The 144,179-nt window shown below is 41.4% G+C and overlaps 2 protein-coding genes and 1 non-coding gene across 5 annotated transcripts; 1 reads left to right on the top strand and 2 right to left on the bottom strand.

Moving 5' to 3' along the window:
- The first annotated feature begins 62,487 nt into the window (after positions 1-62,487).
- SCAF4 (SR-related CTD associated factor 4) lies at positions 62,488-125,088 on the top strand. Of its 3 annotated transcripts, none has more exons than XM_030806360.1 (20): positions 62,488-62,975; positions 88,488-88,571; positions 89,382-89,426; positions 90,933-91,094; positions 92,488-92,623; positions 92,949-93,091; positions 93,698-93,874; positions 98,099-98,280; positions 98,624-98,732; positions 99,865-100,032; positions 100,551-100,624; positions 101,374-101,564; positions 102,403-102,503; positions 102,922-103,035; positions 103,922-104,078; positions 106,409-106,566; positions 109,121-109,286; positions 109,370-109,456; positions 109,614-109,805; positions 123,769-125,088. In XM_030806360.1, the coding sequence occupies exons 1-20, from the start codon at positions 62,946-62,948 to the stop codon at positions 124,722-124,724; spliced, it is 3,432 nt and encodes a 1,143-aa protein (XP_030662220.1). In that variant the 5' UTR covers positions 62,488-62,945; the 3' UTR covers positions 124,725-125,088. The 3 variants fall into 3 exon arrangements, with proteins under 3 accessions (XP_030662220.1, XP_003263898.2, XP_003263899.2); XM_003263850.4 differs by having other exon boundaries at positions 100,551-100,636; XM_003263851.4 differs by having other exon boundaries at positions 62,522-62,975; positions 100,551-100,636; positions 109,680-109,805.
- Positions 125,089-127,141: 2,053 nt separating this feature from the next.
- Positions 127,142-136,471, bottom strand: SOD1 (superoxide dismutase 1). Its single transcript, XM_004092301.3, has 5 exons — positions 136,232-136,471; positions 132,170-132,266; positions 129,544-129,613; positions 128,688-128,805; positions 127,142-127,607 (listed from the first exon to the last, which is right to left on the bottom strand). The coding sequence occupies exons 1-5, from the start codon at positions 136,301-136,303 to the stop codon at positions 127,500-127,502; spliced, it is 465 nt and encodes a 154-aa protein (XP_004092349.1). The 5' UTR covers positions 136,304-136,471; the 3' UTR covers positions 127,142-127,499.
- LOC115833202 lies at positions 131,572-131,751 on the bottom strand. The gene has a single exon (XR_004028646.1). It is a non-coding gene; the product is annotated as a small nucleolar RNA SNORA81 (small nucleolar RNA).
- Positions 136,472-144,179: the final 7,708 nt, after the last annotated feature.

The following is a 144,179-nucleotide window of genomic DNA, read 5'->3' as shown; positions in this document are numbered from 1 at the left end:
CAAGCGCTGCCATGAGGCCAGAACGGTAGTGAATTGTGTCGTGGTGTGCTGTGATGGCAGGAGGATTGAGATGGAGGCTGAGGCTGCCGCAGAACCAGCAGAGACGTGTGTGAGTGGAGACACTGAGTTCTTGGGTCAGCATGGGCTACCAAGGCATCCTGCAGGGCAGGCTGCAACATCACACGGTCCTCTCTGGTGCAATCTTAGGTGTTTTCCCCATTGCTTTCTAGCCCCAAGTTCTTCGGTCCTCCAGAGGCTTCTATGAGCTACCTGTTACACTTGTAGCAAACTACTTTTCTGCTTAAACCAGCCCGTCATTTTATCTTGCGTACAACTAAAAATACTGACTGACTCAGCACATGTGAGAATGATAACTAAATGTCCATTCCACAACCTGACCCACACCTCTGTTCTGATATTCAAGGCTAGGTTGCCTTAAACTAAATATCTCTCTCTTCTTTCTGTTTTCATATTTTAAAAACCTGTTTCCATCTTGATTCTTGCTTCGGATACAGACCATTGCCTCTTCCTTCCAATGGACCATCCAACTCCAGGGCACCAGGCCCCCAATATCTCTGTACTGGAAGATCAGGGCTTGTTTGGACGTTTACAGCTTGGGTAAAGATTAGAGATCTGATCTGGCTTGGAGGAAACTCGCAAGGTTTTATTACTCTGCTTCTAAGTTTCCACCGAAGGTCCTCCTTTTCCAGAGAAGCCTCATATTCTTTCTCATCTGATGTTGCTGTCCTCTTCGTTTTCATTCTTTTTTTTCCATCATCTGATGGCCTGGCTTGATGGCTGGTGTTTTTGCTACTGAAAAGTGACTAGGCTTCCCCCAGCTTCCAGCGCCATTGTGCAAACCCTTCTCTCACTGCTACTGCACAGCCCTCAACACTGACGCTGTCCTCCCTCCATAGTCAGGGCCCTAGAGGTGGCCTCACTCTTTTTGAGTAGGCCAAAGGGGACCTGAGGAAGACCCTCTAGTACTGCATCAAACATATTCGTCACTACACCTGAAAAGAAGCCCCAGGACAAGTCATTCTGGGCAACCTCAAGCCATGTTCCCTCACCTTCTGAAACATTCACATGCCCCTTGATGGCAGGCTTCATCACTCTATGAGCAGAATTGCTCAACTAGGCCAGGCGTGGTGGCTCACACCTGTAATCCCAGCACTTTGGGAGGCCTAGGCAGGTGGAAAACCTGAGGTCAGGAGTTCAAGACCAGCCTGGCCAACATGGTGAAAGCTCATTTCTACTAAAAATACAAAAATTAGCCAGATGGTGGCAGGTGCCTGTAATCCCAGCTACTCAGGAGGCTGAGGCTGAGACAGGAGAGTCGCTTGAACCTGGGAGATGGAGGTTACAGCAAGCAGAGATAACGCCATTGCACTCCACCCCAGGCAACAAGAGCGAAACTCCGTCCCCCCAACCCCCCAAAAAAAAGAAGAAGAAAAAAGAACTGCTTAACTAGGTGTTCTGAGGCTCACTCATGAGTCCGAGGGATCTCTTTACAGTGTCTCTAAGGAGATCTGGAATTCTCATGCAAGTAGAACTTCTGGAAACTTGCTCTTATATTTTAGTGTCCCTGAGGTGGACCCAATCTAGAACCTAGATGATGATCCTCACATGCAAGGCAATGATCAGTGTGATCACTAGGGTGACCGAATGTCCCGTTTTACCCTGGACTGTCCTGGTTTTAGCACTGACAGTCCTGCATCCCAGGAAAATCCTTAATCCCAGGCAAACTAGAACAGTGGATCATCCTAGCTGCCAGCCAAAGTGAAAAACAGAATGTCTCCAAGCTGAAGTCAACAGAGTTAAGGTAAAATGATTGGCTGCCCTCTGTGTTGGCACAAAGTAGTTTTCTTTCTTTGTATCTACACTCAGCGTATTTTTTTAGACCCACCAGAATGCAAAAGTAATTACATCCCCTCTTTGTCCCAGCTTGAAAATATTCATGGAAGTCCTGCAGTCTGCTTTCTTCCAGCCAACCGGCTGCCTAGTGAAGGATTCCCTCCTTATCTGCTTCACTCTTCCCTCATTTCATCATTTTGGCTGATCTCCTGTAAACCTCTTCCAAGTTATCTGCATCTTCTTGATACCACGAGACTCCAGATTGAATGCCAGGCATATTTACGTTGGGTCTCACCTCCTCAACCCATTATGCGCCTCCGGCAGCAAAGGCGACAAAACCATGTAAGCATCTTATCTACAAAAACCACATCTCTCTTGGTTGGAAAAGGCAGGGAAATAAATAATCTTGTAAAATTGACGAATCTAACCAGTGGATGGAGTTTTGAGGATGTTGGTAGGTGATCTAGCTCTACCCCCACAACCTGGGAGACCTTGGAGAAGTCATTTTGCCAGCTGAGCTCTCCATTTCCTGATGAATAAAAATGAATGGGTTAAATCATCGCAAAAGTCCTTTCTGTCATTGCTATTTGTGAAAAGATAAATGCTGTTTTAAGCTAACATTTAAACCAGTGGATCACAATGAGAGTGAGGCCGAATCAGAATCCCCCGGGGTGTGTTTGCAAAATACACCTGCTTCTCCAGGCCTGGGCCTACTGCCCCTCCAAGGCCTTTCAACATTTGGAGAAAGGGGAAAGAGGCATTTCTGCTTTATGAAAGCAGATTATAATGGTAACTGTGGTAGGCAGAATAATGTCACCCTCCTAATCACCAGAATCTGTGCATATGTTGGGTTACATGGAAACAAGGGTTGCAGATGGAATTAAGTTTGCTAATCAGTCGACTTTAAGAGAAAGACATTATACTGCATTATTCAGGCAGGGCCAATGTAATCACGAGGATCCTTAAAAGCAGAAGAGAGAGGCAGAGGAGCCGGTCAGAGGATTCAAGAGGAGAAAGGCTGGCTTTGAAGATGGAGAAGGTGCCACAAGGCAAGGTGCAGGTTCTCTAGAGCCTCCAGAAAGAACACAGCCCTGCTCACACCTTGATTTTAGCCCAGTGAGGCCCATTTCAGCCTCTGACCTCCAGAACTGTAAGATAACAAATGTGTGTTGTTTCAAGCCACTAAATGTGTGGTAATTTTGTCACAGCGGCAATAGGAAACAAATACAGTGACCTCTAGGGGCAATGTACCTATACACTGACTCTCACATACAACACACACAAACACACACAGACACATATGTGCATTCTCACATTCTACGTAGTCACACTCACATACATGCATATTCCCACCCACCCACATGCTCACACAGTCACTCACACACACTTACACACATAATTACACATATGCCGAAACAAATCCATTCCACTGCTCTGGATTTTATGGAATAACACCCATGGACTTTTCAGCGTCCCCAAGAAAAGACTGAATTTCTACTAACTGAACTAAGAAACAAGTTGCAATGAAAGAAGCTATGGAATGTGGAGGGGGCTGTGGCATCCCAACTTCTGCCAGGCTCACCTCTGCCTCCCTGCGCCGGTCTCAGTCCTGTGACGACTCTATGCAGCCCCTTCCCTCAGCTAATACAGACCCGTCCTTTCCCATAGAAGAACCTCTCCTGCCTCTCACGGCCTTAAACATCTCTCCCTCGGTTGGTTTGAGAGGACTCCTGGCTTTCTGTACCACTCTACGCCACCAACTCTTAGACCAATTCTTAGCTGATGCTCCCTGATCTTTCCTTTTAATCCATGTTTCTTATTTTCTCCAAAATGCATTTGATATGCTTTTCATGATACCAAGATCTGATTTTGCTGGGCACGGTGGCTCACGCCTGCAATCCCAGCACTTTGGGAGGTCGAGGCAGGCAGATCACTTGAGATAGGAGTTCGAGACCAGCCCGGCCAACATGGTGAAATCCTACCTCTATTAAAAATTTAAAAATTATCTGGGTGTAGTGACGCATGCCTGTAGTCCCAGCTACTCAGGAGGCTGAGGCAGGAGAATCACTTGAACCTGGGATGCGGAGGTTGCAGTGAGTCGAGATCGCACTACTGCACATTAGCCAGCGCGAAATAGTGAGAGTTCTTCTCAAAAAAAAAAAAAAATCTGATTTTGTTTTCTTTACTTCAACACCCCCTCAATATTTAGGGCACAAATTTGTACTGCAGTTGATGCGGCTCATTAGGGTTGGTGGCAGGGTGACCTGCTGGGAAAAGTTCCATAGGGAGTCAAGAGGTCTGAGGGCCAGTCCTGGCCATCCCATTACTCTGTAGTCACTTAATTACAAAATATATCACCCTTCACAAAATAAGTTAGACTGCTTATCTCTAAATCTCACATGAAATGTTTCCTTATTATTAGTGTATTTGTGTTCAGCAGGAGTGTTCTGTGTCTCCAGGAAATTAAAAGCTCCTTTAGGGCATGAATTAAGCTTCTATTTATTTTTAGTTTGCCCCCACACCTAGTAAAATGTGCCATACCCTGTGGGTGTCCAGTAAATGTGGAATGACTGACTGCTGACTTCAAATTAAGAAGGCATGACTCTTCCTTCTGCTGCTGAGATGTGAATACAAAAAGAAAAATAAGAATCATAATTTTTTAAAAAGAAGCATGACTTGATTCCAATACTGCAATCCATGAATCTGCTGGGGAAGGAAGACTGCTTTGTAGGTGTGCATTTGAATCTTCTTCATATCAACAGAGACATTTTGAGAATCTATGTCCAAATGTATAAAATAGCTTTCATCAAGATATAAAACAGGAGTTCTCAACCACGGGGGCACAGACTGGTATCAGTCCATGGCCTGTTAGGAAGTGGGCTGCAGAGTAGGAGGGGAGCACAGGGAGAGCTAGAGAAGTTTCATCTGTATTTACAGCCACTCTCCATCATTCGCATTACCACCTGAGCTCCACCTCCCGTCAGATCGGCAGTGGCATTAGATTCTCGTAGGAGCACAAATCCTACTGTGAACTGCACATGTGAGGGATCTAGATTGCCACTCCTTATGAAAATCTAATGCCTGATGATCTGTCACTGTCTCCCCTCACCCCTAGATGGGACCATCTAGTTGCACGAAAATAAGCTCGGGGCTCTCACTGATTCTACATTATGGTGAGTTGCATAACTATTTCATTACATGTTACAATGTAATAATGATAGAAATAAAGTGCACAATAAATGGAATGTGCTGGAATCATCCTGGAACCACTCCCCACCCCCAGTCCCTGGAAAAATTATCTTCTAAGAAACCAGTGCCTGGTGCCAAAAAGGTTTGGGACTGCTGCTATAGAATAATTATTAGTATGATCATGTCATGCTAATATTTATTAACAGAAGGTGTTTCCTGTGAAAACTACAAGGCTTCCTTATTTTATTTAGAAGGCAAGAGTAGGGGCAGAATTGGGTACTCCCTAAAATTCATATGTGTAGGTCCTAACCCTGAGTACCTCCGAAGGTAACTGGACTTGGACATAGAGTCTTAAACGATCATTAAGTTAAATCATCAGGTCATCGTAGGGGGGCCTAATCCAATGTTACAGTTGTCATTTTAGGAACAGATCGGAACACACAAGAGGAAGACAGTATTAAGACACATGAGGAAGACAGCCATCTACAGCCAAACAGAGAAGCCTCAGAAGAAACCAGCCATGCCGGCACCTTGCGCTCTGACTTTCGGCCTCCAGAATCATAAGAAAATGATCTTCTCTTGGTTAAGCTGCCCAGTCTGTGGTACTTTGTGGGGGCTGTCCTAGCAAACTAATACAGCAAGCACATAGACTAAGTTTGTTTATTTTAAATGTTTGGGGGACAATATATTAATTTTGAAATTATATGCTTAATACATAATTATTATGAAAATTTTTTGGAAACAGAAAAGAAATTTAATGGCATTTAATTTCTCTCCTTGCCATTGATCAATGTTATTCCAGAACTTTTTATATGTAAATATATAAAAGTTTTGAATTGAGTAATAATAAACATATAGTCTGTCATCACTAAATATGTTAGTTTTGTCCTTCCATTTTAGTAAATATAAATTTAATTTTAATGGTGGATAGTTCTCCGGTATATAAATGTAACTTCCGAGTGCGGTGACTCATGCCTGTAATCCCAGCACTTTGGGAGGCCAAGGCAGGTGGATCACCTAAGGTCAAGAGTTGGAGACCAGCCTGGCCAATGTGGCGAAACCCCGTTTCTACTAAAAATACAAAAATTAGCCAGGTGGTGGCAGGTGCCTGTAATCCCAGCTACTTGGGAGGCTGAGGCAGGAGAATCTCTTGAACCCAGGAGGCAGAGGTTGCAGTGAGCCGAGATCATGCCATTGCACTCCAGCCTGGGCGACAGAGCGAGAGTCCATCTCATAAATAAATAAATAAATGTAACTAATTCACTTAATCGGTGCTCTATTGCTCAACAGCTAGATTTTTCTTCCTGTTTCTTTACTGATAATGCAAACTGTTTATCCATCTTTGCACATTTTCCCAATATTTTTTTCAGAATAAATACCTAGGAGGTTGCTGTATCAAAAAAGAATGCTATTTCCAGATTTTTGATACCGTAAGGGATGACTTGTTTTTTGACACCCTTAAGGCTGCAGTGTTGCAATCATAGTTCACTGTAGCCTTGAACTCCTAGACTCAAGCAGTGCCCCTGCCTTAGCCTCCCTCCTGTCTCAGCCTCCAAAGTAGCTGGGACTACAGGCATGTGTCACCATGTTCAGTGAGTTTTTTTTTTTAATTTTAGAGATGGGGTCTTGCTATGTTTCCCAAGCTGGTCTTGAACTCCCGGCTTCAAGAGGTCCCCCTACCTCAGACTTCCAAAGTGCTGGGATTACAGGCATGAACTACCATACTCGGCCATAAGATGTCATTTCTAAATCTATTCTTAGAAATCATAAACTTAAAAGTGATTTGAAGACCCAATATTCTTAGAGCATGATAGAAAAGAACAGCCATTGGTTTCTTGGATCCCACATAGATCAGTGAATCTTACATGGCCCATCATGAACCAGGGCAACGCCTCTTCCAAATGATGTGTCTCCCCAAAATCTGTGCTTTTGGCATTTTTTTGATCTGGAAAGAGTGGAAGTGGGTCAGCCTAAGTCAGTTGCCACTATTTAAGAAAAAAAAAAAAAACCATGGTGGCTCATGCCTGTAATACCAGCACTTTGGGAGTTCGAGGCCGACAGATCACTTGAGGTCGGGAATTTGAGATCAGCCTGGCCAACATGGCGAAACCCCCATCTGTACTAAACATACAAAAAAAATTAGCCGGGCGTGGAGGCACATGCCTGTAATTCTAGCTACTCAGGAGGCTGAGGCATGAGAATCACTTGCACCTGGGAGGCGGAGGTTGCAGTGAGCTGTGATTGCATCACTGCACTCCAGCCTGGGCAACAGGGAAAGACTCTGCCTCAAAAAAAAAAAAAAAAAAACTAAAACACTAAACACACACATTCACTCATGCACATCCACCCCAGCTTAGCATTTTACACGAAGGCCACCACATAATGCCTACACCCCCTTCTTCAACAGAGATAAGAAAAGCAACCCTTTGTCTCTATCTAGTGGACTCTCTTTCTTTTTTTTTTTTTTTCTTGAGACGGAGTTTCACTCTTGTTGCCCAGGCTGGAGTGTAATGGCGTGATCTCGGCTCACTGCAACCTCTGCCTCCCAGGTTCAAGCGATTCTCCTGCCTCTGCCTCCTGAGGAGCAGGGATTACAGGCACCTGCCACCACATCCGGCTAATTTTTTGTATTTTTAGTAGGGACGGGGTTTCACCATGTTGGCCAAGCTGGTCTCAAACTCCTGACCTCAGGTGATCCACCCACCTCGGCCTCGAAAAGTGCTGAGATTACAGGTGTAAGCCACCACACCCGGCCTAGTGGACTCTCTTTCTAGACCAAATATAGGAACCACTTATTTTATTGTCTGAAATAGAATCCATAAATAGCATGACCACCACACATCCATGTCAATGTGACTACAATAGAAGACGTCAGTAAAAAGTCAGATGCGTGCTTTGCATGTAAAATCCCCGTGAACAGGACCGCTACTCGCACACGCTGAACCCAGTGTGCTGCTTTGGCAACTAGACCCCAGGGGCAGTGCTGTCATTGGTGAGGCAATTTTCAGAAATGGTAAGCAACTCTTGGGGAAGTTTCTGCAAAACAGAGTGCAAGATTTCAATTTATGTGATAGTTATACAACTGGGAAATTCTGTGTGTATTAAAAGCACAGGAAAATAATTTGTGTTAGATACAAAATAGAGTTCAGGTCTAGCATTAGATTATTATCAACAGGTTTTTCACCTATATAAATGACCAACAAGATAGTCAAAACTAGCGCAGGCTGGGAGAGAAGTTTTCATCATGAAAGAAAACCTCACATCTCGCAGGGTGAATAAGCAATCCTGGCTCCCACCTACCATGTGCCAGGTGTGTCCCCATTGGCTGTGATTACTAAGAAATGGTCACAGATTTTCAAAACAATCCCCATTTACACATAAGAAAATGAAGCACAGAGCGGTTAGGCATCACTGCACAAATATTCTTCTGAAAATAGAATGCCCTGACCCAAACACTATGCTTCAAATGGAGAGTGATGGAAGGAGTGTGACGTAGAACATCTCAGAAATGCCAAGTTGGTTTTATCTCAAGTGCCATTGATCGCTAGAAGCTGACTGAAGTGCCGTGTTGAGAAAGTGTCTAGAACTGCCTTTGGACTCAGCAAGGAAGATTACCATCATCTATCAACCATGCCATCTGTGAGCACAGAGGAGGGAAGTGTGGCCTGCATGCCACCATGTTTGCTGGCCCAGAAATGTAAACTCTCTTATCCTAGACACCTTTTGCCTATGTCTGCAGCTGAAAACTGAAATCACTTTTTGGCAGAAAAAAAAATGCAATTGACTCATATCAAGCTCCACTTTCCCACATTTGGCAAAACATTTCAGAAGTTCGAGCAAAGAGGAAAACATCGGGTTCAAATATTCAAAACCATACATATTTCACGGAACAAGAAGAACTCTCTGTGATACAGAAATTAAAAAATAGAACTGCTTAGCAGATATATAAATTATGGTTTCTGTCAGGGAGAGAATTCACACAGTGGTAGCTGCGAAATTCAAAAGCAGAGTAAAAGTCTTGCATTGAACCTTTCTCTTCCACAGCCTGCCCCCTGGTGGAGATATTAATAAGCAGCGACACACAAGACTGAATTTACCGAAGGAAAGGGGAAAATAAAGCCGCTGCCCCAAGACCTTCTGAAGTAATGGAGAAAAGAAGCTTTGATGATGATGGTGGTGGTGGTGGTGATGATGGTAATGATGGTGGTGGTGGTGGTGGTGGTGGTGGTGGTGGTGGTGGTGGTGGTGGTAGTGGGGGGTGATGATAGCAGTTGGTACGATTTGGCTTTGTGTCCCAACCCAAGTCTCATCTTGAATTGTAGTTCCCACAATCCCCATATGTTGTGGGAGGGACCTGGTGGGAGGTAATTGAATCATGGGGGCAGTCACCCCCATGCTGCTGTTCTCATGATAGTGAGTGAGTTCTCACGAGATCTGATGGTTTGATAAGGGGCTTTTCCCCCTTTGCTCGGCACTTCTTCCTGCCACCATGTGAAGAAGGACGTGTTTGCTTCCCCCTCCACCATGATTGTAAGTTTCCTGAGGCCTCCCCAGCCATGCTGAACTATGAGTCAGTTAAACCTCTTTCCTTTATAAATTTCCCAGTCTCGGGTATGTCTTAATTAGCAGCATGAGAATGGACTAATACAGTGGTGGTGGTGGTGGTGGTGGTGGTGGTAGTTGTGGGGGTGATAATGGTGGTGGCAGTGATGGTGACGATGATGGTGGTGGTGATGATGGTGGTGTGACGATGATGATGGTGGTGATGATGGTGGTGGTGATGTGGTGGTAGTTGGGGGGTGATAATGGTGGTGGTTGGGGGGGTGATGATGATGGTGGTGGTGGTGATGGCAGTGGGGGGGATGGTGGTGGTGATGGTGGTAGTTGATGATGATGATGGTGGTCATGATGATGGTGGTGGTGGTGATGGTAATAGTTGGTAATGATGATGATGGTGGTGGTAGTGGTGGTGATGATAATAATAGTGGTGGTGATGGTGGTAGTCAGTGATGATGATGGTGGTGGTGATGGGGATAGTGGTGATGTTGGTGTTGGTGGTGGTGGTGGTGGTGGTGGTGATTATATTGCTGCTAATGATGGTGATGGTGGTGGTGGTGATGGTGATAATGGTGATGATGGTGGTGATAATGGTGATGATGGCGATGATGGTGGTGGTGGTGATGATGATGGTGGTGATGGCTGTGATTATGACGATGATGATGGTGATGGTGATGATGGTGGTGATAGTGGTGATGATGGTGGTGATAATGGTGATGATGGTGGTGATAATGGTGATGATGGTGATGATGGTGGTGGTGGTGATGATGATGGTGGTGATGGCTGTGATTATGACGATGATGATGGTGATGGTGATGATGGTGGTGATAGTGGTGGTGGCGATGATGATGGTGGTGGCTGTGATTATGATGATGATGATGATGGTGATGGTGATGGTGGTGGTGGTGGTGATGGTGGTGATGGTGGTGGTGGCAGTGGCAGTAATAGCTAATATATGTAGCATTTCTCTGTGCCCAGCTCTATTCTGAGTGCTTTACATACATTTATTTAATCCTGACTGCAACCTTATGAGTTTTACAATCCCCATTTACACATAAGAAAAGGAAGCACAGAGCGGTTATGTCACTTGCCCAAGGTAATACAGCTCATAAGGAGAGGCTCCCAATACCTTGCTCTAAAATATTTTGCTAATAGCTTTTTCCTAATTAGAGTTTCATTAAAGTTGTCTCTCAAAGAAAAAGTATAACCTGGTGAGTTAAGACTATCAGTCATTCACACATGTGTATAAATGACCTTAATCAAACATTACTGCAAATACATAGGAGTTTTCATTGAAGATGGAAAGGGAGACGTGGCACTGGAGGAGAAGCCTCTGAAGAAGGATAGTTTCAGGGGTGGGGGTGGAGGGGATTTTACAGTTGGAGGGGCTTACCGGAAGGCAGACACATCTGGGTCAGGAAGAGGATGTCTGAAGGTGAGCGGGTCCCAAACATGTGGGTTATTTGCCTTGCAGATTTTCCAAGAGACTGCCATTGGCATGTACAGACTTGGTTAATTTTTCCAGGACTACAGTGGATTCACTTTTTGAAAGGCGAATATAGCACTTCCCCAAGACCATGTATTAGTTAAAATAGTCACTTCAAATCATTATCATAATTGTTTCAACTGCCTAGTAATTGCTGCTGCCTCCCCAAATAACCAAAACACGCATTTAGGAACAGGCTTAGAACATTCTATGTATTCACAAATTATGTTTTCACACAAGGAAGAGGGGAGCGATGGAGAGGGGAGAGAAAAAGGTGCAGGGGAAGTGGTCCTAGTGGGCTGCTGTTATTTCTCATGATTTCCTCTGCATTTGGCAGAGTAGATGCTCAATAAATATTTGATGTTAACTAGAGGGAAGAGCACATAAAATAAGTCAGGAATGTTCCTAAGTAAGAAGTCTGATTCGACACTGGTGATGTTGATGGATAACTCATTTGTAGTCATATTTTGTGTGGATTTTTTCCCCAACATTCTTTTTTTTTTTTTTTCTGAGACAGAGTTTCACTCTTGTTGCCCAGGCTAGAGTACAATGGTGCAATCTCTGCTCACTACAACCTCCGCCTCCCAGGTTCAAGTGATTCTCCTGCCTCAGCCTCCTGAGTAGCTGAGATTACAAGTGCCCGCTGCCATGCTGGCTAATTTTTTGTATTTTTGGTAGAGACAGGGTTTCACCATGTTGGCCGGGCTGGTCTCGAACTCCTGACCTCGGGTGATCTGCCTGCCTTGGCCTCCCAAAATGCTGGGATTACAGACGTGAGCCACTGCACCTGGCCTTTTTCCCCAACATTCTAAAGTCACTGATTCTTTGAGTGGAGGGGGAACACTAACAGGTTGTGGCTATCTCTATTACAGCACATGTCATTGCTTATTTTTTAAAGCATTTTCTGTATTCATTTCTTGTATTCTGTAATCCCAAAGAGGTATGGTACACCAGCTCCATGATCTCATTAATGAAATTATGTCACTAGATGAAATACGAACGTAAATGGTTTATTAAGGACATGATGTGGTTGGTGTGTAATACCAACTACTGGGAAATGTTTCATAGAGAGTTCAGGTAGGATGAATGAAGAAAGAGAGAATGGGTCACTGCTTTAGACTGGTGGGTGAGGGAGAACCTATCTGAGGAGGTGATATTTAAGCCAAGAATGGGATGCATCAAAGAAATCAGCCATGAAAAGTTGAGGAATCCATGCCTGCTGTGTCCACAGCATGGACAGAGGGGCTGGAGTTGGGTAGAGGACAGAGCATGGTGGGAGATGAGTCTGCAAATGTAGGAAGGGGCTTGACCAAGTGGGACCTTATCAGCCAAGGAAAGGATGGTTGTTTTAATTTTAAGTGCGATGGAGAAGACTTGGGCGGGTTTTAAGCAAGGGAGTGGCATGATGTGATTTGTTTTGAAAGAACACCCTGCTGCGTTTGAGGAATGGATTGGAGGAGGAAGAGAGAACCATTAGGAGGCTCTTGGCAGGAGTGCAGATGAGCAACTGTGGAGACTTGTGCTAGCTGGAAGCACAGAGGATGGAGAGGGAGGGCAGAGTTGAGATGTGCCTCAGAATGAGAGTGGGCAAGACCTACTCTGGATTCAGCAAAATGAGAAAAACAGCAGAATTAAAAATTTGATGTGTGTCCTGAGCAGCTGGGTGCCATTGACGGAGATGGGGAAGACTGGGGATGGAGTAATTGATTTTTTTTCTTTTTGAAGTGGGGTAGGGAATGGATCAAGAGTTCAGCTTCAGCTCCATTAATTTTGAGATGCCTATTAGGCATTAAGAAGGGATTCCAAGCAGAACGTTATAGATGCAGCTCTGGAATTCTAGAGAGAGCCCAGGCCTGGAAACACAGAGCTGAGAGCCCCTGGCAAGCAGGCAACAAACAACAAGCATTTGTACCAGGTGTGGTGGCGCATGCCTGTGGTTCCAGCTACTTTGGGAGGCTAAGGTGGGAAAATCACTTGAGCCCAGGAGTTTGAGGCTGCAGTTAAAAAAAATAGTAAAATAAATAAGCATTTGTGCAGCAGCTTACAGCTTACAGACACCTCTGTGTGCCTTAGCTCATTCATCTTACAACAATCTTGTGAAATTATTACTTCTGTAGTTTTACTGATTAATAATAATATTTCCCATTTGCATCTCGGTTTAAAGTTGCTACAGTACTTTCCCACAGGCTGTTTGTCTCATTTTGCTCTTTCTAACAACACTGGGAAATAGAAAGGTATGAGTGATGGTGGCCGTGAGCAGTCATTACACCTGTTGACACTCGTACCTATAGAGGCACACAGATGAGAACATATGATTTGCACACCTGTGCTGATGCTCTTTAAAAGCAGTCAGATTTTTTTGTGTACATAAGAGCCCTCTGCTGTTCAGAGTGGGTTTATCCATTACTGGAGATTTTTCAGCTAAACAGTATGAAAGTTATTGAATCAGACTTCTCTTTAACTTTTGTAAAATGCTCTTGGGGTAGATATCTTACATAATGAGCAACAATTTTTAAAATAGTTTAACTTGTCATAATTAAAAATACCTCCAGCATGGTGGCTCATGCCTATAATCCCAACACTTTGGGAGGCCAAGGTAGAAGGATTACTTGAGCCCAGGAGTTCGAGACCAGCCAAGGCAACATAGCAAGACCCCCATCTCAACAAAAATAAAAAATTAGCAGGGCATGGTGGCACATCCTGTAGTCCCGGCTACTCAGGAGGCTGAGGTGGGAGGATCAATTCAGCCCGGGCAGTCGAGGCTGCAGTGAGCTATGATCACAGCACTGCACTTCAGCCTGGGTGACAGACCAAGTGAGACTCTGTCTCAAAAAAAAAAAAAAAGAAAGAAAAAAATACCACCTTCGTATTAGAAAACTCAATATTTTATTTTTGAAGAAAACAACATTGAGAGAAAGAAACCAAGTGGTTTCATGTTCGAGACTTACTTTTTTCCACCACTAACTACCCAAATCTAGATATGGTCCTTGCACCAATGTGGATGCCATTTCATGGCTAAAAGAAGGTGAGAAGCATCTAAACCTTTATAATGTCTATTCATGGGAACACCACATAAAATCAGTAATTTAATACTTTTAAAAAATTTTTGAGGCCAGGCGCAGTGGCTCATGCCTGGAATCCAAGCACTTTGGGAGGCTGAGAAGGGCCGATCACGAGGTCAGGAGATAAGACCATCCTGGTCAACATGGTGAAACCCCATCTCTACTACAAATACAAAAATTAGCCAGGCGTGGTGGCACATGCCTGTAGTCCCAGCTACTTGAGAGGCTGAGGCAGGAGAATTGCTTGAACCTGGGAGGTGGAGGCTGCAGTGAGCCGAGATCGTGCCACTGCACTCCAGCCTGGCGACAGAGTGAGACTCCGTCTCAAAAAAAAAAAAAAAATTGAGAAACCTTATCATATCTATTAGTGTGCTTTACTGGTTCATGGATAGGGTAGCATTTGAATCAGTCCTTAAAGGATGGAGATGCATAAAGGGAAAGATGGGGTAGGTCACTGATGATGTAGAGGTTGTGGAAGCAAATGGCCAAGGGTGTGCCAGGGGGAATGAAGATCTTGAAACCAAAAGAATCGTAGATTCTAGAGCTGGGACATAAAGCTGGAAGACTACCCAGCAAGACTGGCTAAGGGTCTTCAGTGCCAGCCAAATTTGGCCTTCACTGGGCTGGCAGTAGGGACCCCAAAAGACTCATTAACTGGGCAATGATGATCAGATCTGAGCTTGAAAGAATGTTCCAGAAGGCAAAGGGAGAGCAGCTGATGCAACGAAGGGACAGGATAAAGAATAGTCATTTAGGGACCTCTTACAACCATCTACGGACACAAGGGTAGGGTAGTCAACAGCTAGGGTAGTCATCATCGAAAAGAAAAAATAATAATATTGCAAGTAGGAAGGGAAAAAAAAGGAAGATGGTTGAGAGAATGGAGGAACCAGAGCATAACTTACTACAAAAAGCCTTGAAAAATAAGTTTCATTGTATCAACAACAAAACAACAACAGCGTCTCTCGTACTTATGAGGCCTACCTCTATATACACATCTGCTCACTCCTAGGGCTGGCGGGTTATTCCCCAGGCTCATAGCTGCCCCTAGTCCTGGGATCCATTCCAACCTTAGGCTGGTCATATTTCAGTATCACCTGGGAGCATTACCACCCGCTAGGGCGACATTTGAAAATGTCTTAGAGCACTATCCCAAAATGATTGATAAAATGACGTAGGGTGGTTACCAGCATTTAGTGGGTGGGAACCAGGGATGCCAAACATCCTGCAATATTCAGGAAATAGCCACACAATGCAGAATTGAACTATCTGTAACCCAGCAGACCCACCATTGGGGAACACTGCCACAATCCCCCCTGGATCCCAGTTTGATAAACGGGCTGCTGCTGTGTTCTCTGTGCCCGAGTTCGGGTCTCAGCCAGGGGCCTTATAGCAACATCCCTGTAGGTCTTGGGTGCTGTCTTGGTTTACTCCCCTTTGTCCTAAGGACCAGAGTCCTTCTCCACAGGCTTCCCTGTGGCCTGCTGCCTGACTGCCCACCTGCTGGGCACTCGGTGCTCCCAGAGGCCATCCTCTTCAAGCCCATCAGTTACGTCAATCCCCATATCATACTCCACGACCCATCTGCTGGCATTGACCACAGACTGCTCTGCCCTATCCTTTGGCATTCTGGCCAGCCCCAAATACAGACCCTTCCTTAGCATCCACCAGGGAACTGCCTCCGCCCAGACACTTTCGGTCTGCCCCACTCAGTAACAGTTAACTAAGCAAATTTCCTAGTTAACAAGTTAACAATACAAATTTCCAAGTGACACAAATACTTTGAATGTACAGACCAACATTTCCCCTAAAAGAACAAACCCTCCCACACTTAATGAGACATCCACAAACCAAGACAAGAAGAACACGGCTCCTCCAAAATTCTCCTTTCCAACTGTATTAGTCTGTTCTCACGCTGCTAATAAGGATATACCCGAGACTGGGTAATTTATAAAGGAAAGAGGTTTAATGGACTCACGGTTCCATATGGCTGGGGAGGCCTCGCAATCATGGCAGAAGGCAAAGGGGAAGCAAAGGCACGTCTTACGTGGCAGCAGGCAAGAAGGTGTGTGCAGGGGAATTGCCCTTTTATAAAACCATCAGATCTCCTGAGACTTATTCATCATCACGAGAACAGCATGGGAAAGACCCGCCGCCATGATTCAATTACCTCCCACCAGGTCCCTCCATGACACGTAGGGATTATTACAATTCAGGGTGAGATCTGGGTGGGAACACAGAGCCAAACCAGATCACCGACATTCCCCATGGATTTCCTTGGACTTAGGACTTTCAGGGTCTCATAGTGAGCTTGAGGAACACAGCTCACTCTGCACCAAATTATGTTCCCTGGTCACCCAATAACTTCTGCTCACTCCTCAAAGTCTTCCTGAAAGTTGGGGCAATGTGGTAAGCAGACTAATGGCTCCAAAAATATGGATGCCCTAATCCTCAGAGCCTGTGAATATTTTCCCTTACACTGCAAAGGGGACTTTGCAGATGTGATTAAGGTGAAGGATGTCGAGATGGGGAGAGTATCACAGATTATCCAGGTGGGCCCAATCTAATCCCATGAGTTTTTAAAGAAAGATGGTGGCATCAGGAATTGACTGGTCATTGCTGGCTTTGAAACCAGAGAAAGGGGCCAGGAGCCAAGGTCCCCAGGAGGCCTCCAGAGACTGGAAAAAGCAAAGAAGCAGAGCCTCTCCTGGAACCTCCTGGAAGGAACACAGGCCAGCCGACCCTTTGATTTTAGCCCCTGGAGGCCTGTGTCGGACTTCTGGCCTCCAGAATTGTCAGATAATAAATTGTTATTGTTTTAAGCCACGACATTTGTGGTAATTTGTTACAGTGGCAATAGAAGATGAATACAAGGAATAAGAACAGAGGAATGAATTATATTTTTGCACTGAGCATAAATTTGGTAGACATAGGAAACTCTTAGAGGGTATAAAGAAATGAAGTTGAAGAAGTGTATTAGTCAGGGTTCTCTAGAGGGACAGAACTAATAGGGTAAATGTATATATAAAAGGAGAGTTTATTAAGGAGCATTGACTCACTTGATCACAAGGTGAGGCCCCACAATAGGCTGCCTGCAAGCTAAAGAGCAAGAAAGCCAGTCCTAGTCCCAAAGCTGAAGCACCTGGAGTCTGATGTTTGAGGGCAGGAAGCATCCAGCATGGGAGAAAGATGGAGGCCAGAAGCCTCAGCAAGCCTAGTCTCCCCACATTCTTCTGCCTGCTTTTATTCCAGCCATGCTGGCAGCTGAGTAGATTGTGCCCACCCAGATTAAGGGTGGGTCTGCCTTTCCCAGTCCACTGACTCAAATGATAATCTCCTTTGACAACAGCCTCACAGACACACCCAGCAATAATACTTTCCATCCTTCAATCCAGTCAAGTTGACATTCAATATTAACCATCACGAGAAGGAGGATTTTTTTCCCCTCAACATTAGAAATCCAAGGAGGTGAGAGAGCAAATAGAGCACAATATTCAATATTTCACCAATCCAAAATCTTTTCCTCACATATACTCTGTGTGTGTGTGTGTGTGTGTGTGTGTGTGTGTGTGTGTTCTGCATGCCTTTTTCTTTTCTTTTGTTTTTTTGTTTGTTTTCTGAAACAGGATCTCACTTCATCACCCAGGCTGGAGTACAGTGGTGCAATCATAGCTTATTGCAGCCTCTAACTCCTAGGCTCAAGTGATTCTTAGAACATCTTAAAAGATCTAATCGCTGATGACCATCATAATTTTCTGAGAGTGGGTTTTACTTTTCAATGTTTGCTCCATTTATCTGACTGTGGCACTCCCATTTTTTAAACAGAGGGATCTCACGGTTGTGATGTTTTGTGGCATGTACTTGAGAAATACCATTCTGATCAAAGAGAACTAGGCACGTGCGAGTAAGGGTGGGAAAGGTGGGAATGTGCATGAAATAGTAAGAAGAAAGGCAAAGCCAGAGAGGAGGGGAAAGCTAGAGGGAAAAAAAATCAGCAATATTCCTATTCTTCCATCAGACCATATAGGTTCCAATACTCTCTCTGCCATGAACTAACCACGTTAACTCGGATTGGTGACTTCACCTCTCTGGGCCTCAGCTTCCTCACGTATAAAATGTGGATAATAATAATGCCTGTCTTGTAGAGTTGTTAGGATTGAATATGGCAACACGACACAGAGCACGTAAGACAGTTCCTGGCACAATGTAATACTAGCATTGGCTGATGTTACAAGGCCAGAGCTGCCAGACTGGGAAGGGTCTTCCAGTTAGACAGAGGTTCTATGGGAAAATGCAAGTTTTCCTAGAGGTGGTTTATTTGTGTATTTTTTCATTACTAAATATGTCATGCAAACTAAAGAATACGTATGTATGCAGGTGTTTGTGTGTAGTCAGATGCAAGATTTGCAGGATAATAATAAAATGAATCCTTAGGGACCCATTAACCAGCTTAGGAAATTGAACATCACCAAAGCAGTAAACCCTTGCAGACCCCTCCGTGGTCTCTCTTCCTCCCATCCCCTCAAAGGAAACCACTCAGTCTGATTTAGACACTCATCATTCTCTTGTTTATTTTGATAGTTTAACTGCATTTGTCTGTTCTCCACAGATACTGTTTAGTTCACCTATTTCCGAACCTTATATAAATAGAATCATACTGCGCATATTTTTCCATGACTTTCTTTCTTCATTCAACTTTGTGTTCTAGAGATTCACCCATGGTGAGGTGTTGGCTCTGGTTCATTCATCTCCATTGTTCTCTAGCACCACTAGAGAACATATCTCATACTTTTTCATCTGATTAATGAAACTTTGGATTGATTTCCATATTTCTGCTCTAATAAAAATGCTGCCAGGACATTCTTATGTGTGTTGTCTGTTGCGAACCTGCAAGGGCTTCTGGATGGCAGGCGCCTCCAGCTTTCCTAGGTTCTCTGAAATTGTTTTCTGAAATGATCGAATGGACTCACTGTCCCCCTAGTTGTGTACACATGTTCCCTTTATTCATATTTCTTACTCTGGAAACTTCCAAGCAAAGGACTGACCAGATAAAAGCTAGGTTTAAGGAAGATCCATTAGGTGGGGGGAGGGGGGATTGGAAGGGAGAAGCCCCTTACCAGGTAAGATGGACAAGAGGCCAGAGGACATCAACAGGTGCATCCCTACAGAGACCCGAGGGCCTCACAAGACACGGGCTCCTTTTTGGGCAGAACTCTTACAGTTCCTCTTTCGTGTATGAGTTGGTATCCACCAATAGAATCCACAGTCTTTGGAATGCACCCAACAGGATGCATGGCTTGCAAAAAAGCAAAGAGTTACACACTTGAAAATTCTAACGTATTTCCCTGTGTCTGGTAAAAGGATCTGGCCCCAGGAAAAGTACTGTGCATCTTCAAATCTAATCCTCTTTGTCTGTAAATTGGACAGCACTATCTGCCTCCACAGAACTGTTGTGTGGCTTGGCAGATCATTAATGGTAATGGGTCCTTGTTCTCTGTAAAACCAGATGTAAATGCTGAGTGCTGCTTACAGTAGGAACAGGTTACGCATATAGTAGGGTGGAAGCACGATCCAACAGGACTAGCCTAAATGCTACTTTTCAGAGACAACTTGAATCTCACTAAATTTTAAACAGGTTAGTTTTGTATCAACAGGACATTTCCCAAGCCATCAGTTTCCTTTGCCTCCTGCACAACCAAACAGGACTGCCCCAGGGAGGAAAGCAGAAATCATGGACAAGTTTCCTGAGAGGCCACATCTGCCTGTTCAGTCCTTACCACCTCACTGCACGAAGGGACATGGCCTCATGTGCATCAGCTATCATATCTTGGGTTTCCTGGTATTCAAGAAATGCTTTCTTTTCTTTATTTTATTTTATTTATTTATTGATTAATTGATTGATACAGTGTCTCTCTCTCTCACCCAGGCTGGAGTGCAGTGGCGCAATCTCAGCTCACTGTAGCCTCTCCCTTCCAGGATGAAGCCATCCTCCCACCCCAGCCTCCCAAGTAGCTGGGACTACAGACCCATGACATCACTCCCGGCTAATTCATAGAGATGGGGTGTCCTATATTGTCCAAGCTGGTCTTGAACTCCTGGGCTCAAGCAGTCTGCCTACTTCAGCCTCCCAAAATGTTGGGATTAAAGATGTGAGCCACCATGACTGGTGTAAGAAATGGATCTACCAAGTTCAGGCTATTTTGTAATAATTTTTAGTTGTATATGTGTGGTTTTTGGTTTTGTTTTTTGTTTTTGGGTTTTTTTTTTTTTTTTTGAGTCAGAGTCTTGCTCTGTTGCCCAGGCTGAAGTCCAGTGACACAATCACAGCTCACTGCAACCTCAAACTCCTGGGCTCAAGCAATTCTCCCACCTCAGCCTCCCAAGTAGCTGGGACTACAAGTGTGCACCACCATGCCCAGCTAATTTTTAAATTTTTTTGTAGAAGTTGAGGGGTGGGGTTGGGGGAGGGGTCTCACTGTGTTGCTCAGGCTGGTCTTAAACTTCTGGCCTCAAGCAATCCTCCTGCCTCAGCCTCCCAAAGCCCTGAGATAACAAGCATGAGCCACCACACCTGGCTAATTTTTAGTTGTTTAGACTGTCTTGTCCTCAAGGCAACAATCTATTGCAGCTGATTCATGAGACTCACACCTTTGTAAGTTTTGTGGCAATAAGTGAGGGCCAGGTTGCAGCCTGAGGCTTCTTGGGTCTGGCTTCCTGTCCTTTCCACAGGTCCTAGGTGCCTCTCTCACCATGCACAAGGCCCTGATCCAGTCCTCGGACAGTTGGCTAAAGAGCCTGTCAGCTAATACTCAGCCTTTTCCAGCTGTTTACCCCATTTTTCTCACGTGTTGACTAACACTTCCTGCCCCCAAAACCTGTCAGCTCCAAGACGTACTCCACAATCGTTCTGTCTCCCTTCTGTCCATTTGGGGCCCAGGGGACAAAGCAAGAGTCTCAAAAGGCCCATTTGCATCTCACCCACATCAGTAGAGCAAAAAGGGGGCATCGCTGTAATAAAGAAATAATTGAAGGTAGGAAGTGCTAAAGCAAAAGGGGAAAGGAAGATTATCCAAATGCAACTAAATATAGATTCCACTGTGGGTCATGTTGCTGAGGTGCAGACATTTACAGCAGGTGTTCAGTTTTGCTTAACGCAAGACTCTTTGCAATCATTTTTAAGCAGTACAGTGAAAGGGCCCTTAGGGAAAGAGCTCTCCTTGTTCTCACTTTGCAGATGGAGAGGCCTGAGAAGCAGGGAGGTGAAGTAGTTCACCCATGGTCCCACAGCTGCTAAGTGCCAGAGCTAGGACTCCATCCCAGGGCTTGGGACAGTCAATCAGGGCCTCTTTCAACAAGCCCGTATTGTCTCTCAGCAAAGATCTATAAAAAGCTGGATGATAATAAAATAAGCTTATGCAACACTTTTGCCTAATGCAAATTAAGAAATTGATTTCAGGAACAGAAACTTGGGTAGGGTTTGCCCACATACAAACAACACTAAAGAGAAAGTTGACTACTTAAAATAGAAGACATTGGTTTCTCATGTGACTGAAAGGATTATTTCTATTCTGAAAAATTGAGAGGTTGCCTGTCATAAAGTTGTATCCTCAAACTCAGAAACTTTAAAGTTTAATGCAGCCCAACGCATTGGCTCACACCTGTAATTCCAACACTGGGAGTCCAAGGTGGGAGCTTGAGCCCAGAAGTTCGAGACCAGCCTAGGCAACATGGCAAGACACAGTCTCTACAAAAAAAATTTTTTTTAATTAGCTAGGCGTGGTGGCACATGCCTGTAGTCCAAGCTACTTGGGAGGCTAAGGCAGGAGGATCCCTTGAGCCCAAAAAGTCAAGGTTGCAGTAAGCCATGATCACACCACTGCACCCCAGCATGGGTGACAGCTATATTCATTTTTTACATCAGAGTATCAAATATATATACATATATATATATATATATATATATATATATATATATATAAATGTTTAAAAGTCTAATGTAAGTGTCTCCAGTATCCTGTAAGTAAAGTGACTTGTGTTGGCAGAATTTAATTGCTTGCAAAACACACAGTCATTCTCTCACTTGTCTTTACAATAACCCTGTGAGGAGCTGAGAATCAATCAGTGTCATCATTATCTCCATTCCACAAATAAGGAGATGGCAGCTCAGAGAAACTGAATGAATTCTCAATATCATGCAGCTGAACCTTGAACCTCAGGCTGCTGAATTCTTTTTATAAGGTATGGTAGAAGGGAATTCAAGCTTGAAGTCAGGAAGACAAATTTGAGTTCTGACTTGGCCACTTATCTGGTCTGTGTCATTGAACAACTTATTTACAGCACAGAGCCTCAGTTGATGCATCTGTAAAATAGGGAGAATCACACCTATGTGGTAGCTGTTCTGAGCATTCAATGAAGAAATGTATGAAAAGCATCAAGGTCAGTGCCTGGCATGAACCAGGTTCTCAGATAAGTGATCCTTGCTATTGCTGATATACACAGCTTCTGTCTATTATACTATTTTGCAGCTTTTCCAGCTACTCACGACACAATACATGACTTAAAGACACAAAAGGGAGACTTCCTTTCCTCTGATCTCACTCCTTGATTCACTGGCCTGGCTTCTTATAAAGAAAGGTCTTGGGCTGGTTTAAGCAGAAATTCATTTACTAAAAGAATTAGTTGATGAAGGCCAGGCACGGTGGCTCACGCCTGTAATCCCAGCACTTTGGGAGGCCGAGGCAGGCAGATCATGAGGTCAGGAGATTGAGACCATCCTGGCTAACATGGTGAAACCCCGTCTCTACTAAAAATACAAAAAATTAGTTGGATGTGGTGGCAGGCGCCTGTAGTCCCAGCTACTTGGGAGGCTGAGGCGGGAGAATGGCGTGAACCTGGGAGGCGGAGCTTGCAGTGAGCCGAGATTGTGCTACTGCACTCCAGCCTGGGCGGCAAAGCGAGACTCTGTCTCAAAAAAAAAAAAAAAGAATTAGTTGATGAGGTCACCAGAAAGTAAAGTAAATGTAAAGCATTTCATTTATTCATACAATAAATGTTAATAAAGTGTCTACTATAACCCAAGCTTTGGGGAGACCATGCAGCACTTGGTAGGCACAGTCCCAGGCCTCAGGGAGCTGAAGTGATGGGGAAGGCAAACATCAAGCAAGTCATTGGCACCACCAACATGATTCAGACACCTCCGATCACCCCCGATCACCTGGCATTTTCAGGGCTTAGAATCAGTAAACAAATAGAAACTCCTTAGTTCCCTCTGCTTTCTCCACGTCTCTGCAAATCATCACCAATTAAGTGAGCATTCAATCAAAGCAAAGAAAAACATTAAGTCCTTAGTGATTCTCATCACTGCTGCCCACACTGCATTGCTGAGAACTAATCACATGACCATAACTGGGCGTGAGGAGGGTTGAGAAAATAGCCCTTGACTGGGCTGTCACTTTCCATGCTAGGAAAGGGAGGATGCATTTTTCGTAGCCAAATGGCATATACTTGGGAAAGACCATTGTGACCTTTCTGCCACAGCCAGAAAGAAGGCCAAACATATCAGCAATCCTAACACCTAATGAAAAGAACGCAGGAAAGGTGGAAAAGACATCGAAAATGGCATGATAGGCCGGGCGCAGTGGCTCACACCTATAATCCCAGCACTTTGGGATGCTGAGGCGGGTGGATCACCTGAGGTCAACATGGCAAAACCCCGTCTCTATTAAAAATACAAAAATTATGTAATCCCAGCTACTCGGGAGGCTGATGCAGGAGAATCGCTTGAACCCGGGAGACAGAGGTTGCAATGAGCTGAGATCACACCATTGCACTCCAACCCAGGTGACAATGCGAGACTCCATCTCAAAAAAAAAAAAACAAAAAAAACCCACAAAAATTAGGCCAGGCACGGTGGCTCACGCCTGTAATCCCAGCACTTTGGGAGGCCGGGGCGGGCGGATCACCTGAGGTGGGGAGTTCAAGACCACCTTGACCAACGTGGAGAAACCCTGTCGCTACTAAAAATACAAAATTAGCTGGGCGTGGTGGTGCATGCCTGTAATCTCAGCTACTTGGGAGACTGAGGCAGGAGAATCACTTGAACCCAGGAGGCAGAGGTTGCTGTAAGCCAAGATCATGCCATTGCACTCTAGTCTGGGCTACAAGAGCAAAGCTCTGTCTCAAAAATAAATAAATAAATAAATACAAAAATACAAAAAATTAGCTAGGCATGCTGGTGCAGGCCTGTGGTTGCAACTACTCAGGAGGCTGAGGTGGGAGGATCATTTGGGCCTGGGAGGCAGGGAGTTTGCAGTGAACCAAGATTGTGCCACTGCACTCCAGCCTGGATGACAGAGTGAGACCCTGTCTCAAAAAAAGAAAAGAAAAGAAAAAGGCATGCCGGGTATATATTAATAGTAGTCATCTCACACAAAATAAAATTCAAAATGAAAAGCATTAAAAGAATATATCATAATTATAAAATTATAACCCACAAAAATATAAGTCATAAACCTTTATGTACCTACAACCTTGGCCTCAGAATCTGTAAGTAAAGCAAGCCCTGATAGAAATGCAAGGAATCACTGGTAAGTCCCCATCACGGGTGGCTTTAAATACATTTCTCAAAAACAGGCTGATCAACTTCTACCCAAATGAATATGGCTCGAGAAGTCCTGGCTGACAAAACTAACATTTATAACTTCATAGGCATATGGAGAGAAACAAGTTTTTATCCAACAGACATTACACATTTTTTTTCCAACTCTCATGAGACATTCTCTGAATGTATTAAACCACAAAGAAAATCACAACAAATCCCCAATAGTAAAACTGTGACAGCATACATTCATGAACTATAATGGAATAAAATCAGAAAATAATAAAAGATGGATAACCAACAAAAACCTATCCTCTTGGATATTTTAAAACACTCCACTAAATAAGTCTTAGGTTTGACAGGAAATAAGCACAGAAATTACAAGCCATTTAGAACTGAATCACAGTAAGAGCTGTCCATGAATATCAAGGACCATGGGACACGCTAAGACAGCACTCACAGGGAAAATACATAGCCTTATGTGCATGTGGCAGAAAATAAGAAATGTTGAAAATAAATGAATCAACCAAGCTTTCAACTCAAGAAGCTTGGCAGGGGATGGAGAGAGACAAAATAAATCTGAAGAAAGTTGAAGGAATGAATTAAGAAAGATAAGAGTAGAAATTAATAAAAATAGAAAATAAAGAGGTGATGGCATTTGGTGACTGGTTTTTCAGATGCTGGCAAGGTTGCAGAGAAAACGAAACACTTATACACTGTTGGTGGGAGTGTAAATTAGTTCAACCATTGTGGAAGACAGTGTGGCGATTTCTCAAAGACCTAAAAACAGAAATACCAATTGCCCCAGCAATCCCATTACTGGGTATACACCCAAAGGAATATAAATTGTTCTATTATAAAGACACATGCATGTGTATGTTCATTGCAGCACTATTCATAATAGCAAAGCCACGGTATCAACCTAAATGCCCATCAATGATACACTGGAAAAAGAAAATGTGGTACATATACACATGGAATACTATGCAGCCATAAAAAAGAATGAGATCATATTTTTTGCAGGAACATGGGTGGAGCTAGAGGCCAATATCCTTAGCAAACTAACAAAGAAACAGAAAACCAAAACCTCATATTTTCATTTTTAAGTGGGAGCTAAATGATGAGAACACATGGACACATAGAGGGGAACAATACACACAGGGTCCTATCAGAGGCTGGAGAAGAGGATCAGGAAAAATAACTAATAGGTACTAGGCTTAATACCTGGGTGATGAAATAATCTGTACAACAAACCCCCATGACACAAGTTTACCTATATAACAAACCTGCATATGTACCCCTGAACTTAAAATTAAAGTTAAAAAATAAAAATAAACTTGTTTTTTGAGAGAAGTAATAGGCAAACCTTTGGCTTACCTTTCAAGAAAAAATAACAAGTCAAAAACTAAGAATGTTTACCTTCATGGCAAGCATTTTGAAAAGTACTGGATGAAGAGACTAATATCCTAGAAAAATATTAATTACAAAGATTCATTCAAGGAAAATTAGGAATGTTGAATAGAATCATAACTATCAAGGAACTTAAAGAGATACTCAAAGATCTATCCCTAAAAAGGACACTGAATCCAGAGGGCTTTTCAGGTAGATTCTGACAAAGCTTTAAGGAAGAGATAATTCTATATAAACTGCCTCTGAGCCTAGGAAAACATGGGAAGCTTACCTAACTCACTTTCTCATTTTAGAGGTTCAGTATACCACTGATACCTGGCCAGGCGTGGTGGCTCACACCTGTAATCCCAGTGCTTTAGGAGGCCGAAGCAGGAGGATCATTTGAGGCTAGGAGTTTGAGACCAGCCTGGGGAACAAAGCAAGGCCCCTATCTCTACAAAAATTAAAAAACAAATAGCCAGGAATGTGTGTTGCATGCCTGTAGTCCTAGCTACTCAGGAGGCTGAGGTGGGAGGATCATTTGAGCTTAGGAATTCAAGGTTACAGTGAGCTATGATTGTGCCATCATGCTGCTGCACTCCAGCCTTGCTGATAAGAGTGAGATTCTGTCTCTGGAAAGAAAGAAACACTGACATCTTTGTATTAGTTCATTCTCATCCTGCTATAAGACATACCTGCAGGGCTGGGGAGGCCTCAGGAAACTTACAATCAAAATGGAAGGGGAAGCAAACACATCCTTCTTCATATGGTGGCAGGAAGAAGATGTGCTGAGAAAAGGAGTAGGGGGAAGCCCCTTATACAACCATCAGATCTCGTGAGAACTCACTGTCATGAGAACAGCATGGAGGTAACCGCCTCCATGATGCAATTCTCCCACCGAGTCCCTCTCACCACATATGAGAATTATGGGAACTGCAGTTCAAGATGAGATTTGAGTGGGGACACACAGCAAAATCATATAATTCTACCTCCGGCCCCTCCCAAATCTCATGTCCTCATGTTTCAAAAACACAATCATTCCCTTCCAACAGTCCCCTAAAGTCTTAAGTCATTCCAGCATTAACTCAAAAGTCCAAGTCCAAAGTCTCATCTGAGACAAGGCCTAAGAGCCTGTAAAATCAAAAACAAGTTAGTTACTTCCTAGATACAATGGGGGTACACGCATTGGGTAAATACACCCATTCCAAATGGGAGAAATTGGCCAAAACAAAGGAGCTACAGGCCCCATGCAAGTCCAAAATCCAACAGGACAGTCATTAAACCTTAAAGTTCCAAAATTATACCCTTTGACTCCATGTCTCACATCCAGGTCATGCTGATGCAAGAGGTGGGTTCCTACACCCTTGGGCATTCTGCTCTTGTGGCTTTTCAGGGTACAAACCCCCTCCAGTCTGCTTTCACGGCTGGCATTGAGTGCCTGCGGCTTTTCCAGGTGCACCATGCAAGCTGTTGGTGGATATACCATTCTGGTGCCTGGAGGTCGGTGGTCCTCTTCTCACAGCTCCACTAGGCAGTGCCCCAGCAGGGACTCTGTGTGTGGCTCCAACCCTGCATTTCCCTTCTGCACTCCCCAAGCAGAGGTTCTCCATGAGGGCCTTGCCTCTGCAGCAAACTTCTGCCTGGACATCCAGGCATTTCCATACATCCTCTGAAATCTAGGTGGAGGTTCCCAAACCTCGATTCTTGACTTATGTGCACCCCCAGGCTCAATACCACATGGAAGCTGCCAAGGTCCAGGGCTTGCACCCCCTGAAGCCATGGCCCAAGCTGTACCTTGGCCCCTTTTAGCCATGGCTGGAGTGGCTAGGACACAGGGCACCAAGTCCCTTGGCTGCACACAGCAGGAGGGCCCTGGACCCAGCCCACAAAACCATTTTTTCCTCTCAGATCTCCGGGCTGCTGTGAAGGTCTCTGACATGCCCCAGAGACATGTTCCCCGTTGTCTTGGTGATTAACATTCAGCTCCTCGTTACTTATGCAAATTTCTGCAGCTGGCTTGAATCTCTCCCCAGAAAATGGGATTTTTTTTTCTATTGCATTGTCAGGCTGCAAATTTTTCAAACTTTTATGCTCTGTTTCCTCTTGAACACTTTGACCCTTAGAAATTTCTTCTACCAGATACCCTAAATCATCTCTCTCAAGTTCAAAGTTCCACGAATCTCTAAGGCAGAAGCCAAATGCCACAGTCTCTTTGCATAGGAAGAGTGACCTTTATTCCAGTTCCCAACAAGTTCTTCATATCCATTTGAGACCACCTCAGCCTGGGCTTTATTGTCCATATCACTATCAGCTTTTTGGTCAAAGCCATTCAACAAGTCTCTAAGAAGTTCCAAACTTTCCCACATTTTCCTATTTTCTTCTGAGCCCTCCAAACTGTTCCAACCTCTAACTATTACCCACTTCCAAAGTTGCTTCCACGTCTTCAGGTATCTTTACAGCAGCACCCACCACCTGGTACCAAGTTATTGTATTAGTCCATTCTCATGCTGCTATAAGGACATACCCAAGCCTGGGTAATTTATAAAGGAAACAGGTTTAATTGACTCACAGTTCCTCAGGGCTGAGGAGGCCTCAGGAAACTTACAATCATGGCAGAAGGGGACACAAACATGTCCTTCTTCACATGGTAGCAGCAAGAAGAAGTCCAGAATGAAGAGGGGAAAAGCTCCTTATAAAACTGTCAAATCTCATGAGAACTCACTCAATATCATGAGAACAGCATGGACGAAACTGCCCCACCAGGTCCCTCCCACCACACATGGGGATTATGGGAACTACAGTTCAAGATAAGATTTGGGTGGGGACACAGCCAAACCATATCAACCTTATATCTTTCTGTATCTATCAATCAGCACACACACACACACATACATACACACAATATATATGGTGTATATATGTGTGTATACAAATATATATATTTACATATCAGTAAAAACAAAGATACAAAATTTCATATCCAGCTGTGTATTAAAGGTACAAAGGATCACTCTGGGAATGTTAAGATGTTTCCATATTAAGAGTCTATTAAAAAGTCCAAAGTAGAGGCTGGGCATGGCGGCTCACACCTATAATCCCAGCAGTTTGGGGGGCCAAAGCGGGTGGATCACTTGAGGTCGTGAGTTCAAGACCAGCCTGGCCAACATGGTGAAACCCTGCCTCTGCTAATAATACAAAAATTAGCTAGGCCTGGTGGCGCACACCTATAGTCCCAGCTACTGGGGAGGCTAAGGCAGGAGAATCACTTGAACTCGGGAGGTGGAGACTGCAGTGAGCTGAGATCGTGCCACTGCACTCCAACCTGGGTGACAGAGCAAGATTCTGTAAAAAAAAAAAAAAAAAAAAAAAAAAAATATATATATATATATATATATATATATATATATATCTCAAAGTAGAAAAACCATTGGTGGTATTAACAGATCTTTTAGAGGCATTTGCTAAAATACAACATCCATTCATGATAGCAACCCAGGAAAAGAAATGTCTTAAACCTAATCAAGCATGTTAGTAATCTAAGCAAGCATAATTTTACAAGTCAGATATTACAAATCCCTCCCAAAGAAGTCAGGACTTAGACAAGATTTCTATTTGACATTCTATGGCGGGTACTCAATAATATATTAAGACCAAGAAAAGCTAATGCTATTCATTGACAAGTGTTTGGGTGAATGAAAACAATCCTATATATCTATTTGCACTTTACAGTTTACAAAAGATTTCCATAAGCAGTATTCTCCTATGACCTTCATGAGAACCAAGGGGGATAAGGATAATTATTATCATCCCAACTTTAAGGATGAGGAAACTGAGGGCCGTAGGCTTTTTAGATTTTCCTAAAGCTGGTAAGCAGTGATGGAGGAATAGACCTGGGATTTCTTTTTTTTTTTTAATACTTTAAGTCCTAGGGTACATGTGCACAACATGCAGGTTTGTTACATATGTATACATATGCCATGTTGGTTTGCTGCACCCATCAACTCATCATTTACATTAGGTATTTCTCCTAATGCTGTCCCTCCCCCTTCTCCCCACCCCACAACAGGCCCCGGTGTGTGATGTTCCCCTTCCTGTGTCCATGTGTTCTCATTATTCAATTCCCACCTATGAGTGAGAACATGCAGTGTTTGGTTTTCTGTCCTTGTGATAGTTTGCTCAGAATGATGGTTTCCAGCTTCATCCATGTCCCTACAAAGGACATGAACTCATCCTTTTTTATGGCTGCAGACCTAGGATTTCTTCTTATTCCCTCTTTGCCAGGCATCAACACGTAACACATCTCATTACTACCAGGGACTGACACTGCCCAGGCCACTTCTCCTCTGAACAAATTAAGTGTGAGCCCCAGGAGCTAACTGGGGTGAGGATGGGGCATACACATTGAACGGTGATTAAGAGAGTGGGGAAAAGAAGGAAGAGGGAGAGTACCGAAGATCAGTGCTCTTGGGGCTCTGAGCATATGTCCCTAGATGCTGTTTGAGAGACGAGACTGGCCAAACTCAAGTTGTACTAGCACGTGCCAGGTACTCTTATAAGCACCTATATATGTTCAATTCATTCAATCCTCACAAGATGCTTATGAAGTTGGTACTGTTATTAATACCCCCATTTTACGAATGAGAAAGCTGAGACGTAGCCATGTTGAATAACTCATCCCAGTGAATAGTTAAGTAGTAGTGCCAGGATTCAAATCCAGGCAGCTTGGCTCCAGGGACTCTCCTCATAGCCACTGCATTAGAGAGAATTTGAGCAAATAACTTGGTTCTGGGGGTGAGAGAGCAGAGGCCAACCTTTTGTAGGTGCATGTTGGAGATAAAAATAATATCACTGCCAGCCTGGGCGACATGGCAAAACCCTGTTTCTACTAAAAATACAAAAAATTAGCCAGGCGTGGTGGTGCACACCTGTATTCCCAGCTATTTGGGAGGCTGAGATGGGAGGATCACTTGAGCCCAGGAAGTTGAGGCTGCAGTGAGCCAAGATCACACCATTGCACTCCAGTCTGGGTGACAAAGTGAGATCCTATCTCAAATAATAATAATCACTAAAAGAAGAAATTGTCAATTTGCTCACTTACTTTTTTTTGACATTGCATGAGGCCAGGATGGGAGGAAAAGCTTTAAAGGACACACACACACACACACACACACACACACACACACACACAAATCTACTTAGAAACATCCGTTTTTTATTATTTGTTGCGTAGCTTCCTAAAATTAGACATAACCCACAGAAACAGAGGAAGCAGTGTTCTCCTTGGCTTGTTTCTTTCTATCTGCAGACCTGTGCACTAAGGATCTTACCCAATAGAACCATAGAGGAAAATTAGAGAAAATTCTGATTGCCCTGTTAGAAGCCTTGATGGGAGGCTGGGCGCTGTGGCTCACACCTGTAATCCCAGCACTTTGGGAGGCTGAGGCAGGTGGATCACCTGAGGTCAGGAGTTCTAGATCCGCTTGGCCAACGTGTTGCAACCTAAAATACAAAAAAAAAAAAAAATACAAAAAAAAATTAGCCAGGCATGGTGGTGCATGCCTGTAATCCCAGCTACTCAGGAGGCTGAAGCCGGAGAATTGCTTGAACCTGAGAGATGGAGGTTGCAGTGAGCTGAGATCGTGCTACTACACTCCAGCCTGGGCAACAGAGCAAGACTCCATTTCAAATAAATAAATAAAATAAAATAAAATAAACCTAGATGGGAACCATACAGACTTAGTGCCAAACTACTTTTATCTGCAGCTATATTCATTTCTTACATCAGAGTTTTTTTTTTTTTAATCTCTTCTAGTCCTTCTAACCTGCTTCTAGACCCACTGCATTGTCCAGACAAAGTCTGTTAACACTGGCTTAGTTCAGCTTTTCCCAAGCACCTACAGTTATGAGTATAGAGTCAGACAATCTCAACTGTGTCCTCATGTGGACCTGCTGGAGCTTCCCCAAACAAAATTACCTTACTTTGTACAACCTGTTCCTTCTTCCTGGAATATCTTTCCCAAGCCAGTGACATCTGATGCTTCCTTTAAGACCTAGTATATCTCTTCCAGGAAGCCCTCCTAGATGATGCCATCATACTTGCTCCAGTAAAACCTGTAGAATCCACCCAGAACAGTAGCTCCCTTAGCATTTCCCACATTGCGATATTTTTTAAAATGTGTCGGACAATCACCTTAAATTGCAAACCTCATGAGGGCAAGAACCCTGCACCATTCTGATCTGCATCCCACTGCCTTTGAATTAAGACACAAATTAATATTTCAAGTTTAACAATTTGTCATCAAAATTGAAGATGCTTTCGAGGCTGTTAAAAATCATCTCTTTAAAAATAGAGTTTAAGGTTTTACATTTCCATAAACATTAAACTTTAAATAGAAGCAACTTAGAAACCCCTTATAATGTTTCTAATAGCGACATTATAAATAATATTTGTAAGGAATTAGTCAAACAATGGTCCTTTGTCATCAGCAATATATTTGGATAATACCTTAGAAGTTTGGTTTAGTGGCCAGGCATGGTGGCTCATGCCTGTAATCCCAGCACTTTGGGAGGCCGAGGCGGGTGGATCACTTGAGGTCAAGAGTTCGAGACCAACCTGGCCAACATGGTGAAACCCCGTCTCTACTAAAAACACAAAAATTAGCCAGGCTTGGTGGTGCACACCTGTAGTCCCAGCTCCTGGGGAGGCTGAGGCAGGAGAATCACTTGAACCTGGGAGGCAGAGGTTGCAGTAAGCTGAGATTCCACCACTGCACTCCAGCCTTGGTGACAGAGCGAGACTCATCTCAAAAGGAAAGAAAGAAAGAGAGAGAGAAAGAAAGGGAGAAAGGGAGAGAGAAAGAGAAAGAGGGAGAGAGGGAGAGAGGGAGGGAGGGAGGGAGAAAGGGAGGGAGGGAGGAAGGAAGGAAGGAAGGAAGGAAGGAAGGAAGGAAGGAAGGAAGGAAGGGAGAAAAAATATGGAAGGAAAACTAAGAATGATCATCTTTGCAGGGTATTTTCTGACTTGGACTGTGATATTCATTATTTATGAAAGAGACATTTAAATGCCCTTTCTGCAGTTGGAAGGTTTTCTTTATACACTAATCCCATCATGGGGAATGAAAACAAAAATGTTAAAATCACAAGGAATTGCCCAATCGAAGCAGACTTTGCCTTTTTTCAAGAGTGGAGCACGAGGATCCAGGATTCAGTCACTTAAATGAAGTCTTTTGGTCAGAAATTACCTTTTCGACACAAGCCTGCTGAATGCTGTTTATATATTTACACATGAATATATATCTATTGAGTGAAACCTTGTAAACTCTTTAGAGTTTTCTTGTATGGTGGCAAAGATGTATATTTCTGCATCAAAAGGTGTAATGATGTACTTATTCATGCTAAACTTTTTATAAAAGTTTAGTTGTAAACTTAGCCCTTCTATACAAAATCAATCAAGGGTATTTATTGAATGGTGTTTGCCTGCTTTATTTCAGAGGACCAGTGCTTTGTTTTTTGTTTTTTTACTTTTATTTATTTGTTTGTTTGTTTTTGAGACGGAGTCTCTGTCACTCAGGCTGGAGTGCAGTGGCGCCATCTCGGCTCACTGCAGCCTCTGCCTCCCGGGTTCTAGCAATATTTCCTGCCTCAGCCTCCTGAGTAGCCAGGATTACAGGTGTGCACTACCATGCCTAGCTAATTTTTTCCATATTTTTAGTAGAGACAGGCTTTCACCATGTTGACCAGGTTGGTCATGAACTCCCGACCTCCAGTGATCCTGCCCCCCTCAGCCTCCCAAAGCGCTGGGATTACAGGTGTGAGCCACCTCGCCTGGCCTTAACTTTTATTTTAGGTTTGGGGTACATGTGAAGGTTCGTTACATAAGTAAACACATGTCATGGGGATTTTTTGTACATATTATTTCATCACCCAGGTATTTTATTTTTATTATGCTATGTTATAACTGAACCCAAATAAATACAAGTAGGCTGTATAAGATTATAATCAAACATGTCTGAAGTAAAAAAAGAAAGAAAGAAAAAGAAAGAAGGAAAGGAAGGAAGGAGGAGAGGAGAGGAGAGGAGCTTATAATCCCAGCTACTTGGGAGGCTGAGGCAGGAGAAGGAGAGGAGAGGAGAGTAGAGGGGAGGGGAGGGGAGGGGAGGGGAGGGAAATTTGGTTTTAAAAGCCTATAAACTGGCCAGGCGCGGTGGCTCACACCTGTAATCCCAGCACTTTGGGAGGCCAAGGCGGGCGGATCACCTGAGTTCGGGAGTTCGAGACCAGCCTGACCAAAATGGAGAAACCCCGTCTCTACTAAACATACAAAATTAGCCGGGCGTGGTGGCGCATGCCTGTAGTCCCAGCTACTCAGGAGGCTGAGGCAGGAGAATCGCTTGAACCCAGGAGGTGGAGGTTGCAGTGAGCCAAGATCGTGCCATTGCACTGCAGCCTGGGTAACAAGAGTGAAACTCCATCTAAAAAAAAAAAAAAAAAATGCCTATAAGCTATCTCGATAAATCAGGATGCAGACAGGGACTGGGAAAGTGACCGTCCTTTAGGTAGTAATATCTCTTTAACAAAGTGATTACTAGAGAAAAATATCCAAGGAAATAGGTTTGAAAGAAAAATATTTGAATTTATACTTTGAGGCGGGAGGGAAAAAGGAGGGAGTTCTGAATGACTCTGATAAATGGATGGAGGAAGAATTAGGTATTAAATCTTTCCCAGGCTGGGATGGCAATAATGTCACTTCGCAAAAGAAGTCAATGAAAGTGTCATACATAGTAAGTATACAATCTGTCAATGTGAATAGTAACATACATTAAGGATTTATTAAGCAATATCATTGCATTATAAAATGATAGGAATTATATCTAGAGGAGACAGATTCTTAGAGCAGTGAGAATTGCAGGAGAATATTAGGATCATTTCAAGAAGCTTTAAAGACAAATTGCTCAAAGTGATCTGTATAGGCAGAGGCCCTGAGAAAAAGCAATCCCACTGCAAGAACTAGATGGGACAGAACTGAGGCAGCCGCTGTGTCATAGATCACTTTAAAACATAAAACATCAGAACAGTAGAAATATACAATGATACAGTCCCATGCCAGGCATTTGATCTGGTCCTGTTTATGCAGCGGGCACTTGTCATGTGCCCTGAAATGTTTTCCCAGGGAAGAAATCATAATGGATTGGGTCTGATCCGTCCCAATTCTTCTCCTGGAATTTCTCATCAACTTAGAGACAAATATCCAAGATTAAGCGGGGGTGACCTGCAGTCATGAAAATGTAGAAATCTGCCTGGTATAACCCAGGATCAAACTTAGAAGAAACTGCTCTCCTCCAGGAAGTATCTGTCAGGTCTTGGGGGCTGGTGGGGGGATGACAGCACAAGACCTAGCGCTCCCAAGCTGGCTTTGATCTGATCTCAGGGGGAAATAAATCACTCCTTCGATCACAAGGGACAGTCTCTAATTGTAAGTCATGTTTGAGGAGGGAAATGAGCCTCTTTAAAAGAGGCGAATCCATAAGCTTCTTGGCAGGCATGGGGCTGGGCAAGAGCAATTTGCAATTGTTATAATAGTAACAGATTAATAATGATAATATTAATTGCCCCTTGTCTGTGATGTAGGTAAGGTAAGTGAATAGTTTTGCAGGGAATCATCTATATTTGTCCTTTGTTATTCAGTAGGAACAAGAAAGGAAATATTTATTGTCTTTGAATTTTTTTAAGTGTACAATTTCTTTTCTCCTGAAGACCTTAAAACTCCAAGTATTTCTCTAAAAAATATGTATCTTAGGGCTGAGCACGGTGGCTCACGTCCACAATCCCAGCACTCTGGGAGGCTGAGGCAGGTGGATCACTTGAGGTCAGGAGTTGGAGACCAGCCTAGCCAACATGGTGAAGCCGCGTCTCTACTAAAAATACAAAAATTAGCCAGGCATGATGGTGTACGCCTGTAGTCCCAGCTACTCAGGCAGGAGGATCACTTGAACCCGGGAGGCGGAGGTTGCAGTGAGCCAGGATTGTGCCACTGCACTCCAGCCTGGGTGACGGAGTGAGACTCTGTCTAAAATATATATATATTTTTGGGGCTAGGTGCTGTGACTCACACCTATAATCTCGGCACTTTGGGAGGCCAAGCTGGGCAGATCACAAGGTCAGGAGTTTGAGACCAGCCTGGCCAGTATGGTGAAACTCCATCTCTACTAAAAATACAAAAAATTAGCTGGGCATGGTGGTGTGCGCCTGTAGTCCCAGCTACTTGAGAGGCTGAGGCAGGAGAATTCCTTGAACCCGGGAGGCGGAGGTTGCAGTGAGCCAAGATCGCGCCACCGCACTCCAGCCTGGGCAACAAGAGCAAAACTCCGTCTCAAAAAAAAAAAAAAGATATATATCTCTTAAAGAGGGGTTGGCAAACTATTTGTGTTAAGAGCTAGATAATATTTTAGGCTTTGCAGGCCATACGTTCTTTGCTGTAACTACACAACTCTGCCAATCATAGCATATGAAAATATGTAAATGATGGCAGTGGCTGGGTTCCAATAAAACTTTATTTATAAAAGCAGATGGTGGGCTGGATTTGGCCATAATTCTGCCAACCCTGATCTAAATCCCTGTGTGAAAAGTAACAACACACTGTAATGTAAAATATTATTTCATGCATAGTAGGCAAAAACCAACTAGATCAAGATGACACAAGTATTTGAGGAGAAATACTTGAAGACGGGAATTAACCATGGTGATGATGTAGTAGCAGGGGAAGAAAAAAGTATTTATATATTATTTAAAAACACTTTCATGATGCTTACTAAGTGCAAAGTTCTAGTCCAAACACTTTGCTCATTTAATTCTCAAATATTTATATATCATTTAAAAACACTTTCATGGTGCTTACTAAGTGCAAAGTTCTAGTCCAAACACTTTGCTCATTTAATTCTCAAAACAGCCCTATGCTATTATTATCCCCATTTTACAGATAAGAAAACCAAGGCATGAAGAGGCTAAGTAACTTGTCCAAGGTCACAAAGCTAGTAGTCAGGGAAAAACACAAATGTGAAATTAGATTCTCATAGAAATATTATCAGAAGACAGGATTAAAATTCGGCTTCTACCACGAACTAGCCATACAAATTGAGACACAAAGTTGTGATCATAACACTGCCCTCTTTCCCAACTGCAGAGTTCCTGCATATCTCAAATGTGATTATGTATTTGAAAGTACTCTGTTACTTCCGTTCACTCTCACAAACTGTTAGTTATTAATACTCAGTTGTCTATCAAATATATGTGGAATACTAATTATGATGCCATGGGAGATGAAGATATACACCAATTGATTTGTTTTTTGTTGTTGTTGTTTTGTTTTTTGAGTCATAGTTTTGCCCTGTTGCCCAGGCTGGAACGCAGTGGGGCAACCTCAGCTCACTGCAACCTCCACCTCCCAGCTCCAAGCAATTCTCCCACCTCACCCTCCTGAGTAGCTAGGATTACAGGCACCCGCCATCATGCCCAGCTAATTTTTGTATTTTTAGTAGAGACGGGGTTTCACCATGTTGGCCAGGCTGGTCTCGAACTCCTGACCTCAAGTGATCCACCCGCCTCGGCCTCCCAAAGTGCTGGGATTACAAGCGTGGGCCACTGTGCCCAGCCTTGTTATTTTTTTCAAATATGAAAATCAGCAACCAAAATAGGAAACAAAGTATGTACATGAGAACTAAAATTAATTAATGATCAGTGTGACCATCTCATCCCTCCAGAACCAAGAATAATACCTGCCTCTTCTCTGCACTGGCCTTTATGATGATTTTTCACACATATGAACTAATCTGATACTAACAGAAATTGTTTTGCAGACTAGAAGCCTAAGATTGAGAAAAGCAGATTCACCTGCCTAAGGACATATTACAAACCAGCTCCCCTGACTTGCAATGCCTCAGAATAACGAAGCAGCTCAATGGGAGAGGAATGGTGGAGAGAGACGAAAATAGGCTTATAATTTTACTTGTGTAAGTATTTTCTAAACACTTAATGGTGCCTCATTTATTTGTATTATATGGAATTGAATGGTCCGTATGATAAAAAATTTGGGGGCCAGGTGCAGTGGTTCATGCATGTAATCCCAGCACTTTGGGATGCCGAGGTGGGCAGATTACCTGAGGTCAGGGGTTTGAGACCAGCCTGGCCAACATGGTGAAACTCCATCTCTACTAAAAATACAAAAATTAGCCAGGCATGGTGGCGGGCGCTTGTAATCCCAGCTACTCAGGAGGCTGAGGCAGGAGAATCCCTTGAACCCAGGAGGTGGGAGGTTGTAGTGAGCCAAGATTGAGCCGCTGCACTCCAGCCTGGGTGACAGAGTAAGACTCCATCTCAAAAAAAGAAAAAGAAAAAGAAAACTTTGGGTAACTAAAACTTATTTCTTTTATTATAAAAACTATACATTTTAATCATTATTTCATTTAATCGATATTTATTTCCTTTTATAACAAAATTTACATTTGTTATATTGCCATTTTAGTCCAGATTCCAGCCACTCCCATCTGTCAGGACAGTAGTGATTATTATAAAGGAATACCAGTTCTGGAAGATGCCACTAGGAGCTGTAAACACAGACTATTTTATATGGAATCAAATTAGGATGCTTTCAATCACAAATACCAGAAAATCCAACTCAAACTGGCTTAAACAATGAGGAAATGTGTAGAAGTAAATCTAGTCAGTCTTGAAGGAAGGCTTCAGGGTTGGTTTAAACCAGAAGATCCAGTCTGGGTGGGGTGGCTCATGCCTGTAAATCCTCTCACTTTGGGAAGCCAAGGCAGGAGGATAGCTTAGAGTTTGAGACCAGCCTGGGCAGTAAAGCGAGAACTTACCTCTACAAAAAATTTAAAAATAAAAAAATTAGCAGAGTGTGATGGCATGCGCCGTTACTCTCATCTCCTCCGGAGGCTGAGGCGGGAGGGACTGAAGCCAGAGGGTCGCTTGAGCCCAGGAGCTTGAGGCTGCAGTGAGCTACGATTGCTCCACTACACTCCAGCCTGGGCAGAGTGAGACCCTGTCTCTAAAAAAATAAAATAAAATACATAAATAAACCCCAGCAGATCCAGCTCAGTTCCTCCAGGATTCTCTTAGCTCTGCCCGCTGTCCTGCAGGAGCTCCATGTTGCTATCAAGATGCCTGCAGGGATCAAGTATAGAAGATACTATTGTCTCTCTCTGGCTCTCTGGAACATGAGAAACTTTTCCCCAGAATCTCCCAGAACATGTCATCTTGCGTCTCATTAGACCAAATTGTGTCAGATGCCTATTCCTGAACCCCTGAACCAACCCCCGAGGTCAGAGGCATGCCATGTGCCTAACTAGCTTAGGTCTGATTTTCTGAACAAATTGCTGGCAAAGACAATTGCATTATTCAACTTGGTTTGAATAAAACATGAACTACCTTTGAAGCTGAGATTAATCTTCTAAACCTTACAGTTGTTAAATGACAGAAGAAGGTGAGACGAATTGTGGAAAAGCATTTGTCATCATTTTTGGCTGAGCAACCTCTGAACCTTCTTCCTATGTTTACAATGAAAATCTGAATTTATTTCCCCAGATTATAAATTCTGCTGAAAGGCAGACTATTTCCGGCAGTTGAAACTGAAAATCCCAGTTTCACAACTCCCCAGGCTCTTCTGTTGCAAGGGTATGGATAAGTGACCTACACTTGGCTAACTAGAAACCACCACCATCCCCAAACCACCCCCAGATAGCAAATACAAATCAGTATTTATTTCCCCAGCCTATCCCCAAACCAGCCCCTAGTGCACAAGGAAGTAGGGCCAGAATAGAATCCAACTGCTCTGCCTAGCAGGGGTCTTTCACCGTGCTAATTGACCGAGGAATTTCTAGGACCAAGAGCATTAAGGAGCCCACTCAGGCCTGATTAACAAGAGGCATGGACTGAGCCTCTGGGATAGACATTCTCAATTCCAAGACCTGAATTATACCACAGACCCAGAGCCTCTTGAATGAAAAGAGACCAGGTATTCTTGATGAAGAACGTTACAATAAGATCACAGATACATACTCTAAATTATTTGCAACCTGAGACCAGTGGGCTGCATATAGCCCAGGTTGGCTTTGAATGCCGCCCAACACAAATTCTTAAACTTTCTTAAAACATTATGATTTTTTTTTTAGCTCATCAGCTATTGTTAGTGTTAAGTGTATTTTATGCATGGCCCAAGACAATTCTTCTTCTTCCAATGTGACCCAAGGAAGTCAAAAGATTGGACATCTCTGCTATAAATCTTCATCCTCATCTGCCCCCAAAATCACTGCCACCATTAATCAAGGCAAATGTGTACTAGAGAAACGGAAAACCTAGATCTTTGAAGGATTATTGAAAACTGCATCCATTACTAATGCTAATTCCTATGGACCTAGAATACCACTGCTGCCCACCAGTCAGAGAAGGGATTTATGGTGAGTTAGGTAAGAAACGAAGTTTTAAGTTTGTCACTAGGCCCAAAGAGTCCCCAAATCTGTCTTTATTTCCCCAGCTCATGAGGGTATAAGTGGAACGTATACATGTAACAATAGCAAATCCCCACATTGGCTCAAATGGCCAAGTGTAAACTCAAAGGGCTCTTCATGTACAAAATGACTCATCACAAAAGATACCATATCCCTTGGAGAATTTCAGAGATTAATAGACATGAAAGATCCAGAGGTGATGATTGCTATCACATTCCTTTTAACTCTCTAGTTTGACTAGTGAAGAAAACCAGGTGGGGCTTGGGGAATGACAGTGCATTATCATAAACTTAATCAGTTACATCTGCTGTTCCAGGTGGCTTCATTTGATCAAAACAGATATACAGAGACTCTGGCACTTGGTATGCATCCGTGGATTTGCCAAATGTTTCTCTGTTATGACACATACTAGAAGCAGAAGCAGGTTAGTTGTTCATTCATTTGTTCATTCGTTTGTTGTACCTGGCAAGGACAATAGTACAGCTTTTCCTTACTTACCTCAGTATTGTTACCTCTCTGGTGCTGGGCTTAAGTTTGGTCTGCGGGAACCTGAACCATCTCAAGGGACATTAAGTTGATAGAATCTAGGGAGCTGAAGTAGCAGACACCAAGGATGCCTGGGTAAGAAAATTCACACCAATGGGCAGAAGAGAAATCTCCCAAAGCTACAGAAGACTTGGGACAGTGGATTTGGAGCAGAGGTGGGGGAAGTTGTTCAATGATCTGGGGGGACTAGGGCTCTTTCTCCAAAATGAAAAGCAAGTTGCTGTGCCTGGTATGCCCTATCACTAGGACTCAGGTGCAATATTTGTGGGCCTACACAGGATTTTAGACTTGTGCAATACATTTGAGTATGCCATCTGACTCAGGGGGTGACTCAATTAACTCTTAGCTTTGACAATGAGAAGTTCCAGAGCTGGTCCAGGCTGCACTGCAAGCAACTTAGTGCTTGTGACCCAACTGATTCAATGATGTCTGAAGGGTCTCTGGCCAACTCAGATATGATAAGGAGTCTGTGGCAGGCTCTGATGGGAGAAACAAAGTCACCAACCCTGGGATTCTAGGGGAAGTCAAGACCTCTCAGCCAATAACAAACCTTTAGAGAACCAAGACTTGGGTTGCTGTGCTTCCAGTCAGCGTGACATAGCGATTGAGAACTCAGGCTGGTCCTGGGTTGCCTGGGTTCGAATCTCATCTCCACCACTTAATAATGAGGCTCTAGACCAGAGTTGTCCAATCTTTTGGTTCCCTGGGCTACATTGGAAGAAGAAGAATGTCTTGGGCCACACATAAAATACGCTAACACTAATGATAGCTAATGAGCTAAAACAAGAATAACAAAAAACAAACAAACAAACAAAAAACTCATAACGTTTTAAGAAAGTTTGCAAATTTGTGTTGGGCTGCATTCAAAGCTGTCCTGGGCCACATGCAGCCTACAGGCTGTGTGTTGGACAAGCTTCCTCTAGACCATAGCCTATCTTTCCTTTGCTTCGGTTCCTCTTCTGTGAAATTGGCTTAATAGTAGAGGCTAGTTGGGAGGTTTCATGTGTAATGTATGAAAAGGGCTTAGCGGCCGGGCGCGGTGGCTCAAGCCTGTAATCCCAGCACTTTGGGAGGCCGAGGCGGGCGGATCACGAGGTCAGGAGATCGAGACCATCCTGGCTAACAGGGTGAAACCCCGTCTCTACTAAAAATACAAAAAATTAGCCGGGCGTGTTGGCGGGCGCCTGTAGTCCCAGCTACTCGGGAGGCTGAGGCAGGAGAATGGCGTGAACCCCGGGAGGCGGAGCTTGCAGTGAGCCAAGATCGCGCCACTGCACTCCAGCCTGCGGGACAGAGCAAGACTCCGTCTCAAAAAAAAAAAAAAAAAAAAAAAGAAAAGGGCTTAGCATGATGTCCAGCATGTGCTTAATAATACAGGTTGAATATCTCTTATGTGAAATACTTGGGACCAGAAATATCTCAGATTTCAGATGTTTTTCACTTTTTGGAATATTTGCACATACATACCTTGGGGTTGAAACTCAAGTCTAAACACAAAATTCATTTACGGTTTTTTGTTTGTTTCATTTACAGTTTTTTGTTTGTTTGCTTTTTTTTTTTTGAGACAGAGTCTCACTCTGTTGCCCAGTCTGGAGTGCAGTGGCACAATCTCAGCTCACTACAACCTCCGCCTCCTGGGTTCAAGCGATTCTTGTGCCTCATCCTCTCAAGTAGCTGGAATTACAGGCATGTGCCACCATGCCTGGTGAATTTTTGTATTTTTAGTAGAAATGGGGTTTTGCCATGTTGGCCAGGCTGGTCTCAAACTCCTGACCACAGGTGACCCACCCACCTCGGCCTCCTAAAGTGCTGGGATTATAGGCATGAGCCACCACCCCTGGCCATTTATGTTTCATATACACCTTATGCACATAGCCTGAAGGAAATTTTATACAATATTTTAAACAATTTTGTGCATGAAACAGAGTTTTGACTGTGTTTTGCCTGCCATCCCTCATATGAGGTCAAATGAGAAATTTTGCACTTGTGATATCACATCAGTTCTCAAAAACTAGTAGATTTTGGAGCATTTCATATTTTGGATTTGGGGATTAGGGACGCTCATTCTGTGTGTTATTCAATCCAGCATGTCGAACAAGCACGAGTCATGCCAGAAACCAAACCTTACTTCAGTGTGTTCCTATCAGCCCCCTAAGCTCTCCTTAGTGGAGGTGGCCTTCTCATGAGCTGGGAAACTCTGGCACGTCCCAAACCTTTTCCACTCGTTCCTTGGAACAGATGAGTCATATTAGGTCACAAACAGTTTCAATTTAGTAGTTGGAATGTTAGAATGGGTTGGGTGTGGTGGTTCATGCCTATAATCCCATCACTTTGGGAGACTGAGGCTGGAGGATCTCTTGAGGCCAGGAGTTTGAGACCAAGCCTGGACAACACAGAAAGACCCTGTCTCTACCAAAAAAGAAAAAATTGGCCGGGCACCGTGGCTCACGCCTGTAATCCCAGCACTTTAGGAGGCCGAGGAGGACAGATCACGAGGTCAGGAGTTTAAGACCAGCCTGACCAATATGGGGAAACCCCATCTCTACTAAAAATACAAAAATTAGCAAGACTTGGTGGCAGGTGCCTGTAGTCCCAGCTACTCAGGAGGATGAGGCAGAAGAATCGCTTGAACCCGGGAGGCGGGGAGGTTGCAGTGAGAGAAGATCGTGCCACTGCACTCCAGCCTGGGCAACAGAGTGAGACTCTGTCTCAAAAAAAAAAAAAAAAAAAAAAAAAGAAAGAAAGAAAGAAAGAAAAGAAAAGAAAGGAAAAGAAAAAATTAGCTGGGTGTGGTGGCACATGCCTGCAGTCCTAGCTACTCGGGAGGCTGAGGAGGGAGCATCGCTTGAGCCCAGGAGATTGAGGCTGCAGTGAGCTGCTAGTATCATGCCACTGCACTGCAGCCTGCAACAGAGTAAGACCCTGTCTCTCTCTCTCTCAAAAAAGAGAAGAATGTCAGAATGCCAAACATGACAGTGTTAAATCTCCCTCACTGTTTGGCTGGAAGCCTGCAGCAGGGAAGTTACCATGGCCTTCTGGTCCTCCTCTTCCCTTACTCATGTGTCCCCCAACTTGCCAGTTGTGGGTGCAGTCCCACCAGGTGCATCAGAAGCGGTGGATAGGGAGAAGGAAGGGTCTAGCCCAGCTCCAACTTGGCAGCTGGCTTCATGCTGTCTCAGGGCTGGCAGATGGTTAGAGGAGGCTCTCTCTCACTTTGGTGAGCCTCTTTAGAGATTTCTTTTTTTCTTTTTCTTATCTTTTTTTTTTTTTTTTGAGACACAGTTTCACTCTTGCCCAGGCTGGAGTGCAACGGTGCAGTCTTGGCTCACTGCAACCCCTGCCTCCCGGGTTTGAGTGATTCTCCTGCCTCAGCCTCCCAAGTAGTTGGGATTACAGGCACATGCCACCATGCCCGGCTAATTTTGGTATTTTTGGTAGAGACCAGGTTTCACCATGTTGGTCAGGCTGGTCTCGAACTCCTGACCTCAGGTGATCCACCCGCCTCGGCTTCCCAAAGTGCTGGGATTACAGGCGTCAGCCACCGCGCCTGGCCTAGAGATTCTTTTCTGCAACCTTTTCTCCCCCGCTTCCTTTGACTGCAAAGAATGCACCTATTCTGGGTGGTCTCTTGTGATCTCTTTAATCCCTGGGCAGTTGATCCACTCCAGCCTCTATCTGCTGAGGTCTCCAGGTGGCTGCTCTCTCTCCCATTCAATCCTGAGTGTGGTCCTTGGGAAACACTCAGCATCACCTCCCATCCCAGTGTCACAGCACGGGGTATGCCACCAAAGCAGGTCTTCACCCTTCTCTCCCCGTTGGGAGAGTCAGAGCCTAGCCCATGGCCACCTTAGATACAGTCGAGGTACTCATCCTTTATGTTGCCCACCTACAAGGGACATATCTTAAAACTCTCCTGGGGACCCCTGTGGTCTTCCTCATGAGGCATGAGGTTACAATCAGGGATGGCAAACTTTTTCTGGAAAGAGCCAGGCAGCAAATATTTTAGGCTTTATGGGCTTCAGCCTCTGTCACAACCTTCCCACTGATACTTGAAAACAGCGAGAGGCTGGGCATGGTGGCTCATGGCAGTAATGACAGCACTTTAGGAGGACAAGGAGGGCGAATCACTTGAGGCCAGCAGCTCGGGACCAGCCTGGCCAACATGGCAAAACCCCGTCTCTACTAAAAATACAAAAATTAGCCGAGCGTGGTGGCACATGCCTGTTATCCCAGCTATTCCAGAGGCTGAGGCACAAGAATCACCTGAGCCTGGAAGGTGGAGGTTGCAGTGAGCTGAGATCAAGCCACTGCACTCCAGCATGGGTGACAGAGTGGGACCCTGTCTCAAAAAAAAAAAAGAAAAAGAAAGCAGCCAGAGACAATACTCAAACAAATTATCGTGGCAGCGTGCCAATTAAAATTTGTTTGTGCAAATAGGCTATGACCAGATTTGGCTCACAGGACAAAAGCTCGCTGGCCTCTCACCCCAAATAGAGGGGGGTTAGAAGCCTTAAACAGTCTACTCCTTTCCCCCAAAACTCTCACTACCAATCTCCTTATCCCAAATTCTCTCTCTCTGCACCCTGATCATGTTTATTATCTCTGAGTAGGGAAGGATGAGGAATTGCTGAGAAACACTTTCTCAGACATTTCCCTTGAAAATCTCAATACATGGATTTGCCTATAGCTTTGGTAGCCAATGACAACTTGGCACCTCAATTGGAAACGACGCAGGAAGAGTTTAAAATGTGCTGGCTTGAGAAGGCTGCGGAGTCCAGATGTGGCATCCAGCTGAGAGCTGAAAGTTGTGCCTTGAAAGTCACAAGGATGATCTGGGCATAGCCCTCGTCCTCTGTTCTATCACACACCGCTTTGCCTTCTTAAACAGACAATGTGGCGCATACTCTCCCATTCCCCGTTCACTGGGGGCTGATGTGTATAGCAGGCTTGTTGTGACTTGCTGTAAAACCAGTGCCACCGGGGGTTATGGAGGTGCCTGGAACGAGTTCCTCCTAAACAGAATGGCCTGACAGTGTTGTCTTTGTGTGTTCTTGCATCTGCTTCCTATAGATTGCTGTCTATAGATCGTGTGTGTTCTTGTGTATGTTCTTTGTGTGTTCTTGTGTCTGCTTCCTATAGATGGCTGTCTTCTCCTTCACTGTCAACAGGTCAGCTGTTACCTCTAGTTGCTGTCAGTTTCCCTATCTCTAGTAGCCTCCTTAACTATTTTTCTACTTTTCATATGCTGGGACTTTAAAACAAAAAGAAGAAGAAGATTCAAGATGTTAGAATTGCACTAGATAACTACACTAGGGAGTGAGTGCAGAGTGGCTGTCCCTCTAGCTGGTGGCATAAACGATCTTAATCTGTGGACAATGGGATATCTATTGTGGCTGCTATGGACTTATTCATTTATTCATGTACTCATCATTCATTGATTTAGTTTTTGTGCTTGAATGCAGGGGCTCAGCCAGGGTGCTGATATAATGCAAAAAACTACCTGTATTTAGGATGGGATCAGGATTATTTTAAACATTTTTCAAATTTATTTAGATATTCACATAAGTACATAATTGGACATAAATGCATAAACATGATCGCCATATTTTTAGGCCACTTTTTCTTTTCAGTTTTGTTTGCTTCCCCTCCTGCCTTCACCTGTATCCCTGCCCCTTTTCCCACTGTGATGTGGCATGTGCTAACAACCGAGTATACATCCTTCCACACTGCCTGCGTGCTTACACAATCACACAGCCCACACTCACACTCACAGTGTCCTGCCTGTGTGGCCGTTAGTCTTTGTTCTCACTCATTAGCCATAGCTTAGCTTCCTTCTTCCCTGTTCTCCCTTGCTAATAGAACTTACTTGTTCAGATAGAAGGCAAAGATCCCTTGTTCTAAAGGAAAGTTGCTCATATTCTAGCCCTAGCAGATGAATCCTGACTGGTGTTCATCCAATCCCTTTCTTCTTTGCATTGGTTTAGGAATGAGCACATGGCTCATTTCTGGTTAATAAAGAGGTAAGGAGACCTGTGGGGAGACATTTCTGGAATAGCCTCCTTTCTAATTTTTATTATTTTAGTTTAGTTTCGTTTTTTTGAGACAGAGTCTCGCTCTGTTGCCCAGGCTGGAATGCAATGGCATGATCTTGGTGGAATAACCTCCTTTCTTTACATCAGTTAAGGAGCAGACCCAGCAGATACCACCCTCTCTCCTGATTCACGCTTTGAAATAGATGCGATGGGCCGGGCACAGTGGCTCATGCCTGTAATCCCAGCACTTTGGGAGGCCAAGGCAGGTGGACCACCTGAGGTTGGGAGTTTAAGACCAGCCTGACCAACATGGAGAAACCCTGTCTCTACCAAAAAAAAAATATATATATATATATACAAAAAATTGGCCGGGCGTGGTGGCACATGGCTGTAATCCCAGCTACTCGGGGGACTGAAGCAGGAGAATCGCTTGAACCCAGGAGGTGGAGGTTGCGGTAAGCTGAGATCCTGCCCTTGCACTCCAGCCTGGGCAACAAGAGCAAAACTCCATCTCAAAAAAAAAAAAAAGAAAAGAAAAGAAATAGATGTGATGGCTGGAACTATAGCAATCATCTTGCAAGCACAAAATAACAAAGAAGAAGTCAAAAAGCCAACATGTTAAGAAAAGTCAAGCAGAATGAAAGAAAGAGTCTTAGTCCTCAGCTGCAGCATTGGAAGCAATGCCAGAAACCACCTACTCTAGACTTTTTATGTAATGAGAAAAATAAACCCCTTTTTAAGCTATTGATCAGGTTGTCTTTACTTGCAGCCATAAGCATTCCTAATTGAGACAGAATTTTATGTTTTGAAGTGGTTTGCTATGAGAAATAGACTCTAAAATATTAATTGGCTGAGCAGAAGAGGTAGGATAGAAGGCAGTAAGATTAAATTATTCCAGGTCAGTAATTTGGTGATGGCAAAAGATTTAGGTAAAATGTGGCCAACTCTACATGCTGTGCTATTGGGAGGAATGGTATGAAATTTCAGAATGTTGATTTTTTTATTCACTGTTACAGCTCTGTATTAGTCTGTTATCATACTGCTGATAAAGACATACCTGAGATTGGGCAATTTACAAGAGAAAGAGGTTTAATGGACTCACAGTTCCATGTGGTTGGGGAGGCCTCACAATCATGGCAGAAGGTGAAAACCACATCTCACATGGCAGCAGACAAGAGAAGAGAGCTTGTGCAGGGAAACTCCCCGTTACAAAACCATCAAATCTCGTGAGACTTATTCACTATCACAAGAATAGCACAGGAAAGACCTGCCCCCATGATTCAATTATCTCCCACCAAGTCCCTTCCACAGCATGTGGGAATTATAGGAGCTACAGTTCAAGATGAGATTTGGGTGGGGACACAGCCAAACCTTATTGGGCTCTCGGCAAAAGAAAGCCATGGTGAAGATTAATGATTTTCCTCCCATATCCATTCAGACTTTACTCCCTTTAATAATAGAAGTTTTCTGAGATTCAGCAAGATACATGGTCACCTGGTCCAAAAATACCTTTCCTAGCCTCCCCTGCACCTTGCATGGCCCTGTGACCAAGCTCTGACCAATGGGATATGAGTGAACATGAAGTATGTAACATCCTAAAACGGAAACTGCAGGCCTTCTACTTCCTCTTTCTCCATCCTGTGGCTAGAAAATCATGACAAATGGCAAAGTCACCCTGGAGTTCACATGTTGGGGATGGCAGAATCACCTCACCAGCTCTGGACTGCTCACTTCTGGAGCATTACCTGAGAGAGAAATAAACTTTTTAAAACACAATATTTGTGTTAGAGGGTGGGGGGTCTCTTTGTTTCAGCAGCTTATCTTATACCCTAACTTACCAAGAGAGGAGAATTTTTTTTTTCTTGAGACAGAGTTTTGCTCTGTTGCCCAGGCTAGAGTGCAGTAGTGTGATCTCAGCTAGCTGCAAGCTCCACCTCCCGGGTTCACGCCATTCTCCTGCCTCAGCCTCCTGAGTAGCTGGGACTACAGGTGCCCGCCACCACACCCAGCTAATTTTTTGTATTTTTAGTAGAGACAGGGTTTCACCATGTTAGCCAGGATGGTCTCGATCTCCTGACCTCATGATCCACCCACCTTGGCCTCCCAAAGCACTGGGATTATAGGTGTGAGCCACCACACCCGGCCAAGAGGAGATCTTAACTTAAAGACACCTGGTTTGAGAGGTGAGTGGGGGGAAAATCAGTTTTACTAAATGTGAAGTTCTTCTCCAATCCCACTTAACAGAGAGTCCCATAATTTTAAGCCTGGCAGAGTTAATAAAGGCAATTTTTCCTCTACTTCAGTTGAAGCTAATACAAGCGGATGCAGGAAAGTGACTGTCTAAGCAGGGGAGTTTGGGCACTTAGACACCAAAGAGGTGACTAAGGGCAGTGTTCCCCATGTAACTCTTTTCTATCAAATTGTCTCATGCAATGGCCACTGAACCTATGGGAGAGGGGACTAGACAGGGCACAATGATCAGCAGCTTGGAGCCAAGAGTTCTTAGGCTTAAAGGCCATTTCTCCACAAAGCCCTTGGATGTGGTTACTTACACATGAAATTGTTCAGAAGCAAATGGACTATAAACATACTGTCCTGAAGGAAATGTGTTGAAAACACAAAACCACAAAATCACAAAACCACAAACCCAGCAGGACCAGCCTAGGACTCCTCAACCCCTAAGACAATACTTCTTAACCTTGGCTTCACATTGGAATCACCTGAGGAGCTTTAAAAATTACTGCCACTTGGGTCCTTGTGACGAGATAACCTCAAAGAAGAGTAAAGTTGGAAGACTTCCTGATTTCAAAACTTACTATAAAGTTACAGCAATCAAGACAGTGTGGTACTAGTGATGAAAGGAACAGAATAATGAGGTCAGAAATAGGTCTACACAATGTAGCCACTTAATTTTAGACAGAAGTTCCAATGCAGTTCAATGGAGGGAAGAAAGCTTTTCAATAAAGGATGATGAAATAACTTTTTAAAAAATGAACCTTTATTCCTGTCTCACGCACATACAAAAAAATTTACCTGAGATAGGCCATGGACCTAAAATCTGTGCACTAAAACTGTAAAGCTTTTAAAAGAAACACAGGGGATATCCTCATGATCTTAGGACAAGCAAAGAATTCTTAGAACACAAAAAGGCTCTAAGTATAAAAGAAAAAAACTAATAAATTTTACTCCATAATAATTAAAAACTTCTGGGAACTTCTGTCTCTCATCATGAGGTAGTAACAGGGTGCAGAATTACCACTTCACCATAAAAAAAGAAACAAACCAGAAAACTGGAAAATACACAGGAAATAACAATTTTCAGACTTTGGACAAAAGGCAATTATTTACAAATATAAGAATTATCTCGGCCGGGCGCGGTGGCTCAAGCCTGTAATCCCAGCACTTTGGGAGGCCGAGGCAGGCGGATCACGAGGTCAGGAGATCGAGACCATCCTGGCTAACACAGTGAAAACCCGTCTCTACTAAAAATACAAAAAATTAGCCGGGTGTGTCGGCGGGCGCCTGTAGTCCCAGCTACTCGGGAGGCTGAGGCAGGAGAATGGCGTGAACCCGGGAGGCGGAGCTTGCAGTGAGCCGAGATCGCGCCACTGCACTCCAGCCTGGGGCACAGAGCAAGACTCCCTCTCAAAAAAAAAAGAATTATCTCACAGATTTCTCATGAGAAACTATGCAAGCCAGAAAACAATGGAATGACACATTTTAAAGTGCTAGGTAGGGGGCAAACCCTGTAAATGTAGAATTCTATACCCACAGAAAACCCCTTTCAGAATTTCATGTAAAATATAGACTTTTTCAGATCAACAAGAACAGAGAGGTTTCACTGACAGCAGATGTGCACTAAAACAAATTTTTTTTTTTTTTGAGACGGAGTCTCGCCCCGTTGCCCAGGCTGGAGCGCAGTGGCGTGATCTCGGCTCACTGCAACCTCCCCCTCCTGGGTTCAAGCAATTGTCCTGCCTCAGCCTCCTGAGTAGCTGGGATTACAGGTGTGAGCCACCTCGCCCAGCCAAATTTTTATATTTTTAGTAGAGACAGGGTTTTGGCATGTTGACCAGGGTGGTCTCGAACTACTGACCTCTAGTGATCCACCCACCTCGGCCTCCCAAAGTGCTGGGATTATAGACGTAAGCATTGTGCCTGGCCTAAAACAAATATGAAAGAAACTTCCCTATGAAAAAGAAAATTGACAACAGATGGAAACTTGGATCTATACACAGGAATGAAGATACTGAAAATGTTAAATATGTGGGAAAATATAAAAAGTATTTTCTTGTTTTCAAAATAATGGCTAAAGAAAAAACAATACTAACGTAGGCTTATAAAATATACATGTAGAAATAAAATATAAAACAACAATAAGCACAGGATTGGAGAGGAAATAGAGGCTTATAAGAATCACACATTATATGTCGAGTGGCATAAGTTTATTTGAAAGTGGACTGTAATAACTTAAAGACGCATATTGTAGGCCAGCTGTGGTGGCTCACACCTGTAATCCCAGCACTTTGGGAGGCCGAGGCGGGTGGATCACAAGGTCAAGAGATCGAGACCATCCTGGCTAACACAGTGAAACTCCATCTCTACTAAAATTACAAAAAAATTAGCCAGGCATGGTGGCGGGCACCTGTAGTCCCAGCTACTCAGGAGGCTGAGGCAGGAGAATGGCATGAACCCGGGAGGCGGAGCTTGCATTCAGCTGAGATCGCACCACTGTACTCCAGCCTGGGTGACAGAGCAACACTCCGTCTCAAAAAAAAAAAAAAATGCATATTGTAAACCTTAGATCAACCACTAAAGAAAAAGAGGTGCACATAGTAAGTTAACTAGTAGAGATCAAATAAAATACTAATAAAATACTCAACTATGCCAAAAGAAGCCAAACGAAGAGAAAAATAGTAGAGCAGACAGGACAAACCGAAAACAGACAGCAAAATGGTAGAATGAAACTCAACCCTATTGACAACTACATTAAATGTGAATGGTCTAAACAATTCAGTTAAGTCAGACATGTCAGAATGGACTGAAATGCAAGGCCCAACTACATGCTGTCCACAAAAAAATCCACTTTAAAAATAAAGACACAGATAGATTAAAGGCAAAAGGATGGAAAAAAATATATACCAAGCAAGCATTAACCACAAGAAAGCCAAAGTGGCTTTATCAATATCAGGTAAAAGAGAATTCAGGGCAAGGAATGTTACCAGGAGAAAGAGAAAATTTTCCAGTTGATAAGGAGCCTATTCATCAAGGAGAAATAATAATGCTAAATTTTTACGTACCTAGTAACAAAGCTTCAAAATACATGACTCAGCCAGGCGTGGTGGCTCACACCTGTAATCCCAACACTTTGGAAGGCTGAGGTGGGCAGACCACTTGAGGTCAGGAGTTTGAGACCACCCTGGTCAACATGGTGAAATCCTGTTTCTACTAAAAATACAAAAATTAGCGGGGCATGGTGGCACATGCCTGTAAACCCAGCTACCCAGGAGGCTGAGGCAGGAGAATCGATTGATCCCGGGAGGCAGAGGCTGCAGTGAGGCAAGATCACACCAATACACTCCAGCCTGGGCAACAAAGGGAGACTCCATCTCAAAAACCAACCAAACAAAAAAATACACGAAGCTATTGAAAGGAGAAATAAATACATGCACAATCACATCAGGAGACATCAAATCTCCTCTCTAATTGACGTAATAAGCAGGTAGAAAAAGAATAGAAATCTAGAAGACTTAAATAATGCTATTAACCAACTTGATCCAAGAGACAGAACCTAATGAGAGCGGAATATATATTATTATCCTACCTAACAAGAGCGGAATATATATTATTATCCTACCTAACAAGAGCGGAATATATATTATTATCCTACCTAACAAGAGCGGAATATATATTATTATCCTACCTAACAAGAGCGGAATATATATTATTTTCAAGTGCACATGGAACAATCATCTAGGTAGACCATGAATTGAGCCACAAAACAAGTCTCAATAATTAAAAAAAACTGAAATCATATGAAGTATGATATGTGACTATAATGGAATTCTATTAGTATAATCAATCACAAAAAGATAACTGAGAAATTCCCAAATATTTGGAATTTAAACATTACTTTTGTAAATAAGAACTTAGGCAAAAGAAAAACTCCCAAGGGAAATTACAAAATATTTTGAACTAAATATTTTAGGAAATACAACACACCAAAATTTGAGAAGTAAATTTAAAGTTTTAAATGCTTACGATACAAAAAAAAAAAAGGCTCGGCTGGGCTTGTTGGCTCATGCCTGAGGTCAAGATTTTGAGACCAGTCTGGCCAACATGGTGAAACCCCATCTCTACTAAAAATACAAAAAAATTAGCCTGGCATGGTGGTATGTGCCTGTAATCCCAGCTACTCAGGAGGCTGAAACAGGAGAATTGCTTGAACCAGGGAGGTGGAGGTTGCAGTGAGCCGAGATGGTGCCACCGCACTCCAGTCTGGGTGGCAGAGCGAGACTCCATCTCCAAAAAAAAAAAAAAAAAAAAGGCTCTAATCAATGATCTAAGCCTCCACTTTAAGAAACTGGAAAAGAGGCCAGGCGCGGTGGGTCACGCCTATAATCCAAGCACTTAGGGAGGCCGAGGTAGGCAGATCACAAGGTCAGGAGTTCAAGACTAGCCTGGCAAAAATGGTGAAACCCCATCTCTACTAAAAATACAAAAATTAGCCAGGCATGGTGGCGCACACCTGTAGTCCCAGCTACTCAGGAGGCTGAGGCAGGAAAATCGCTTGAACCTGGGAGGCAGAGGTTGTGGTGAGCCGAGATCACCCAACTGCCTGGGCGACAGTGAGACTCTGTCTCAGAAAAAAAAAAAAAAAAAAAAAAAACTTGAAAAGAGCAAATTAAATATAAAGTAAGCAGAAGAAAGGAAATAAATAAGAGTGAAAATCAATGAACTAGAAAGTCCACAAACAGTAGAGCTAATCAATGAAACCAAAAACTGTTTCTTTGAAAAGAACAACAAAATAGATGAATCTCTAACCTCACTCAACAAGAAAAAAAAAAGAAGATAGAAATTGCCAATATCAGAAATGAAAGAGGAAATATCACTACAGATATTAAAAGGGTAATAAGAGAATATCATGAAAAAACTTTATGCAATAAATTGACAACCTTTAAATGGACAATTTTCTGAAAAAAATACAAATGATCAAAACTCACTCGAGAAACCGAAGACCTGAGGAACACTACATCAATTTAAAAAATTGAATTATTAAGATAAAACCCTCTCATAAAGAAAACTTTAGGCCCAAGTGACTTCATTGGTGAATTCTAATAAATCTTAAGAAAGAAATAATATCAATTCTACACAAGCTATTTTAGAAAATAGAGAAGGAGGTCGGGTGTCGTGGTTCACGCCTATAATCCCAGCACTTTGGGAGGCTGAGGCGGGTGGATCACCTGAGGTCAGGAGTTCGAGACCAGCCTGGCCAACATGGTGAAACCCCATTCCTACTAAAAATACAAAAATTAGCTGGGCGTGGTGGCAGCCACCTATAATCCCAGCTACTTGGGAGGCAGAGGCAGGAGAATCGCTTGAACCCAGGAGGTTGCAGTGAGCCGAGATCGCGCCACTGCACTCCAGCCGGGTGACAAGAGCAAAACTCTATCTAAAAAAAAAAAAAGAAAAAAGATAACAGAGAAGGAGAGAAGCACTTATCAAATAATTTGATGAGAGCAAGCTACCCCGACACCAAAACCATTACAAGAAAAGGAAAACACAGACCACCAATACCACTCATGAATATAGAAGGAAATATTTTGACAGAATCTTTGCAAATTGAACCCGACAACTATAAAAAAAGTAATATCCAATAACCAAGCGGTTTTTATTACAGGAATGCCAGGTTGGTTTCACATTCAAAAACCAATCACAGGAATTCATTAATATAATAGAATAGACAAAATCACATAATCATCTCAATGAATATAGCAACGGCATCTGACAACATTCAACACCCATTTGTGATTTTGTTGTTGTTGTTTTGTTTTTTGAGACGGAGTCTCGCCCTGTTGCCCAGGCTGGAGTGCAGTGGTGTGATCTCGGCTCACTGCAACCTCCACCTCCCAGGTTCAAGCAATTATCCTTCCCCAGCCTCCCGAGTAGCTGGGATTACAGGCGCACAGGTGCGCGCCACCATGCCCAGCTAATTTTTTGTATCTTTAATAGAAACGGGGGTTCACCATGTTGGCCAGGCTGGTCTCAAACTGCTGACCTTGTGATCCACCCACCTTGGCCTCCCACGTGCTGGGATTACAGGCGTGAGCCACCATGCCTGGCCAGCATACTTCCTATTTTGTCTTGTTTTCAGTTGTGTGGGGTGTGTTTTGGTTTTTTTTTTTTTTTTTTGAAATTAACAAGTTGATTTAAAAATTTATGTAGAAATGCGAAGATCACAGCATAGTGAAAACAATTTTTAAAAGAACTATGTTGGAGACTTTAATTGATTTACTTGAATTACTAAAGAAATTAAGACAGTGGGCTATGTATATGTAAGAGAGGTATATAGATATATATAAAGGAACAGAGTATACGTATGTGGAACTAGATCCACACATATGTGGTCAACTGATTTTCAACAAACGAGGCAAAGTCATTCAATGGGGGAAATGATCGTTTTTTTCCAACAAATAGTGCTGGAACAACTAGATATCCTAATGTAAAAAAATGAAGCTTGATATTTATCTTATCTCATACACATACATTAATTCAAAATGGATCACCGACTTAAACACAAGTGCTAAACTATAAAGAGTCAAGAAGAAAATACAGGAGAACATTTCCATATCCTGGGGATAAGCAAAAATTCTCCAATATGACAGAAAAGCACAAACCATAAAAGAAAAAAGTAATAAATTATATCCATCAAAATTAAAAACATCTGCTTTTCAAAAGAAAATGAAAAGGAAAGCCACAGACTGTGAGGAAATGTTTACAACACACATATCTGACAAAGGACTCATATCATTCAATAGCTTCCTATTGAAGCTTCCAAATGATCCATTTTTTAAAGGGCAAACGATTTGAACACTTTACTAAAGAAAGTATACATGGCCAGGTGCAGTGGCTCACGCCTGTAATCCCAGCACTTTGGGAGGCCGAGGTGGGGGGAATCACGAGGTCAGGAGTTCAAGACCAGCCTGGCCAACAGGTGAAACTCCGTCTCTACTAAAAATACAAAAATTAGCTGGGCATAGTGGCATGTACCTGTAATCCCAGCTACTCAGGAGGCTGAGGCAGGAGAATCACTGGAATCTGGGAGGCGGAGTTTGCAGTGAGCCAAGATCCAGCCACTGCACTCCAGCCTGGGTGACAGAGCAAGACCCCATCTCAAAAAAAAAAAAAGAAAAGAAAAAGAAAGTATACATATGGCCAATATACACATGGAAAATACTCAACATCAGGGCAAGGTGCCAGACTCTGGAGGAATAGTTCCTCGAGGAAGGAACTTATCTGTGTTTGGGCTTATCACAGTATTCCACACACCTACCACAGTGCCTATCCACAAGAGATGTACACATTTATTTTCTGAATGAATTAAATAGCAAACGTTGGATTGGCGTGGCCTAGTCCTAAAAGGTGACATTTCATTTCAGATGAGACTGGTTTTTAATACTTTCCATTTTGGAAAGAGAATCTTGGATTCCTAATCCTAAGTAAGATAGGAAGTGATGAAGAGAAATTGTTTTCCTTTATTAGTTACTCATATGCTCACTGTTGCAATCATAGCTAAGATGACAAATCCAAAACATTTTAGGTTTGCTGCATACTTACTTGTATGTTTACTTTTTTTTTAAGGAGCTCACTCTTCCTGACAATAAAACTGGCCTGGTGTGGTGGCTCATGCCTGTAATCCCAGTACATTGAGAGGCCGAGGAGGGCGGATCACCTGAGGTCAGGAGTTCAAGACCAGCCTGGCCAACATGGCAAAACCGCGTCTCTACTAAAAATATAAAAAAAAAAAACAGCCAGGCACGATGGCAGATGCCTATAATCTCAGCTGCTCAGGAGGCTGAGGCAGGAGAATCGCTTGAACCCAGGAGGTAGAGGCTGCAGTGAGCCGAGATCACTCCACTGCGCTCCAGCCTGGGCAACAGAGTGAGACTCCTTCTCAAAAAAAAAAAAAAAAAAAAAAAAAAAAAAAGTGATACATGCCTTCTGTGAGGAGTATGAAAAATGCTGAAAAATTAAGAAGAAAATGAAAATTCCCTAAAATCCCATTGCCCAACTGCCGTTGAGCTCTTCCTTCTTGGAGTTCCTGCTTTCCACACGTTTCATTCCATTGTTTTGGCCCCAACAGCATAAAGGGCATGAAGACAGAAGATGCACAAAAGGAGTCAGGTGGATCCCTTGGGGATGCAGGGATACCCATGTGGAATTCCCCAGGGGGCAGTGGGCAGTTGAAATGCAGTTCTAAACCAGGAGACAGTTCAGTCACATCCCTAAGTGATGAAGAGGAAGAATCACAGAGGTGTCAGGGAAAGCTTCAGAGAGAGGAGGAGGCAAGACAATAAAAAGGTAAGCCACAGACTGGGAGGAAGTATTTACAATACGCATATCTGACAAATGACTTGAATCCAGGAGGCTGGCCAGAGAAGGAAAGCAGACCAAGGAGAAAGAAGTCTCATATAATACAGCCAGTTTATACTCTCTCCAGAAAGTATATGGCATAAAGCATTAGAAAGAACGCATTTTCAAGGCTGGGTGCAGTGGCTCATATTCACACCCATATTCCCAACACTTTGGGAGGCCGAGGCAGGAGGATCACCTAAGAACAGGAGTTGAAGACCAGCCTGGACAACACAGGAAGACCCTGTCCACAAACAAATTTAAAATTAGGCCAGGTTCGGTGGCTCATGCCTGTAATCCTAGAACTCTGGGAGGCTGAGATGGAAGAATTGCCTGAGCCCAGGAGTTCAAGACCAGCCTGGGCAACATAGGGACATTAGCTGGGCATGGAGGCTTGTACCTGTAGTCCCAGCTATTTGGGAGGCTGATGTAGAAGGATCGTATGAGCCCAGGAGGTCGAGGCTGCAGTGAGCCATGATCACACCACTGCATTCCAGCGTGGGCGACAGAGCAAGACCCTGTCTCAAAAACAAACAAACAAACAAAAAAACAGAAAGAACCCATATTCTCTTATATTCTTATCTATAAATATTTTATTGGACTTTTCAGGCGTGAGATGCTTTCTCTCCATATTCTCTCTACCTGTGGACTGTAGCCGGCATTCCTTTCAAGAAAATGAGTTGGCTTTTGAAGAACACAGAATTAAGCAGAATATTGCTTCCTGAATGTCATCTTTTCCTTCCTACGCAAACAGATTTCATCTACTCTTTTTAAAAACATAAGTTTGTTTAGAATAGCTTTTCAGAACTATTTTCACACCCACATTATGAACAAACGAATCTGTTTCAATCAATGTTCTTTGAAAGAAGGCAAGTTTGCAGATGTATTAAATGTCTTGCTGATTTTTATCTGTCATGTTTTTTTCTGAACCTCTGGCCATCTTTTCAATAGGCTACATTCCTACTGCTTCAAAGTCTGCTCACAAAGGACAACCCTCATGAGTTTTTGTCATTTACCCAAAATTTCCTATTAGAAGGTTCGACTCCTCTGCCTGGAGAGATAAAGATGGAAATCCAGAGATGTTCCAGAACAGATACAGGTGCTGCTGTCTTCAGCAGGAAAATGCTAGAAAATGCTGCCAAGGCACCCAAAGTCTAGCTGATACCAACTACTTGCTAAAAGACCTCTCAAACACTGTCAACATAAAAACCAAACAATCCTATCCAGGAAAGAACCTCCAAAATCTTTTAACTACCTCAAGCACATGGATCTTAGAAGCCAAATCTTGTTTCTTGTGCATTCAAATCTCAGTAGAATGGTACACAGAAAATACCCGCTTTGGACTATCACTCTCTCATTCAACAACCATTATAGGCCCCAATAGCTGTAAAGCACCGAGTCCCAAGGCAACCTGCCCAAAGCTTACCTCACTACTCTCCTCCCAAGTCCCCCTTTCCAACCCCAGCTTAAGACTTCATCCTTCCTTAGCCAAATCTATTTCCCTGACTCACAAGAGGAAAGCAGACTGTATGAATTGGGGAAGGGGGATCCCATTTGGCTTTGTGGATCCATTTTTAAGTTCTGCCACTCTTCACAGAAACAGGTAGAGATACAGCAGGGGCACGTCGTGTCAGAATGCCGACTTTTTTTTTTTTTTTTTTTTTTTTTTTTCAGATAACAGCAATACAAGGTAAGAGGTGCTATGGTGGAGTCATAGAAGCATATACGGTGGAAGATGCCGAGACTGGCTGAAAGGAGAGTGGGGAAGCTTTTCCGCATAGTGCCTGGCACAAAGTACATGCTCAATACATGATTAATGAATGAAAAGGCAGTGACATCTCAATATCAACTAGATGTTAAATGGGCCTGCCTATACAGAGGAGCAGAGAGGGGTTTTCTATGAGAGCAAAGGCCCAGCCATGTCAATTCCCAGATGTGTCCAGAGAATGACAAAACCTGGGTTGGGTTGTGCCCTGGCAATAGGCTGGAAACATGGTGTGGGGATCTTGGACAGAATTTGGTAGACAGTAGATCTCCAGAAATGCCAAATGCCAAAGGGTAGGAAACAGATCTACTCACATCTGTACTTTTTTTTTTTTTTTTTTTTTTGAGAGGGAGTCTTGCTCTCTTGCCCAGGCTAGAGTGCAATGGCATGATGTCAGCTCACTGCAAGCTCTGCCTCCCGGGTTCAAGCGATTCTCCTGCCTCAGCCTCCAGACTAGCTGGGATTACAGGCACGTGCCACCATACCTGGCTAATTTTTTATATTTTTGGTAGAGACCAGGCTTCACCATTTTGGCGAGGCTGGTCTCGAACTCCTGACCTCAAGTGATCTGCCTGCCTCAGCCTCCAAAAATTCTGGGATTACAGGCGTGAGCCACCGCGCGAGCCTCATGTCTGTACTTTCTAATGCAATGTTAGTGGTCTTGTGGATGACAGATGTTACAGAAGCAAGATGGATTTAGAAAATATAATGGTAGTTCAGTTGGAAGATTAAAAAGTAGTGATAGGAAGTGGTAATGAAGTAGAAGATGAGTGGACCCGAAAATAAAATTTGAAAACTACTTTGTTTGTTCCTTTAACAAGTAATTAAGAGTACATTACTCTCATCTCAAAACAAAACAACACACAAGCAAACACTCTCACTTCCTCCTGCAGGTTTTTTCTGTTGTCTTCACAACTTGCCTTCACAACCAAGTTTCTATAAACTTTCTCCTGCCTGCCTTCCCCTCTTTGATACACATCAGTCTAGCTTTTGCCCTCACCACGCCAGCCTACATGCAGGACAAGCTCCCTGCATGTAGCACCCGTCAGGCACTTTCCAATTCTTATCTTGCTGGACTTCTACTCCCAGCACCAGATAGAGCTGATCACTTCAGAGCTCTTTCTTCACCTCTTCTTACCTCCAACTTATCTCTTACATACCTGTGTTCCTGGGCTTTTTTTCCCCCTATTTCAGCTCCTTCCACCACTAGCTGTGCACTAATGACTCCCAGATTTCTATCATCTCAGCCATCGCTCCTGACTCTGCAAGTGTTTACCCAACTGCCTCCTAAACATTCTCACTTATTTGTCCCAGGGGCAGCTCAAACTCCACAGGCCCCAAACGGAAATGATCCAGCTGTGTGACCTTGGGCACATTAGTTAACTCACTCCCTGAATTATAAAACGAGGGCATTACTAATGGACACCTCACCCAGAAGCCTGTTACGGAGATTAAATGAAACAGTACAGAATAGCATGTCAGTAGACGCTGGCACATGGTAAGCGACAAGTGTTAACCATCATTTTGTCTTCCCTCAAACCCATGTCTTCTTCCCCATAAATCCCCTACGTTGACTTATAAACCCACCGCCCATGTCATTCATCAAGTCAGGCTCTGGGCATCCTCCTTGACACCCCCTTTATTAACCTCACAGTTATTCTGCCTCAGCCCTTCCACTCCACTTCCTAAACATCTGTCCTTCCTTCTCCATCGCCACCACCTTCAGCCCTCATTTTCCCAGGGGCCTGGGGTTATTCTTTCCCTGTCCCCTCTTACTACTTTGCACCACCCTTCTGAGAGAACACTGCATCCATCACTCCACCTTCCCCTTTCAAGGGCTCCCCTCTGCCTTAGAGAGGCAAAATCCAAACTCTGGAAGAGCAAAGCCTCTTTATGGTCTCACTCGCCTCTCTCAGTCTACCTTGCTCCTAAAGCTCCAGCTGGTCCTCCTTCGGGGGAGGTGATGGTGGCAGTCCTCATCAGGCTGTGTAGGCCTCTCCTCTCTCCAGATGTAGCTCAGGTGCCACTTCCTCTAGGAAGCTTTCCTGGACTTCCTGTCGGAGGCGCATCTTTCTTGTTTCCCAGGGCCTCTGCCCTAACACTAAGCATGCTTTTATAAGTATCTGCTCAGGTGCCTGTCCTCTCCACTAAACTGTGGTGTTTTCAGGCAAAACAATTATCTTTTATTTCCATGCCCTCAACACCAGGCAGACAGTAGGTACTCAAGGAAAGTGATCAGCATAAAGAGTTTTGGCCAAAAATGAAACAACTTGGTTTGAGGAATCAGCGTGAAAGTTAGTGAATCCACTCCTCTCGTGGCACAAGGCTGCAAAGGGGTTCCTTAAGGCCTGCGTGGATATCCAGTGCCTGAACGTCTTTCTCGGTGTTTTAGCTCGCGCAGAATTAACCTGCACAACTACAGCGGACACACAGCTGCACTGGCATTGGCAGAAGCTTTTTTTTTCTTTTCCGCAGCAGAGCGCACGAGGGCCTGCAAAGGCACGCCCAGAGAGCCGAGGTTAAATCCTGCGCCCTTTGTTCGCGGCAGCCGAGAGCCAGCGGCTCAGTGCCCGCCGCCCCCGCCGGGTGCAGGCCCGGTTAGGGGCGAGCGTTTCGCAGAGACGCACCCCGGGAGCACCGCATCGAGCGGAGCGCGCGTGCGCCAGGGCTTGCTCTGGGTCACCCTCGCAGCCCTGGAATCCCGCGCTCTGCAAGGCCATCTCCCCGGCCAGCGGCCGCCGCCGGCGGGAAAGCGCCCGGCGTCCCGGCGTCACGCGCCAGCAGCCCGGCACGCAGGGCGGCACAGGGCGGGACGAGGCGGGGAGGGGGCGGGACCAGCGCGACGGGGCGGAGCGAACGCCGGGCACAGGAAGCGCCGGGAGGCCTGAGCCGTCCCAGGGTGCCCCGCGCGGCGTGGACTCGGGCCGCTGCCGCCATCCTGCTGGAGAGAGGGAGAGAGAGGCCCGCCCGCTCGCCGGCCGGACCAGTGTGAGCCAGTGCGTGAGGGCGCGGGGGGCCGTGTCAGCGAGACGCAGAGCGCAGCCGCCACCACCAAACGGACATGTTGAAGACCAGCGCTGCCGCCGCCTCCTTTTCCTCATCCTGCGAACAGGACTGAGGGGGCCCGCCACCTCTCCGCCTCTGCCTCGGCCGCCTGCCTCGCCGCTTCGGCCGCAGCCTTTTCCTGCCCGGGCCTCGGGCTCCGCCGCTCGTCGCCTCCCCCCGGCCACCAGGCCCGGCTGGTTTCCCGGCCCCGCTCCGCCGCGGCGCGAGGTCTATGTGACCGGCGGGCCGGGAGCAGCCGCCGCCGCAGCGCGAACATGGACGCCGTCAACGCCTTCAACCAGGAGGTAAGGGGTGTTCGGGGCAGGGGGGTGCCGGGCCTGCTGCGGGAGCCGGGGCCCGTTTCTCCCGCCGCCGGAGGTTTAAAGCTTTGGTCCGGGTGGGGACGCTTCCTGCCCCGGTTCCGGGGCGGCGGGGCCTGCGCGGAGCGGGGCCTGTGGCCCGGGAGAGGTCCCGGCGACCACGAGAACTGACCCCGCACCCCTCCCCCCACTGCCCACCCCCGGACGGCGACCTCGGGCTTCCCCCCTCGCCCCCTTGCGGCCTCCCCCAGCCCAAGTCTGTGCCCGTTCCTCTAACTTGGCCCTTTTTCGGGTCTGGGCGCCCTCGCTCTCTGCTCCGCGAGCCCCGTTGTCGGGTTCGCAATGCCAGGAGCCCGCAAAGGGCTAAGAAAGAAGCGCGGGCGGGCGTGTGGGGTTGGGGGCGGGGGAACGGGAGCATCTGCCGGTCGTCGGGCTGGCGGAGAGGTGGCTTCAGCTCTCCTGTTGCTCAGGCCGCGGCGCGTCGACGGCTGGACTCTGATCCCGGGTCTGGGAGGAGTTGAAGGGGTGTTCATCCCCCTTCTCCGGGATTCACGCACTTGGGAAGTAGGGCTAATAAACGGAGTGGAGGTGGTCGTTATAATTTAAAGTCGTGAACATAACCCTCTTACAGGCTCTATGGCTCCAACGTGACGCCTAAAAAGTTGAATGGGAGAGGAGTATTCGCTCCGCCTTAGTCCGCTAGAAAGCTGGCGTTGTCCTCCAGTTCCCTACCCTCGCACCCCCTCCCGAGGTAGTTAATCCTCGGCTCCCTTCTACGAGGACATTTACATGTGAAAACCTCTCCAAACTGGGAACAAAGCTGCCTGCGGCCTTAAAGTTCTCTAGTTGTTTCTCTGATCATTCCAGGTGTTGCTTTTGGAGTGTAGAGTCCATACATCCTATTTGTCAGAATCGATTTGGGAGGAGGAGACTTGACCATTGATGATTTAAAATGCAGTTACAGAATGGGAACTGTTGTCATGGGTTGAGTTGTATTGTCTTCCCTTTCCAAATACCAAAGATAAAGCAACACTGAAAAATCAAATGTAGTAGTTCGAGATGTGTGGATGTGGCGTTAAAAACGTGCTGCGTCTCACAGATTTTGCAGGTTTACTTGTAACAATTATGGTGCAATAACTTTCCTTTAGATTTGCAGTGCCATAATATATGGGACTTTCCAGTTACACTGCAGTTGAGACAATTTATTGCCATATAAATTATCCTAAAAATGATTTTGTTCAATTGATGGGTACATAAAATGCCCTAACTGCAGAAGTTGCAACCGGTATTGGACAATGTCTTGTAAAAGTTCAGTAGTGATGATTTCAAAACAATAAAAATAATAATGTCCTAGTTTTTGATCGCCAGAGAATTTGTGATAATGCTTCAAATATTTCAGGGTTGGAAGTTGATTGTTTTCTGAAGGTAGAATTCACTGGCATGTTGGCTCCTGGCTCCATGAGGGCAGGAAGTTTCAGTTCTTTTCCCCACTTCTCTACCAATCAAAACAGACGCCTTGCAAATAATTGTTGAATGAGAATTTAAACAAATGGCACAACAATAGTTAAAATATTTAAAGTACGTTTTTCTCCCAACAGTGAATGTGTATTTTAAAAATTTATTTCAGAATCGGAAGAATGAATGTTTTTGATGAAAGAAGAGGATTTTTAGTTTATTCTTAAGATCCAGAAGTATTCTGATTCAGGCATTATGGAAGTTGACATCAAGCACATTGTTAAGCAGAGTATTTTCTGTTAATCCTGAAAAGGCACAATCAGTAATTTTTACTTTGAAAAACCAAAGTTAGGAATGGTATTGATTCCTTCAAAAAGGGAAGTGATATTTGACCTTTTAAATGTGCAAAATGAGCATTTTCTTATCATTGTTCATTTTCCAGTTCATTTCAGTTCTATTCCTAGTCTTTATGAACTGCAAAGAATGCCAGCTCTCTTCTGCTAAATTAAAACTCTTCTAGAGAAATTAATCTGACTTTAAAATTCATCTTACTGTGCCTACTTGATGTGTAGTGCTTCTCAGCTATTTCTCCCCATTCATGAAATGTTCTTGATGCGTTCCCCATATAATATTGAATCTCTCAGATCTGATCTTCACTTAAACTTCTGAGTGCCTGCTCACCTGCACAGCCATGTCCTGAATACTGTAGGGCTACCAAGGATCTCAGTCACCTAAAAGTCTAATCCAATACAGGACATAAGACTTAGACAAATAACTTTAATATGAGGTAGAACAGCTTCCTTTGGGATCCTTCCATTGCAGTGTGGCATAGCCATTGGAGATCAGTGAAGGCTTGGGAAGAGGAGCAGGTATCAGTTTTAGGGTTTCAGAAGATGTAGGAAGCAGTGATCGAAGGGCAGTGGTGCTGAAAAGTGAGTATTTTGATTCTGAAGGCTACCGGAAAGTAAGGATGGTAAAGTAGTTTGGGCCTGACAAGTTTCATGTTTGCCTAATGTGTTTGAATTTCAGTTTTAGGCTGTGGGTAAACATTGAAGGTTTTAAGCAGTGGGATAATGTAATCAAAACTGTTTCGTTCGTAGTGGTATGTGTTGTAGGAGGCAGAGACTTGGTAGGAAAGATAAGTAAAACCTGAACTTGGCAAGTGTATAGTGGGAATGGAGAATAAGGAAAGGATGTGGGCCAAAGGAATCCATGGACCTTGGCATCTGATAGGTTTATAAGCACCTTTTGTCCCCACATCCTAAGGGCTGAGAGAGTGGTGCTACCCTTAACACAAGTCATCAAAAGCCTGCTTAGTAGAGAAGAAAATGTGTTTGATTTTTGAACAGGTTGAGTTAATTGTGGAACAATCATGTGGACATTTTTGGCAAGCAGTTGGGCTTATAGGACTTAAACTTGGAAGCAACTAAGAGATAGAGGGAGACATCCAGGAGTTCGGATGGGAAAGGTGGGGGAAAATTGAAAGGGGGAGGAAAAGGAATTAGTATAAGACGAATGGCATTGTCAGGCATTAGATATGTACACATATCTAATTTAATATGTATTCCCACAATCCCGCATAGACGTCCAGTTACAGATGAGGAAACTGATTTTCCAAGAAACTATAATAAAAACTCCCCTAAGGGCATATTGCTAGTTAATGGCAGAACTAGGATTTGAATTGGGATCTCTCCAATTTAATTGCTGCCCGAAGATAATATTTTGTATAGTATGAGGGGACTTGGCCACTGAAATGTTTGAGGATAACAGGATTTGAAGTTTAGGGTTTAATGGTGATGGAAGATAAGGAAATAAGAGGTAGCTAGTGTAAAGTAGTCTTTAGAGGTTTGGTTTTGAGGGATTAGAGGGAAACGTTGCTTAAGGATGAGGGAAGGAAGGGCAGTTAACAATGTACTAGGCACTGTGATAGGCAGTACATTTGTTTGATATATATATATATATATATATATATATATATATATGGCTTTAGCTTTAGTTAGTAGTGTTGAATCCCTAGTCTCTTAGATGGGAGTAGAGGCTTTAGCATTTTCAAGGAAGAGGGTGTAGAATAGCATAGCTTACCAGCAAGAGGGGATGGCTAACTTGAAGCAAAATTATGGATAAGAGAAATGGGACAAATCAGAAGCAGAAGTGAAAGACGTCCATCTCTGATACAGAAGAAAAGGAAGATAAGAAAGATGAGGTTATTAAAGATACCCATTTAACAGAATATTTGGAGAATTTTTATGCCAAGACATATATTAAGTGTTGTGAAAGATGAAAAGGGGAGTGAAAATCAGTTATCAATTATGGCTAATACTTAATGGTGTCTGTTGTATAGTTTATATACTTCTGAATGTGAAGAATTTGCTAAAGTTTGTGGAATAGAATAAAGAGTATGGAATTTTTTTTTTTTTTTTTATGATGGAGACTGGCTCTGTCACCAGGCTGAAGTGCAGTGGTGCAATCTCAGCTCACTGCAGCCTCTGCCTCCTGGGTTCAAGTGATTCTCCTGCTTCTCCTCCCGAGTAGCTGGGACTACAGGAGCACACCACCACGCCCGGCTAATTTTTGCATTTTTAGTAGAGTCGGGGTTTCACCATGTTGCCAGGATGGTCTTGATCTCGTGACCTCGTGATCCACCCTCCTGGCCTCCCAAAGTGCTGGGTTTACACGCGTGAGCCACTGCGCCCAGCCAGATTGTGTTTTTTAACCCATTGATTGTATTTTTAGTCTTTAACCCATCTTGCCTAAATCCTGAAGAATTATATCTTGCCCCTCCCACTTTTTTTGCATCATCTGCAGTTTTAAGACATTTAAAGTACAAAAATAGTCCAGGCACGGTGGCTTACGCCTGTAATTCCAGTACTTTGGGAGCCCAAGGCAGGTGAATCATGAGGTCAGGAGTTACCGACCAGCCTGGCTAACATGGTGAAACCCTGTCTGTACTAAAAATACAAAAAATTAGCTGGGCCTGGTGGTAGGCACCTGTAATCTCAGCTACTTGGGAGGCTGAAGTAGGAGAATTGTTTGAACCCTGGAGGCAGATGTTGCAGTGAACCGAGATTGGGCCACTGCACTCCAGCTCAGGCGACAGTGCGAGAGTCCATCTTAAAAAAAAGAAAAAAAGTACAAAAATAGTGCAGAGAAAATAAAACAGTTAAGAATATACAGTTGTTACTATTTTGTGTTTTTAATTTAAAAATAAAATATAAAGTCTTCCTTTCATCCTCACTCCAACCCCAACCCTCTTCCCACTTGCAGGAGAGGCAATCAAATAATTTAGTATTAATCTCTGTGGTCTATAAATGATATATAATATTCCCTGATACTGGAGTGTAGTGGCGCCAGCACGGCTTACTGCAGCTTTGACCTGCTTTTTTTGTTTGCTCAAATATTAATACTGTCTATTAAGATTTAGTTAATATTTTGCTGACAGGCTGCAATGAACTTTTCAAACATGTCTCCTTGTGCACATGTGTAGGAATTTCTGTAGGACAGCTGTTCTCAAACTTTGGTTTTAGACCCATTTATTTGTTTTTTGAGACAGGGTCTGGCTCTGTGGCCCAGACTAAAGGGCAGTGGCACGAACTCCACCCATTGCAACCTCTGCCTCCTGGGCTCAAGCCATCCTCCTGTCTCAGCCTCCCAAGTAGCTGGGACTACAAACCTCTGCCACCATGCCTGGCTAATTTTTCAATTTTTTTTCTGTAGACATGGGGTTTGGCCCTGTTGCCCAAGCTGGTCTCAAGCCTCTGGGCCCAAGTGATTAGCCCACCTTAGCCTCCTGAAAGTGCTGGGATTGCAGGCATGAGCCACCATGCCTGGCTAGATCCTTTTAAATTCTTAAAAGTTAAGGGCCACTGCTGGGCGTGGTGGCTCACACCTGTAATCCCAGCACTTTGGGAGGCCGAGGCGGGCAGATCACAAAGTCAGGAGATCGAGACCATTCTGGCTAACATGGTGAAACCCCGTCTCTACTAAAAGTACGAAAAATTAGCTGGACATGGTGGCAGGTGCCTGTAATCCCAGCTACTCGGGAGGCTGAGGCAGGAGAATGGTGTGAACCCAGGAGGTGGAGCTTGCAGTGAGCCGAGATCATGCCACTGCACTCCAGCCTGGGCGACAGAGCGAGACTCCGTCTCAAAAAAAAAAAAAAAAAGTTAAGGGCCACAGAGAGCTTTTGTATCTTTCTGTTGGTTATTATATTTATTGATATTTACCATATTAGAAATTTAAACTGAGAAATGCAAGTGTTTATTAATTTACTAAAAATAACAGTAAACTTATTACAATATGTTAACATAAATAACATTTTTAATGAAAAGTAACGTTTCTAAAACAAAATTAGTAAGAGTGACATCATTTTGCATTTTTGCACATCTCATTTAAACTTTGTTTTAATAAAACCTGGATCCTCATTCCACTTTTTCATTCAGTCTGTTGCAATAACACACATCAGGTAGCCTCTGGAATATACTGCTACATACTTCTGAGAAAACGAACAAAAAGGCAAGAAATATCTTAGTATTCATATGAAAACAGTTCTGACTTCAAACCACTGAAAGGGACTCAAAAGACCTCTCAAAGGTCCTTACATTACTTTTTGAGAACTGCAGTGCTGAGGTGGTATGCATATAATGCTACTTTGCAGTACAGAAAAAAAATGCAAGTACTTGTATATTCATGGTTATCTTTAAAATTGGACATAAATTAAGCTTTATGAATGCTTGATGTATGAATTGACATTGGTACACTTATCCAGTTGGTCTGTCAATCGTTATTCTGAAGGAAGAGTTGACTTCTACATCTTAGTGGGGAGCTTGCTACTCCTTCCTCTTCTCACTGTTAATTGTTCTGTATGACTATTGTTGATTACTAGGGATGATTGTCTTCTAGAATTTAGTTCATCTGATGGGGATGCCTTATTAAGTATTTTTTTTAACCTGTAGTGTTAATGTTTGGGGTTTGATCATTTCTGAGACATTTATCTAAAGACATGTAGACAGAGGGTTCAAAGTTCTTTACTGTATGGAAAAAATGTAGAGGACCAGGTCGATTATTGGCAGTAAAATTGGAGATTTCTCTTGCAAAAGATGACCATGTTGTTCTGTTATCCCAGGAGTTTTTGAATGTTCAAAGTTAGTTATACATAGTTTTCTTTCTCTAGTTTCTTGACCCAGGGAATTCTTAGTTTCTGACAAGGGTATTGGTCTGGCTTTATAGTGATTGCAATAAAGTGATTCTTCAGAGCTTTCTGTAGCAGGGTTTATCACTGATGTTCTTGTTGTAAGTATTATCCCTCCCTAGTCTATCATTTTGTCTAGTATTTTGTTTCAGAAAAAATTACATGAACACATAAGGAATTGATTCAGAGAACAATTAGAATAATGGAAAAGTTGGTTTCTAAATTTTGTGAAACAGAATTCAGGTTAAAACTGTACCTACTAGAGAGATGACACAATTGGTAGTGTTTTTTTGTTTTGATTTTTGTTTTCTTTACCACATACGAAGCCACTATAAAAATTGTAGGTTGTTCTGTGTCATGGGGCAAGTGCAAATATAATTTACTTCAGAATTCGAAGTAACTTTTTTGTACATATCTGCGCACATTCAAATCTCATTTGAAATACACCTTGATAACATAGTAGGGAAAAAAATGTTACGTAAGTAGTGGACCTTTAGTGTTATTCATAACATTTGTTGAGACAATATGCCAAATCCTTTTTTAGCACACTTTAGAGCAACAGCATATAACTTTCATGATAAGCTGAAAACTACACTGTGTTGTCAGGTATATAGCAGAATAAGCAGCTTACCTATTAACAGTTCAAAATTTTGGTAACATTGGTATATTAATTAGCATTACGTTTCTGTCAAACCACAGAAAATATAGAGGTGGGTAATAGTTAAATTTGCATTAGAATAGGCCTTACCAGGATCTGTTGAGAGCTTAGGAGAGACATGTCTACATTTCTGTGTTAATATTAAGTGTAACTAATACTGTGCTGCTGTGATTTTGAGAACTACAAGAGATTTTACAAACAATATTATTATTTATTATACCCTGATCACCTTCATTCTGTTCAATATTTGCATGGTTTATTGATTACATTTCTTTGCTGAGTAGTTTGAGCTTTTTATTGGTGCTTTTTAAGACATAGATAAGTAAGTATACAGAAACCTGATATTCCAGTAAAGTACCAGATTAGTAGTAAATTCAGGAAGAAAACCAGTGTAACTCAGCAGTGGAGTTAAGAATTAGAAGCCCAGGTTTTTACTAGGGCATAGAGGAGAACAGCAGGGCTCAGTGAAAGGTGGATGGCCATCCAAATACCTCTCGAAAGTTATAATTTATGTTTGGGTAATTGATGATTCTTGGTATAAATCCATGTGGGTCAGTAATCCCAGTTGGAAGAGACCAGAGAGCAGTGGTATAGCTAGCATATTTGACATCCAGAGCAGATTTTTTTTAAACACACCCTTTTTGTATAGCAAAATTATTTTCAGAAATAATCATGAAATGAATAATGGAAATGGCCAGAAAGGAAACTTGAACTGTATGTGCGCGCGTACACACACACACCCCCACCACACACACACTACATATAAATCATACCAGACTTTTAAATTGCATTAATGTATGTTTTTTGAAATAGTGGAAAAACTTACCTGCATACTGATATGTCACAATAATGAATACGAATGTTACAGGTTTTTTTTGTTTTGTTTTTTTGTTTTGTTTTGTTTTGTTTTGTTTTTTGAGACGGAGTGTTGCTCTGTCACCCAGGCTGGAGTGCAGTGGCGTGATCTTGGCACATAGCAACCTCTGTTTCCTGGGTTCAAGCAATTCTCCTGCCTCAGCCCTGCCTAGTAGCTGAGATTACAGGTGCACACCACCAGGCCCGGCCAGTTTTTGTATTTTTAGTAGGGATGGCGTTTCACCATGTTGGCCAGGCTGGCCAGTTTCTTTAAAAGTCTTAGGCAGGTTTGTCAATGACTGTTAAAATTGATCTTCACATATTTGTGTTCAGTAGACAATTACAACCAGATTTACTCATCTGTTTTCACCCACAGTTAAGAGCACTTTTAATTAATTTTAATTACAAAAGGTTGTACCTGCAGCAACACATACACAAATAGGAAGTTTTAAACACAATACTGTGTTTGGCAGCACACACTTCACAATAAATTCTAGAAATCACAATACTATCCATGTATTTTTTTCAGCATTGAGTGTAATGACTTTCTTTTTTCTTAAATGGAGTCTTGCTCTGTCACCCAGGCTGGAGTACAGTGGCGCAATCGCAGCTCACTGCAACCTCCGCCTCCTGGGTTCATGTGGTTTCCTTGCCTCAGCCTCCTGACTAGCTGGGATTACAGGCACGTGCCACCACACCCGGCTAATTTTTGTATTTTTAGTAGAGATGGGGTTTCTCAATGTTGGCCAGGCTGGTCTTAAACTCGTGACCTCGTGATCCACCTGCCTCAGCCTCCCAGAGTGCTGGGATTACAGGTGTGAGCCACCACACCCGACCTTGAGTGTAATGACTTTGAAATGCCTCAGTCAAAATTTTACTGAAATGGTTATCACCTAAAAATTCAATGTAAATGTCTATTATATTTGATAACCACTTTTGATATTCACGTACAAGGAAGTACAGCTTCCTTGTACTTTGTTGCTTAGTGATGGCATCTCTATCATTTTTGTTCACGGGTCTTCACTTTAAAGTTTTATTATAGGCCGGGCGCGGTGGCTCACGCTTGTAATCCCAGCACTTTGGGAGGCCGAGGCGGGCAGATCACGAGGTCAGGAGACCAAGACCATGGTGAAACCCCGTCTGTACTAAAAATACAAAAAAAAAATTAGCTGGGCGTGGTGGCGGGCTCCTGTAGTCCCAGCTACTCGGAGAGGCTGAGGCAGGAGAATGGCGTGAACCCAGGAGGCGGAGCTTGCAGTGAGCCGAGATCGTGCCACTGCACTCCAGCCTGGGTGACAGAGCGAGACTCCATCTCAAAAAAAAAAAAAAAGTTTTATTATATTTATCTCTATATTTGTTTGAGGCTGATTCTGGTTGTTTGTAATTATTTATGCCAGAAAAAAATTTATCTCAGAGAAAAATTGGACACAGCTATAATTTTGAATATACTATTTAAACACAGGAATGTATATAGGTACAATAGGATTGGAGTCATGCTGAGCCTGAGGAGAGCGGAAGCTATCCTGAACCTTTTTGTACTTACTTTCCAAATGAACAGGTATATCAAATCTGCATGTGTTAGGAACTGACTATGTACCTGGGGGATTTCCTAATAAACTTCCAGTTAAGATGGATTGCTTATTAAAGGGTATGTAATAAAAAGTGCGGATTTGACATTTGTATGTTGTTAAAACTCAGCAGTAACCACAGCAACCCCTTAAAACTTAAAGAGTATTGCCAAGATATTTTGGGGGCGATATATTTTATCCCTGGTGTTATTTAGAATTGCCTGTGCTCAGGCCAGGCGTGGTGGCTCACGCCTGTAATCCCAGCACTCTGGGAGGTCAAAGTGGGTGGATCACCTGAGGTCAGGAGTTTGAGACCAGCCTGGCCAACATTGAGAAACCCTGTCTGTACTAAAAAGACAAAATTAGCTGGGTGTGGTGGCTCATGCCTGTAATCCCAGCTACTCAGGAGGCAGGAGAACCACTTGAACCTGGGAGGTGGAGGTTGCAAGGAGCCGAGATCGTGCCATTGCACTCCAGCCTGGGCAACAGCGAGATTCCATCTCAAAAAAAAAAAAAGAATTGCTCATGCTTGATGGTAATAAAAGAACAAAATCAAAGTCTTGCTATTTTATTTAGTCTTGATAGTTCACCCACTTACTGCCTGCACCTGGGTGAACTGCTCCCCTTGCCTCACTCTAGGTATGCAGTTGCATTAAAGAGCAATAGTTGACCAATCTGCTAGTCTGTAAAGTCTCCCTCTGCAATATGCCCAGTATATCTTACTACATTCTATCATGAGCGTTCCTCTATTATTTCCTCCTTTTGACTTTCAGTTAAAGTAGAATTATAATACCCTGCTTAAAGGAAACCTGTAATACCGAAAGTTACTGTGATATCTGTTTTAAAGCCTTTGAGAAATATATAATAGTCTTTAAACTTTAATGGCCATACGTGACTTAGTTTACCGTAATTAAAAGATGCCGAATGTTAAATCACTTTAGATAGGGCAGCCAAGTTTGGGGATCAGTTGAAATAAGTCCAAATCTTTATGAAGGTCTTTTACCACTATCTGTTTTAACAAATATAGGGATATATTTTATAAAGCAAACTCGTAGAGACAGAAAGTAGATTATTGGCTGGCAGAGAGCAAAAGGAGGAATGGAAAGTAACTGGTAATGGGGATGGGATTTGTTTTGGGGGTGATGAAAATACTCTATAAAGTGTTGATGGGTGCACAACTCTTGAATATATCAAAAACCACTGAATTGTCCATTTTAAATGGATGGATTTTTATGGTATGTGATTTATATCACAAAGCTGTTGTAAAATACACAGTAATGTCAGGTTATATCATAACCATTTTGTTGTTTACTTGCCTTACCTGATTTTTTATCAAGATGAAAACAATATCCAGTAGCCTCTGCATGGCTCTGTAAATTATTTTGTTGATCCCGAATCCTAAGTTTGTTCAAAGGTTAGGTTTAGTTTTGACGTACTATTTTAAGGAGTAATCCAGTGGGAACAGTTTAACGGAAGGACGAGAAAAGAATCCTGCATTTGCCCATTAAATAACCAGGTGCTGGCTGATGAGTGTTGTGTACATGTCTTTGCATTCTTTCCATTTTAAAGGTAAGGAAACTAGAGAGGTTTGGTGAATGGTCTGAGGTCACACAGTGTAAAAGTAACAGTTCTGAGATTTGACACAGTCCTCTTAAGATCCCATCTGAGTCTAGTCCACAGTCCCACATGGCTGCTTTGAAGTTTTTGAGCAGTGAATCCTTATCTAATGGACCATTTATGTGGGGAGAAGACTCAGTGAACAGCTTTTATACATCTGAAGCATGGTAGCAAGTGATAACTATCAAAATAATGTATACTTTTGGAAGGACTTGTCACAGTTTAAGAATAACAAGGTTTGATTAAGTTTTTGGGTCATCCACAGTAATGCAGTAAATGTAATCAGCGTTTAAAACTGAAGATGTCTGTTCTCTTTACCAGTTTATACTCAATTAAAAATTTTAACTCATTAAGGATTTTATAAATGCTAACATTAAAATTGTTTTCTAATTAAATGATTTTATATCTTGGAATCAATTTTTATTTCTTGTATTGATGTCTAGGAAGAAGTGTTTAATTCACAAAAATGTTTAATAGCCAACTATGAGGGGAGGGAGACCAGAAGTTCATTAGTGAGGCACAGTAAATGTGATGTTGAGATATGGCACCTGTGCTGCTAAAGGAGCGCACTGGCATGGATAAAACATTTGGCATTTCCTAAAATCACCTCCTGGCCTTTCAAGCAAGTGAAAAGGAAGAAGTTGTGGATTGATTTGGGAAGTACATTTGGAAAATAACCTAATGTGATAAGCTGGAACCAGTAAGGTTAAAAGCCCTGGTGAGGTATACAGCCTTGATTCAAAAAGTGGAAAGTTTGAGTGAAGGGTAGACCCTTGGAAATTGTAGGGGAGGTAGTGTAAAATGAATACATGGCCGGGCACGGTGGCTCATGCCTGTAATCCCAGCACTTCGGGAGGCCGAGGCGGGCAGATCACCTGAGGTCACGAGTTCGAGACTAGCCTGACCAACATGGAGAAACCCCGTCTCTACTAAAAATACAAAATTAGCCAGGCATGGTGGCACATGCCTGTAATCCCAGGTACTCGGGAGGCTGAGGCAGGAGACTGGCTTAGACCCAGGAGGCGGAGGTTTGTGGTGAGCTGAGATCATGCCATTGCATTCCAGCCTGGGCAACAAGCGTGAAGCTCCATCTCAAAAAAAAAAAAAAAAAAAAAAAAAAAAAAAGAAAAGACGTTAGGACATGCTTTATAGAGTAAGTTTTCAGAAATTAACTATTAATACTTAGAAAATTAGTTCTGCCCGGAGTAAATGATAATAGAATAAGGGCTCGGTGATACAATTAAAGAGTGAAAAATAATGCTGATGAAGTTTAAACCATTGTCTGTTATATTCTGTTTTCTTTTTTGTTTGTTTGTTTGTTTTGAGACAGTTTCATTCTTGTTGCCCAGGCTGGAGTGCAATGGCGTGATCTTGGCTGACCGCAATCTCCACTTCTCGGGTTCAAGTGATTCTCCTGGCTCAGCCTCCTGAGTAGCTGGGATTACAGGCATGTGCCACCACCCCCGTCTAATTTTGTATGTTTACTAGAGATGGGGTTTCTCCATGTTGGTCAGGCTGGTCTCGAACTCCTGACCTCAGGTGATCTGCCTACCTCGGCCTCCCAAAGTGCTGGGATTATAGGCGTGAGCCGCTGTGCCCAGCCTATATTCTGTTTTCTTAATGTTCTTACTGCACATAGAAATAAAAGTAGTTAGCCTAAAAATGATGTTATATTTATTATTAAATGTAATTTAGCAGTTCCATGTGTTTATTTGGTAAAACATTTCTTTAAATTCTGGAACTAGAAGAAAAGTCAACAAGATTGTCGGAGAATATGGTATAGTAAAGAAATTTAGGAAGAAGTAAGTATGAAAATTTTGAATTTGAATATTATGTGCAGTTCTGTTGCTTATGAAAGTACCTGGTTTGGAATCTCTTGAAATCTGAAGAGTAAATTTTGTACAGAAGTAGATGGAACCGTTTTGTAATGTTTACATTCAAACAAGACTCTGCTCAGTAGGAGCAGGAAAATGGTAGAGCATCTTTCCCCTATTTGTTTTAAAAAGCTTTTCGGGGCGGGATGAGGTGGCTCACGCCTGTAATCCCAATACTTTGGGAGGCTGAGACTGGCAGATCCCTTGAGGTCAGGAGTTCGAAACCATCCTGGCTAACATGGCAAAATCCCGTCTGTACCAAAAAGAAAAAGCTTTGTAAATTTTCTCTACCTTAGGAGTATTTCATATTGACAATGCCAGATTTATCTTGTTTTCATACCTTCCTTCTAAGCAAGTGGAAAAATGGTTAAATGTTTAGGTTTCAAAAGGTTTGAGTCTGTGACAAGCAAATGGAATTTATATGGGAATAAGCTGTGTATCAATAATTAAAGGGACACTTTCTTTAATGAAGAGATGTTGAAAAAGATATAGGCCTGGTGCAGTGGCTCACACCTGTAATCCCAGCACTTTGGGAGGCCAAGGTGGGCAGAGCAACTGAGGTCAGTTGTTCGAGACCAGCCTGACTAACATGGAGAAACCCCATCTGTACTAAAAATACAAAAAAAATTAGCTGGGCGTGGTGGCACATGCCTGTAATCCCAGCTACCTGGGAGGCTGACGCAGGAGAATCACTTGAACCTGGGAGGCGGAGGTTGTGGTGAGCCAAGATCGCGCCACTGCACTCCAGCCTGGGCAACGAGAGTGAAACTCCGTCTCAAAAAAAGAAAAAAAAAATAATAATATATATATATATATATATTTAGTGTGTGTGTGGCAGCAATTTCCCAGATTTTTTTTTTTTTTGCACAGTGTATGTTCATTTTATCCACAGGGCTTCAGTTATTGTAAGGATTTGTGGGGGGAGGGGTGTTTTTAATTTAATTTTTTAATTTAAAAATTTACTAATTTTGAAAGGCTTTATTAAAGATTTGCAAGTTACTGATTTAAACATAGTAACTGAGCTTCAAAGACAAGATTTACTCTGTGGACAAGTTATGTGATAATGGTGATTCTATATAACCATATTTCTTTATCACTTAGTTATATTTATAATCAAAAGTTGAACAAAGATGTATCTCAAACAGATACAAATTAAAGTTCATTTTTAAATCCATGAATTTAATTTTTTTCATTTAAAAATTAATGCAAGTTAGATAAATTTGAATTAGAAAATAAAACAATCCCATCAAACACCATTAGCATTTTAGAGTATTTCCTTTGTCTTTTTTTCTCCTCCACTTGTGTTTGGAAATTTTTATATAGTTACCAGATCTTTTTAATAGCATGAAATTCTCTATCATTTTCTCAATAGTCATTGTGGAAAATTTGAGAATATCTAATAATTGCCTTAGATAAATTTCTAGAAGTAGAATTACTGGTTTAAAAGGTATGGACATTTTTTAGTTCTTGTTTTATAGTTTTAAATTTCCCTTCGGAATTAAAACTCGTCCATTAGATCTCACCAGCCCAGTACTCTTTTTGCTTTATGCTAGTCCACTTGCATGTCCGTTAGATAATGTAAGAATTTTATCTCCTTGTATTAATTTGTACTTTGATTATTGATTGGTATGGTTGAACACTTTTTCCTGTGTTTGTTAATTAGATGTTGAGATTTTCTTTGTTAAATGAGTTGCTTCTGTACATTTTTCAGTTTCACTGTATCTCTTACTGTGTGTATGTACTGTTGATTAACTCATACACAGTATTCTGCTTTCAGGTAGAGTGACATAGTGGTACTTGTTTAACATGTGATTGGCTTTCTTTCCTCGCTCCATTATATTACCTGATACTAAAAAAGTATTAACCCAGACACACATTTAGTAAATTATATATTAAAGGCATAAGATGAAATACCAGGTAAGAAAAGGACTGTATATGTTCCCTTACCTAGTTGTTCTAGCAGTAGTGTTTTATGGAGTTGTCTTCAGGTTTAAATTAGATGGATAAAGCATCTTTACAGGAAAGATGATTTTAAAACTTTTTTAAAATTATCTTTTGTTAAGAAATTTAGCGTGTACTTTGTTATACAGTGTTTATACGTTGCTAATAAACATAAAAGTTGTGTTGGATTTAACTATTTGGTTTAAGACAGTGTCTTTGATATATTGAGAATGAAAGAGGAGGAAAGACTGTAGAACTAAATGCTTTGATATTTGCATCTAACAGGAAGGAGATTTGAATACTAGCCTGTCATTGTGAGTATATATGTATTTCTTTTAGGAAGCATTTCTATTTTTTCTTTAAATTCAACTTTACATAGTAATAGGAGCTTAAGGGAAAATTGCTTTGTCATCTTGGAGGTCATACTACCAAAGGAAGGAATACTGGAAATAATCAGTGTAATCCGTTACAAAGTAAATTTAGGAAAATACACTTTTTAAACTTTAGGTTTCGAAAAGAAAGGGATAAATATCCCATTGAGAAAGATTCAGAAAGAAATATTGCTTGAGAGATTTAAGTTTTAAAAAGATGACTTAGATTAGTATATAGTCTTCTAATTCTTACTGCCTTGGCAACTTTATTTCAAAAAGTAGGAAAAATCATACTTTAGAAATTGTAGACTCTGTGCCAGTTTACTTTTGTTTGCCAGTTTTTATTAATTTTAGAAATTGCTAGTCACTAAGAGCCAGAACAGATTCACTAACAATTTATAACAGACTAAACTAAACATTTTTCATTTGTAAAGTATGTTATGTCTAGTGAAAACTATATACCAAATATTTCAGAAAGGTATTGGATATGATTGCATTATGAATGAATTAGAAAAATATGGGCAGGATGACAGTATTGCTAAGTGGATTTTAGCTGACTGGTTATAAATACCCAAAGAATATCAGTTAAGGTCATCTTCCAAATAGGTCCTATTTTAATTTTTAGAAAACATTGACTTGGAGGAAAGCATGCAAAACGAGTTCATGAAATTTACAAGCTGATTGGAATAGCTGGAGCTACATCAAATAGCAGAAAATGACTTCCTTGCTAAATAGGTTGAAAGGTCTGTTAGAAACCAACACAAAGTCAATGTGAAGATCTAGTTTTGATGGGAATCCTGGTGAAAGCAGCCTGAAGATTTCAGATGATTACAAATTGGAGTTAATGAATTAAGCCCTATTTTTTTAGGTAATAAATAATGCCCCCTTCTCCAAAGATGTTCATAATCTAATTCCTAAAACCTGTGAATATATTACCTTGCAAGGCAAAAGAGACTGGGGATGTGAATAAGGTTAAGGATGTTGAGACGGGTTAATTATCCTGGATTATCTGGGTGGGCCCGATGTAATCATAAGGGTCCTTGTGCTAGAGAGTTAGGAGTCAAAGAAGGAAATAAAACAACAGAAGAGATAGAAGGAGAAGGTGCCATACTGCTGGCTTTGAAGATGGAAGAAGAGGCTATGAGCCAAAAGAATGTAGGCACCCTGTAGAAGCTAGAATAGGCAAGAAATAGATTCTTCCCTAGAGCCTTTACAAGGAATGTCGCCTTGCTGATGCTAGTGAGATTCGGACCTCAGAAGTGTAATTCATGTTGCTTTAAGCCAGTACATTTGTGGTAATTTCTTACTACAGAAATAGGAAACTAATACAAAAGCCAATTCACAATGCAGGACTACATCTGGACCCTGTCCATTTGAGGATACCATACTTAAAGGGAATTAACCAGGATCATCCAGAAACCTTATCATTTGGCTAATAGTTAAAGAAAAGAGAGGAAATACTAGTTATCTTCACATTGTTTTGCTCCATTTACTGAGCACTTATGTGTTAGGTACTGGGCTAAGAGATTGACATACGTTATCCTATTTAATCCTAACAGTGCGGTGAGGTGAACCTATTAATCCCTGTTTTTCAGATTTTAAAAATCCTTGAAGTTTAGAAAGGTTGACTAAACTTGTTAAGGTTTATGCCATTGGTAAATAGCAGAGTACTCATGTTACTTTGACTAATCCCTAAACATTGTGAATTCTGCAGGTATCACAGGCAGATACCCTCGTTCTTTATCTTCACTTGAAACTCTTTACTGGTATGAGGGATCAGGATGAATCGTTCTTCATAATTTTTAGAGGATTTTGTGTCTCAGGCTTCTATATGTCATGCAGCAGGGCAGTGGTCATGTTTAGACGTTTTCATAGTCATTCTGCTAGTGACAAAGCAAAGAGCCAAACTCATATCTACTGCTGACAAGTAGCATTCTTTTCCACTATGCTTATCCCTTCTAAAGAAGTCTTGTATTTGGAGGGGCTGTTGTTATTTTTATGCAGGAGGATTTCATGGTTTTCTCTGGCTGCTTTGACACTTTTTATTCATTCACAGATAACATTAATTGTGAATACAGGCTATAATGTTGGGGGAGCTCTGCATCTAATGGTGTTTATTGAATACTTTTCCTCTGCCAGGTGACATAGTGCGAGTCATTCCATATACAAAAAACTCATTTAGTTCTAACTGAAACTGATACCTATCAAGCAGATATTGGTATATCCTTTTTACAAATGAGGATATTACAGCTTAGAGAAATTAATTTGCCCAGAATCATCTGCATGGCCAGACCCAGATTCAAAACCAAATCTTTCTCACTCTCTATAGAATACCACAATTTCTGGTTTTTCTCACTAGTAGATTTTGTTGGAATTATATTAAATTTTGTGGCTTTCAGACTTGATATATAAAGCTAATAGCTTTTTTTCCTGAGGTTTGTTGACTGAAATTGGATGTTGGTCATAAGTAACTGAATTATCTTTGAATCTGTTGTCTACTCTGTGTATAATACTTATGTGTATCTAAACTTGATTGAAAAACATTAAGTTTTTTTCTGACATGGCAGTGCTTCTTCCCTGCCCCCCACCCCCCACCCCCGCCCCGGTTTGCCCATGAGAAATTTATTAATGGTTTGAAGGAACCTACACATTATCGAAAGGTGACTAGCAATTAGTTTGGGCCTTATTTTCCTCATTTCTAAAAACAAAATAGTTTTTCCCTGGGCTGTTGTCCTTCATATTTTTGACCACAATACACACAGTAGGAATTATGTAATTCATTCATGGATCTCAACCCACAGTTTGAAAAACACTGCTCTGGATTAACTCCAGGATTCTTTTTCTCAAAAAAATTACGTGTAGTACTCATTAATATCTATTGTGTATTTACTCTGTGCTAGGTGTTGCTCTAAGTGCTTTTGTATGTATTGTTTGTATTTAATTCTTAGACTTAACTAAATAAGTAGGGACTACGATTATCCCCATTTTACAGATAGAGAAATTCTCATAGGTAGCAAGTGGTAGAGCCAAGATTTCCCAGGCAGTTATTATTGAGCCCGTGCATTTACCGTTATTCTAACAAATTATTGTGGAAAATCAATCAAAATCTTAGATCACCACAAGATTATGTACTTCTCTTGAGAGATTCCTCAAACAATATTGGTGACCATAACAATTAACTCTTTTATTTAAGATTAATAAATTGCAACTTTGCTTTAGACACAAGGACTCAGTAATCATTTACAACTAACAAGTTCATTTGGTTTTAGAATGAGAAAAATATACCATGCATAAATGGAAAATAAAACGGATATAGCAATGAGCAGTATAATTGATTTTTAATTAAGAGAAACAAAAGTCAGGGATTGGTATATGTGAGAGGGGGTAGGAGTTAGACATTTATTAAGCACTGATTATTTTAGATGCTTTCATTTCATGCTATTAACAGTTTTATAAAGAAGGCCATCAGTGTTTATTTTAAAAATGGGAGAATCAGGCCAGGCACAGTGGGTCACCTGAGGTCAGGAGTTCGAGACCAGCCTGGCCAACATGGTGAAACTCTCGTCTCTACTAAAAATACAAAAATTAGCCAGGCATGGTGGCAGGTGCCTGTAATCCTGGCTACTTGGGAGGCTGAGGCAGGAGAGTCACTTAAACCCCGGAGGCGGGAGGCAGAGGTTGCAGTGAGCCAAGATCGCGCCATTGTACTCCAGCCTGGGGGACAATATAGCAAGGCTTCGTCTCAAAAAAAAAAAAAAAGGAGAATCAAGCTGGACATGGTGGCTCTTGCCTGTAATGCCAGCGCTTTGGGAGGTTAAGGTGGGCAGATAACACAAGGCCAGGAGTTAAAGACCATCCTGGGCAACATGGCGAAACCCCATCTCTACTAAAAATGCAAAAATTTGCTGGGTGTTCTGGTGCACGTCTGTAATCCCAGCTACTCAGGAGGCTGAGGCATGAGAATCGGTTGAACCCGGGAGGCAAAGGTTGCAGTGAGCCAAGATCCTGCCACTGTACTCCAGCATGGGAGACAGAGTGAGACTGTCTCAAAAAAAAAAAAACGGCAACAAACAAATGGGAGAATGAAACTCAGCAGAGCTGGCAACAGTAGAGGGCCCATGTCTTACCTGGAAATATTTGGATGAGTCAATATTCAGAAAGAAGAATTTCTGAATGTATAACATGCTGGCTATTTAAAGCTTTCCCTCATGCCCTAAGATAAAATTGAGTTCTAAAACAAAAACAGTGTGTTGATCTTTAGTCTTGAGAAATTGAAATTTGATCAGTATTTTGATCATCTAAATAAATTATGCTGACACTTTCCTCCTAAGTCACCACATTCATTATTGTAGGGTCATTTAAAGCATCAAAAAATTGACCCTATTTTAGTAATTTATATCGCCTCTAACTTGTTGCTTGGGTAGGCAAATCACTTTATACCTCTGTGCCACTTAATTTTTTTCTTTAAAAAGTTCTTGGGTTCAACTCCACATAACAATTATATATTAGTATATTACTTTCTAGTTTGGGTCCACATTGCAATTTTTCCCCACTTAACATAGCTGTACAGTCCTTTTTATCTTTACTATCTGTACACTATTCTTTTGGGCTAATATATTTGAAATAATTTTGTTATTGTTAGGTACTAGTTAAAAAGAATTAGAGTTTTTGGAAATGGTTGATTACAGATTGAATTTTACCACTTAATTAACTTTATAACTGAGCAGATTGTTGAGCCTCAGTGCTATCATCTCTAAAATGGAATTATAACATCTGCCTCACCATAAAGGCTGTTACTATTTCTGTCCAAATGGACAGTGTCAATGTACATGCTTACCAGGAAAGTATATCAATTTATATCCTCTGTGTCAAAGTACATCAGCATAATTTCTAGATTTCTGTATCTGTTCAGTGAAGGCATTGCTGTAGGTATCAAGGAACTTTTTTGTCTTGCAAAAGGTGGAGACCGTTTGATGAATTTGTACATTAAGTAAGTCAATAAAATATTAACAGCATTCATTGAGTGTTAAAAGGTGATTTTGCAGACCTCCAATTTTGAAAAATCTGTATTTGCCTGTAGTGTTTTTCTTCATAAATTGTATCAAATGCAAATGCACTGCTTGAAATTTTAAGAAAAATGTTGGTAAAGGAGAATAAAAGTCATCCGAAAAGAAACTTCTCTGGTGGGGTGGCACATGCCTGGAGTTGCAGCTGCTGGGGAGGCTGAGATGGGAGGATCACTTGAACTCAGGAGTTTAAAGAAAGAAATGTGATGGAAACTTCATAATGCTAACAAATAAGATATAAGTAAGGGTGGTCATTTATAAAAAAGCTTGGAAACATGGTCCTGTCTCCTTTTTATATACGAAACACTCAGCTTGCCACTTACTAAGCTCTCAGATATTTGTTGAATTAATGAAAAATGAGCCAAAAATGCATTTCTGCTTCCTTGCCTGCCACTCATTCCTTAACCAGTTGGAATTTGGAACCACTTTCAAAAACTGATGTCACTTGCATTCACCTAATTGCCAAACTAAATAAACAAGATTTGTTTTGCATCCTGATTAACCTCTTGTAGCATTTGGCTATGCCAGATGTCTCTAATTTCTGGGATTCTACTTTGTCCTGGTGCCTATTTTTGCAGGTTTTTTCTCTGCTACATTGAAATTTTTGGTATATATGTTGTTCTTCTGTTTTGTGGTCTTTTGTTTGTTTGTTTTTTGTTTTTGTTTTTGGAGATGGAATTTTGCTCTGTATCCCAGGCTGGAGTGCAGTGGCACCATCTCGGCTCACTGCAACCTTCGCCTCCTGAGTTCAAGAGATTCTTATGCCTCAGCCTCCCAAGTAGCTGGGACTACAGGCACGTGCCACCACACCCAGTTAATTTTTGTATTTTTAGTAGAGACAGGGTTTCACCATGTTGGCCAGGCCGGTCTCGAACTCCTGACCTCAGGTGATCCGCCCACCTTGGCCTCCCAAAGTGCTGGGATTACAGGTGTGAGCCACCGCACCAGCCTGGTGTATGTGTTCTTGGCTCCCTTCTTGCTCCAGGCTCCTTCTAATCCATCCTCGTGGTTCTATAACCTTTCCGTTTCTAGCCTGGATCTCTTATACATTCAAGATCCATATTTCTTTCTCTGCCTAGGTATTTAGTAGGCATCCCAAATTAAATTCAATATGTTTCATTGTTATCCCTGAATCCAAACAGTATACAGGCAGGCACAGATGCCTTCCTGGATTTTTTCCCCCCTCCATATTCCTTTTCATAGTTAATGGTCTCTGCACAAATTTAGTCTGTATGCAGCATTGTATCAGGTATGGGTATGTTATTAGGGAGTGTGAACTTTAGAATCAACAAATATTAGTTCAGATCATGGCCTAGGCATCATCTAAAACAGATATGACCCTTTTTTTTTAAGTATTATCTCAAAATAGGTGTAACAGATCTGCCTTAGTTCATATGATTAAGTAAAAAATACAACATATCACTTAAACTCATTGCTGCCTGATAAGCACTCAAATGTTAGTTACCTCTTCTCTTCCCAAATAATATTTTTATGGAATGTAATAATACTCTGCAGCTGTCTCAGATTATGGTACCTGACGGTTCTCTTGCTGGTCTTTTGCCTGACTGGTGGTTATACTGTTATGTGGTATAGTCTTTACTTTTAATTTTTTAAATACATTATGATAATTTAAATAGAGACTATGGAGTGTTTCCTTAGAAGCTACGCTAGTCTGTCTTGTGTGTTCATTTGGCTGTTAATTTAGTGAGTTGCTTACTGCTGAAATGATAAAGCGCTTTTTGGGGGCATTAGATGAATATTAGCTCTGGCTTAGGTTTCCTTAAAATTTACTCTAAGCTTTTAATGACCAGAGAAGTAGTTCTTACTGTTTCTCATTTCTTTCTTTCTTTCTTTCTTTCTTTCTTTCTTTCTTTCTTTCTTTTTTTTTTTTTTTTTTTTGACAGTTTCAGTACCAGTAAGTCTTTATTTACTTGTTGTATTTTCCCAGGGAAAGGAGAAGGGAAGGGAAAAGAGTCAGTTTGTAAGTTACAAAATCACTAGAAAATGGGAAAGGAAGTACCTGGTTCAGCAAAATCAACCATCAAATAGACACCCCCCCGCCCAGTGATGGGGGGTACCAGTGCCCAGTGGGCCTCAGTCTCTACATTTCAGGAATGAGGAGAAGGGATCAGGAAAAGAACAGACAGGCTTTCTTACCTAGCTTAAATTAGAGATTTCACATAAAGCTTTGATTTTTAACAGTAAACAGGGAGTCACATTAGTTCATCTCCTATGAAATAATCTTGTGGCTACTTTGACATAAGTTTCTTGTACCTACATGTAAGTTCCAGACTGCCTTGGATATACATTTAGATTCCTTTTCTTGGCCTCCTGGCCATCCTGACCCTCTTGACTTTCTACACAGAAAGGCCCCTTATTGCTTCTACTTTATTATTAAAGATTTAATCTATCCAAAATATAGCAGTGTCTTAAGTGTTTGGCATGAATCACATCAAGAAGTGGTCTTGACTCAGGAGATTGAGAACAAGGAAGGGAGGGTTTCTAGTTTCTTCAGGATTTTTGTCTAAATCATTGAAGAGTTGTGGAGACAACCCAAGAATTAAATGTGTGTGGGCGTGTTCATTAAGACCCATGGGTTTTGGTTTTGGTTTTTGCATCCCCTTTCACTGTGTTAAGGTATAGAAAATAGAACAATAATAAGCAACTGTCTTAATAGATTTTATAACATAGAATATACCTTTTATAAATGTATGCCACATATTTATAAATCACGCAGTGTTGATATTTTTAGAATTTGTGTTTAAGTTGAAATATGTTAAATTGTTTCTTACTGGTTTGTATAATTTTAAGGATTTATTATTTCTTTTTCTTTTCTTTTCTTTTTATTTTTTAAAGACAAAGAGGCTCGCTCTGTCTCCCGGCCTGGAGTGCAGTGGCGCGATCTTGGCTTACTGCAACCTCTGTCCGCCTCCTGGGTTCAAGCGATTCTCCTGCCTCAGCCTCCCAAGTAGCTGGGACTACAGGTGCCCGCCACCATTTTGTATTTATAGTGGAGACGGGGTTTCGCCATGTTGGCCAGGCTGGTCTCGAACTCCTGACCTCAGGTGATCCGCCCACCTAGGCTTCCCAAAGTGCTGGGATTACAGGCATGAGCCACTGCGCCTGGCCTTACTATTTCTTTTCTAATTGCCTTTCAGTTAGTGAGCATTTTATTCTCAAAGATAATTTTTTTATTACATTGGTAAATGAAGTAATACAATGAAGAATTGCAACCTTATTTAGAGAATCCTTTTATTAAAATGAATTCCTGTGTTAATATCTTAGTGTTTTCTCCATTTTCTGTATCTTATGGAAAAAATACATTATTTTCTGCTTAAGTAGTTATCTGGTTTTTTATTGATTATATTTGGCATTCCATGCCTTTTCTAAAATTGTTACTGATGTCTGTAGTTTTGAAAAGAGGTGAAAATTGTCTGAATTTTTAGGATACACTGCTAGCTGAGGCATTTTACTCTGAGAAAACACTCGTGTTTTAGGTTAGCCCCTTAGCTAGTGGTCTAGTAAAGATTCATACCCTAGGGCTCCATATTTTGAATATTGACATAAATCGAAAGAATGGAAATGTGATTCATATGAGTTTCATAATGTTGGGATCTCTGAAACTTACTTCACAATATCTTTTGGAAGTCCCAGGTAAGTGTATGCTTATGGTTAAACCAAACAAAAACAATAATTTAAGAAGCTAGATATGTTTCTTAATGTCAGGATTTTATCTTTATAACCCTCTATGGATTCTCCTTATGTTTTGGTTGGATTTAACCCTTTGGGGGAAGTATGTGGTTAAGTCTCGTGGAAGCACCTGATGGCTGTAGATTTACTGTTGTGAGATTTGTTAAATTTGGTTTTCCCCTTTTGTTTGTGTTTTTTGGAAACGAAGTCTTGCTCTGTTGCCCAGGCTGGAGTGCAGTGACGCAGTCTTGGCTCACTGCAACCTCCATCTCCTGGGTTCAAGCAGTTCTCATGCCTCAGCCTCCTGAGTAGCTGGGATTACAGCTGCGTGCTGCCACGGCCGGCTAATTTTTGTATATTTAGTAGAGACATTATAGGATATAAAAAGTAACCCCCCCCCCCATCTATGGAATGTTAAGCTGACACCCAAGACAGTCAAAGCCTCCCATAATACAACATCCCACACTCTGTTCTGGTTGTACCAAAAAATAAACAACCGGTAAATGATTTTACCTCTTTAAAAAAAAAAAGCATTTATACATACAAAATGGGATGAAGTGAGATTCCCTCCTTAAAAATGTTTCTAGACCTACTAAAATCTTGCATTTACGAAATAGTTGATAAAAATACTCTGGATTGAAGAGAAGGGAGACAGGGACCACTGATAAGACATGGTATGTACTGAGTAGACTTGGCTTCTTTCTCTGGCTTCATCAGAGGCTGGACTCTCGTTGGTTTTAGTTTCTCCGTTTTCTGCAGGTAAATCTGTAGTTTCTTGGTTAGTCACTTGAGCCTGTTTTCTCTTTGCTCCGCCTCCCTTTCCCTTTTGTTTGCACTTTTTTGTCTAAGGATTTATACTTCTGCTGCCTTTTTTCAGCCTCATTTCCACTTTTGCAGGAGTAGGTTTAGCTGACAGCCACGCTGATTGCCTCTTGGGCTTTTCCTTCACTACCCCTTCACCACCACTTTAGCGGAGCTGACCTTCTTCTTGGGTATCATGGCAGTGGGGAGGGTGTGTGCTGGGTGCCTGGCCACCGAAGCTCTTCCTGCTGCCCTGGCTGCTAAGACCCCCCTCACCACCCCCGCCCCATTTGTATTTTCCAAGTGGTGATGCAGATATGTAGGAAAGGTGGTTATTTACTAGCCAAATAGTTAAACTTTACGTTTCAAAATATTTTTTAAAGTTTTTTTTTTTTTTTTTTTTGTCTTTTAAGCTCTTTTCGCTTATGGATATGAAACCTCCCATCTCTAGAGCCAAGATGATTCTCATCACTAAAGCTGCTATTAAAGCTATTAAGGTAATGATAAAATAAATCAATTTGAGAAATGTTTTTGAAATTTTGAAAATAGTTATTACTCTTAAACATGAGAAGTCAACTTGTGAATTAGTTCAGGCCTAAATCAAAGAGCCCTAACCAGCCTTTGCTGAAGGTACATGATAAGCGTACATTTGCATTGTAACATATTGTTTCAAAGCAGTGTGGTTTTTTGGTGGGGGTAGGGGGATAGAGTCTCACTGTGTCACCCAGGCTGGAATGCAGTGGTGCGATCTCGGCTCACTGCAACCTCACCCTCCCGGGTTCAAGTGATTCTCATGCCTGAGTAGCTGAGATTACAGGTGTGTGCCACCACACCCAGCCTCAAAGCAGTTTTTTAAATTTTCATTTATTCCTTATCATAAACCAACTATTTAGTTTCATTTTTATTTAAAGATAAAAAATTCAAGCTCCATGAAATTAAATGTCTTACCCAAAATCACACTTTAAAATGTGACTTATTTTAGAAACTACGTTTAGCTCTAATCCATTGGTTGGATCCAATGGTCCCATAAGATTGCCAAATATTCTGCTTCATGAAGGTTTATTGATTTAAAATTTAAGAAAAGGGATCTTCTGTTTGGGGAATTTTTGTAGTTTTCTGTTTTTAGTTTATTTTTCTCTGAGTTGTTTTTTAATACTTTTTAAAATTTTTTATTATGTATTTCTCATGGTTCATTCAGTATTGATAATATTTAGATTGTATAGATTTCAGAGTTTTAAGAATTTTCCAATTATAGGAAATGTAGAAATAAGTAAACTGAACAGTAATTTTCTCTTAATTCTTTTCAGCTTTATAAGCATGTAGTTCAAATAGTAGAAAAGTTCATCAAAAAGGTAACTATCTCTCTTATTACCTCATTTTAGTTACAATATGATTTGTAATTTACTTTGTAAATTTTGATCTCAATGCTTGTTTCTAAAACCACTTCACAAAAATTTAGTCACTAGAGGTTCTTTTTAATCACTAGAAGTTTATAAAAACAAATTTTTAGCAGTACCATTAATTGGTACTTAACTTACTGTGAACTTAGCACTCAACTCACAGCAGTTTCTTAATGTTGGTTATGACCCTTCCCTAAACCTGAAGTGCCTACTCTACCCCCTTGCCCTGACCACTATTGACATTTAGGCATTTAACTCACCTTTGAGTATTTCAAATGAAATTACTTTGTAAAATTTTCCCAATTTTTCCCTTTTCCCATCAGAATAAAATTATTTTCAGTTCAGTTGTCTGTTGTTTTATAACTGTGTGATTGGCACACATCTGTCTCAGTAGAAAATAGAAAACAGAGACTGAGACATCTTTGTCTTAACCCCTGACCTGGAGCTGTGACATGTAGTACCTACTAATCAGTGTTTATAAAAATGTCTCTAATCCATGGCCCTTGTATACTGGCTTAGGTATAAAACTTAAAGCTCCAACAGGCAAAAAAGATGGTTAGTAGACGCTTTGCATAGTAGTACATCAAAGTACAAATAAATAAAATGGAAAAAATTACCTACAGGCACTGTCACCAAATTACTGCAATATTTATTAATACATTTGGATTTATTTTTTATGTACATGTACATTTATACAAGTAAAAATGGATATAATACTGGTTGTTAGCCTGCTTTTCCCACTGAGTTTATCATAAACATTTGCAAAATACTCCTCTGCGGTTGTTACAGTGATGCACACGGCCATTTTCTGAGTTACACCTAATTTCTTTTTTTTTTTTTTGGCATAAATTCATAGATGTAGAATTGGTGGATTAAAGAAGACTTTGCTTTTATTGCTAAATTGTCTTCCGTAAAGGGTTATACCTGTTTCCACTACCACCAGAAATATATATAGGTGTCTGTTTCTCTGCTTTTCTCTGCTGTTGTCAATTTGGTTAGCCAAAAACGACTTCTCGTTTTTAATTTTTATTTGGTACTGTAATAGAATTAAAATTGATATGTTAAAAAATGTTTTGTTAATTTTGAAAGACAAAAATCACCTTTTTGAGCAGGATGAATTATAGAGACTTTCATAGTAAGTGAATTTATATGGAACTGGCTTAAGGATTGGTAAGGTAATGTCAATTTGGGGACATTGGGTGTAGGGAAGTAGAGAAATCAAAGAAGAGTAAAATCTTGGGGGTCAGTATCAAGAGAATGGTAGTTCCGTTATAGACATGGGAAATTTGACAAGTTAGCCATTTAGAGAGCTGAAACATTCAAGTAGTTTTTAAACAAAAGCAATCATTGGATGGATATATAAAAGTTTCATAAATGTGAAAATAATGGGTGTCAGATTGCGACTTTGCTTTTTCTGTCTTACATCTTTTTTCTGATCTCACATCTTTATCCTTGCAGTGTAAACCAGAATACAAGGTTCCGGGATTATATGTAATTGACTCAATTGTGCGACAGTCTCGTCATCAGTTTGGAACTGATAAAGATGTTTTTGGGCCAAGATTCTCTAAAAACATAACTGCCACATTCCAATATTTATATCTTTGTCCATCTGAAGATAAGGTATAATTAATTTTTAAACTAAAACTTGTATTCTTTAAAAAATATTATTTTAAATGTATGTTAGATATTTGGAGCCTACTATATTACTAGATAAGATTTTCATGTAGCGATGTCTGTGAGCTTGAGACAAAACAGTTTTTTTTTTTCAGTGGTCGTTTCGTATTTATTTTCTTATGAGTTCTTCAGGATTATCAGTCATACTGTTGAAATATGACAGGAACAAAATTTACAGAATCAAAGAGTGTAATAGTGGTTGCCAGGGACTAGGGGTAAGGGAAACATTAGGAGCTGCTAATCAATAGGTATGACATTTCAGTTAAGCAAGATGAATAGGTTGTAGAGATCTGCTGAACAACCTTGTACCTATAGTTAACAATTCTGTATTGTACACTTAAAAATTTGCTAAGTGAGTAGATCTCATGTTAAGTGTTCTTACCACAGTAAAGTAAAATTTTTAAAAAATAATATGAAAGGCGCATCATCTTTAAAGAAGATACCGTTGGAAAGATGTGCTTGTGTAGTTGAGTAAGGAAGAAATTGTGCAGTAGGAAAAGACAGCGCTCATCTGATTGTTGGTTATTCCAGAAAGAAAGGGCCAATAATTGATGTTCTTCCCCAACATAGAGATACTAAAGCTTAAGTGGTATTCATTAGCAATCAGACTACAGTATTTAATTCCTTATATATACAGTTGGCTTTACAACATACTATATAAAAGTAGAAAAACATTGCAGATATAGTAGCTGACTATAAGTAGATAGGGGGAATTATACTAGTAAACATACTCAGAATAATGAAGAACGGAGACATTTACAATAAACAGCATATAAATTTCAGTGTCATAGATGCTGTTTTTATATTCTTGGAAGAATGCTCTTGTGGGAAAAATACACCCAAAACCAAGATGATTCCTTGAGTAAAGATAAAAGTTGTGCCCATGAATAACACATCTTCTCTGGATCTTCATATTTACTTGGCCACATAATTTAAATTTTGATTACAGGCCAGTTGCTTATAAATATTTTAGCTGTTATAATTACTCTGAAGAAATTCTCCTTCGTTTACCTCTTTAAGATAGCCTTTTTTTTTTGTCAGTGATAGTTTCTTTGTAACCATAAGTAAAATAAAATGAAAATATCAAATAATAAATTTCTTTTTATTGTCTGGGTCTATAGTCCATCTCTGTTCCTTACTCTAGAGGATACCACTGAAGAAAGACTAATTAGAGTAGTTTAACCAGGTTGTAATTCTGATTTTTTTTTTCCTTGTTTATGAAACACACACAGTATGGAAATATTACCCTAGGGAGTTTTCCTCTCTTTTTTTTTTGTAAGACTATAATCGGTATTTATGCAAATATTTATTGTATATTTGTGTTCCTCATGTGTAACAGAGTAAAATAGTTCGTGTGCTGAACCTTTGGCAAAAAAATGGAGTGTTCAAAATTGAAATTATTCAGCCTCTTTTGGACATGGCAGCAGGAACCAGTAATGCAGCCCCAGTAGCAGAAAATGTTACCAATAATGAAGGTATGGTCAAATGTATCTGTGAGCTCACACAATGGCATTATTTTTTGTACATGAAGCAGTCAGAGTTTATCTGTATTGAAGGAATTTTTCTGTAAGAAGGAAACTTGAATTTACATCTTGGAAGGTATGATTTTCTTTCCATAATTCCTATTTATAATAAAGGTCTGCTTTTCTGGTAGTTGTTACAGTATAAACTGTAGTGCCACAATCTATATATTTTATACTATGTTAAATTGGATAAAATGTTATTTTAGCGAAGAAGCTTAATTAGGAAAACTTGTAGGTTAACTTTTTTTTTAGGCCTTAATGCTCTTTTCTTTTTTAGGCTCACCTCCACCTCCAGTAAAAGTTTCTTCTGAACCTCCCACACAAGCCGCTCCAAACTCCGTCCCAGCTGTACCACAGTTGCCCAGCTCTGATGCTTTTGCTGCTGTGGCTCAGCTGTTTCAGACAACTCAAGGCCAACAGGTAAACTGTCTACTCAAAAATGAAATTGTTTGCAGGACTAGGTACTGTTGGCACTTCTTGTGTTCTATTCTTCATTAATAAGCACATTCTAAGGAGAAAATACATCTGCTTTTCATCTAGAAAAGCCTTCACGAGAGAAGTGTAGGAGTAATAGGGAAAATGTAGAAGTGATAAACAAGGGAACAACACACTTAGAAATAACAGTACCTCTTTGAAGAGGACTTTAGAACTGCTAAGTGGCTCATGTTGCTCACAATTCTAGCATTTCTGATGGATTTCAAAATTATTTTTAATGGAAATAATTTTTCCATTTTTCTAGAAAACTTATGCTTACCTTGTTCACAATTTACTGTATTTTCTCTTTTTTTGACCATCATCTTATATCATTGACATTGTCAGCATACATTTTTAACCTTAAGCAATGCACATTGTATCTCTGTATATTCATTCACAACAAATTTAACCATTAGTAAAAGGATTTTTCCCCCAATTTATTCTGTGCCTGTGCTACTCTGAATCACCTTTAAGACATTTTTTTATTAAATTAACTTTTGATAGTATGATTATACTTTGTTCTGTGATTTATTGGTTTTCCCATTCTCTAAGCTTCAGCAGATCCTTCAGACTTTTCAACAGCCTCCAAAACCACAGTCTCCTGCCCTTGACAATGCTGTGATGGCTCAGGTTCAGGCTATTACAGCTCAGTTAAAGACAACTCCTACACAACCATCTGAACAAAAAGCTGCTTTCCCCCCACCTGAACAGAAAACTGCATTTGACAAGGTATATTTCTCTCACATAACCCACCCCACCATTTATATCACTCAACTTGAATTATGGAAATTATCCCTTCTGTATCCCTTCTGTGGATTGTTCATTATGTCATTTTGTAATTTGAGAGATTTTCCCCCTCAACATCAAAACATCGATTATTTTCCCTGGTTTTAAATGTGATATGTGCTCACTGCAAAAATTTCCAGGGTTTGAAGCTGAATTTGCTAGTGTAAAATGAAAAAAGTGAAAAAAAAAAAAAAAAAAAAAGGGAGTAAAGGAAACAGAAAATTCTTCATTAACCCCAATACTTGGGAATTACTGTGTAACATTTTGCCTTACATCTTTTCAGAATTAATTTCCTACAGATATATGCTTTTCTTTAATTGATTATAATACATACCCACTTGTTTGGGTGTTAATACACTTGTATCTTTTTTGTTGTCGTTAAGGTTAATAGTGAATTTAGATTACATTTTTACCGAATGCATGTAATACATAGTATTCCACTACATGGGCACATTACAGTTCAGCCTTTCCACTACTAATAGACATTCAAATTGCTTTCAGTTTTTTGCTGTTAAAAAAACCTGACAGCCAAGTGTGGTGGCTCACACCTGTAGTCCCAACACTTTGGGAGGTCGAGAAGGGAGGATCTCATGAGCCCAGGAGTTTGAGACCAGCCTGGGCAACATAGTGAGACTCAGTCTGTGTTTATTTTTAATATATATGTGTGTGTATTAATAATATATAGGTATTATTTTTAATAATATATAAAAATATATAAAATTATATATTGTTGTGTGTGAGTGTGTGTGTGTGTGTGTGTGTGTGTGTGTGTATTTTAACCTTAGTTACCATATATATATTACGAGGATTTGGGAACCAGCTGGGCTGGTGGTGTGCACCTGTAGCCCTAGCTACCCAGGATGCTGAGGTGGGAGGATTGCTTGGCCCCAGGAATTCAAAGCTGCAGTAAGCCATGATTATGCCACTAGCCTGGGCAACAGAATGAGATCCTGTCTCTAAAAAACAAGCAACAACAAAAAAGAGGATTTGAGTTAGGTCATTGTCTTTCAGCTGCTCTATTGGGTCTATAGGTTTCTTAGGCATGTTTAAGAAGCTGCCACTAAGGATATGGGTTTGCTGAACAGCTTAGAGCTTCTCATTGAAATTTAACCCTAACAGCTCCACTCTTGTCTGTTTTATTTGGTTTATGGCTTTATAAAACATCATTTGACTTTTCAGTTTTTACTGCAAAAAAACTCAAAAGTTTGAAAATCAGAACTGATGCCTTTGGTTTCATCATCTTTAAAATTTCTGATTCTTTCCAACATCCTAACTATAAAAACAGAAGGACTTTATTGCCAATAGTCTAAATTAAAAATCCACCTAGTAAATACCAGTTTTCATTATATCTTAGTGATTTATGAGTGATGACTGATTAAACAAAAGTCGGATACATTTTTTTGAGTAAAAAAATATGTACTTGTAGGAAAAAAAACAAATAATACAGAAAGTTATAAAATAAGGAAAGAATTCCACATGGTAGTTTGAACAGATTTGTTTGTGTATATTCTTGCACCCTTGTTTGCATGCACATACGAACATAAACTCATATATTTGGTTTTCCTAGTTTTTTGTTTTATGTTGTAATTAGGAAAACTCATTTGTATTAAAAAAGAATTCTGTATCCTAGTAAGGTTTTTTTTATGATTGTCTGTTTAGTCCCTCTGGAATCTTGTTTTAGAATATGGTTCAAGATAGTTAAACCTTTATGTTTTTGAAAATAGCCAGTTCTCCGTCACTACTTTTTTATACACTAAATTCTCGTATGTTTCTGTGTCTTATCTCTGGACACTGTTTTATCTCACTAATAATTTGTTTATTTCTGCATCATAATAATTCTTGTAACAGACTGTCTTTCATTTCCTGGTGTCCCGTCTCTCCCCCTCCCACTTAACTCTTTTTCAAACTCCCCCTCATACTTTTTCAAACTTTGTTCATTTATCATGAAGTGTATTAGTCAAGAGTTCCAGAGAAACAGAACCAGTAATTGTATCTACATCTGCATCTGTCTATCTAGATTCTTGAATGAAAGATAGATTTATCTTAAGAAACTGGCTCACGCAGTTGTAGGGACTAGCAAATTTGAAATTTGCAGGGCAGGTCAGCAGGCTGGAAATTCAGAAGGAGTTAACATTGTAGGCCTGAGTCTGAATTTGCAGGATAGCAGACTAAAAACTCAGGCCAGGGTTTCTCTTGCACTGTTGAGGATAATTCCTTCTACCTCAGTTCTTATTCTTAATGCCTTCAACTGATTGATTGAGGCCCACTCATTGAGAGTAATCTGCTTTACTCAGAGTCTACTGATTTATTGTTACTTTCATCTAAAAAACACCTTCTCATCTAAAAAACACCTTCACAGCAACACCTAGGTTAGTGTTCGACTGTATAGCTGGGCACTACATAACCTAGGCAGGTTGACACAAAATTAACGACCACAGCATACTTTTCCAGATGAACTGGAAAACTGTACATTTCTATGTCAGTGTATAGAATTCCTTTGAATTTATAAGTAAATTTAGGAAAAGCCATGATAGTGAGCATGTTTCTCTTATTAATGTGAATTCTAATTCCTCTGGTATTTAACCTTAAGTGGATTGGCCCATAAGTTTAGAAAAAGGAATTCTGTGCTTTTCCTTTGACTAAAAAGGTCTATTTCAAGCTTCTCACTGGAAATACTTTGTCTGTTTCAGCTGCTTTATAGATGTTCAGTTTCCTAAAAAGCAACTAAAATTTCTTTTTGGATAGACCCCATTTTAATTTTTTAATTGCTTTAAGTATTTTAAAGCAGTATTCTTCAAACTTTAAAGAACATATTAATATGTAATAAACTGTGAAGATCATAGGTTTTGTTTTTTGTAGGCAACTTTGTCCAGATTTTAATTTTGGCTCCAATTACTTACAGACTGTCCTGTTGTTGAATTAATGTTTAGTGTTCAGTAGTGTAAAATAAAGATGATAGTAAAAATATTTTATTGTTGCCATGAGGGTTAAATAAAAATGTGTGTAAAACAGCAAGGTACCTGGGCTATGATGGTTCCTGTTCAGAAAATACTAACTTGCTCATTTGTAAGAATTTTACTCACTTGGCCTAGAACTACAAAGAAACATAAGTTAGCTCTATCCCAAAACACTCTTTACATTTAGTTTAGTCCTATATACTGTGTTGCCTAAGGACGGAACATTCATTAGATTTAGAAATCTGTTCAATAAAGCAAAACCCGAATCTCTAGGCAGAACTATTATAGAATGACAAGGTTCAGGAATTTAAGGTTGAAGTCTATGAGCAGAATGAGCACAGCCTGAAAGGAAAGATTGCTTATTGAAAGCCAGAGACTGAGGGCTTTGAAGTCAAAAGGACTAGTGTCCGCATCCTGATTCTACCATTCGCTGACTGTACAGTCTTAATCATGTTTCTTAATCATCTGAGCCTTTGTTTCCTTGTCTGTAAAAAAGAAGAAACTGTCTGCATTGCAGTGTTCTTGTGATGAAGTCTGTATGATCTGATACACATTAGTAGGTATTTAAGCATTACCTTTTTTCTGAATAAATCTTACTTAAAATTGCTCTTCTAGATATGTGATCTCATTAAGTCTCCTGAATTTTTTTTTTAATGAAAGTTTTGGTAAGCTGTGAAGTTATGAGAAAGAAGCAAGTGAACCTCTTAGGAACTGCTGGTGACTTTTTTGTGTCCTTGCCATTTTTTTCTTTTTTTTATATTAGTATATTCTTGAGGAAGCAGTATATGGACACTTTTCTATATGCATTATGGTGATTGGATAAGACAGTCTTTTTGTACATTTTATACTGACTGAAAATGTATACCCATTTTCATGTGCACGAAGTTTCAAACATTTTTAGTTTAGGGAAATGAGTATTTTAGAAAAACATGTATGCTGCTAAATTATTTGTGCAACACACCAATAGAAAATAGAAAGAAAGCACTGTACTTACAATTGAGGAATGAAAACACTGTGTGTTTTCCAAACTGGCATCTGTGTAAAAATTGTTTATATCTACAAACCAAGGTCCTTAGGGGCATGAGGGAAAATAAGATTGTGCTTGACAGTGTGAGTTTCTAGATGGTGGTAAACATCCTTTGTTTTTATAGTTTTTTGTGCAGTGAATCAGTCTAAATTTTAAAATGAAATATTGACATAATTATTCCAGAAGTTGCTTGATAGATTTGACTATGATGATGAGCCAGAAGCTGTGGAAGAATCAAAGAAAGAGGATACCACTGCCGTCACCACAACAGCACCTGCTGCCGCTGTACCCCCTGCACCCACCGCCACCGTGCCTGCTGCTGCTGCACCCACTGCTGCCTCTCCTCCTCCTCCACAGGCACCATTGTTAGTTTTTTTTTATTACTCAGCAGATAGAAAATTGGTAATAGTTGTAAGGCATAATCTAAGTAACATTTAACAATGACAACAATGTTCTATGAAGTTGTTTTGAAAAATTTGTGGTATTTTCTCTTGAATGAGGAAGGGATCCTCTAAGATTTAAAGCCAAAAAATGGCTTTTATGTTGGGAATAATACTGAGTTTATAAATTAAATTTAATATATAGGTAAATATATGGTTCAGTAAAATGTTGATTAATGACTCATGAACAACACTCTGTTTCTGTAATTTAAGTGTGGCTGAGAAGCTTGTGCTTTTGAATGGGTAAAAGATATCCACCTTTTTTTAGTGGCTTTCCTGGAGATGGCATGCAGCAGCCAGCATACACACAGCATCAAAATATGGATCAGTTTCAGCCACGAATGATGGGAATACAACAGGATCCAATGCACCATCAGGTACAAGCATTTTTCTTGCAGTTGAAAGAAAGATCTATTCATTATAGAGCATATGGTTTGCATTCCACAGAGCACTCTGCAGCTGTGTGATTGGCTAAGTCGTACTATAGCTCTGATAAAAGCTGTTGAACACGTAACTATTTTGAGTTGCCTTTTTCTGTAATTAAAACAAGGATGCCAAAATCACATGCTCATATTTTAATAATAGACATTTTTTTTAGTTAAAATAATTTAGAGATTACAGTTCTATTTGAAGAAACCGACCTGTTTAGTTATACAGCTTTTTCCCTTGGAAGGGCCTTTCTTTTGTATTTTGTGTGGTTAGATACTTTAGAGGGCTCTGAGCTCTGAACATTCAGGAATATAGTTTGAAATCCGCAATAAAAGGAGCATACGTAGCACGCTGGAGAGTTGCAGGAAGTTAGTAGAGATAAATTTGTTCCAGTAAATTCTCTCATTGAGTGTTTCTTAAACTTGGTTCTGTATCTAAATTATGGGGATGGGGTGGGAAGCATTTTTGTTATTTCAAGTGTTTAACAATTACTGAAAGTTCATAAATAATTTAGAAAGAATACTTAAAGCATTATATTTATAGTTTTATTTGTATTTAAACTGACATGCAGAAATATGTTAGATTGTAGTTTACTTTCATTATTATTATGATACTTTATTTGAAACTCTACAAGTTGGGTATGTTCGTTGAAATTCCCCCTTGGTAAATTTTTTTAAAGTAAACCTAGAAGTCATTGCTTCTAGAAAGCCAGTTTTCCTCCCAAAAGGCTTAATTGTCTTTAAAGCTGAAAAGAGACCATTTGCAATGGAGTACTTCTGACTTGAAGTTCAGTTTATCACATTGCTTCTTTATGTAAATGAAGGTATTTCTTTAAATATTTAAAACTAAACCTGTGTGTTCATAATTTTAAAAAGAGTTACAGGATTTTTAACCTATATACTTGGTATGTAACAATTCTTGCATGGAAATTGTACATATGGAAATTGTTAAACAATGTTGAATGTCGTAACTTTTCCTTGATCAAACTTTATTGAAGATATTTTAGTTTTATATAATAACTAAAGGTTTTCCAAATTATTTTGATAGCTATTACTCATACACTTTCTTTAAAAATGAAAGGTTCCACTTCCTCCTAATGGACAAATGCCAGGATTTGGACTTCTTCCTACACCTCCATTTCCTCCCATGGCTCAGCCTGTGATTCCTCCAACTCCAGCAGTGCAGCAGCCTTTCCAAGCTTCTTTTCAGGCACAAAATGAACCACTTACACAGAAGCCACATCAGCAGGTAAAATTTTATTCTCAGATGGTTGTATCTTTTTTTGTTGCCTTGACTTATATGCAGATTTCTCCTTATTTGCTTGCTGTCTTCATTTTTGAATATGAAGAAAGACCTAGGTACATATTAAACCCTCTCAGTGCTCCAGGTTTTTCATCTGGAAAGTGGACATACTAATACTGCCAACTTCCACAGGATTCTGTGAGGTTTGATATAGAGTGTTGAAGGCTTAACTAGTGCCTACTTCACTGCATTAGATGATGGTTTATTAAAATGGTATGTAATTTAAGCAAAGTAACTTTACAAGAAGTAGAGAAATACTTCTTTTAATCTTTTAAACAATATAAAAGTGGTTTTTGTTTTTTTTTTTCCAGCGATGGCCAATTGTTACTAGTAATTTGGTCCCAGGCAACCAAAAGAGAATTGCTTCAGGGCAGGAGATTTTTAATGTAGCTTTTGTTAGATTTTGTCCTCTTGCTTTTATACTTTTTAAATTTCTCATTTTATCATGGTTTTTGTTTTTAAAGGAAATGGAAGTAGAACAGCCTTGTATTCAAGAGGTTAAGCGACATATGTCTGATAACAGAAAGTCAAGATCTAGGTCAGCATCCAGGTAATTTATAGAAAATGTTTTTTCCAATCCTGTATGTCTTAGGGGACATAGAAATTAAAATTAGATTGGGTTATTTTCAGATATTCAGAATGTTAGTAAAATAACAATTGGTATATTTGTATTTGTATATGTGTGTAGAAGGGGGCAGGTGAAGTATTGATTAAAAAAAAAAAATCTACGTCGTTCATCTTACGTTTTTTTCCCCTATATTTGAGTTGCTCAGATGTAATGGAATTTTGAAGATACAATTCTATACCATAGGTAATCAGTATGTGGTATTAGAAGAACTATATTTTCAAAGTTCCATTACAATTTTATCAGCCAGCAAAAGTGGAAAGATCACAGTAATGCTGTAATCAGAGAATGTTTTTAATTGCTGCAGAAAAGACTTTACTAAGAAGATAGGTAACAGTAGTAGCAGTGTATCTCAACCATGAAAATTAGCTACTTAAATTACAAGGATGTAATTTTATATAGTACCAGAGGCACTGAAGATGACAGATACTTTTATTATATAAGCTGTCAACATTGTTTATTTTATTTAAATAATGTGCATGATTTCTAATTTGGGACATACTAGATCTGTAAAATGAATTCTCGGCTGTTGCATTCTTACATATCCAAATTAAATTACCTAGTTTTTTTTTTTTTTTTTTTTTTTTTTTAATTAGTATGTGCTTTTATTTTCTGGTTTTTGTCGGTATGCTATGCATTCTCCCTTCTCTTGAAAACATTAGGTCACCAAAAAGGAGGCGATCCAGATCTGGTTCTAGATCTCGAAGGTCTCGGCATCGACGTTCTCGGTCTCGGTCCAGGGATAGACGCCGACATTCTCCTCGATCTCGATCCCAAGAAAGACGAGATCGAGAAAAAGAGAGAGAACGTCGACAAAAAGGCCTCCCTCAAGTGAAACCGGAAACTGCAAGTGGTAACTCAACCTTTATATTCAAACCTCATGTACTATTTTTTCATGTCTTGGGTTTAAAGTGTTTTATAACTGTTAGCAAAGCTATAAAAGAAATGTTACCACTGTGTTGATTTTTATTTGAAATATTGCTTTCTTGTGCCTTGTTTATGCATTGACGTATACCCTTAGATTTGCTTTTGTACCTTAAACCAGCTATAAAGCAGCAGTAAGGAGTGAACCAAAAATTTACAGAATATATTCACTTGCATTATTTTGTGAATCTCATCAGATGTCTTCAGAATACATTTAGTAAGGTGTGTTAGACATACATTTGATATAAATCAGTAACTGTTAAGATGACTAAGATTTTAATTTATAATATGACTAGGGCATATGTAAGATTTCTGATTCCATAAGGCTTATCACCTAGGACACAACATAAAAGAAAAACCATGAACACTTAAGAGTGGAGAAAGGACAGTTACATGTAAGTGAACAAAGCACTGAGCTGGTTGGTAATCAAGAGACTTGAGCCCCAGTCCTAGTTCTGCTGTTCATTGGCAGGGTGAGGTGGGCAAGTTATTGCTTCCCTGGCTTCAGTTTTTATAGATGAAATCTTTAGATCCATCTACAAAACCATTTTTTTTCCAACTTTTATGTATACCTTTCACTATCCCAGTTCTCTTTCTGAAAGTACTAATGCAGTTTTCTAGAATTTTTAAAATGTATATGAGATTTACTATTTAAACTTGTGGTGTTGTAATATAGTTCATGAATATTTTGTGTAATGATTTTTTTAAGCTACAGTGCTGCTTATTATCAAATGTGAATCTCTTTATGATTGTAACTTTATTTTAAGTTTGCAGTACTACCCTCTGGGTGGGGCAGCTGGACAAAAGAACTACTCAGCAGGATGTTGCCAGTCTCTTGGAAGAGTTTGGTCCAATTGAATCAATTAATGTGAGTGTTTATTCAGTTTTTTAAGTACGATGGACAGGTGTGATTAATGTCATTTTATGAAATGGAGGACCTGAGACCAAAGTTACAATTTGTCCAGGTTTATAGATGTGACTAGAGTTTAGGTGTTCAGAGTCTACGTTTAGAATTATCTGTATTTAACATTTCTTAGAATTCTTTGTATTTAACATTTCTTGGATAACCAAGTTTAATTTCAAACATTTCTAGGTAAGTCTTTATATAACAAAGCTTGGAGGACTCAATTGAGACCAAACTTGAATTGCCAACTTAGAAATGAATTTAACCTTACATTATATAACATGGAGTGAGGAGTGGGATTGTTGGAACTGCTTACTTAGTTTTGTATCTTGTTGCTTTTCAATTTTGTTATCTTTTATAATATTAAAATGTTTTGGAGCAGATGATTCCTCCCAGGGGTTGTGCCTATATTGTTATGGTTCATAGGCAAGATGCCTATCGTGCCCTGCAGAAACTGAGCCGAGGAAACTATAAAGTGAACCAGAAATCCATAAAGGTACAGTCTTATATGTTATAATTCATTTTTTTTTTAAATAGGCAGAAGGGGAAAAATATGTGGCCTATAAAAACTAATTTGGGTCTTAGAAATGACTTTCAACACTGAGGCATTTCATCTGCATCTTTTTTTTTTTTTTTTTTTTTTTTTTTTTTTTTTTTTTTTTTAAGAGTATCTCCTAAAAGAACTCCAATGTTTCAACATAAAATTGTAAATGTTACATGCATGGTAGAATTTGTTTTGTTTTTCCTAAATGTAGATGGGTTCATCAACGTAATTTAGTGCTTTAAATATAATGTCTTTTAGCAATATGTTTTGTCCTGTTCAAAAAATTTGGATACTGTATTTTTAAAGTTTGCCATCTTAGAATTAACTGAAAAATATTCACGAAAGGTGGAGAAAAACATATAGGGTACATGGGTATTTTTCCCGTAAGGAGCTAAAGTCAGTGTTTCCTCAGTGTCTTAACAGCCCATTCTACCGTTGGATTGCACTGCAAAAAGATTTTGTCTGTTGTTAAGTAATTACAAGGCACCCCTAGACTTGGAAAAGTAGTCCGCAGTGTATTACTGGGCTATTCAGGGAACTTCAGCCTTTCCCTGTTAAACTTTTTCCGTTTCTCTAAGTTTTATGTTGGCTGGGTTGGGTGAGAGTTGGTAAAGAGAAGATGCCAGTGAAATTTCCATCCTAGGACAAAGTGAGAATTAAAGGGTAACCAGTTCTGTAGTGAGAATAAGGCTTTTAATGAGATCCAAGCCTAGCTGGTCCGGGTTGCTCCCTTGCTGCCCGAGTCGGAATGGATAGAATGATAGAGAATAGTACTCTCAAGACTTATGACCTTGTTTTTCGTTGTTTTCTTTTTATATTTTCACTAATGGTGAAATAGATTGCCTGGGCCTTAAACAAAGGAATAAAGGCAGATTATAAGCAGTATTGGGATGTAGAACTTGGTGTTACTTATATTCCATGGGACAAAGTTAAGCCTGAGGAACTGGAGAGTTTTTGTGAAGGAGGAATGTTGGACAGTGACACACTTAACCCAGGTAAAGCAGTATTTAATTTCTCTTACAGTTCACTTATTTGCTTGGTGGTACATACGACAAATCGAATGTCCTGTTCCTTGCCTTAAGGACGTGATTTTTGAGATTTTTTGTTATCCCTCCTGTGTCAGTATCTCTGTTATAAACTGAGGGTTAAATAGTGAATGAGACAAAAGAGGTGCAAACACAAGTGAAATACTTATTGATTATGGGGTCTATGAATTACAGAATTAAGTAGAACTTTTCCTGTGAAACTTAACAAATCATATAGGTCTTAACTGAGCATCTTTGGTATTATGTTTTTTTTTACTTAGTTTTTGAGGTGGAGTCTCTTGTCGCTCAGGCTAGAGTGTAGTGATGCAATCTTGAGTCACTGCAACCTCTGCATCCCAGATTCAAGCCACTCTCCTCCTTCAGTCTCCCGAGTAACTGGGACTACAGATGCGTGCCACCTCGCCCGGCTAATTTTTGCATTTTCAATAGACATGGGATTTCACCATGTTGGCGAGGCTGGTCTCAAACTCCTGACCTCAAATGATCCGCCCACCTCGACCTCCCATAGAGTTGGCATTACAGGCGTGAGCCACTTGCACCCGGCCTGGTATTGGGTTTTAATCCAGTGCTTCATGATAATTACCTTGGAAAGTTTTAGTTGTCCAGAGAAGCAATCTAAAGTAAACGTGTAAGACAAGGAATTGCAGTTATTTGTGGGCATAAATATTTAAAATACCAGATTGACAGTGAGATTGCAGTGGGGAAAATCGCAGAATGCATGGGCATGACCTGGAGATTCTAGACGGGAACAAGGAGGAGCATAGGATGGCATGGCAACATAGAATGTTTTTTGTTGTTTTTGTTTTGTTTGGAGAGGGAGTCTTGCTCTGTCACTAAGGCTGGAGTGCAGTGGCATGATCTTGGCTCACTGCAACCTGTGCCTCCCGGGTTCCAGTGATTCTCCTGCCTCAGCCTCCCAAGTAGCTGGGACTACAGGTGTGTGCCACCGTGCCCTGCTAATTTTTTTGGTATTTTTTTAGTGGAGATGGGGTTTCACCATGTTAGCCAGGCTGGTCTCGAACTCCTGACCTCAGGTGATCTGCCTACCGCCTCAGCCTCCCAAAGTGCTGGGATTACAGGCGTGAGCCACCATACTTGCCCTCACCGCCCTCAGAAAGAACATTTAAAGGAAGATTCAAGGCTGGGCACGGTGGCTCATGCCTGTAATCTGAGCACTTCGGGAGGCTGAGGCAGGCAGGTCACTTGAGGTCAAGAGTTTGAGACCAGCCTGGCCAACGTGGTAAAACCCCATCTTTACTAAAAATACAAAAAAAAATTAGCTGGATGTGGTGGCGGGTGTCTGTAATCCCAGCTACTTGGAACGCTGAGGCTGAAGAATCACGGGAACTCAGGAGATAGAGGTTGCAGTGAGTCGAGATTGCGCCACTCAACTCCATCCTGGGAGACAGAGCAAGACTCTGTCTCAAAAAATTAAAATAAAATAAAAGAAGCTTCAAGCAGGAGTGATGGTTTGAGAGCCAAAAAGAGATGAAACAATGCTGTACTATTCCCACATCCCACTCCCTCCCTGGATGTACAAAGCCTTCATCTAAGGATAGAGCTAGATTTGTGTTAAGGCAATCAGGTGTTGAGGGCCTACTATGTGCTGGACATCTGGGAGGCTCCAGACAATAGTAAAAAGAAGGTGGTGTAATCTTGGAGCTCATGATCCAGTGGAGAATGTATTGAAAAGGTCAAGAATATAGGAGAATCTCTGATGGAGCCAGAGCCTCAGAGGACAGAGCAGAAAGATGGTTTTGCTTTCGTGTGACTAGAAGATATGTGGAAATAGGTGGAAGGTTTAAGTTATTCTTTAATATTAGTGAAAATTTGTTCAGGAAATATTGGGTGTTTCATTATCCTTTATTTTTAATACTTTAATTTAAATAATACATTCTTGTGGTTAAGAACATGGACTCTAGAACCAAATGTGTCTGGGTTGAATCCATCCCTGCCATTTACCAAGAATGTGATCTTAGGCAAGCTGTCTTTGCTTTTCTCATTTGTAAAATGGGAATAATAGTAGTATCTACTTGTAAATGGTTGTGAGAACTAAATAAGCTAGTATAAATAGAGTGCTTGTGATAGTGCCTGGCACACAGTACGCATTCTTATACATGTTTCTATTGTTGTTGATTTAAATAATTTACTATTTCTAAAATTAGCATAGGAATGTCTTTAATAATTGGGCTAGGTTTTTATAATCAACATTTTTCATTTCTAGATTTAAAGTTACAAACTGAAAATGGTAAACTCTTAAATTTCTTTCACGCTTACAGATTGGAAAGGAATTCCTAAGAAGCCTGAAAATGAAGTTGCTCAAAATGGAGGTGCTGAAACCTCACACACAGAACCAGTATCACCCATACCTAAACCATTACCTGTGCCTGTCCCTCCTATTCCTGTTCCTGCACCTATAACAGTGCCACCTCCACAGGTGAGAATATTGGGACATGACTTAAACTTTAAGTGCCTGAAAGGTCCCTTTCTAAATCTTACTGTAGATATATGTCTGGATTCATAGTAAAAAACATGAGTACATACATGTGCATATTAATTTTTCATGTTTTGTCAGATTTAAAGTTTACATTCTTTACATAATTTTTTTTTTTTTTTTTTTTTTTTTTGGAGGCAGTCTCTCTCTGTTGCCCAAGCTGGAGTGTAGTGGTGATCTTGGCTCACTGCAACCTCCGCCTCCCAGGTTCAAGCCGACCCTCTTGCCTCAGCCACCTGAATAGCTGGGATTACAGGCATGCACCACCACACCTGGCTAATTTTTGTATTTTTAGTAGAGATGGGGCTTCACCATGCTGGCCAGGCTCATATCAAACTCCTGACCTCAAGTGATCTGCCTGCCTTGGCCTCCCAAAGTGCTGGGATTACAGGTGTGAGCCACCGTGCCTGGCCCATAAATGTTTATACAACCAAAATAAATGTATATTGTCTTACATCTATCCATCCGGATTATTCAGTATCAAGTTCCATAGGTTCTGCCTACTTTTTTTCTGAGTCTTCATTCTTCAAGGACTTTATGTTCTGAAGAAACTTGGATATGTACCCAATAAGCTGCTGCTTTGAGGGACAGGGATTTTCTTAATTTTCACTTTGGGTGCTGTCCTTATGAAATTTTTAAATGGATTGAAAACTTCATAATAAATGCCACTTAACATGAAGATATGTTCTTATTATAAAATATTTGCTGTCTAGTTAACCAACCTGTTACTTGAAAAGAAATACTAGATTCTGGCAGAACTGGGTTTAGTTCTCAACTCTATTGTTTATATTCAGCAGTATGGTATTTGGCATATAACTTAACCTATAAGCTTCAGTTTCCTGTTGGTAAATGTGCAAATTCCCTTGCTTTGGCATTCCTCATGTGTTAGAGTTGTTTTGAGGGTTAAATGAGATAATATATGTTAAGTACTCAGTATGATTTTTGTCACGTCAGAAGAGCTGAAAAATGAAAAACCCTTTGAAAATTATAAGAACTTGACCCATAGTTCTATGTGTGATCTACTAGATTTTTCTTGTCTTCCTTCCTCAGTTTCTCACATTAAATCTGAATCAGATAAATCTGAGCTATCATAAAATTGAACTGTGTCTTCATTTTCTCAATGTGAGGGGGAAACTGTATGCTTTGGTACATTCTTGGCTGTGATTTAAATGGACTCCCCTAGTTGGCAAACTCTTCAGTTGACCTTCTGGATATGCCCTTCCAGTGCAGGTTCTAAGCAAAATTCAATGTGTGTCAGCACTCATTTACAGAACCCTGCCTAATCTGTTCAAATAGCGGTCTCTAACCTTTCTGGTACCAAGGACCTGTTTCTTGGAAGGCAATTTTTCCATGGACTGGAGTGGAGGATGGTTTCAGGATGAAGCTGCTCCACCTCAGATCATCAGGCATTAGTTAGATTCTCATAAGAACTGCACAAGCTAGATCCCTCACATGTGCATTTCACAATAGGGTTCATGCTCCTATGACAATCTAACGCCGCCACTGATCTGACAGGAGGCAGAGCTCAGGCTGTGGTTCTTGCTTGCCTACTGCTGTGTGGCCCGTTTCCTAACAGGCCATAGACTGATAACTGTCCATGGCTGGGGGAGTTGTTAAAATTTATCTTTAAAAAAAAAAAAAAAATAGCTAACATTTGTTGGGTATTTAAGTGCCAGGCACCAGCTCTTAGTATGTATTAACTCATTTAATCTGCATAATTATGTGTGGTTGGCACTTTGCCATTTTAGAGAGTTTAAATAGCTTGCTCAAGGTCACACAGCTAACTAAAGTGGGTGGGAGAAGCAGACAATTTGGCTCCAGGACCTGTGATCTTAGCCATTGTGTAAATTGCCAAGTAGCCTGTCTTAAAGCTGTATTGCCGAAAGGATCATGGAACATCTTAAAAATGTATTACATGATGTCAGAACACCAATAAACTGATGAAATATAGTGTGAAATTGCTGTCATAAAGTGGAGAGCACAACTTTGATTTCTTTCTTTCTTTCCCTTTTTTTTTTTTTTTTAAGACCAAGTCTTGCCCTGTCACCCAGGCTGGAGTGCAGTGGCGCAATCTCGGCTCACTGCAACCTCCACCTCCCAAGTTCAAGCGATTCTCCTGCCTCAGCCTCTGGAGTAGCTGGGATTACAGGTGCTTGCCACCACACCCAGCTAATTTTTGTATTTTTAGTACAGACAGGGTTTCACCATGTTGGCCAGGCTGGTCTTGAACTCCTGACCTTAGGTGATCCGCCTGCCTCAGCCTCCCAAAGTGCTGGGATTACAGGTATGAGCCACCACACCTGGCCCACGACTTTGATTTCTATCAGTTGGTACGAAGAGAAGTTAACTACCACCTGTTATTTAATAAATTGACTGGTCTAATAAGCACAAATTAAGAAACATCTATTTTTTCAACAGTATGCTCTTTTATCTGTGCTTACTGTGTGGATGGGAGGGTATCTAGATAGGTGGTTTATTCTGTTATCTTTCTTTCTAGGTCCCACCACATCAACCGGGTCCACCTGTAGTTGGTGCTCTCCAGCCACCTGCTTTCACGCCTCCTCTGGGAATACCACCTCCAGGCTTTGGTCCTGGTGTTCCTCCTCCCCCTCCTCCTCCACCATTTTTGCGCCCAGGATTCAACCCAATGCATTTACCCCCAGGTACACGAAATTGTCTGTGAACATACTTTAGAGCCTGCGTTGAAGTGATACAGCATAAGTTGACATTATTTTTCTTATTCTAGGTTTTCTGCCTCCTGGACCCCCACCTCCTATAACTCCACCAGTATCCATTCCTCCTCCTCACACTCCACCAATAAGCATCCCAAACTGTAAGCATGTTTTTTTCTTTGTGTTTGCTTATCCTCTTGGAGCTGGGTGTAGGAGGGAGAGTGAACCGGTAATAGGGTCTATAGTATGGCAGAAGAATGTTGACCGGGAGATAATTAATTATTCAGCTTCACATGTTGATATAATTATATTCCTTAGCTACTATCGCTGGTATAAATGAAGACACTACAAAAGACTTATCTATTGGAAATCCCATTCCAACAGTGGTGTCTGGGGCTAGAGGAAACGCCGAGTCTGGTGACAGCGTGAAAATGTATGGCTCTGCTGTGCCACCTGCTGCACCCACGAATCTGCCCACCCCTCCTGTAACCCAGCCTGTTTCACTTCTTGGTAAGTTATTTTTTTTATCATTAGTTTTCCTTGCCCCACCCCCACTCATCCCCAAGTTAGGTTTTTTAAAAAACAATGTTAATTTTGGTAAAATTATCTCCAAGACTGGCTTTTTTGGTTGTTTTTTTGTTTGTTTGATTTTGAGGAAGGTCCTCCTCTTGAAGTCAAATATGTGTGCTTGATCTTTACGAAGAGATAATCTCAAAGACAAAATCATGTTTGTCTGTCTTGAATAAAAGTTTGGATCTTCACATCCTTATTTGGTATAGAAAAATGATTAAAAGTAATCTCTGTGCAAAGGAATTGGTACAGAGTTCATAATTCACTTAACCTTAGTCTCTTCCCAGCTTTTAGGAGATATTTCTTTAACAGCATAGGTTTTTCTCTGTCTGGACCAATTATTATTCATCTGAAACCCCTGGACTTGGGTAGCATTCTTTGTGGGCTAGCAAAGAAATCATCTTTGATACATTCCAATAAAATGGCTTTGTTTTCTAAGTAACAGTTGCGCAGCCTGAGGTACCACTTTCCCACTCACTCTCAGTTTACTTGGCTGGAGTTTATCTGTTGTACTTTTTACCCACAACTTCAATACTGTGATCAAGGGCGATGTGACTTAGATCTTTTACATCTTTAAGCGGGCTTACTCTTGCCTGCTTAAGTTATGAATAAATACATCACATGCTTGTTATAGTAGACCATCTTTTAAATTAACAAATTGTTGTACTTGAAGTGGTATTGCCAAATATAATTAACATTTGAATCCCCTAATTGGAAGTTAATATCTTGAGAGTATTACAGTGTTCTAGTTCTGTGAGCCCATAGTATTTTTCAAAGGTATATGCATATGCCTGTTTGCTTTCATAATCTGAGTTGTTTTAGGAAAGAACCCATTGATTACCTCTGAGATGTAGGACTGTGAGACATTGGTTTGTAATGGAGGACTTTTACTTTTCATCTATGCTATTCAGTTCTGTTGGAAGTTTTTATTTTTTGCATGTACTACGTTTAAAATAAAAAATCAATTTGTTTTTAAATGGTATACTGTATTCTGCCCTCCCCTAGACTAAGCTTAGGCTGATAATAGCCTTGATTTCATTTCCCTTAGTACACAGATTGGGTAATGGTAAAAGAGGATTTGGGATTAAAATTTATCACAAGTGATACAGGAGTGTAGTTACCATAATGATGGAAAATGATTTGTTTAATGAGGAAGTTGCTTAAGAGGTCTACCTTCCAATGGAAGTCATATCATAGAAGGAACATTGGACTAGGAACCAGGGAACATCTTTGCATCTGTTTTGTTACGCTTTTTTTTTTTTCATATTAACATGATTGCACAAGAATCATGGAATCTGGATAGTTTTCTGATCAACCCCTTCTTCACATCCCACATACACACCCTTGATTATGAATCCTAGTCTGAGGTCCATGGATGTTAGACTACCTGAAACTTTATAAAATTGTTGCATTTGTGTTTTTTACTGGGCTTAATAAATTTATTGAATGAGTGAAAAGATCTCATGAACTCCAGGAGTTTAATAACCACTGCTTTCAAGCAACCCTGAAGAGTAGTAAGTAGCCTGCCTGTGATTTAACATTTAGGTCTTGAAGACCCTGCCTGTTACTTCTTATCACTACTGAACATACAGTTTAACCTCTGCATCCAACATGTGCAACCAAACACAGATAAGAAGTTGGTGAGCTTGGAAAAACATAGCTAGGCATGGCTAGAAAAGTAATTAAATTCTGAATCAGTCATAGCGTTTATCATCACCTAACATACTGTTTGCATGTCCATCTTCCTCCCACTAGATGGACCCATGAGAGGGGAACATTTGTTACACGAGTGGGTGGTTTTCAATGCAGGACTGTTCATATTCTACTTCTGATGATTATCTTCATTCTAAAACAAAATTTTAAAATTGAAGGCTATTCTAAATCCAAAAGGGTTTAGAATTTGACATAAGAAAAGTGAAAACAATTTTGTTAAAATAAGCACTTTGAACTAAAATGAAGTAGGTTAGTTCAGTCATGAGAAAGAAAGTCTTCCATGTGCCTTCAATCAGCAGTCTTGAAAATAATATCACAGGAATTTTGACCTTATAGAGGAATGAGTTTTAAATGTGTATGCAAGTTAAGAATGGTTCATCCAAGACTAACAAATTTTATCATTTTGATAAAGGAATGTGGTAACCACACTGCAGTATTGCAGTACTTAAGGATCAGTAATTAGGTTGGGATAACCAAGTGATGGAATCCCAGAACTAAGATGCTTTGGTATTTCCTCTTGGTGCTCTAATGTTTTCTTTTAAGATAATAAAAGGAATTGTTATGCTCACCAGAAAGCTATAAGTCTAGAAGTTAATGCTGAACTTCAGTTTTCTCATCTGTAAAGGGGGAGAAAAATGACAGACACAATGGTGTCACGATGATTTAATGGGCTAACATCTATAAAACACTTGCTTTGGGGCCTGCTGTAGGGCAGGCACTTAGTGAATGGTGGGTGCTTATATTACAGGTAAGAAATGTCATAGATGGTATTTATAACACCTAGAGAATATCTTTTGCAATTCTAAAATTATATTACTTCATCTGTGATTTGTTTTAAACTGTTGGGTTGGCAGACAGAGGAAGCAAACTTTTTTTTTTGAGACGAGTCTCACTCTGTCGCCAGGTTGGAGTGCAGTGGCGCAATCTCATCTCACTGCAGCCTCCACCTCCCGAGTTCAAGCGATTCTCATGCCTCAGGCCTTCCAAGTAGCTGGGACTACAGGTGCGTGCCACCACGCCCAGCTAATTTTTGTATTTTTAATAGAGACGGGGTTTCACCATGTTGGCCAGGGTGGTCTTGATCTCTTGACCTTGTGAGCCACCGCACCTGGCCTACTTTTTAGGAAAAAATTTATCTTGACATAGTTGCCTCAGATATTTTCGAGATAGATTAGATCATAAATTTACACATATTAAAGTTCCATCAGTTGGCTTAATGAGAAAACGTGTCAGTTTAGTGGTAAATAGCATACCTACTAGATATCTATAGTTTTTCCAGTGAGCGAGACTTAACTGAGTTCTTGGATCTTAATTTGTGAAATGTGGCAATATTTTTAAAGTAGTAGGTGCCAAACAGTTGTTCAGTGGGTCTCCAAAAATTCTGTAGTGAAGCCTGATTATACTGGAAAGAGGCAGTGGGTGCCTTAAGGATGGTTTGGTTGTATCATCAGACTTAAGTGCGGGTGTTAGTTTGGGAGTAATTAGTTGAGTTGTACTACTGAATTTGGAGGGAATAAAACCAACTTTTAGAGATTTTGATTCTTTTAGTAATACTGATAATCTGAAAATATAAAATTACTTGGTACACAATAATTGATTATTACTTGATTTTAAAGAAATCTCACACACCAAAATAGCTACAGTGGTGGTAGTTTCATAAAAGCTAAAGGTAACATTCTACAGTTGTTGGTCACTTAGGAGAGAAGGAATATTACAAATGATAGCAATTCAGTTCATTCTCTTTACTGTATAAGTGTTTGTGTTTACTTTTCAAAAACTTTTGTATAACATGTATCTCTAATATGTACAACCTATTTTTATTAAAAAGTTCATTGTAAATGTAAAGTTTGGGTTACTTTGGTGTTCCAAACAATAAAAAAGAATACACAAAAAAATGTTTGTTTGTGTTACCTATCTCTACTGTGTTACCAGTATATCCAAAATATCTTTTCAAGCAAAAACTGTTCTAGGTCGAACTCATTCCTTTTATGGAAAATTAAAGCCTCTTGACAAGTATATTTATTCATTAATTATCAATATGAAGAGATTACCACCAGTTTTTGTCACACTACTGTAGCTGATGGTAAAATTTATAAATAAGAATTGGGTATTTGTAAGATCACTTCCTACTTGTAATTTTTGTTACCAAAGTTTTTAAAGCAAGAGTCACAAGTTGGTGGCCTGTGGCTGAATTACTAGGCAGTGGTGTGATGCGCTGCAGTCCTGGCATGGCTTCAGTAGACATTTGAGTTGATGATTCCAGATTTGGACACCTCAGGAAATTGTGGGGATAGAATTGGTTTGTGAATCATATTTAAACAAGCATAAATGTTTTTATGCTATCGTTATGATCCCTGAAACTGCCTAGAAGATGAATAACTTTGCCAGCAATATCAATATCCAATATCAATTGGAATTTGATTTTGATGATTTCACTTAAGTTTGGATTTCTTTGCCCAGTTTCTGTCTAGAATTTTAGATTTTTTAGTAGCTCATTTTTAGCAACACTTACTAGAACATTAAAGCACCAGTCTACTAGTAATGCACTAGTTAGCCACTGACATTAAAAGGAAGCCTGAAGAAAATTCTAGAAAGTAGAGTTTTTAAAGTACTAACATAATACGTAATTTTTTAAAAAACAATTTTTGTATTTTAATTTTGTTTTAACTTTGATGTTTGGTTACATTAAATTATAAGCTAGAGTGGTATATCAGGTATTTGATTTGGTACCCAAAAGCCTGTTTACTTATCCTATAAAAGTGTTTTTCTTTGAAAGCTTTAAAATATTTGAATTGGTACTCTAATTATTGTATTATGTTATTCCACTAGTGTTATATAGTAGAAATGGTTCTTGAATACGAATTACATTACCTTCAACTTAGTATATAACATTGTTCATTGGATACAGTGGATAATGCAAAATAGTGATTTAATCTAGAACAAATATTTGGCATGGATATGAATTTACACATGAACACACCATAGTTTCTCACAAGGCAAAGCACTTCAAATGAAACATGGAGAAAGTCTTGCAGAAAACCTTGAAATATTTTAACACATTGTCTCCATTTCTCCTGGGCTGTCACTTCCTAGGCTGCTCTGGGGTGCAAGTCTGAAGAATGTCTTAACTTTAAATCTCTCTGAGGGACATCTTGAGGAAGGTGGGAGGGGCAGTAACTCTGGGCTCTAGATTGATTTTGGTAGACAAATTTAATTGCTGTAAAGAATTTCAGGTAAGATTTTTTTTCCAGCTAATATTGAAAATAAAATTGCCTACAGATAATCTCATTCAGTGATAGAAAGTTAACTTTAGATTTCAAATTTATTGACTCTCATAATGAAATTTTAACTCATAGCTATTGCACTTTGTCAATTATAGTAACATACTTAAGTAATTATTATTATGCTAACTGAAATTCCAAAAAGCAAATCTGTAGGAAGTTGACCATACAGAGCCTACTGTACATTATTTAGAAAAAACCAAGCATTTAAAAAAGATAATCGTTCTCCAGTTTCACTTGTAATTCTGTTTTTCATGTATTAGATGTTATCAAAACATAATATACCCTTATGCCAAAAATAGATGAGTCACATCTCAGTATATCTGCATTATATATTATTGAAAACTCAAATTTCTCTTAAGAATCTCTTGCTGACATTCTAAGCATCATTTTTAAAATATAATCTTAATGTATAATACAATTTGAAAGATGCTTTTTCTCATTCTTTGAAAATTAGCTCCTTATTCTTCCATTTTCCCCAGCTCTCAGAACATAGTGCCTTCTATAAGAATAACCTAGGAGTGTTATTCTTATAGAATAAATAGGCCTAAATGTTATTGGTGAATCTAGGCAAAGGAAATAATATGTTGGTTGTACTGTTATTTCAGTTTTCTGCAGGTCTGAAATGAAAAAAGGATAATACTTGCTGATTAAAAAAAAACCTAGGGATATATGCTTAGGGATCTTCGGGCATTGATGAAAGAGATGAGTGGTTGATACATCTTTTTCTTCATGTGGGAAAATTTCATTTTGAGTTCATGCAAAATGCCACAGTGACACTCATTCTGTAGAGATCAAATCAAAACGGTGGAACTGCAACAAAGAACAGAAAAGGAGGTTGAAAGAAAACTCATCCTTTCTCAAAGTTCAAGTCCTCCTAGGTTTATGCTGGAAAGATTCTTACCACCCTGGGAAAAAACCTGGAGCTTGTATCCTCTATTCTTAATCCCCTGAGAGGTATCTTCTCCTTGATGAGTTTGGTCATCACCTCTGCAAACACCATTCACTCATATGTTCAATAAATATCTAATCAATAACCATTGTGTGCCAGGCACCCTTCTAGGTACTAGAAATACCAGAATGAACAAAACCTGTCTTTCTGGAGTTTATATTTTCGCAGACCTGGGCTAATAATTTAACATGGAGATGTTTCTATGAAGAGAGTAAAACAGGACAGTTAGGCGGTATAAGGGTGTAACACGGATATGTACAATTTTAAATATGATTGCTAGGGAAAGCATCTGAACCGGTAATGAAGAGAATACCCCCATGTAAATAACAGAGGAAAGGAATGTAGAGTGAGGACCAAAGGAAAGGGAGCCTGAATTGAGATGGGGCATGGATTGTTGAAGAACCACAGCAGGAAGGGAGAGCAAAGGGAAGAAAGTGGCAGGAGATGAGCTTAGAGAAGGTTGTTGAGCACTAGGCTTTGAGTGCAGTGGGAAATGGTGTAGAGTATTTTATCCATGCCATGATCTGATGTACAGTTTTTAAAGTATTACTGTGGCTATTAGAGAAACAGACTCTAGAAGTTGGTAAGAGTGGAAAGGAGACCGGTTCTGATGCTGTGCAGCAGATGAGATGGGAGCTAGCCCACGTTGGGCTGGTGCAATGGAGGTGATAAGTGGTTAGAGTCTGAAGATATTTTGAAGATAGAGCCTTCAGAATTGCCATATTACTTAAATACGGAATGTGAAAAAGAGCCAAGAATGACTCAAGTTTTTTATGTGAGTAACTGGTAGATGTAATTGCCATTCCTGTGATGTGCAAATCTGTAGGAGTGGGTTTGAGGGGAGCCTATCAAATTAAAATGTTGGATATTCTAACTTTGATACCCAGGTACAGATGTCAAGTAAACTACTGGTAACATCTAATAGAGCTGTAAATTCTGGCATCTTCAGCAGATAAAGATAATATTTAAAGCCACAGGAGCCTGTGAGATTACCTAAGGAGAGAATATAGATAGAGAAGTGGTGAGAGGTCTGAGGACAAGAATTCTTCAGCATTTGGCAGCTAAGAATATGATGCTGTGAGACTAAGGTAGACATAGTTCCACGTGCCGGAAACTCTTGAGCAGTTTGTGTATATTAATCATTTAACCCTTGCAGCCCTCAGGGTTGTCTTCATTTTATAGATGGGGAGACTGAAGCACTTGGAGATGAAATAACCTTCCGAGGGTCACATAGCTACAAGTAGCAGTGTTAGAATTCATGGTAGCCTCACTCCAACAGGACCCTGTGCTTTTGACCACTATCTATACTGTACTCTCCAGCAAAGGCTACTGAGAAGGTACAGCCTGTGGGCTAGGATACAAATGTAGAGGGAGATAATCTGAAAGCCAAGTAGAGTTTCTAGGCAGGAAAGAGGGAGAGAGAGGTGAACTATCAGATGACACTGATGGATCAAGAAAGAGTGCTGCGACTTGGCAGCTGGATTTAGCAAAATGAAGGCTCCTGGTGACTGTGAGAAAAGTGCTTTCATTGGATTGATGAGTTCAAAAGCCCAGTTATATAGGGTTGTGAGAAAATGGGAGATGAAGGATACAATTAGGATTTTGAACATCTCAGGAGATTTACTATAGAGGAGAAGAACAAAATGGGGTGATACCTGAAAAGAGATGCAGGGTGAGGGAGTTTTTAATTTTTGTTCTCGTTTCTGAAAGATGGGCAAAAACTACGGCATACTTACCATTGGGAAGCCCAGTAGAGGGGAGAATGTTGGTGCAAGCAAGAAGGGCTGTGTGCTCGGTTGTTATGTAGGTGAGAGGGGATAGATCCAGGATACAAATTAACGGGTGTAACCGTTGGAGCACAGACAGTCACAGACAGTAGGAGTAATGTGGATTCAGGTGCAGGTAAATTGGTAGATTTGGTAGCATGTGGGTGGATGAAAAAGTCTTTTTCTGAAGACCTTTTTAAAAAAATGATAAGCCAACTAGGGTAACTAAAATACGGTATATTCATATCATGGAATATTAGCAATAAAAAAAGAAGGACTTAAACATGCAACATGGATGAACCTTGAGAAGATACGCCAAGCAAAAGTCAGTCACACAGGACCACATATTTTATGATTCCATTTATACAGAATGTTAATAGGTAAACCCACAGAGACAGAAAACATTACCTGGTTGCTTGGGGCTGGGACAGATGAGGGGAAAGCTGGGGAAATAGAGATGGCCCACAGATGCAGGATTTCCTTTTAGGGTAATAGAAATGTTCTAAAGTTGATTGTAATAGTTGCCCAATTCTGTGAATATACTAAAACCATTGAATTAATTGTACATTTATGTGGGTAAATTACAGGCTGTGTGAATTTTACCTTACTAAAATTACCAAACAAAACAACTAAGAGTAGACAGGATTAAGGAGGACCTTGAACATGTGTCCTCACCCAGGAAATGAGAATGCGGGTTGGCTAGGAAAATGTTAGATTACTGGCCAGAATGAAGGGTGCACTTGGGTTGTAGTTACAGAAATTTGAAATGAGAGCAGTCAGCATACTCCACGTCCAGGTGGAGATTAGGCAGAAGAGTTGCATTTGAAACCAATGTTGGGGGTTTTCCAGGCAGATACGGTGAGGGAGAGCCATGGACTCCAAAGCAGGTAAGGATTAAGATAAAAACATGAAGGGCATTGTGGGGTATGAGCCTGGTGGGATTGAAGATTGTTTGGGGAAAGGAGATCTGGAGAGAATAACCTGGAAAGAGGAGAAGCAGGTAAAGAGTGGGGTACTTGAAATTGGGAATTTGGAAGTAATGAGTTTATTAGTGATCAAACATCTAGAGCTCCTAGAGATGGTGGCTCTGGTAGAACGAAAGATAGGGTCGTTGACCAAAACAGGTAGAGAAACTGACTCGTTCCTGTTTTTCTGTAAAGATCTCACTGAAATTATGCATCCTCTGCAACTGATGCAGTTGGTCACTCCCACAGTATTTAAATCAGACCTTTTACATTTTATGTTTTATATCTGTTTCCCTGAGTGTTTACACTCTGTGGTCCTTGACAGAAAGCCACCCTATTCATTTATATGCCTTTTGTATCCCTTATGCACATTCTCCTGAGATTTCAAGGTCCACGCTGGACTCCAACTATGAAATCGGCCTTCCTTTCTCCCACATCCCCCGTAGCCCTTTAATGTACTTGTTCTTTATTTCACACCATTTCAGGCATCTTCACTGTAGATGGCAATGGTGTCTCCCCACCCCCTTTTTTAATTGTAAAACAACTGTTTTTTGGATCGTCATAGGAAAAATTTATGGATTCTTGGTTATTTTTAGTTAAACTCTAGTGTGTTTTCCATACTTCTCAAATTTGAATTCAGGCACTTAGAGCCGTCACTGTTTTGGTCTGCCCTAATGCCTTGCTTTATTAAAAATTTGTTTCCCAGGTCTGAGCCCTTTTTTGTTTCACCTATATTCCAGGGGAGTTAACACCATCACTCTTCTGATCTTGTGTTGACAGCTGCATCCGCTCAGTTAAGGCAGAGAGCTGTGTTCCTTCATCGCTTACACCCGGTCCTTCCTGTCCACTAAATGTCTTCAGTGTGTCCTCTGTCTCTAGCACCTCTCTTTCACTTCAGTCTCTTGTCACTATCACTGTCACTGCTGGATTCTCCGAATAAGTGCCTAACTACTCTCGAGGGGCCTTCCCCTCTTGACTATCCTGTACACCACTTGCCAGAAGGGTCTATCAAAAACAATCATAGAATCATTTATCCCTGCTAAAAATTCCTTGGTTTTCTGCACCACTAGAGGTCAAAGTCCAGGTTCCTCCTTATGGCATATAGGGCCTCTGAATTGCCCTGACTTACCTCTTCAGCTTCATAAACCTCATCTGTATTTTCTCCTTTCTTCTTAGTTTTCATCAAAAGTCATTTTATTGTGGTTCTCTGAACCACACACACCACTGCTTTACCTTGCTATATGCCTTTTCAAAAGCTGCTAGTAATGTCTTGATAGTAACATCCTTCGTTAACTCACTGGCCTTGTCTATTTTCCTTTGAGATCCAATTCAGACACCCCTGATGACTGCCACTCAGATTCGCACACCAGCTTTATGAGTCCCACCTCTATACCTCCATGCTAGCTTGTGCCATCTCCTACAGCAATTGAAATTTGTTTATTTCTTGGCTGGGCGCAGTGGCTCATGCCTGTAATCCCAGCACTTTGGGAGGCCGAAGCAGGCGGATCACCTAAGGTCGGGAGTTCGAGACCGGCCTGACCAACATGGAGAAACCCTGTCTCTATTAAAAATACAAAATTAGCTGGGCATGGTGGCACATGCCTGTAATCCCAGCTACTTGGGAGGCTAAGGCAGGAGAATTGCTTGAACCTGGGAGGCGGAGGTTGCGGTGAGCTGAGATTGTGCCATTGCACTCCAGCCTGGGCAACAAGAGCGAAACTCCGTCTCAAAAAAAAAAAAAAAAAAAAGAAATTTCTCTATTTCTACCAAACTTTGTCCCTTTTGAAGGAAAGGACTATTAAATGAAAATAAATAGAAAATTCAGATATTTAATACATAATGTGAATGAATTGGGTTTTTTAAAAATTTATAACTTTAGAAAACTTGTCAGTGATATCGCACATCATATTTCCAGATGAAATGAATAATTGCTTTGAATGCCCCTTTCACCTGGGTAACTCACAGTATACTCCGATGGTTTATGCCTAATGCCAGCTTTCCTAATAAGGACTTCCTAGCTAACATGCATGCCAGTCTTCTGCCATCTAATGTGGTTTTTGTTGTTGTTGTTGTTGTTGTTGTTTTTTGAGACAGAGTCTCACTGTCACCAGGCTGGAGTGCAGTGGCGCGATCTCGGCTCACTGCAGGCTCCGCCACCCGGGGTTCACGCCATTCTCCTGCCTCAGCCTCCCGAGTAGCTGGGACTACAGGCGCCCGCCATCTCGCCCGGCTAATTTTTTTTGTATTTTTAGTAGAGACGGGGTTTCACTGTGTTAGCCAGGATGGTCTCGATAATGTGTTTTTAATATAACTGATTATAAAAGCATTACATGTTCACTGCAAAAGGGAAAAAAAGGAACTACAGATAAAAAAAATTTTTTGTGGTCTGAAGGCCATCTGGGGCTATGGGCATATTCTATCAGAAATCTGTAAATTTAGTTGGCTCTCAGAGGGTTAAAAGGAAACCCAGCTGGCCACATCTTTTTAGCTTTATTTATGAAGAAGAGGATTTGAGTGTATAATGTTTTAAAAGCAAATCCCACACACAAATATCCACATGTATCAAACAAGTAGGCAATTCTTTATAAAAATCGTGCTTTTATATAAGGTTTATGATTATTGTAAATTTTAACCCTGTTAATTTATACCCTCAAATGAATGCTGTAAAGTACTTAAGAGATGTGGTCCTTCAGACTGGGGTTTGTATTTTATCATCAGGGCCCATTTTCGCTCTTCTGTACAAAGTTGAGGTGGCTTTGCATCCTTTGGCCACTGTCAGATACTTGAGGAAGCCAAGTCATGGGGCAGTCAGGAGTAGGACCTTCCCATTGCCCTTCAGGAATCACTTTCTTTTGAAGACTCATCTCAGCTAAATTCTGTTGTTATAATAAGATGCTTTGAAACTGTTTCCTCCGTTTTTCTGGTGTTATTTTAAAATTTGGCTTGGCCACTTGAACCTATAGATAGGCACCAGAATGTGCTACGCTGACCTCCGTAACAGTAAACATTGGTCATTTTAGTCCTGGAAAACAAATCTTTACTAATAAAAGGTGATGGGAAAGTAAATTCTGTTTCTATGTAGTGATCCCTCTATTAAAAGAGACTGTGCCTTGGCATATGCATTTTATGTTTTGGATTAAAGTCCACAGGTGTTGGAACTACACTATTCCTTTATAAAGTGAAAGCAAGGACATGTGCTTCTGTTGCCCCAGTGTATGGTATATACTCAGTAAATATTTCCCAAATGATGTGAAGAGTGTTTTATTTCTATCTGAGATACAGTGTAGCTGATGTCCTGTACATGTTCATTGTCTGGGATTTTCCCAAAGACTCTGAAGAGCCTGTGAAGGGACAGAGTCATCACCTCATCCATTTCACAATTTCTGGCATTTTTGCTGTGGTAATCAGCATTTCCCAACTTTAGACCTGACATGAAAGTTCAGTGTATTTTTTCCAGTTACTGAAGTACTTGACTTTAAACTATGGCAGGTGGTGAAGAAGCAATAGGAGTCGATTAAGATTTTAATTATCAGAAATGGAAAATGTTGTGTTTTTTGCAAAATCAAATGTTTAGTATTAAGATATTTATTACTTTTCTAAATAAATAATGCAGAATAATTTCAGCAGCTACATGAGCCAAACACTGAACTCATTCTCATGTATTTTATCCTATTTGATCTCAACAAGTGGCAGGTATTATTACTATGCCCATTTTATAAGCCAGAATACTGAGGCACATGTCCAAGATTGTATTTCACCGAACATAATGTATTTCTCTTTAAGCATTTAGAAGAAGATATTTTTGTTTATGTAAATACCAAACCTGGTGAGTCTTTATGTTAAAAGAGTTATAAACTAGTTTACATACCTTTTCAAGTCCACTTTAGTGCTAAAGTGTGACAAGTACTATTGGACAACACGTGGGTAGCAAAAACTAAAGTAGAAGTTCTTATTTAGCGTGATACAATTATTAATACATAAAATCTAGAAACAGGACTTGTTCGTTTGCTGAAGTAGGTGGGAAGAAGTTTATTCAAATTGTAAACCTAAAATAACATGATGTTGGGGAAGAAAGAAAATAACTAGTACTAAAGTATTGGTCATTTTTCTGTCAGTACCACCCAAGTATTTTTCTTACCATTGCTAACTGATCATAACCCGTAACTTGCTCAAAGACCTTTCTGCAGCACATGGGTAAATAGCATATTCTTAACCGTATCTGGAACATTTTCCATTATCAGAATAACTCCTTTCAGTCATAGTATTATAGTATTTGTCTTGTAATATTTATATTTGCAAAAGAATAAATTGAGAGATTCCAATGCTTTTCTGTTACCTAAGTGGTGAACCCCAAGCAGAAAATGACAGGTTGTTGAACTCGTGTGACTCTTATATCAGTATGAGCAAACCCTCATGTAGATGGGAACATAAAACCAAGAAGTCATTGGTATTTCAGCAGCACCAACCTTACCAGACTTGCCACCTTTGGAAGAATGAATAGAAATAATGAATAGAAGGTGAACAGCTGAACATTGAGCATTATTCAGGTCGTGATGGCATCGCAAGTTAAATATCGTGCTGTGCCTTGAAAAAGGAACTGTAACAATAAACTTCACATTTGCGTATGGATCTTTGTTTTGTAGACATTAGTGTTTATTTGATGCACATTGCATAGTAACTGCATGAGGCATTTTAATAATATGGACTAAGTGTAGCATGAAGTCAGAGATCTTCCTCTTTCCTGGGTTTTCTAGGTCAGTGACCTTATTTTTTTCTAGTAATAAGAAGACTTAGAGTGTAAATTTTATAAGTGTGCACCTGCAGTATGCTTAGTTAGCTTGAATAGTTACTGATAGTGAATGTATTCATCTCATTAGGACTTAGCACACTGTGTTTCTCAAATGTATTTGGAGTGGGAGAACAGCTTCTAATGAAAGCTACAGGAGATTTTGACATACTCTGAAAATTGGTATTACCATTACTATTTTATTTTCCAGTTTATTCTGGCCTCTACCTGTATTAGATACTTTAAAAACGTCTTTGCAATTGCTTGCCTTAGGTTGTTACTAGGCCTCACACTGGGTTTGTGACAGGTAGAGCGGCAAACAGTATGAAATTTGAAGATTGTGGGTTGAATTTTATTTTGCTCTAAGTTCCACAGAACACAGCTGAAACTGGAGTGCCATCTTCTGTGGTATTTACATTTTTATTTTTGTCGTCTTTTAGGCACTCAAGGAGTTGCCCCTGGTCCTGTAATTGGACTTCAGGCACCATCTACTGGTCTTCTTGGCGCCCGGCCTGGTCTCATCCCTCTCCAGCGCCCTCCAGGAATGCCCCCACCTCACTTACAGCGGTTCCCTTTGATGCCGCCCCGTCCCATGCCACCGCACATGATGCACAGAGGCCCACCTCCAGGACCAGGGGGCTTTGCGATGCCTCCACCTCATGGAATGAAAGGTCCCTTCCCACCGCATGGCCCCTTTGTTAGGCCTGGTGGAATGCCAGGGCTCGGGGGCCCAGGGCCAGGCCCAGGGGGTCCTGAAGACAGAGATGGAAGGCAACAGCCGCCGCAGCAGCCACAGCAGCAGCAGCCACAGCCGCAGCCACCCCAGCAACCACAGCAGCAGCAGCAGCAGCCGCCACCATCACAACAGCCTCCACCAACACAGCAGCAGCCACAGCAGTTTAGAAATGATAACAGGCAGCAGTTCAATTCAGGTAGAGACCAAGAAAGGTTTGGAAGAAGATCTTTTGGAAATAGGGTGGAAAATGACCGGGAACGGTATGGGAACCGTAATGATGATAGAGATAATAGTAACCGTGACAGGAGAGAGTGGGGAAGAAGGAGCCCTGACCGGGACAGGCACAGAGACTTGGAAGAGAGAAATAGACGCTCTAGTGGGCATCGAGACAGAGAGAGAGATTCTAGAGATAGAGAGTCTCGTAGAGAGAAGGAAGAAGCCCGAGGAAAGGAGAAGCCTGAGGTGACAGACAGGGCAGGTGGTAACAAAACCGTTGAACCTCCCATTAGCCAAGTGGGAAATGCAGACACTGCTTCAGAACTTGAGAAGGGGGAGTCTGAGGCTGCAGTCCTAAAGCCTTCTGAAGAGTTACCTGCTGAGGCTACCTCATCCGTTGAACCCGAAAAGGATTCTGGCTCAGCAGCAGAGGCTCCTCGTTAGAGACTGGAATTTGTGAAAATGTGACAGTGACACTTCCTGGAGTATAGAGCTTGAGGTGTACAGATGCTGTATTATATCCGCTCCCGCTGTACTGCAGCCCCGCGCCAGCTGGTGGGGAACTGTAAGCAATTTGATTGCTTCCCTTCTATTTAAAAATAGCCACAAAATAACAAAAAATACTGAAAATATGAATAAATATTATCCTTTTTGCTGTAACTTTTTAAAAGTTTTGACTTTAAAAAGTTTACAAATCGTAATTAGAAGTGCTCTCTATTTTTTTTTTTTTTTAATTTAAGACAAGGTAACGGTGAAAGCTCCTCAAAACAATAGGGATGTTTTTAATAAACTCTATTTTCGTAACAAACTTTAATGTGTGCTATTCTTCCTACACTGCATTAAGGTGGAAAAGGATTGTTCACCATCAAAGTTTGAGCTGTTAATACTGTATTGGAGTCTAAATTAGACTTATTTGATGAAAATAGACATTTTATGTAGTTATTCTCACTTTTATATGTAATACTTTTGATTTTTAGTGTTTCAGTCATAAGGTAAAGGTTAGTTGTTTTAATGTCAATTGAAAAGCTGTGTTTGCAATTCAATCGAGGTTTTCTTTTTTTTCCATTGGCTTTGTGGTATATGTTGCCCTAACTAATTTGTAAGGAGATTTTGCTGGGGGAAGAGTTGGATCCCAGTGTTAACACGTTGTGCTATAAATTATCTGACTGCCTGGGTATTACGTTAGAAGGTTGCATGTGTGTGTGTTTTTTTTTTTCCCAACCATCCCATTGAATTTTTCAAAAGGGTAAAAGAATCAAAGTTAATATTTGCAACCTAAAAGCTTTTTGTTGTGTTTGAGAACTTCAGTGCAACCTATTATTGTTTCCTTATATAAGCCTTGCCTGTTGCCTTTCTTCACCAGTTTTTTAATTCCCCTGCTGGGCAGAGGTAAACTTTTCCCCCACATACACTTTATTTCTTTTGCTTAAAGTTGGTGGGTTAAATAGGAAAAATCGTTGTAGGTTTTCCAAGAATTATCACATGAAGACATCCAAAGCCAAGTCAAGCCTTCATCTGAAATTGCAGGAAATCCAGTGCCAAGACCTGATGTCACACTATCCAAGTATTTATGGCCTTGAAGTTGTTTTTAATTATTTTTTTAAACTCCTGGTTTCAGTATGCTGAGCAGTTAACTTTATCTTTGCCTTCATCCTCAGGCGAAGCTGCTTTAAATAATACTCAGCAGCAAGACCTTTGGTTTGATGGGGAGAATATATCTAGGGCAATGTCCTTATATTCCTGCCTTTAGAAAATGAGAGAAAATTGTTTTATATCTGTAAATTTAAATTATAAAACGTCCTTAATTTTACACTGGCCCACTGAGAAGTTTGAAAGTCCTAACAAATAGCTTCTGGAAGAAAACGTGATTACCCAACATCCAGACTTGAAGGACTTACAGCCTGTATTTCCAACTTAAAAGTATTGAGACCATCCTATATGCACATGGAAAAACTGGTAGTGTGTGATTATATTTGAAGTTTTAAAAGGCATAAGTGAGTCTCTGAGTTATTCCACATAGACAGCAAACTACATTAGGGAAATGTGTTAAATACTGTTTAAAAATTATCTACTGAGATTTAAAGAATGGTTGTTTTAACCACTTACTGCGAGCATATCGTTCTTTACCATGATTTTACAACTTCGGAAACACTACAGATTTGTCTTCCCAATTTAGCTTTTCCTCTCCTAAATGATCTCTCCTACATTTGATGAAGTACGTATTTATGAACAAACAGCATTTCACTTATTCCTGGTTTATCAGAAATAATATTCTATAATTTCCAATTGAATAATTTAGACAAACCTGAGTTAGGTTAATATTTAAAAGCATTCTCTCAGGTACATAAATACATTGAGAAAGTGACTCATTTCACTAATTCGGTGTGTAAATTATTAATCAACAGCCAGAACCCACAGTCAAACATTTCCTTGGTTCCATCTTCTAATGCTACAGATTTCTTTAAAGGGCTAATCTGTAAGTAGGTTGTGCCAACGTCTACCCTTGAATGTAAAATTTGTGCCATTCTGGCAGGTAGATAATCTTACTGAGGCTGTAACTTGCCTTTTACAGCTCACTAAAAAGTTATCAAATGGCTCTCTTACACCGTAATCTTTTTACAATACGGAGGTACTTTATGAATCAAAACGCTAAAATGACTAAGCAGGAACATTTCCCTAAAGCTTTCAAAGGACAGCCTATTTGTCTAAGCAGAATTATGTTAGTTTTAGCTAAAAGACCTGCTGTTTTAAAGTATGCATTTTGATGGTCTCAAAACACTTTAAAAATAAAATGCTATCACTGTTAGTATTACTAAATCTGTTCCACTGGAGCTGTTTATATAAATAAGTAGCAGAGCTAATTTAGTTTGAATTTGGATTCTTTTAATAGCCTCATAATAAGTGCCATACAGGGTTTTTATTCACAGGCTTGAATGACAATTGAAGAAATTCTGACAAGTTTAATACCCATCTGTGATTAAGTCTGGCAAAATACAGGTCATTGAAACACATTTTAATTGAATTTTATAAAACTATACAAATCTTCCAAGTGATCATAAACCAGGTTCTCACTACAGGTACTATGAAGCAACTTTGAAAAAGTCACACAATTACACTTTTCAGATTACAGTGAGTGTTTAATGTTTATCAGGATACATTTCTACAGCTAGCAGGATAACAGATGAGTTAAGGGGCCTCAGACTACATCCAAGGGAATGTTTATTGGGCGATCCCAATTACACCACAAGCCAAACGACTTCCAGCATTTCCTGTCTTTGTACTTTCTTCATTTCCACCTTTGCCCAAGTCATCTGCTTTTTCATGGACCTGTAAAAAATTTTAAGAAGATAACTTTGGGCTGTCAAGTAATCACTACCTCCTCCCAACAATACCCAAAAGATGTTTAAGAACCTCATAATATTAGAAAAATAACAGTCCTAGTAGAGCGATATACTAATACTTAGTTTAAAAGTAGAAACTACTACTCAAAGCTTTTTCTTGGTGTTGCAAAGACACTATCTTTAAACATTAGGTAACTGTTGCGATGTCTAAATAAAATACTAAAACCCAAATAACTGTTGTAGACCACCACAGGCTACCCTTAATCCTCCATGATAGGTTACAGTAACCTTAGTTCAGCAGTCGCTCTTACTTTGGCAATTTTTTTAATTGCTTTGGAAAAAAAGGAAAGTGAAAGTGAATAAAACTCAAAATTTCATGCCAAATGAATGACAGGCCTATAAGTAAGATATAATCCTAAAAAATCTTAATACTTTAGCAACAATATTTTGAATTTTGTTCAACAAACCTTTATAAATGACTTTTCTGCTTTACAACTATGGCTCAAGAAAACCATAAAAATAAAGGGTTAACGGAATGGAAGTGACTACTGAATGTTAATGCCCTCAAGGGGAGGTAAAAGAGAGCCTATCTATACTTGGTGTTTTGCATGAACCAGATGCAGTTCCCCAGGATAACGGGGCAACAGTTTCCCACAAGTTAAACAAGTCATGATAACCTGCAGTCCTGAATGAACATGAATACTCGAGTCCATCCCAGGTTTTAAACTTAACAAAATGTTCTGTTTAACAAGTGAGAAACCCAATCCTGGCAAGAAAATCTGGCCATTTTAAAACTAAAAGACTACTTCTGTTTTCCAAACTCAGATCCAATATGGTCAAATGTAACCTGCTTTTTACTGCATCTTAGCAGAACAGTGTTCTTAACTGACCTAGATAAAATAATTCATTTTCACCATAATTGTCCAATAAAATTGCTTTTCCTAATTTGAACTGCAAGTACAGTTTATCTGGATCTTTAGAAACCACGACTAACAATCATAAAGTGAAAAGATACATGACTGTATGTTAGAAGAAGTTTCATGCCTATCCTTTTATGAAAACTTACCACCAATGTGCGGCCAATGATGGAATGGTCTCCTGAGAGTGAGATCACAGAATCCTCAATAGACACTTTGGCCACACCATCTTTGTCAGCAGTCACATTGCCCAAGTCTCCAACATGCCTAATAATGAAAAAGCATCAGATGGATTAGGGCTGATTCCACTAAACATCAAGGTAGTTCATGAGCTAAATTAAAACTTGACTGAGTAGACACAAATTTGCAACGAAGTAGCTAGGCATTCTAAATACAGCTCTTCAAACAAGGCTTCACATCTACAAACTAATGCTCTGGCAAGAAAGATGGGGGTGCACCTGATTTCAGAAGTACCAAAGGGTAAACTCTCAGTTACTGTGATGCCTGTTAATTACTGGCATAGCTAACAAAGCTATGTCCCAAGGCCTCTGATATAAAAATCTTGTCCTTAAATTTAATATTTTCCTGAAAGGCTTTCAGAGAACATACACATACAAATGGAGTCTCGACTAGTTTTCAATATCAATTTTTTTTTTATCTACAGAAGCTTCCTATGTTTCACAATGATGATTGATTTTGCTAGTGGTTGACAGTACTGTTATTCATGACATTTCCTGTATTAGTTCCCCTTTGGCACTTGTATTAGTTCTATATTCAATAAATGCTACAAAACCAGATCGTTTTAAGTGTCCCCATTTGTCAATTCCTTTAAGCCCAGGAAGTAAAAGCATTCCAGCATTTGGGAGCAGGGGTTTAGATGAGTCAGCAAGTTCAAAAGCAAAGGGGGGGGAAACACGGAATTATCTTAGCACATATTTACAGTAGTATACCATATGAACTCCAGAAAGCTATCGCCATTATTACAAGAGTTAAGCATCTTGTTACCTCTCTTCATCCTTTGGCCCACCGTGTTTTCTGGATAGAGGATTAAAGTGAGGACCTGCACTGGTACAGCCTATTTACAAGAAAAAAAAAAAAAAAAAGCTAAATTATGAATTAAAGTTCCCAAATACATTCTAAAAATAAACACTGCTAAAACTTCCCATGGAGAAAGTGCTGACCTGCATCATGACTTCTGGGATAAGCAACACTTTGGTACAGGCACAGTGAGACGGGAACAGAAACAAGTCTATGGCTGGGCATGGTGGCTAACACCTGGAATCCCAGCACTTTGGGAAGCTGAGGTGGCTGGATCATCTGAGGTCAGGAGTTTGAGACCAGCCTGGCCAACACAGCAAAACCCTGTCTCTACTGAAAAAAATACAAAAATTAGCTAGGCGTGGTGGTGCGCACCTATAGTCCCAGCTACTTGGTAGGCTGAGGCAGGAGAATCGCTTGAAGCTGGGAGGCAGAGGTTGCAGTGAGCTGAGATCGCACCACTGCACTCCAGCCTGGGCAACAAAGCAAGACTCCGTCTCAAAAAAAAAAAAGTTCTAACTACTGTCTGACACTTGTAAAGTTAACACCCTTCTCTGGGCTTTGGCTTCTTCACTGTAAAATAAGGGACCAGACTGATCTTCAACAGTTTTTCTATTACTAAAATCCCATGGTTATGATCCAAATTCTTAAGAACGTAGTATACTTTACAAAAAACTCATCTCCCCAGCAACATACTGCCAAGCAGTTCTATCTGTGCCCTTTACTTGGTGCAGGCAGAATATTCAACAGCAACTTATGTGCAAGGGCCAAGGCTGCTGCCTTACACAACTTGAGGGGGCAGCATTCCAACTGTATCCTGTGTAGAAGGTGCTCCTGTGCACCAGGGGATGACATTCACAGAGCACAACCTCGACAGCACAGGAGGCCCTTTCATAACACGGCTATCTTCAGCAGCGCTCTCACCCGCAGGAGTCCCACACAGGGAGAAAGGCAGGCAAGTTACAGGAAGCAGCAGAGCAATCACCTCCCAAACCAGAGGCAGTAAAGCCAAAAAGCAACTCAGGGGAATTTCGGAAATTACAGAAACGGATCAAATCTGATTATTACAAATCACTATTTGAAACTCAATTAGCAAGATGAATAAAGCTAATTTAAGAAGAAACCTATAAACAAAAAAATCAGATTATTACTCAAATATGGCAAAAGATCACTAAATGCAACTTAACTCATAAACTTTGGTTAACTTGCTTCCAATCCCAAATTAAGAAAATAAAACTTGGCAGTTTCTCTGAACCTACTCTGGTGCAGGAGCTGCCTGATTTTTTAAAAATACTTTAAAAAAAAATTTTTAAGCATATTCCAAAGTACCAATAATCCTCTGCATTCCATCTTCAGTTTGTATCATACTTTGGTCCCACTAAGGAGCCTGTGTTTGGGGTGTAGAGCTACTCTTACATGGCATTATGCAAATAAATGCAGCCCCTTTGCTTGAGGCACCCACCCTCAACCCCCAGCTCAAACACCTGGGATCATTACAAAAGTTAAGAGCCAAAGTTTTTATTTCCTATTTGCCTTCTTTAAAAAACACCCTCTTCTGGCTGGGCGCGGTGGCTCATGCCTGTAATCCCAGCACTTTGGGAGGCCGAGACGGGCGGATCACGAGGTCAGGAGAGAGACCATCTTGGCTAACACAGTGAAACCCCGTCTCTACGAAAAATACAAAAAATTAGCCGGGCCTGATGGCGGATGCCTGTAGTCCCAGCTACTCAGGAGGCTGAGGCAGGAGAATGGCATGAACCTGGGAGGCGGAGCTTGCAGTGAGCCAAGATCGCGCCACTGCACTCCAGCCTGGGCGACAGAGCAAGACTCCGACTCAAAAAAAACAAAAAACAAAAAAAACCAACCACCCTCTTCTACAATGATGCTGTAAGACAAAACATCAACTCTTTCTCTCAAAGACCAGTTTTGTGGCTAATCTTCAGGTTGATCTTCAAAGTTATTTTAACTTGACTTCTCTTTTTTTGGTTTCTAAAGATATACTACACCAAATCTTAAGACAAAGGGCACTGGACGTTCAGAAGCAGGTCCACCCCAGTCTTCACAATCTAATGCAGTTACTTTTCTTCTTGTGTGTACTCTGCTGGCATTATTACAAAAACCAAGATATGGTCCCAGTTTCTGCAATTTTAGCACAGTGCTTATATACAATAAAGTTGACCTCTCTTTTAAAGAAAAGTTGAGGGTTTTGCCAGGCACAGTGGCTCACACCTGTAATCCCAGCACTTTGGGAGGTCGAGGAGGATAGACCACTTGAGCCCAGCCGTTCAAGACCAGCCTGGGCAACATGATGAAACCCCACCTCTAGAAAAAAATACAAAAATTAGCCAGGCGTGGTGGTGTGTGCCTGTAGTCCCAGCTATGGGCCAAGGCATGAGGATCACTGGAGCCTGGGAGGTCAAGGCTAAGGGGAGCCGTGATCGCTCAGCACCACTGCACTCCAGCCTGGGCGACAGAGCAAGACCCTTTCTCAAAAACAAAAACAAGTTGAGGGGTTTTAACGTTTAGGGGCTACTCTACTGTTTATCTAACTAGGTTGAACAAGTATGGGTCACCAGCACAGCACAACACCCACCTTGTGTATTATCTCCAAACTGATGAACATGGAATCCATGCAGGCCTTCAGTCAGTCCTGTAATCCTTCCGTACACCTTCACTGGTCCATTACTTTCCTTTAATTAAAGTGCAAAGTTGGAGAGAGTTTCTGAACAAAGAAAACAGCTGATTTACCTTTACCCCTCACAGTAAAGTAAAAAGCAGCCAGACTTGGGAGTGGAAAAATCTGTGTCCAAATCCCAGGCCAACCACTTTCTAGCCAGTGAACCTCCAGCAAGCTGCTTAACTGCTCTAGGCCTGTGTCCTCAAAAGGGAGATGGTAATCTTGTTCCCACACTCAATGCACAAGCGCCCTGTGGCCAGGCTTCGTGATTAAATAACATAAAAAGCACCGAATAGAGTGGCAAGCAAAGTGAGTACCTACACATCAGAGTTAGATAATTCATAGGCTTTGACTATTACAGTAAATAGGTAATATAAGTACCCATTTATGTAGTAAATACTTTTGAATAGGTCATATTTGTACATGTTGAATATACATGTACATGTAAACCTTTTTATTTTGAGACGGAGTCTCGCTCTGTCGCCCAGGTTGGAGTGCAGTGGCATGATCTCGGCTCACTGCAAGCTCCGCCTCCCGGGTTCACGCCATTCTCCTGCCTCAGCCTTTTTAACCCAAAAGGTGTATGTCTCATCATACACTCTGGAGCCCCTTGCTTTTTCTCCACATAGACCCTCTTCCATATGGCATACTTACTTGACTTGAAAAAAAAAAAGAAAAAGGCAATGTCCAACAAGCTACCCTAGGACCCCTGTTCTCCACTCCCCACTCAGTGTTTTTAAGTGTCCATCATAGTTTTGTTTTTTTGTTTTTTTTTTTTTTTTTTTTTTTGAGACGGAGTCTCGCTCTGTGGCCCAGGCTGGAGTGCAGTGGCACGATCTCGGCTCACTGCAAGCTCCGCCTCCCAGGTTCATGCCATTCTCCTGCCTCAGCCTACTGAGTAGCTGGGACTACAGGCGCCCACCTGTAGAATTAACCACACCCGGCTAATTTTTTTGCATTTTTAGTAGAGACCGGGTTTCACCGTGTTAGCCAGGATGGTCTTGATCTCCTGACCTCGTGATCCACCTGTCTCTGCCTCCCAAAGTGCTGGGATTACAGGCGTGAGCCACCGCGCCTGGCTATCACAGGTATTATTAGCAGTCAGAAAATATTCTATTCCACTGCCCCCGGGAGAGGACTGATTCTAGTCTAACCAGAGGTACTACTGTTTTCTGAAATCTTTTCAAGCACTGAAACCTAGGTAACCTTTCCACTCTACCAAAATGAAAGTAAGCAGTACCGGCATTCAGGTAATGGTGCTCGGTAATGGTGCTCCGTGGCTACATACAGAAATCAAGGAAGTTACAACTAGATCTCAGGACTAAAATAAACACAACATCCACACCACACCGTCATACATGTTAGTGTCTCTTGCTTTTAGCTTGATTTGTTTTCAAATAGGGCCAACAGTTAAGGGGCATTAACCCTTAAGATGTGACTTTCCACTGGAAAATACCATTGCTCAAATGAAGTATTCTGGCAATTGCTGCCTTTTTAAATTCTTTTCGACAATAGATACTGTGACTCTTCCACAACCTTTAATTTTGGAAAAACTCAAAAGTAAAAGTTGTCTCTCAAACACTCTTATCAAGAGCACAGGGCCAAAAACAGTAGGTTCTTTGAAACCTCCATTTAACCGGTAATATATTCGGGACATATAAGTTGCTGTGCTTGGGTACAACCCTACAGGGACCAGGCTATGAACTTAAGTGAGTAACACAGGCCTGGGAAGCGAAAAAATATATGAACTGCTACAGCAGTACTGTCCTGGGCTAACGAAGGCTCAGTGCGAAGAGAGCTCCAAAAATTCTTCAAGAGAAGCTAGGAAAACTAGACTAATAGGTGAAAAATTCTGATTTGTAAAAACTAGCAACAAGTCCAAGATTTTAAACACGGAATAGGCCAAGTAGTTTATAGCCAATTTATTATCTCTGCGTATCTAGAAAGCTGGAATGCTCCACTATCCAAGGCTCATTCTCAGGTACAACGGGCACCAAACAAAACGAAGTCAGGCGCTTAAAAGAAGGAACTACGCAAGCTGCTCAGGGAAGGTGGAAAATGACAGAAACCTGGGTTCATGCATGGATTCTCAAAGGCCAGGGAGAAGGGATTCCTCAGAGGCGTCTTAAGACTAGCACTGGTGGCCGGGCGCGGTGGCTCACGCCTGTAATCCCAGCACTTTGGGAGGCCGAGGCGGGTGGATCACGAGGTCAAGAGATCGAGACCATCCTGGCCAACATGGTGAAACCCCGTCTCTACTAAAATATAAAAAATTAGCCAGGCGTGGCGGCGCACGCGTGTAGTCCCAGCTACCCGGGAGGCTGAGGCAGGAGAATTGCTTGAACCTGGGAGGCGGAGGTTGCAGTGAGCCGAGATCGCGCCACCGCACTCCAGCCTGGGCGACAGAGCGAGACTCGGTCTCAAAAACAAAACACTAGTACTGGTGAATTATGTGGGGAGAAGTAAAGAGGGACAAAAAGAAGTCTGACAAATGAAACAGCAAAATGGAGTCAAATGCCAAAGAACCTTTTCCAGAAAATCTGGAGACCTATTAAAGAAAAAAGCTAAACTCATGTATCTCCCTCACATACATTTCGGACGTTTATACAGACTAACTGTTCCTGTCCTCTCACGTTTCTGTAAACCCCTTTAAAGACTGAATCTCATTCATATAGTAAATATTTCCTCATGATTTTTAAGCCGAGTACAAGAGACAATTTTCCACCAGTTGGTAACTTCACTAAGATTCTGGCGACAGTGTTATCACAAGCACCTTCCTTGCAACATGTTTTGTAATTTTACTGATAACAGTTCTGAAAATATTTCTCTATATTTTACAAGAGTCGTTCAGAAGTTTGTCTCTGACCATCTTAGCAACCTGCCTACTGGCAGAGCAATTTTAAAGCCACTTTACAGAAAATGTGGCTTAAGAAATGCTCCGACAACAGTTATTAAGTGCCAATTCGGTGTCATGGAAACTCCAAGTCTTCTAATTTCCAAATCCGAAGCCCCACCCACTGTCCTCAAACAACAGTTCTCAATCGTAGGTACACATCAAAATCACTTTTGGAAACTTTTAAAAAACAGCAGTACTCACCCTGCACTAGGACAGGTTTTGATGTAATTGGTCTGAGGTTGGGCTCTGGTATATTTTTATTAAGATCTTCAAATAAGCTAACTGTGCACCCAAAGTTAAGAATCACTGCCCTCAAAAATCCCCAAAAGGGTCAGTTAAACCTCTGGCTCTCGGAGCTTAGGAGGAGGAAAAAGACCTCTATCCAAGGCTTCCTTCTCTGCCCTTGCAGCCCAACCACGACCTAGAACAGAGGCCAGCAAACTTCCCTGCAAAGTGTCACACAAACGGTCTCTGTTGCGTATTTTTGTTTTCCAAAGCCTTTTAAAAATATAAAATCCATTCTTAGCCTTAGAGCTGTACAAAAGCGAAGACTCCCTGACCTAGAGCGCTGAAGCCAGAAAGCGGAGAGGGATGCGAAGACACCAGGCGGGCCCAGGCGCAGTCGCCATCCCCTGGCCGGGCCTGGCACTGCGCCACTCGGTGTCCGCGGGACCATCAGGAACGAGAACACGGCCAAGCAAGGGACTAGCACAGCCGCTCCAAGCACCACGACAGACCCCGCGGCGGCGGCCCACGGACCAACGAGGGCAGCACGCCCGCCCCCGCCCCTGCCCCTGCCCCTCCCCGGCCCGCGGCAATCCCTCCCCGCCTTCCCGCCACGCGCAGGCCCAGCCCCGCGGCGGCCTCGGTCCCACACCCCGCGACCGGGCCCGCTCGGTGACTCAGCACTTGGGCACCGCACCGCCGGGGGCGAAGGCACCGACCGGGCGGCACGGGTCGGGGCCGGGCGCCGGACCAGGGCGGCCCCGAGGCCTGGCGGGCGACCCGCTCCTAGCAAAGGTGAGCGGGGGGACTAGCGGGCGGGAGCGGCCTCGCAAACAAGCCTCCATCCCGGCCCTTGCCTTCTGCTCGAAATTGATGATGCCCTGCACTGGGCTGTCGCCCTTCAGCACGCACACGGCCTTCATCGCCATGACTCGCTAGGCCACGCCGGGGTCCTGGTTCCGAGGACTGCAAGAGAAACCTCAGACGCTGCAGGAGACTACGCCGCAAACCAGCACCAGGGCGCCGCGACTACTTTATAGGCCGGACCTCCCCGCCTCGCCCACTCTGGCCCCAAAGCACTCGCCGCGCACGCGCTCAGCCCGCCCCCTGCGGCAGCCTCGGGCCGCGAGTGGCCGGGAATGTCTGGGGGCGGGGCCAAGGGGCCGCGTGCGCCGGAGACTGCCCCCACCTCGCAGCCCGGAAAGGTCCAGAACCCCGCAATGTGGAGAAAACACAACCTTCTTTTCACGGGGGCGTGGCCCGCCGGTTGCAGGACGCGAAATTGGCAAAATGATGTAAACAGGGTACGCCTTGAAAATCTGAAGTCACTTTGTCTAGAAATGTCATTAGTTATGACTGACTTTGGCCACAGCGTCTCATTTGTTACTCAGAAATTGGGACGCCCCAAGATGGATGCTTTTGTAGTTTTCATTTTTTTGTCTTGTTTTTTAGTTTTCTGAGGGTATAGGAAGTCGCTACACCTCAACCCGGGGCCTCACCTTTTCTTCCTCTGCAATTTTCTTAGTCCTTAGTATAGAGTTTCTTATTTGGTTGGCAGAATTCGGTGTTCTTTTTATATTTTTCCTGTTTGGCAAGGCCACAACCCTACAGATAACCAAACGGCAACTAGTTGGCTTCTAGGCATCTCCTGCGTTTGTGTCTGGTCCCAAGGCCACAACACTCAAGGAGGGTAGAATGGTGAAATAGTTTATGATGCCTCCATACAACAGGAATGATAAATATGACTTGCCTTTCAAGGGAAATATTTCAAAAACATATTATGAAATGAGAAAATAGTGCAAACTACTTTTGTCTGGGGCGAGGGGGTTGTTTATTTGATTTTTGAGACAGGGTCTTGCTCTGTCACCCAGGCTGGAGTGCAGTGGCACGATCATAGCTCACTGCAGCCTCGACCTCCTGGGTTCAAGCCATCCTCCTGCCTCCAAGCCATCCTCCTGCCTCAGCTTCCCAAGTACCTGGGACCACAGGCATGTACCACCACACCTGGCTGATTTTTGTATTTTGGGTACAGATGGGGTTTTACCATGTTGCCCAGGCTGGTTTCAAACTCCTGATCTCAAGCCAGCCGTCTACCCACCTCGGCCTCCCAAAGTGCTGAAATTACAGACATGAGCCACCACGTCCAACCTAGTATTTAATATTGAGCATGGCAAAATACTGAGACTTAATTGAAGTCCAGTGTGAAACAACAGTAGAAGCTATTCCAGCCTCGTTTGGAGTTACACTACTATCTATTTATTTACTTATTTATTATTTACGCTATTTAGACCCTCAGACTCTAATGCATCCTCTATCAGAGAAACACAATTCACATTTTTTATCCTCCTCTAGGAAGTATACGTATTTGCAGTTTTGCATGTTGTATTTAGTAGTAGTCTCCAGATAATTCGTATATTCTAAACGGTTGCATAAACAGTGCAAATGCTGGCCAAACGGCCTTTGCCCAAGGCTGAAGTTTCTTTGGGTTCCAGGAAGTTCGGCAGATTTCAGTTGATTGTGAACTTGCCAAGGGAGCCGCCCACAGACACGAGAGAGCTGCTTTGGGACAGTGAATTACTCTTCTTTTGAGACAGTCTAATGATGCCTGGGTGGTGCTTTCCTAGGACGGTCCTCACACCTGAACAAGGGGGTCCCCGGCCCCGGGCCCCATACTTTACCGGGCCCTGTTCTGTCCCTCTTCTGGCATCATCTCCCATGGAGAAAAGAATGTGTTGAAGCCAAGAAGATGCTCCCCCCAAGAATATCATCTCTTCTAGAACAGGGGTAAGGAATTTAACTCTGTGACATTTAAGAGTATTTGTGTCTTCCTAATGCAGGGCATCGAATCTGGGCACTATGAACATTTTGGGCCAGACAATTCTTTGCTGTGGAGGCTGTCCTGTACACTGTAGGATGTTTAGTAGAATCCCTAGCGCCTACTCACTAGATGCCAGTAATACCCTGTCCCTCCCTGCCAGGCTGGGATAACCAAAAATAATTCCAGACGTTGCCAAATTACTCCCAGTTAAGAATCACTGTTTTGTTTATTTATTTATTTATTTTGATATGGAGTCTCACTCTGTCACCCAGGCTGGAGTGCAGTTGTGCGATCTCGGCTCACTGCAACCTCCACCTGCTGGGTTCAAGTGATTCTCCTGCCTCAGCCTCCCAAGTAGCTGGGACTGCAGGCGTGCACACCATGCCTGCCTAAGTTTTTGTATTTTTAGTAGAGATGGGGTTTCACCATGTTGGCCAGGCTGGTCTCAAACTCCTGACCTCAAGTGATCTGCCCGCCTTGGCCTCCCAAAGTGCTGGGATTACAGGTGTGAGCCACCACACCCGGCCAAGAACCACTGTTTAGAACACCACTTGAGTACCAGGATCCTGGAATTTCCTGCCCAAAGAGCCCTGAGCCTGTGTATAGGATCCTGAACAGGCCACACGGGGACTGTCCCTCGTTGAGTACACTGCTAGCCTTGAACGTAGGCCCTGCCCAGTGCCACAAGGAGCAGGGGTGGGGAAAGGAGGAGAGGCCAGGGGCGGGCAGGCAGCCAGCTCTCACTGCTACCCTTTTACACAGAACTGAAAGAAGTCCAAGAATTCTCCATTTGAACCTGCCTTCCAGGTCTTTATGAAGGTATATTTGTTAAGACAGGATGATAGAGCCTGGGTTGTTTGGAACCCTGGAACGTGGGTTGAACCTGGCACATGTAATTGGCCGAGCATAGTGGTACACCCCTGTAGTCCAAGCTACTTGGGAGGCTGAGGTAGGAGGATCGTGTGGGCCCAGGAGGTTGAGGCTGCAGTGAGTTGTGATCGCACCATTGCACTCCAGCCTGGGCAACAGAATGAAACCCTGTCTCAACAATAATCATCGTCATCATCGTGGAGTATCTAACTTAAATAAAATAAAATAGGGTAATCAGATGAGAGGGACCTTTGCACTTGAAACCCGGGGTTTAAAGAAGCAGAACAGGCAAGACCCTGTCAGAAAGAAAAAAGAGAGAGAGAAAGAGAGAAAAAGAAAGAGAAAGAGAGAAAGAAAGAGAAAGAGAGAGAAGAAAGAGAAGGAAGGAGGGAGGGAAGGAAGGAAGGAGGGAAGGAATTAGAGAAAGAGGAGAATGTGGCACATGTAGACAGTTCAATTTTGTCAGGAATGGTGAGGAGGAATAGATGCCTCAGATCAGATGGCGGCACATGCAGATGACTAAACCACTTGTAATGTGTCATTTCAGCCTTCCTGAGAGTGAAAATTCATGTTTGGGGGACCTCTGTGGTTAAAAGGTGGGCAAAAAGGTAGACCAGAAATTTTTTTTGTTTTGTTTTGTTTTTTTTTTTTTTTTTTTTAGATGGAGTGTCACTCTGTCGCCCGGGCTGGAGTGCGGTGGTGCAATCTTGACTCGCTACAGCTTCACCCCACTGGGCTTAGGCGATTCTCCAACCTCAGCCTCCCAAGTAGCTGGGACTGCAGTTTCAATAATTCTCTTTAGACCTCAGCTGCAAATCAAAGGCACTGGGCCTAGATGTAGTGTTTATCAACCCTGGCTGCACAATAGAATCACCTGGGCAGTTGAAAACAAAAACAAACAAACAATACTGTGCTTAGACCCAATTATATTAAAACCTTAAAATTGTATGTCTTTATACTGTAAATATACATTTCATTGCTGCAAGAGTCATAAGAAACCCTCAATGGTTATCAATGGAAGTAGGCTGCTTATCTGTGTACTTTTCATCACATGAGAAAAATAAACCTTTATTTGGTTAAATAGCGTAACCAGATTTCTGTTACATGCGGTCAAAAGCAATTTCTGATAGAGATGAGAAGCCACCAGAGGGGTGTCCACAGGGAATCAGATGGTCTCTGGAATAGCTAAGTGGGTGGACTGAGAGCAGATGGGGTGAGACTCAAGGCAGAGAGGCCATTTGGGAGACAGGATAAGAGCCCACCTAAGGCCATCACTGGAAGAAATCTGGGAGATCACGGAAATGCAACCACAAGTCCAGCCACCCATTAGAGGTGCATGGTGAGAGAGGAAAGGTAAGGGCAGCCCCCAGGTTTCTAGCCCTGTTGGTGCTGTTTACCAAGGAAAGCAGGTTCAAGGACAAAGGGCTTAATTCAGGACAGGGTGCATCTGAGGTGCCTGAGGAACCTATAAGTGCCAGGCTGGAATCATCCTCTTGGATATGGGTCTAAGCCTCAGGATCATTCTTAAGTCTGGACTCCATCTCAGAATTAACACACATCCTATTCAACGTTCTTGTTTTATTTTGTTCTGGTTTTTTTTGACACAAGGTCTCACTCTGTCACTCAGGCTGGAGTGTAGTGGCGTGATCTCGGCTCACTGCACCCTCGACTTCCTGGATTCAGGTGATCCCCTCACCTCAGCCTCCCCAGTAGCTGGCGTGTCCGGAATTGGTGGGTTCTTGGTCTCACTGACTTCAAGAATGAAGCCGCGGACCCTCGCAGTGAGTGTTACAGTTCTTAAAGGTGGCATGTCCAGAGTTTGTTCCTTCTGATGTTCGGCTATGTTCGGAGTTTCTTCCTTCTAGTGGGTTCATGGTCTCGCTGGCTCAGGAGTGAAGCTGCGGACCTTCGCGGTGAGCGTTACAGCTCTTAAGGCGGCGCGTCTCAAGTTGTTCGTTCCTCCCAGTGGGTTCGTGGTCTCACTGGCTTCAGGAGTGAAGCTGCAGACCGTTGCAGTGAGTGTTACAACTCTTAAGGCAGTGCGTCTGGAGTTGTTCGTTCCTCCCAGTGGGTTCGTGGTCTTGCTGGCTTCAGGAATGAAGCTGCAGACCTTCGTGGTGAATGTTACAGCTCATAAAGGCAGTGTGGACCCAAAGAGGGAGCAGCAGCAAGATTTATTGCAAAGAGAGAAAGGACAAAGCTCCCACAGTGTGGAAGGGGACCCGAGTGGGTTGCCACTGCTGGCTCCGGCAGCCTGGTTTTATTCGCTTATCTGGCCCCACCCACATCCTGCTGATTGGTAGAGCCGAGTGGTCTGTTTTGACAGGGTGCTGATTGGTGCGTTTACAATCCCTGAGCTAGACACAAAGGTTCTCCACCTCCCCACCAGAGTAGCTAGATACAGAGTGTCAATTGGTGCATTCACAAACCCTGAGCTAGACACAGGGTGCTGATTGGTGCATTTACAATCCCTTAGCTAGACCTAAAAGTTCTGCAAGTCCCCACCAGACTCAGGAGCCCAGCTGGCTTCACCCAGTAGATCTCACACGGGGGCTGCAGGTGGAGCTGTCTGCCAGTCCTGTGCCGTGCGCCCGCACCCCTCAGCCCTTGGGTGGTCGATGGGACTGGGTGCTGTGGAGCAGAGGGCAGCGCTCGCAGGGGAGGCTCGGGCTGCACAGGAGCCCACTGAGGCGGAGGGGCTCAGGCATGGCAGGCTGCAGGTCCTGAGCCCTGCCCTGCAGGGATGCAGCTAAGGCCAGGCGAGAAATCGAGCGCAGCGCCGGTGGGCAGGCACTGCTGGAGGACCCAGTACACCCTCCGCAGCCGCTGGCCCGGGTGCTAAGCCCCTCATTGCGTGGGGCCGGCAGGCTCCGAGTGTGGGGCCCGCCAAGCCCACGCCCACCAGGAGCTCCAGCTGGCCTGCAAGCACCACGCACAGCCCCAGTTCCCACTCGCGCCTCTCCCTCCACACCTCCTTGCAAGCTGAGGGAGCCGGCTCTGGCCTTGGCCAGCCCAGAAAGGGGCTCCCACAGTGCAGCGGTGGGCTGAAGGGCTCCTCAAGTGCTGCCAAAGTGGGAGCCCAGGCAGAGGAGGCGCCGAGAGTGAGCGAGGGCTCTGAGGACTGCCAGCATGCTGTCACCTCTCACTGTAACTACAGGTGAGCACCAACACACCCAGCTAATTTTTTTTATTTTTTGGTAGAGATGGGGTCTCCCTGTGTTGCCCAAGCTCATTTAGAACTCCTGGGCTCAAGCAATCCATCTGCCTCAGCCTCCGCAAGTGCTAGGATTATAGGCATGAGCCACTGCACCCAGCCTCAAAGTTGTTTTTTAAAAATGTAGTTATCTATTCCCTTTAAGGCACATAATTTTCTTCATGATCCTCTACCCTACTATGTGGGTAGGAGTTGGGTGAGACTTAAACTTGAAATGATAATGCCTCAAGTTTGTGTGGCTTAAACCCCAGGGGTCCCCATCACCTGGGCCGTGGACCAGTACTACATTGGCTATATTTGAAGAAGAATTGTCTTGGGCCACACATAAAATACATTAACGCTAATGATAGCTGGTAAGCAAAAAAAAAAAAATCGCAAAGACAATCTCATGTTTTAAGAAAGTTTATGAATTTGTGTTGGGCTGCATCCAAAGCCTTCCTGGGCCACAGGCACCATATCCTGCGGGTTGGACAAGCTTGATTTATAAGCCTCATATGTGGTGGGGCTGCTGTTTTAAAAGTCTCATCAGTGCAGATTTTACTTATTGCATGAAGATTGATATTTAAGTTGAGATAAAGGATATAAGAGGATATATTTTGTTTGAGATCATTACATTTCTGAAGTTAATTGAGTTGCATGTTTTTCATGTAAGTATTATTTAGTCATACCTTTATCATCACAGGATGATTCTGCTTCACAACTTCTTTCTGTTTATAAGGAAAGGGGCTGGGCATGGTGGTTCAACCCTATAATCCCAGCACTTTTGGAGGCGGAGGCGGGCAGATCACTTCAGGCCAGGAGTTTGAGACCAGCCTGAGCAACATGGTGAAACCCCAACTCTACAAAAAATACAAAAACTAGCTGGGCATGGTAGCACACACCTATAGTCTCAGCTACCCAGGAAACTGAGGTGGCAGAATTGCTTGAACTCAGGTGGCAGAGGTTGCAGTGAGCTGAGATCGTGCCTCTGCAGTCCAGCCTGGGCAACAGAGTGAGACCCTGCCTTAAAAAAAAAAAAAAAGCACTGGTTTATTGTTATTGTTCTTTTAAAAAAAATTGCTGCTCCCCAACCTGGGAGGTTTGGCTTGGTTTCGTTTTTTTTTTTTTTTTAACAGTTTTATTAAGATACAATTTACATACCATACAATTCACCCTTTGTAAGCATGCATTTTAATGATTTTTAAAGCAAATTTATGTAGTTGGCAGCTACCAGCACAATGCAGTTTTAAAACATTTCCATCAGCCCAACTTACCTCATGCTAGTTTTTGCTTAATCCCTTCTACCACCCCAAGCTGCAGGCAACCAGTGACCTGCTTTCTGTCAGTAAATTTGCCCTTTCTGGACATTTCATATAAATAGTATCATACAATACGTTGTCTTTTGCATCTGGCCTATTGTACTTAGCATGATGTTTTAGAGCTCAGTTCATGTTACAGCACTTATCTGTAATTTGTGCCTTTCTATATCTGAATACTATTCCGTTACATGGATAGACTGTATCTCAGATCATTTTTCCGCTCATAAGCTGAGGGACATTTGAATGTATTAGGGGTTGAATTGTGCGCCATCCCCAAATACATATGTTGAAGTTTTTTTTTTTTAGACGGAGTCTCGCTCTGTCGCCCAGGCTGGAGTGCAGTGGCACGATCTCGGCTCACTGCAAGCTCTGCCTCCCGGGTTCATGCCATTCTCCTGCCTCAGCCTCCCAAGTAGCTGGGACGTCCGCCACCACGCCCGACTAATTTTTTGTATTTTTAGACAGGGTTTCACTGTGTTAGCCAGGATGGTCTCAATCTCCTGACCTTGTGATCTGCCCCCCTCGGCCTCCGAAAGTGCTGGGATTACAGGCATGAGCCACCGTGCCCAGCCCTGAGGTTTTAACCCCCAATAACTTGGAAGGTG

The sequence above is a fragment of the Nomascus leucogenys genome, chromosome 25 (assembly GCF_006542625.1).
Source record: "Nomascus leucogenys isolate Asia chromosome 25, Asia_NLE_v1, whole genome shotgun sequence".
In the NCBI taxonomy this organism is placed as follows: Eukaryota; Metazoa; Chordata; class Mammalia; order Primates; family Hylobatidae; genus Nomascus; species Nomascus leucogenys.
This window is presented reverse-complemented; position numbering and strand designations above follow the sequence as displayed.

Coding starts and splice junctions, on each gene's coding strand:
- SCAF4 (XM_003263850.4), top strand. CDS start 62,946: ATGGACGCCGTCAACGCCTTCAACCAGGAG. Junction 91,095..92,487: donor TTTGTCCATCTGAAGATAAG/GTATAATTAATT, acceptor CATGTGTAACAG/AGTAAAATAGTTCGTGTGCT. Junction 93,875..98,098: donor AGAAAACTGCATTTGACAAG/GTATATTTCTCT, acceptor TAATTATTCCAG/AAGTTGCTTGATAGATTTGA.
- SOD1 (XM_004092301.3), bottom strand. CDS start 136,303: ATGGCGATGAAGGCCGTGTGCGTGCTGAAGGGCGACAGCCCAGTGCAG. Junction 132,267..136,231: donor TCATCAATTTCGAGCAGAAG/GCAAGGGCCGGG, acceptor CTTTAATTAAAG/GAAAGTAATGGACCAGTGAA. Junction 129,614..132,169: donor GTTTGGAGATAATACACAAG/GTGGGTGTTGTG, acceptor TCTTGTAAATAG/GCTGTACCAGTGCAGGTCCT.